A 143,244-nucleotide genomic window follows, 5' to 3' on the forward strand; every position below is an offset into this window, starting at 1 on the left:
CTTGAAAACAAAAAGGAAATGCACCTGCAGGGCAGTTTGGTGTCGGGCCGGATGCTATCTCTTCCACCTGCTGGATCAGCTTAAGTTTGTCGATATTTGTTCTTATTACAACTTTATCTAATAACGACCAGAGGATTGGAAGTAACACACTCCATTGACAGAAATCATCATCGGAACGTTTTCTGAAAAACAAAAGGAAATGCACCTGCTCAGGGGCAGTCTTGGCCGTTCAGGCCATTTCTTCTCTCTTACACCGTTTGGCATCGTGCTTATTTTGGATATGTGTGCAACTATATGTGACCTACATTCTGGACGGTGGAGATCGGAAACTCACTCTTCGGCAAGCGTTTAGTTCATGGTTGAATAGTTAGCCGTCCATTTTCAGCGTTAGTTCGTATTCAGATCTATGGACATCCAACCGTTGGATTATTCTGATTTGAGATATATTATACACAAACACAATGATATGTATTCTGACCGCATAGGGTTCAAGGAAATAATTCAAAGGTGATGAGTTGTGCTATTTGAATCTATTGCTAATCTTAGTAAAACATTTAGGAGGCTGATTTAATTACATGTTTTGATGGAAATTAGAATTTGTGTGGGTTGTAAGGTTTTATGTAAATATAACTGTATAAATGTGCTCTTGTTATTTAGTGTTGTTATAGAATTAATTGTGTTGTAAGAATGTGTTAGGGAAGTTTTAAATTGGAGAAGGGACATTGAGTTTGTTGATTTGATGGATATATATGTTTGGCATTATTGGGGTCTAGTGCAATTAAAAAAAACTTGAAAGAAAACTTTATCCTCCATTTAATGCAAAGATTCGCCTAGACATATAAATTGCGAGGATGAGCTTAAATTGTTTTAATTTGCTATGGAAATTTTGGTTGAATTGGAGGTTAGAATTATGATATTGGAAATGAATTGGTAAAGGTTTATATGAATAATTTAAAAAAGGACATTCATCCCTAACCATGAATGAAGGCATTCCGGCCAAGAGTTGGTTTATGAGCGAAAATGAATTAGTTTCAAATGGTATGAATTAGATGCAAGGAGTGATGTTACTTTAAGTGTTTGTACATGATGGATTAGTGGACAAAATACAATTAAAATAAATTAATATTTGTTTAGGTCATGTTAAAATAGTCAGTCTGGAAAAACCAAAGCATGAAAAGGAAGGAAATAAATTAAATAAATATGCGAATGCATTGGTTCATGCGATTCTAAAATTTTAAAATGAATTTTTAGAATGGAATTTTCAATTATCGTGGAACCACATTTGATATGATATCTTTAAGATTCAGGAGAGATTGCAGAATCTGTTCAGTAGCATGGACTTTTGCGCGAGTTTCAAGCATTAGGTAGGTGCTTGCACCTTTCTTTCTTTTTTTTTTTCATACGTTGAATATTGAAATACTTTAATATGATTATACCGCTATTGTAGAACCGATATTAGATTGTCGAACGCTTAAATGTTGACTAAAGGTTTCATTAGCTTGGCTTAATGGCATTCCGAATGGATGGCCGGGATGAAGGACTGATTTAGCTTTCGGCTAATGACATCCAGATGGATGACCATGATAAATGAATGATTTAGCCTTCAGCAAACCGGGAACGAGAAATTGATTAGCTTCGGCTAATTGGGATCGAAAAGGATGACCGGGACGAACAATTGATTAGCTTTCGCGCTAATGGCATCTGAAAGGATGGCCGGGACGAACGATTGATTTAGCTTCGGCTAATGGCATCCGAAAAGGTTATGACCGGGACGATGATTGATTAGCTTTCGGCTAAATGGCATCCGAAAGGATGACCGGGACGAACGGAGATTAGCATTGGCTAATTGGCATCTGAAGTGATGATCCGGGGTGAGTGAACGCTTTAACCTCAACAAAATATGCTTAAGAGGATAGCCGGTAAGATTATGGGTGATTGGCAAAATAAATTAAAAAATAAAATTGGTGCATCTATAAATTTACTACTAGCTGCTTATACCCAAGTACATGACGATATAAATGTTAATGCTTCATTTAACTGTCAGACCGTTAGTTACCATTATTTAGTATTCTTAAGTATTTGCATTCTCTTAAATGTTTTGACTTGCTGCCAGGGAACATCACACCAACGAGTGTCTAAAGGAAAACCCGATACATGGGAACCTTACTTTTGAAGGAATTCATGTAGAGCATTCAAATCATAATGTATTTTGTATGAATCATGTAAACTAAATGTATAAACTGAGGCTGGTAATTCGTATGAATTACCCAAATGTACTGGTAAACCAAGAAGTTAACCAAATATGTGGGTAATATATGAAATTACCAGAAATATTGGCAATTGAGATGAGTTAGCCAGATGGTTAAGTTTTGAAAAGATTATGTGAATTAATTGCATTTGAAGCGTTAGAAGTTATAAATTCTAACTGTTATGAGTAAAAATAATTATATATACTCCTTTATTTTGAGTAAATTAATTAATATGGTTATTGGGTAGACACAATGATTTTGGAGATTGGAGGGAATTGATAGATAATAATTACCATAGTGTTGGTGGCTAAGGATTACATTACAGTAATACTTAACACCATAATGATGTGGTTAAGGCATAAATTGATACTTGCACGTAATAGGCTGACAATGTAAATGTGAAGGATGTGTAGATGACCGTAGTGTCGATAACTAAAGATTGTTGTGCAAATGATACTTGGCAACGTTGGTTACAAATTGCATATGATGTTAATAAGAAAATAAAAGGGGATTTCGATACGAATGAAGAAATCAAAATGGCATGATTTAGCTACCAGGTTTGGATTGCTAATGGGTATCGAAGAGGTTTCATCCGGTGCTGGTTATTTTAAAAAATTGATTAGTCTAGCCAAATATTAGAAGACTAATGATATTAATTGAGATTATTAGTTTCAGCGATTACCATTCACAGCAACAGATTTAGAAAAGAAAAGAAAATATTTGATTAATTATTCCAAAATAATGAAGATAAGCCAATGATATCAAGAGAGGAATATCTTTGTATCAAGTGGAAATTTGATTTATAAGAGATGGTGTCGCAAACCTTGAGTTGTGTTTAGATTTCCAAGATGGAATTATTCTTAGCAAATGAGATAGGATATTTATATTGGATATTGGAATAGATGGAAAATAGATGTTGTAAAAGAGGTTTATGTCTAATTTTTATATATAAAAAAGGAAATTTCCGTAGAGATTATTGTTCTGCCATTGTTATTGCTTGTTATTATCCGTTATATTTATGTGTTACATGTTAATTTCTATTTTCAGGTCCACTAGGCGTCACGTCAAAGGTAATACTGTTTTAGTATCTTTTGCCTTTTGCCATGTAAATTAATTGTAAATTAAAAGACTTATCTCCTAAACTTGCAGATGTAATATAAAATCCGTAAAATTGTGAATGTATGCCTTTAATCAATGGTTGAAACTTCTCAGCTACTTTTTTTTACCATGCATGTTTACAGTTGAAATTGAATTTTTTATTTGAACTGCATTATATTGATGTTATTGAATAAGACGTGCTTGTGTGAAGAATGGAGTAAGGCTTGAGTCTCAGGATGATTTGGTTCGTTGATTTTGAGTTATAAGATGTGAGTCATTAGAAAGTGTAAAACAAGGGCTATATGTCATAAACTTGACTTACCCGTCACAGAGGAGACTCTACCCCAAAATTTTTGTTGAAATTTTGGTGGGACCTGTATATATATATATATAAAAAAAAAAATTTACCTGCAATTTTCTAATCTGTTTATCGCGAAAAAGGATGTGGGGAAATCGAGGTTGTTCACAGGGATCACCCGAAATTCAAGCAACTGGAATTTCGGCAACTGGGCATCGAAGACGCGAATGCTGCCGGAAACTCACAGAGTCCAAACGTTTCGCTGTTTGGAGAAGAATGTCTGTTGTTAGAACAAGTAGCAGAAGCATTACATGCCTAGAAGAGAGATCACCCGAAATTCAAAGGCAACTAAATTGCGGCAACCGGGGGCATCGAGTCGGAATGTCCGCGAAACCTCACCGAGTCAAAAAGCGTTTGCCTTTTGCTGAAGAAAGTCTAAATGTAGAACAAGTAGCAGAAAGCAATAAAGCTCAAGCAGGATCACCTGAAATTTAAAGGCAGCTGAACTTTCCGCGTAACCGGGGCATCGAAGCGGAATGCCGTGAAACTCACTAGTCAAAGCGTTTCGCCGTTTGCGCAGAAAGCCTGGTGTAGAACAAGTAGCCAGAAGCATACATGCTCAAGAGGATCACCCGGAAATTCAAAGGCCACTGAATTTCCGGCAACCGCGGGCATCGAAGTCGGAAATTCCCCACGAAACTCACCCAGTAAAGCGTTTCGCCGTTCCGAAGCGAAAGTCTGCTTTAGAACAAGTTAGCAGAAGCATACATGCTTCAAGAGGGATCACCCGAAATTCAAAGGCAATTGAATTTCTGGCAACGGCGGCATCGAAGTCGGAATGCGCGAAACTCACCGAGTCAAAGGCGCTTTCGCCGTTTGCGGAAGGAAGTCTGTTGTAGAACAAGTAGCGAGAAGCATACATGCTCAAGACGATCACCGAAATTCAAAGGCAACTGAATTTCGGCAACCGGGCATTGAAAGTCGGAAGCTGCCGAAACTCACCGAGTCAAAAGCGTTTCGCGTTTGCGGAAGAAATCTGTTGTAGAAGAAGTAGTAGAAGCATACATGCCTCAGAGCTATCACCCGGAAATTCAAAGAGCAACTGAATTCGGCAACCGGGGCCATCGAAGTCAGAATGCCCGAAAACTCACCGAGTCAAAAGCGTTTCGTCGTTTGCCATGAATAAAATCTGATATAGAACAAGTAGTCAGAAGCATACATTTTTTCAAGAGGATCACCCGAAATTCAAAGGCAGCTGGATTTCGGTAACCGGGGCATTTGAAGCGAATGCCTGCGAACCAACCGAGTCAAAGCGTTTCCGCCGTTTGCGAAGAAAGTCTGTTGTAGAAGAAGTAGTAGAAGCATACAATGCTCAGAGCGATCACCCGAAATTTTTCCCCAAAAAGGGGGGGCAAAAAACTGAATTTCGGCAACCGCGGGCATTCGAAGTCAGAATGCCGCGGAAAAACTCACCAGTCAAAGCGTTTCGTCGTTTGCTGAAGAAATCTAGATATCGAACCAAGTAGTAGAAGCATTTACATTTTCAAGAGGGATCACCCGAATCAAAGGCAGCTGAATTTCGGTAACCGGGGGCATCGAAGTCGGAAATGCCGTGAAACTCACCTAGTCAAAGCGTTTCCGCCGTTTGCGGAAGAAAGTCTGGTTGTAGAACAAGTACAGAAGCATACATGCTCAAGAGGGATCACCCGAAATTCAAAGCCACTAAATTTCGGCAAACCGGGGCAAAATCTCAAAAAGCTTAGTCGGGAATGCCACGAAACTCACCCAGTCAAAGCGTTTCGCCGTTTCTTGGAAGGAAATCTGCTGTAGAACAAGTAGCAGAAGCGCTACATGCTCAAGAGGATCACCGAATCAGGCAATTCGTTGATTCAAAGGCCACTAAACTCTTTCGACAACCGCAAAGGCATCGAAAAAGTGGAAAATGCCACGAAACTCACCCAGGTCAAAAAGTGTTTCGCTGTTGAGAAGAAAGGAAGTCTGCTAACTGAATAGAAACAAGTACGCTTTGAACCTCGAAGCATACTTTAATGTCAAGAGCGATCACCCGAAATTCAAAGGCAATTGATGAATTTCGGCAACCAGGGCGAAACTGTCGAAGTCTGGAATCCGAGCGAAACTAACCACGAGTCAAAGCGTTTCGCCGTTTGCGCGGAATGTAGAAAGTCTGTTGCGACGAGAAGAAGTAGTAGAAGCATACATGCTCAAGAAAGCGATCAACCGAAATTCACCCCAAGGCAAAACTGAATATTCGGCAACCGGGCATCGAAGTCAGAATGCCGCGAAACTCACCGAGTCAAAGCGTTTCGTCGTTTGCTGATGAAAGTTTCTGATTAGAACAAGTAGCCCTACCCGAAGCATACATATTTCAAGAGGGATCACCGAAATTGAAACGGTAGCTGAATTTTCGGTAAACCGGGGCATCGAAGTCGGAATGCCGCGAAAAACTCACCGAAGTCAGAGCGTTTCGTTCTTTACGGAAGAAAGTCTGTGGTTGTAGAACAAGTAAAGCAGAAGCATACTCATGGCTCAAGAGGGATCAGCCTGAAATTCAAAGGCAACTGAAATTTTTCCATCCACTTCATTTGCGGCAACTGATTTCGGCAACCGGTCTGGCATCGAGTTAGCTAATGGCCCGCCTTCCCCTACACCCTCCACAACGTCCCCCCCCCGCGCTTCTGCTCAACAAACGCGAACAAAACTCAGCGGGCCCGCCCTTTTTTTTTTTTTTTTTTTTTTTTTTTTTTGTTTTTTTTTTTTTTTTTTTTTTTTTTTTTTTTTTTCCCAAAAACACCCCCCCCCCCGAACAACAAAAAACAAAAGGGGGGGGGGTGGTTTTTGCAACACTCCCCCCCCCTAAAAAAACCCAAAAAAAACAAAAAAAAAACAAAGGGGGCGGGCCCCCCCGCATCCCTTTCGCCTGTTGCGGAAGGAAGTCTGATGTAGAACAAGTCCGCCAAATTTTGCACTCGGTTGGTGAAGCATACGAGTCTTCCCGGCTCAACTTCGAGGGATCACTGTGGTTGCCAAAATTCAAGGCTTGTGAATCAAGTTAAAAAGGTTTGCGGGTGATCCTTTGCAGCGAACTTGTTTCTACCAGGCATCGAAACCCGCGGCGAAACGCTTGAATGTTTTCGCGCAATAGACCGACTTCCTCACCTAGTCGAAAGCGTTTGCCTTGACATTGTTCAAGTGATCCCTCCCTGAGCATGAAGTACTATTTTGTGTCTGTGCTGCTACTTGTCTACCTAGATTTCTTCACATAAGTAGCAGAAGCATACGGTGAGTTCACGGCATTCAAGACTTCGATCACGGTTGTCGAAATTCAGTAGCTTTAAATTTTGGGTTCACTTGAATTTATGCTTCTGCCACTGTCTACATCAATTTCCGCAAACGGCAAAAACCTTTGACCGGTGAGTTTCGCGGCATTTTACCGACCTTCATGCCCCGGTTCAATTCAGTTGCCTTGATTTCGAATCCCTCTTGAGGCATGTATGCCTTCTGGCTATGCCCATGAATTTCTCACCCCATCAACCGCTTGACTCCCGCGGTGAGTTTCGCATTCCGTTCGATCCGGTTGGATTCAGTTGCGTCTGATCGGGAGATCCCTCTTGTTGTAGAACAAGTATGCTTCTGCACTTGTTCTAAGCTACATACTTTCTTCCTCAAAACGGGAACACTTTGACCGGTGAAAGTTTCGCGGCATTCGACTCGATGGCCCTAGGCGGAAATTCATTGGCCTTTGAATTTCGGCGTGTGATCCCTCTTTGATCTGTATGCGTCTGCTACTTGGGGACTTTCTTCTACAAACGGCGAAAATTGACTCGGGAGTTTCTCGGAAGGCGACTCGATTGCCCGCTGCCGAAACTCAGTTTGCCGAGTCTTTGAATCTTCAAGCGTCCCTTTCGCATGGTATGCTCTTCTACTTTTGAGAAGAAACTTCTTCTAAAACGCCGACGCTTGTAGACAAGTCGCGCATTGCAGAACGACTTCATACATGCCTCAAGAGGGATCACTCGAAATTTCAAAGGCAACTTTGAATTTCAGTTGAGCAACCGCGGCATCGAAGTCGGAATGCCGCGAACTTTCTATATCAACTTTCGAGTCAAGGAAACGTTGACTCGCGTGAGTTTGCGCCCGATTTCCGACTTCGATGCCCCGAGTCTGGAAATTTCAGCTTACCTTTGATTTCGGGGTGATCCCTCTTGACAAGTATGCTTCTTCGCAGTTTCTACATTCACTTTCTTCTACAAACGGCGAAAACTTTGACTCAAGTTTCTCGGCATTCGATCATGCCCGCTGCCGAAATTCAAAGGCAACTAATTTCGGCAATCCCTCCGCATGTATGCTTCTTCCACTTGTTCGAAAGTCAGAACTTTCTTGCAAACGCGAAACGCTTTGACTCACCGTTGAGTCAAAGCGTTTCGACTTCGTTACCCTGCTGAAGAATTCAGTGCCTTTTATTGATATTTAGAAACATGTAGTGATCCTTGAAAAGAATGCTCCGGCATACATTATCAGACTTCTGATCACCTGAAATTCAAGGCAGCTGGGGATTGACTCGGTGGAACCGGGGCATCGAAGTCGGACTTTATGCCCCGGTTGCGAATTCACATCACCGAAAATTTCGGGTTTATTTTGGATACCCTTTGACATGTATGCTTCTGCTACTTCTACATCATACTTCTTCACCAAACTGCGTTTTTTTTTTTTTTTTCGTTCGTAGTTTTTCGCCGGCCAGTGCCACTTCGAAGCGGTGGATTCCATGGCCGTGTTGAATGGAGTTAATCCCTCTGGGGCGGGCAGGCACGTCAGAGGGTTAGCAGGAGGGATAAGGGCAGAGTGAAGGGCGACGGCGGGAGCGCAACAATTTAGCAGAGTGCGAAGCGATTACGCTACACTTTCCTCCGCGCGAAACGCTCGAAAACGCTTTGACTCGGTGAGTTTTTCGCGGCTTCCGATCATGCCCCCGTTTACCGAAATTCAAAGCAGCAACTTTTGAATTTTGGATCCCCTCTTGAAAATGTGTGCTTCTACTACTTGTTCTTATATCATGACTTTTCTTCAGGAAACAACGCAGTGTTTTGAAAACGCTTTTGATCGAAGTCGCGGCCATTCTACTTCGATGCCCCGGTTGCGAAAACTCAGTTGCCGATTTCGGCGTCACAGCGTTTCATGTGTGCTCTACACTTGTTGCTACAACAGACTTTCTTCCACCCGCAAACGGGAACGTTTGGACTCAGGTCTGAGTTTGCCGGATTCCGACTTCATGCCACCGGTAGCAGAAGCATACATGCTCTAAGAGCGGATCACCCAAAATTCAAAGGCAACAGAATTTCGGCAACCGGCAGGCCACAGAAATTCATTACCTTAATTCGGGTTTCATGTATGCATCTGCAACTGGTTCCAGACTTCCTTCCCCGCAAACAGGGGTCGAAAAACCGGCGTTGATCCGGAGCCGGCAATTTCGGACTTCGGCCCCGGTTGAATGCCGCGCGCAAACTCACAGAGTCAAAGCGAATTTTTTCGCCATGTTTGCGCTTTGAATTTAAGGAAGTCTGATTATGTTAGAACAAGTAGAGCATCAGAGCATACATGTCTGCAAGAGCATATGCTCGCTTCTCCGCATACATGATTCTTCAACTTTCGAGGGCAACACAAAATTCCAACGCCCGAAATTCAAGCTTCGATGCCCGAAGTCGGTTGCCGAAATTCAACTATTGGCCTTTGAATTTACAAACGTCCCTCCTTGATTTCTGCTACATCAACTTACATGGACCCTTGGCCGGTCATCGACAAAACATCAAGTCCAAGAGCGCATAGTACCAATCTCTTTCCACTGGTTTGGTTGCAGGTTTCGCGGCATTCCGAAACTAACCCCGGTTGCGAAAAAATTTTGGTGGGCCCTGGGATGGTGATCCCTCGTTGAATGTAGCCTTCGTGGCCTACTTTGTTCACTGTACTTCCTTACCGCAATTGGCCGAAAAAACGACATGACCGGTCCGGGGACACAGGTTGCAAGGGCGGTGCGTGGTTAGAGGTTGTTTTGTTTAATGGTAAAGTGAGGGGCCTGGGTGTAACAACAGTCCAAATGTCCAAGGCTCTGGTTGACTCCTGGTGTAGCAGGACTTGTCGCATGCATATTTCAAGAGGGATCACCCTAAAATTCTAAAAGGCAAGTGAATTTCGGCAACCCGGAGGCATCCGAAGTCGGAATGCTGCGAAAACTCACCGTGTCAAAGCGTATCGCCGTTTGCGGAAGGAAAGTCTGATGTAGAATAAGTAGCAGAAGCATAAATGCGTCAAGAGCGCGATCACCCAAAATTCAAAGGCAAATGAATTTCGGCAACCGGGGCAACGAAGTCCGAATGCCGCGAAACTCACCGAGTCAAAGCGTTTCGCCGTTTGCGGAAGGAAGTCTGCTATAGAACAAGTAGCAGAAGCATACATGCTCAAGAGCAATCACCCGAAATTCAAAGGTAACTGAATTTCGGCAACCGGGGCATCGAAGTCGGAATGCCGCGAAACTCACCGAGTCAAAGCGTTTCGCCGTTTGCGGAAGAAAGTCTGTTGTAGAACAAGTAGTAGAAGCACACATGCTCAAGAGCGATCACCCGAAATTCAAAGGCAACTGAATTTCGGCAACCGGGGCATCGAAGTCAGAATGCCGCGAAATTCACCGAGTCAAAGCGTTTCACCGTTTGCTGAAGAAAGTCTGATATAGAAACAAAGTAGAAGCCACACATTTTTCAAGAGGGATCACCCGAAATTCAAAAGCAGCTGAATTTTCGGTAACCGGCAGGTGCGCATCGATGTCGGAAAGCCGCGAAAACTCACCGAGTCAAAGCGTTTTCGCCGTTTCCGACGAAGGAAGTCTGATGTAGAACAAGTAGCAGAAGCATAAATGCTCAAGAGGGATCACCCGAAATTCAAAGGTAACTGGAATTTCGGCAACCGTCCCGCGGTATCGAAGTCGGAATGCCGTGAAACTCACCGAGTCAAAACGTTTCGCCATTTGTGGAAGAAAGTCTGATGTAGAACAAGTAGAAGAAGCATACATGCGCAAGAGGGATCACCCGAAATTCAAAGGCAACTGAATTTCGGCAACCAGGGTATCAAAGTCGAAATGCCGCAAAATTCACCGAGTCAAAGCGTTTCGCCCTTTGCGGAAGAAAGTCTGATGTACAACAAGTAGAAGAAGCCAGACATGCGCAAGAGGGATCACTTGAAATTCAAAGGCAACTGAATTTCGGCAACCTGGGGCATCGAAGTCGGAAATGCCGGCGAAACTCACCGAGACAAAGGGTTTCGCAGTTTGCTGAAGAAAGTATGATGTAGAACGAGTAGCAGAAGCATACATGCTCAAGAGGGATCACCCGAAATTCAAAGGCAGCTGAATTTCGGCAACCGGGGCATCAAAGTCGGAATGCCGCCAATCTCACCGAGTCAAAGCGTTTCGCAGTTTGCTGAAGAAAGTCTGATATAGAACAAGTGCCGGAGCATACATTTTCAAGAGGGATCACCTGAAATTCAAAGGCAACTGAATTTCGGTAACCAGGGTATCGAAGTCGGAATGCCGCGAAACTCATCGAGTCAAACGTTTTCGCCGTTTGCGGAAGAAAGTCTTGATGTAGAACAAGTAGAAGAAGCATACATGCGCAAGAGGGATCACTTGAAATTCAAAGGCAACTGAATTTCGGCAAGCGGGGCATCGAAGTCGGAATGCCGAGAAACTCACCGAGTCAAAGTGTTTCGCCGTTTGTAGAAGAAAGTATGATGTAGAACAAGTAGCAGAAGCATACATGCTCAAGAGTTATCACCCGAAATTCAAAGGTAGCTGAATTTCAGCAAACCGGCGGCATCGAAGTCGGAATGCGCGAAACTCACCGAGTCCAAGCGTTTCCCGTTTGCTCAAGAAAAGTCTGATATAGAACAAGTGGCCGGAGCATACATTTTCAAGAGGGATCACCTGAAATTCAAAGGCAACTGAATTTCGGCAACCAGGGTATCGAAGTCGGAATGCCGCGAAACTCATCGAGTCAAAGCGTTTCGCCGTTTACGCGAAGAAAGTCTGATGTAGAACAAGTAGAAAGAAGCATACATGCGCCAAGAGGATCACTTGAAATTCAAAGGCAACTGAATTTCGGCAACCGGGCATCGAAGTCGGAATGCCGAGAAACTCACCGAGTCAAAGTGTTTCGCCGTTTGTAGAAGAAAGTCTGATGTAGAACAAGTAGCAGACGCATAACATGATCAAGAGGATCACCCGAAATTCAAAGGCAAACTGAATTTCGGCAACTAGGCATCGAAGTCGGAATGCCGCGAAACTCACCGAGTCAAAGTGTTTCGCCGTTTGCAGAAGAAAGTATGATGTAGAACAAGTTAGCAGAAGCATACTTGCTCAAGAGGGATCTCCCAAATTCAAAGGCAACTGAATTTCGGCAACCGGGCATCGAAGTCGGAATGCCGCGAAACTCACCGAGTCAAAGCGTTTCGCTGTTTGTAGAAGAAAGTCTGATGTAGAACAAGTAGCAGAAGCATACATGCTCAAGAGGGATCTCCCGAAATTCAAAGGCAACTGAATTTCGGCAACCGGGGCATCGAAGTCGGAATGCCGCGAAACTCACCGAGTCAAAGCGTTTGCCGTTTGCAGAAGGAAGTCTGATGTAGAACAAGTAGCAGAAGCATAAATGCTCAAGTGGGATCACCCAAAATTCAAAGGCTACTGAATTTCGACAACCGGGCATCGAAGTCGGAATGCCGTGAAACTCACCGAGTCAAAGCGTTTTGCTGTTTGTAGAAGAAATTCTGATGTAGAACAAGTAGCAGAAGCATACATGCTCAAGAGGGATCACTTGAAATTCAAAGGCAACTGAATTTCGGCAACTAGGGCAGCGAAGTCGGAATGCCGCGAAACTCACCTAGTCAAAGCGTTTCGCCGTTTCTGGATGAAGTCTGATGTAGAACAAGTAGCAGAATCATACATGCTCAAGAGTGATCACCCGAAACTCAAAGGCAACTGAATTTTGGCAACCAGGGTATCGAAGTTGGAATGCCGCGAAACTCACCGAGTCAAAATGTTTCGCCGTTTGTGGAAGAAAGTCTGATGTAGAACAAGTAGAAGAAGCATACATGCGCAAGAGGGATCACCCGAAATTCAAAGGCAACTGAATTTCGGCAACCAGGGTATCAAAGTCGAAATGCCGCAAAACTCACGGAGTCAAAGCGTTTCGCCCTTTGCGGAAGAAAGTTTGATGTAGAACAAGTAGAAGAAGCATACATGCGCAAGAGGGATCACTTGAAATTCAAAGGCAACTGAATTTCGGCAACCGGGGCATCGAAGTCGGAATGCCGCGAAAAACTCACCGAGACAAAGGGTTTCGCCAGTTTGCTGAAGAAAGTATGATGTAGAACAAGTAGCAGAAGCATACATGCTCAAGAGGGATCACCCGAAATTCAAAGGTAGCTGAATTTCGGCAACCGGGGCATCGAAGTCGGAATGCGCGAAACTCACCGAGTCAAAGCGTTTCGCTGTTTGCTCAAGAAAGTCTGATATAGAACAAGTGCCAGAGCATACATTTTCAAGAGGGATCACCTGAAATTCAAAGGCAACTGAATTTTGGCAACCAGGGTATCGAAGTCGGAATGCCGCGAAACTCATCGAGTCAAAGCGTTTCGCCGTTTCCGGAAGAAAGTCTGATGTAGAACAAGTAGAAGAAGCATACATGCGCAAGAGGGATCACTTGAAATTCAAAGGCAACTGAATTTCGGCAAGCGGGGCATCGAAGTCGGAATGCCGAGAAACTCACCGAGTCAAAGTGTTTCGCCGTTTGTAGAAGAAAGTCTGATGTAGAACAAGTAGCAGACGCATACATGATCAAGAGGGATCACCCGAAATTCAAAGGCAACTGAATTTCGGCAACTAGGGCATCGAAGTCGGAATGCCACGAAACTCACCGAGTCAAAGCGTTTCGCTGTTTGTAGAAGAAAGTCTGATGTAGAACAAGTAGCAGAAGCATACATGCTCAAGAGGGATCTCCCGAAATTCAAAGGCAACTGAATTTCGGCAACCGGGGCATCGAAGTCGGAATGCCGCGAAACTCACCGAGTCAAAGCGTTTCGCCGTTTGCGGAAGGAAGTCTGATGTAGAACAAGTAGCAGAAGCATAAATGCTCAAGTGGGATCACCCAAAATTCAAAGGCAACTGAATTTGGGCAACCGGGGCATCGAAGTCGGAATGCCGCGAAACTCACCGAGTCAAAGCGTTTCCCCGTTTGCGGAAGGAAGTCTGATGTAGAACAAGTAGCAGAAGAATACATGCTCAAGAGCCATCACCTGAAACTCAAAGGCAACTGAATTTCGGCAACCGGGGAATCGAAGTCGGAATGCTGCAAAACTCACCGAGTCAGAGCATTTCGCTGTTTGCGGAAGAAAGTCTGATGTAGAACAAGTAGAAGAAGCATACATGCGCAAGAGGGATCACTTGAAATTCAAAGGCAACTGAATTTCGGCAAGCGGGGCATCGAAGTCGGAATGCCGAGAAACTCACCGAGTCAAAGTGTTTCGCCGTTTGTAGAAGAAAGTCTGATGTAGAACAAGTAGCAGACGCATACATGATCAAGAGGGATCACCCGAAATTCAAAGGCAACTGAATTTCGGCAACTAGGGCATCGAAGTCGGAATGCCGCGAAACTCACCGAGTCAAAGTGTTTCGCCGTTTGCAGAAGAAAGTATGATGTAGAACAAGTAGCAGAAGCATACTTGCTCAAGAGGGATCTCCCGAAATTCAAAGGCAACTGAATTTCGGCAACCGGGGCATCGAAGTCGGAATGCCGCGAAACTCACCGAGTCAAAGCGTTTCGCTGTTTGTAGAAGAAAGTCTGATGTAGAACAAGTAGCAGAAGCATACATGCTCAAGAGGGATCTCCCGAAATTCAAAGGCAACTGAATTTCGGCAACCGGGGCATCGAAGTCGGAATGCCGCGAAACTCACCGAGTCAAAGCGTTTTGCCGTTTGCGGAAGGAAGTCTGATGTAGAACAAGTAGCAGAAGCATAAATGCTCAAGTGGGATCACCCAAAATTTAAAGGCTACTGAATTTCGACAACCGGGGCATCGAAGTCGGAATGCCGTGAAACTCACCGAGTCAAAGCGTTTTGCTGTTTGTAGAAGAAATTCTGAGGTAGAACAAGTAGCAGAAGCATACATGCTCAAGAGGGATCACTTGAAATTCAAAGGCAACTGAATTTCGGCAACTAGGGCAGCGAAGTCGGAATGCCGCGAAACTCACCTTGTCAAAGCGTTTCGCCGTTTCTGGATGAAGTCTGATGTAGAACAAGTAGCAGAATCATACATGCTCAAGAGTGATCACCCGAAACTCAAAGGCAACTGAATTTTGGCAACCAGGGTATCGAAGTTGGAATGCCGCGAAACTCACCGAGTCAAAATGTTTCGCCGTTTGTGGAAGAAAGTCTGATGTAGAACAAGTAGAAGAAGCATACATGCGCAAGAGGGATCACCCGAAATTCAAAGGCAACTGAATTTCGGCAACCAGGGTATCAAAGTCGAAATGCCGCAAAACTCACGGAGTCAAAGCGTTTCGCCCTTTGCGGAAGAAAGTCTGATGTAGAACAAGTAGAAGAAGCATACATGCGCAAGAGGGATCACTTGAAATTCAAAGGCAACTGAATTTCGGCAACCGGCATCGAAGTCGGAATGCCGCGAAACTCACCGAGACAAAGGGTTTCGCAGTTTGCTGAAGAAAGTATGATGTAGAACAAGTAGCAGAAGCATACATGCTCAAGAGGGATCACCCGAAATTCAAAGGTAGCTGAATTTCGGCAACCGGGGCATCGAAGTCGGAATGCGCGAAACTCACCGAGTCAAAGCGTTTCGCTGTTTGCTCAAGAAAGTCTGATATAGAACAAGTGCCAGAGCATACATTTTCAAGAGGGATCACCTGAAATTCAAAGGCAACTGAATTTCGGCAACCAGGGTATCGAAGTCGGAATGCCGCGAAACTCATCGAGTCAAAGCGTTTCGCCGTTTCCGGAAGAAAGTCTGATGTAGAACAAGTAGAAGAAGCATACATGCGCAAGAGGGATCACTTGAAATTCAAAGGCAACTGAATTTCGGCAAGCGGGGCATCGAAGTCGGAATGCCGAGAAACTCACCGAGTCAAAGTGTTTCGCCGTTTGTAGAAGAAAGTCTGATGTAGAACAAGTAGCAGACGCATACATGATCAAGAGGGATCACCCGAAATTCAAAGGCAACTGAATTTCGGCAACTAGGGCATCGAAGTCGGAATGCCGCGAAACTCACCGAGTCAAAGCGTTTCGCTGTTTGTAGAAGAAAGTCTGATGTAGAACAAGTAGCAGAAGCATACATGCTCAAGAGGGATCTCCCGAAATTCAAAGGCAACTGAATTTCGGCAACCGGGGCATCGAAGTCGGAATGCCGCGAAACTCACCGAGTCACAGCGTTTCGCCGTTTGCGGAAGGAAGTCTGATGTAGAACAAGTAGCAGAAGCATAAATGCTCAAGTGGGATCACCCAAAATTCAAAGGCAACTGAATTTGGGCAACCGGGGCATCGAAGTCGGAATGCCGCGAAACTCACCGAGTCAAAGCGTTTCCCCGTTTGCGGAAGAAAGTCTGATGTAGAGCAAGTAGCAGAAGCATACATGCTCAAGAGGGATCACCCAAAATTCAAAGGCAACTGAATTTCGGCAACCGGGGCACCGAAGTCGGAATGCCGCGAAACTCACCGAGTCAAAGCGTTTCGCCGTTTGCGGAAGGAAGTCTGATGTAGAACAAGTAGCAGAAGCATACATGCTCAAGAGCGATCACCTGAAATTCAAAGGCAACTGACTTTCGGCAACCGGGGCATCGAAGTCGGAATGACGCGAAACTCATCGAGTCAAAGCGTTTCGTCGTTTGCTGAAGAAAGTCTGATGTAGAACAAGTGCTGGAGCATACATTTTCAAGAGTGATCACCTGAAATTCAAAGGCAACTGAATTTCGGCAACCAGGGTATCAAAGTCGGAATGCCGCGAAACTCACCGAGTCAAAGCGTTTCGCCGTTTGCGGAAGAAAGTCTTATGTAGAACTAGTAGAAGAAGCATAGATGCGCAAAAGGGATCACTTGAAATTTAAAGGCAACTGAATTTCGACAAGCGGGGCATCGAAGTCGGAATGCCGCGAAACTCACCGAGTCAAAGTGTTTCGCCGTTTGCAGAAGAAAGTATGATGTAGAACAAGTAGCAGAAGCATACTTGCTCAAGAGGGTCACCCGAAATTCAAAGGCTACTGAATTTCGACAACCGGGGCATCGAAGTCGGAATGCCGTGAAACTCACCGAGTCAAAGCGTTTTGCTGTTTGTAGAAGAAATTCTGAGGTAGAACAAGTAGCAGAAGCATACATGCTCAAGAGGGATCACTTGAAATTCAAAGGCAACTGAATTTCGGCAACTAGGGCAGCGAAGTCGGAATGCCGCGAAACTCACCTAGTCAAAGCGTTTCGCCGTTTCTGGATGAAGTATGATGTACAACAAGTAGCAGAAGCATACATGCTCAAGAGTGATCACCCGAAACTCAAAGGCAACTGAATTTTGGCAACCAGGGTATCGAAGTCGGAATGCCGCGAAACTCACCGAGTCAAAGTGTTTCGCCGTTTGTAGAAGAAAGTATGATGTAGAACAAGCAGCAAAAGCATACATGCTCAAGAGGGATCACCCGAAATTCAAATGCAACTGAATTTCGGCAACCAGGGTATCCAAGGCGGAATGCCACGAAACTCACCGAGTCAAAGCGTTTCGCTGTTTGCAGAAGAAAGTCTGATGGAGATCAAGTAGCAGAAGCATACATGATCAAGAGGGATCACCCAAAATTCAAAGGCAACAGAATATCGACAACCGGGGTATCGAAGTTGGAATGCCGTCAAACTCACCGAGTCAATGCGTTTCGCCGTTTGCTGAAGAAAGTCTGATGTAGAACAAGTAGATGAAGCATACAAGCTCAAGAAGGGATCACCCGAAATTCAAAGGCAACTGAATTTCGACATCCAGGTATCGAAGTCGGAATGCCGCGAAACTCACCGAGTCCAAGTGTTTCATCGTTTGCAGAAGAAAGTCTGATGTAGAACAAGTAGCAGAAGCATACATGATCAAGAGGGATCACCCAAAATTCAAAGGCAACAGAATATCGACAACGGGGTATCGAAGTTGGAATGCCGTCAAACTCACCGAGTCAATGCGTTTCGCCGTTTGCTGAAGAAAGTCTGATGTAGACCAAGTAGCATAAGCATACATGCTCAAGAGGGATCATCTGAAGGCAACTGAATTTCGGCAACCGGGACATCGAAGTCGGAATGCCTTGAAACTCACCGAGTCAGAGCGTTTCGCCGTTTGCGGAAGAAGTCTTATGTAGAACAAGTAGCAGAAGAATACGTGCTCAAGAGGGATCACCCGAAATTCAAAGGCAACTGAATTTCGGCAACCGGGGTATCAAGGTCGGAATGCCGTGAAACTCACCGAGTCAGAGCGTTTCGCCTTTTGCGGAAGAAGTCTGATGTAGAACAAGTAGCATAAGCATACATGCTCAAGAGGGATCACCCGAAGGGAACTGAATTTCGGCAACCGGGGCATCGAAGTCAGAATGCCACGAAACTCACCGAGTCAGAGCGTTTCGCCATTTGCGGAAGAAGTCTGATGTAGAACAAGGAGCAGAAGCATACATGCTCAAGAGGGATCACCCGAAATTCAAAGGCAACTACATTTCGGCAACTGGGGCATCAAAGTCGGAATACCGCGAAACTCACCGAGTCAGAGCGTTTTGTCATTTGCGGAAGAAGTTTGATGTAGAACAAGTAGCAGAAGCATACATGCTCAAGAGGGATCACCCGAAATTCAAAGGCAACTGAATTTCGGCAACCGGGGCATCGAAGTCGGAATTCCGTGAAACTCACCGAGTCAAAGCGTTTCGCTGTTTGCAGAAGAAAGTCTGATGTAGAACAAGTAGCAGAAGCATACATGCTCAACAGGGATCACCCGAAGTTCAAAGGCAACTGAATTTTGACAACCGGGGCATCGAAGTGCGAATGCCGTAAAACTCACCGAGTCAAACCGTTTCGCTGTTTGTAGAAGAAAGTATGATGTAGAACAAGTAGCAGAAGCATACATGCTCAAGAGGGATCACCCGAAATTCAAAGGCAACTGAATTTCGGCAACCGGGGCATCGAAGTCGGAATTCCGTGAAACTCACCGAGTCAAAGCGTTTCGCTGTTTGCAGAAGAAAGTCTGATGTAGAACAAGTAGCAGAAGCATACATGCTCAACAGGGATCACCCGAAGTTCAAAGGCAACTGAATTTCGACAACCGGGGCATCGAAGTGCGAATGCCGTGAAACTCACCGAGTCAAAGCGTTTCGCTGTTTGTAGAAAAAAGTATGATGTAGAACAAGTAGCAGAAGCATACATAATCAAGAGGGATCACCCAAAATTCAAAGGCAACTGAATTTCGGCAACAGGGCATCGAGGTCGGAATGCCGCGAAACTCACCGAGTCAGAGATTTTCACCGTTTGCGGAAGAAGTCTGATGTAGAAAAAATAGCATAAGCATACATTCTCAAGAGGGATCACCCAAAGGCAACTGAATTTCGGCAACCGGGGCATCGAAGTCGAAATTCCACGAAACTCACCGAGTCAGGGCGTTTCACCGTTTACGGAAGAAATCTAATGTAGAACAAGTAGCAGAAGCATACATGCTCAAGAGGGATCACCCGAAATTCAAAGGCAACTACATTTCGGCAACCGGGGCATCGAAGTCGGAATGCCGTAAAACTCACTGAGTCAGAGATTTTCGACGTTTGCGGAAGAAGTCTGATGTAGAACAAGTAGCATAAGCATACATGCTCAAGAGGGATCACCCGAAGGCAACTGAATTGCGACAACTAGGGCATCGAAGTCGGAATGCCTTGAAACTCACCGAGTGAGAGAGTTTCGCCGTTTTGGAAGTCTGATGTAGAACAAGTAGCCGAAGCATACATACTCAAGAGGGATCACCTGAAATTCAAAGGCAACTGCATTTCGGCAACTAGGGCATCGAAGTCGGAATGCCGGGGTGCGCCATTTACGGAAGAAGTCTGATGTAGAAAAAGTAGCAGAAGCATACATGCTCAAGAGGGATCACCCGAAATTCAAAGGCAACTACATTTCGGCAACCGGGGCATCGAAGTCGGAATGCCGTAAAACTCACCGAGTCAGAGATTTAAGACGTTTGTGGAAGAAGTCTGATGTAGAACAAGTAGCATAAGCATACATGCTCAAGAGGGATCACCCGAAGGCAACTGAATTGCGACAGCTAGGGCATCGAAGTCGGAATGCCTTGAAACTCAACGAGTCAGAGAGTTTCGCCGTTTGCGGAAGAAGTCTGATGTAGAACAAGTAGCAGAAGCATACATACTCAAGAGGGATCACCCGAAATTCAAAGGCAACTGCATTTCGACAACTGGGGCATCGAAGTCGGAATGCCGGGGTGCGCCATTTGCGGAAGAAGTCTGATGTAGAAAAAGTAGCAGAAGCATACATGCTGAAGAGGGATCACCCGAAATTCAAAGGCTACTGAATTTCGGCAACCGGGGCATCGAGTTTCGAATGCCGCGAAACTCATCGTGTCAGGGCGTTTTGCCGTTTGCGGAAGAAGTCTGATGTAGAACAACTAGCATAAGCATACATGCTCAAGAGGGATCACCTGAAATTCAAAGGCAACTGAATTTTGGCAACCGGGGCATCGAAATTGGAATGCCGCGAAACTCACTGAGTCAGAGCGTTTTGCCGTTTGCCGAAGAAGTCTGATGTAGAACAAGTAGCAGAAGCATACATTCTCAATAGGGATCACTCGAAATTCAAAGGCAACTGAATTTCGACAACCGCGGCATTGACGTCGGTATACCGCGAAACTCACAGAGTCAAAGCGTTTCGCCGTTTGCGGAAGAAGTCTGATGTATAAAAAATAGCATAAGCATACATTCTCAAGAGGGATCACCCGAAGGCAACTGAATTTCGGCAACTGGGGCATCGAAGTCGGAATTCTGCGAAACGCACTGAGTCAGTGCGTTTCGCCGTTTGCGGAAGAAGTCTGATGTAGAACAAGTAGCAGAAGCATAAATGCTCAAGAGGGATCACCCGAAATTCAAGGGCAACTGCATTTCGGCAACGAGGGAATCGAAGTCGGAATGACGCGAAACTCACCGAGTCAGAGATTTTCGCCGTTTGCGGAAGAAGTCTGTTGTAGAACAAGTAGCAGAAGCATACATGCTCAAGAGCGATCACCGGTAGGCAACTGAATTTCGGCAATCGGGACATCGAAGTCGGAATGCCTTGAAACTCACCGAGTCAGAGCGTTTCGCCGTTTGCGGAAGAAGTCTGATGTACAACAAGTAGCAGAAGCATACATGCTCAAGAGGGATCACCCGAAATTCAAAGGCAACTGCATTTTGGCAATGGGGGCATCGAAGTCGGAATGCCGCGGTGCGCCGTTTGCGGAAGAAGTCTGATGTAGAACAAGTAGCATAAGCATACATGCTCAAGAGGGATCACCCGAAGGCAACGAAATTTCGGCAACCGGGGCATCGAGTTCGGAATGCCACGAAACTCATCGAGTCAGACCGTTTCGTCATTTGCGGAAGAAGTCTGATGTAGAAAAAGTAGCAGAAGCATACATGCTCAAGAGGGATCACCCGAAATTCAAATGCAACTGCATTTCGGCAACCGGGGCATCGAAATTGGAATGCCGCGAAACTCACTGAGTCAGAGCGTTTCACCGCGAAACTCACCGATTCAGAACGTTTCGCCATTTGCGGAAGAAGTCTGTTGTTGAACAAGTAGCATAAGCATACATGCTCAAGAGGGATCAGCCGAAGGCAACTGAATGTCGGCAACTGGGACATCGAAGTCGGAATGCCTTGAAACTCACCGAGTCAGAGCGTTTCGCCGTTTGCGGAAGAAGTCTGATGTAGAACAAGTAGCAGAAGCATACATGCTCAAGAGGGATCACCCGAAGGCAACTGAATTTCGGCAACCGGGGCATTGAGGTCGGAATGCCACGAAACTCACCGAGTCAAAGCGTTTCGCCGTTTGCGGAAGAAGTCTGATGTAGAACAAGTAGCATAAGCATACATGCTCAAGAGGGATCACCCGAAGGCAACTGAATTGCGACAACTAGGGCATCGAAGTCGGAATGCCTTGAAACTCACCGAGTCAGAGAGTTTCGCCGTTTGTGGAAGAAGTCTGATGTAGAACAAGTAGCAGAAGCATACATACTCAAGAGGGATCACCCGAAATTCAAAGGCAACTGCATTTCGGCAACTGGGGCATCGAAGTCGGAATGCCGGGGTGCGCCATTTGTGGAAGAAGTCTGATGTAGAAAAAGTAGCAGAAGCATACATGCTCAAGAGGGATCACCCGAAATTCAAAGGCTACTGAATTTCAGCAACCGGGGCATCGAGTTTCGAATGCCGCGAAACTCATCGTGTCAGGGCGTTTTGCCATTTGCGGAAGAAGTCTGATGTAGAACAACTAGCAGAAGCATACATGCTCCAGAGGGATCACCTGAAATTCAAAGGCAACTGAATTTCGGCAACAGGGGCATCGAGGTCGGAATGCCGCGAAACTCACCGAGTTAGGGCGTTTCGCCGTTTGCGGAAGAAGTCTGATGTAGAACAAGTAGCATAAGCATACTTGCTCAAGAGGGATCACCCGAAGGCAACTAAATTTCGGCAACCGGGCATCGAAGTCGGAGTGGCACAAAACTCACCGAGTCAGAGCGTTTCGCCCTTTGCAGAAGAAGTCTGATGTAGAACAAGTAGCAGAAGCATGGATACTCAAGAGGGATCACCCGAAATTCAAAGGCAACTGCATTTCGGCAACTGGGGCATCGAAGTCGGAATGCCGGGGTGCGCCATTTGCGGAAGAAGTCTGATGTAGAAAAAGTAGCAGAAGCATACATGCTCAAGAGGGATCACCCGAAATTCAAAGGCTACTGAATTTCGGCAACCGGGGCATCGAGTTTCGAATGCCGCGAAACTCATCGTGTCAGGGCGTTTTGCCGTTTGCGGAAGAAGTCTGATGTAGAACAACTAGCAGAAGCATACATGCTCAAGAGGGATCACTTGAAATTCAAAGGCAACTGAATTTCGGCAACAGGGGCATCGAGGTCGGAATGCCGCGAAACTCACCGAGTTAGGGCGTTTCGCCATTTGCGGAAGAAGTCTGATGTAGAACAAGTAGCATAAGCATACTTGCTCAAGAGGGATCACCCGAAGGCAACTAAATTTCGGCAACCGGGACATCGAAGTCGGAATGGCACAAAACTCACCGAGTCAGAGCGTTTCGCCGTTTGCAGAAGAATTCTGATGTAGAACAAGTAGCAGAAGCATACATGCTCAAGAGGGATCACCCGAAATTCAAAGGCAACTGCATTTCGGCAATGGGGGCATCGAAGTCGGAATGCCGCGGTGCGCCGTTTGCGGAAGAAGTCTGATGTAGAACAAGTAGCATAAGCATACATGCTCAAGAGGGATCACCCGAAATTCAAATGCAACTGCATTTCGGCAACCGGGGCATCGAAATTGGAATGCCGCGAAACTCACTGAGTCAGAGCGTTTCACCGCGAAACTCACCGATTCAGAGCGTTTCGCCGTTTGCGGAAGAAGTCTGTTGTAGAACAAGTAGCATAAGCATACATGCTCAAGAGGGATCAGCCGAAGGCAACTGAATTTCGGCAACCGGGACATCGAAGTCGGAATGCCTTGAAACTTACCGAGTTAGAGCGTTTCGCCGTTTGCGGAAGAAGTCTGATGTAGAACAAGTAGCAAAAGCATACATGCTCAAGAGGGATCACCCGAAGGCAACTGAATTTCGGCAACCGGGGCATTGAGGTCGGAATGCCACGAAACGCACTGAGTCAGTGCGTTTCGCCGTTTGCGGAAGAAGTCTGATGTAGAACAAGTAGCAGAAGCATAAATGCTCAAGAGGGATCACCCGAAGGCAACTGAATTTCGGCAACCGGGGCATCGAAGTCGGAATGCCACAAAACTCACCGAGTCAGAGCGTTTCGCCGTTTGCAGAAGAAGTCTAATGTAGAACAAGTCGTAGAAGCATACATGCTCAAGAGGGATCACCCAAAATTCAAAGGCAACTACATTTCGGCAACCGGGGCATCGAAATTGGAATGCCGTAAAACTCACTGAGTCAGAGCGTTTCACCGCGAAACTCAATGATTTAGAGCATTTCGCCGTTTGCGGAAGAAGTCTGATTTTGAACAAGTAACATAAGCATACATGCTCAAGAGGGATCACTTGAAATTCAAAGGCAACTGAATTTCGGCAACCGGGGCATCGAGGTTGGAATGCCGCGAAACTCACCGAGTCAGAGCGTTTCGCCGTTTGCGGAAGAAGTCTGATGTTGAACAAGTAGCATAAGCATACATGCTCAAGAGGGATCACCCGAAATTCAAAGGCTACTGCATTTCGGCAACGCACATACTACATCAAGGGTGATGCTGAGATCAACAAAGATCAAATCAAGGATGTGTATGGCAAAAAGACCGCAGGCTTGTTCGAGGCTGTTGAAGCCTACTTCTTGGCCAATCCAGATGTCTAAATATGAGAATTCCCATGTTTCATTTTCTTTTTAGCGTGGCCTTTTCTTGGTTTTCTTTGGCAGTGTGGTTATTGCCTTTTCTTCTTCTTTTGGGTAAATTTTTCATCCTTGTTACTGGCAAAAAAACTCGAGATCAGTACTGAAATATATCTTCTATTACTTTAGTAGTATTTGATTTTGTGGTTATTAATTTGGTTAATTGTATTGAAGCAATTCTATTCAATAGTTGATGTTATTGTATTGTTTGCAAAATACATAATAAAAATCACTATGTCGTCATGCGTTTACTTTGAATCGGAGCCATTATAGCTCACAGATACCTTTTCTTTGATTCTGCTTCCACATAATGTCTCCTCTATTACCTTCACATGATATCAACAACCCTCTCAATCTTCCTCATACCTTACCACCAGCATCCCTTAAACTTGATGGATCAAATTATCTAATCTGGCAGTCCCAATTTCTGCCCTTTCTAAACAGTAATGATCTTCTAGAGTTAGTTGAAGGTTTTGACCCAATCCATCTTATACAGTAATGATAATTCACCCAATCCATCTTATACAACGTGGTATAAGAAAGAACAAGATGTATTGGGTATTATATTATCATCTATCTGTCTAAATCTTGTTGGAATAGTTTAAACACATTCAAACAAGTCTAGACTACACTTAAGACTACATTTTCTAATCAACCACAATCTCATGATCCATCTTTGAATTTGTTTTTTGTGTTGTGATCCGGTTTCATGATCAGTATCACAAGTTTAAAAAATTAAATTAGGTTGGCTTCGGTCATTTTTATTTTTTTATTTTTAATTTCATCTATCATCATCGTTAGATTAGTTGGTAATTTGCATCAATATAATCTAAAATCGATAGTATGAAATGAAGTGTTAGTGAAAATGATACACTTATAACATATGCGCAAACATACAAATACATTTTGATCCAAAATAGACAATCAAATTAATTATCTTCTTGATAAGGGAATTTATAGCATGTATATTTTATACTATTCATGCTTGATTTTAAAATATTTTGGATGTATTGCACAAATTAATTAGAATTTTGGATCCCTTTTTGAACTATTAATCTCATGGGAAATCAATGTGTTTTCAGATACTAGATTACCGAGTAGACATAATCCATCAGTAAAGCTGAACACTAATTGATTTTGGGCTACAAAGAAAGTTATACAACTATGTTACAGGTGTTTATAACCATTTTCAAAATCTAAGATAAAGATCCACAAAACATATGAAGGGCATTGTCACACCCTCGCGGCGTAGTGCGGCAACCATCGATTGATTTCGGTTTTTTTTGTGTATAAAGGAGTCGTCACCTAGTATAATGTTTACTAGGAAACCTAACTGGTCTTTCAAAGATTCTAAAGCAAGGGACTAGTTGCGTAAAGGGAAGGTATTGGCACCTATAGTACGCCCTATCTAAGGTAAGCTGCTTAGTGTTTGGCTTGCATTATAATTGTTATGGTGTTGTGTTTTTTTTTTTTTAATCCCATCTGTTTTTCTAGGTTTGATTCAAATTAAATTGATTAAGATAGAAATCCAATGAGATTTCATGTGCTTCAAAAGCTCATTTTTCCCTTAGTATTTCAAGAGTTTGCGACTCGTAAATCACAAGGAGGAGGAACAAAAAGCTAGAAATCTAGGGCGCTTTAAAAGCCTATTTTTGCCTTAGTGTTTTATACTCTCACGACTCGTAAACCGTGGAGTAAATAATTGAAATGTCCTCGATTATAATCAAGGCTTCTTTGAAGGATGTGTGCGAATTTATTATTCCTAGAAAATTATTTTGGATATTTACCACTTAGTGTTTCTTTATCCAAATATTAACAGTGAATTATAACAAATTATTCTCAATAATATTTTGGATATTTATCCTTTAAGGATTTATTTATCCAAACATTAGTGGTGAATAATATATGAATTTCCCCCAAAATAAGATTTTTATATTTTTTGAAATATTGGCCTGCACCCTTTGGAATTTTATAAACATATTGTAAAATCCAGAAATGCAAGAAAATAATTTTTGTGTTTAAGAAATCCATGCGAAAACATATTTTCAAAACTTCCAATATATATATATATAAAGCGTATAGAACATGTTAGGATATTAATTGTATGCAACACATAAGAAAACATTTTTTGATATATATGTATATTTGTCACATTGCGTTGAAAACCAGATATTATAAATACAGGATTGATATTTTTTTACAACAAAACAAAATCTAGACCTTGAAAAAAATATGCCAAAAAATAAATCTCTTTCTCTTTCTTTTATTTTTTATTTTTAAAAAAATAGATCCAGTTGCGCAAGTGACCCGGGTGGACACATACAACTTAATGAAAGCTGGTGAGTTACTGTTCAAGTGAATTAAATTTCACTTGAACAGAAACACATGCAACCAAGAAATGCATGTAGAACTGAATAACAAACCTGGAGAAAAACAAATGAACTGCAGCGATGTTGAAGGCGTGATGGCTGGTTTGTCCATGCTCATCTGTTCCAGCTCTTTTCCTTTTTGTTCTCAGCTTGCATCCGTCTCCTGCGTTTAGCTCTGTGTCTTCCTCTCTTTCTCCTTTCTTCTCCCTGTTTTCTTCTCTTCTCTTTCCCTTCTTCTCTATTCTCCTTTCCTTCTCTTCTCTTTCCCTTCTTCTCTGTTCTGCTTTCCTTCTCTTGAAAGCTGGCGCTGAGATGGACGAAGACGACAGGTGCTAAAGCCTCTGTGCTCAGCCAATGGTTGCTGCTTCTGGGGACAACGAAAGCGATGGCCACGCCGGTTTTGGTCTCTGTTCGTTTTCTCTCCTTCTGCTGATGCTTTCTCTGCGGATGAAGGCGTGTTGTGCTGGTGGAGTTGCCGCCCTTGCCTCTATGTTCTCCTTGCTTTGGTCAGTGTCCTTCTTGTGGTTTTCTCTGCCCTGCCTCTCTCTCGATTCTTCCTGTCTTTCTTTTTCTCGTTTTTCCTGCTCTTTCTTTAGTAGCAGCGCCTCCTTTTTATTTGTTGCCGAATTCCCCGTTTCTCCTCCTCCTCTCCTCCTTTTCTCCTCTCTTTTCTTAGTCCTCCTTAGGTCAGTAGAGGAGGCTTACATATAGCCTATATGCAGCTCCATTTAGGAAACAAAATCTGGGGACACAATCGCGGGTGGCTTGCAATCGAAAAGGCAAATTAGGAAGCCAAATATTCTGATTGATTATGTGATCTTGGTAATTATTCTCCATGTGTAGAATCCAAACTATTAAATGATGGTGCAGCTCTCCTCTGTGTTCTTCCACAGCTGGCCTAGGTGTTCAAAGCCGTTGCCTTTGGACCAAAGATGAGAAAAACTGGCGCAGCTTGTATTGTCGGGTTCGTTGCGTGCAGAACATTGGTTTGTTCTGCATGCAACGTGATTAATTTTGGGTTCCTTTTAATTTCAACCTTTAGTTAAATCCCTAATTTTAACACCTCTCAATTCAGTCCCTAAAAGAGAAAAAAAATCCAAATTGGCCCATAATCCCTTCAATCAAACCTGCGAGCTAGAACAATTCTCGCGGCAGGATTCCCTACTTTCTCACAAGATATTCAAATGAGAATATCTTGAGCTTTTGATATTGAAATCAATCAATTCAAAAACACAAATTCATCTACATGTCCAGGACTACAACTTTGATGAAGGATTCGAAGTGAGATAAAATCATTTTTGAGAACAAAATCTAGCAGTAATCTGGTTGGTCAAAAAGGGTCTCCTAATCTAATTCAGAAACTGACAATGCCGAGCAACCTTATATGATTGAGAATATGACCTAAGAACAAATCAACCAAATTTGTGATGGAAATAAAGTCTTTAGTGCAAAACTCGGGTCAGGATCCTTCTCGCGGCAGAATTCTCTACTTTCACATTAGATGTTCAAACGAGAATATTATGAGCTTTTGATATCGAAATCAAGTGATTCAAAAGTCCTAAATTCATCTTCACTTGTAGAGCTACAACTTTCATGAAGGATAAAAAACAAGATAAATTCTTTTTTTTAATAACAGAATTGCAATCAAACTCAGCTGGAAACCTTCTCGCGACAGGATTCTATACTTTCACGATAGATTTCAAATAGAAATATCTTGAGCTTCTAATATCGAAATCAAGCAACTCAAAAGCCCTAATTCATCTATATGTCGCGGACTACAAATTTGATGAAGGGTTCAAAGTGAGATAACATCATTTTAGACAACAGAATCTGACAGGAATCTGGTTGGTCAAAAAGGTTCTCTTGATCTGACAATGTCGAGCATCCAAATCTGACGGAGAGTCTACCCTAAAAACAGTGACCCCTATGACCCAATAAAGGTTTAGGTCAATTCTTCAACATGTCATGAGTGACAGAATATAACTAGGATGGTTAGATATTATACAGAGCCAAGTCAGAATCAGAGCCTAAGTTGGAACAAAAAATTATTACAGTAGCAGAATCATTTTTTTAATGTAAATTCTAAGGGATTTATCCAACCTTAAAGACCAGATAAAGAAGGAACGAATTTAGCATTATAAAGACTCCTGATCAATCTAAGAAAAACCTGATGATTTTGGTAGCAAATAGAAAGGATAAAGAGAGCAGAAAATAGCTCAAACAAGGTTTCAAAAAAATATTTCTTACTCTGCTTTTATCAATCTTCTAGCAAACATGAGCTAAACTCATACACTCAGTTCAAAATAGGTATACACCATTTCCATCACTTGGGGTCCAAAATTGAGTAACAACAGGCATAAAACTCAGTTTTTTTGTTTTGAAGCCCAAAGAGTGAGTTGAAAAATAAGGATTGATTCAGACCCGAAATTCCTGTATTCCAAATGCTATCTCGGGTTATGACCCATTTATCAAGTCTCAGAGGTCCAAAAATTGCAAGATCAAAGTCGTTGGAAAGAAGATTTGATTTCCTACAATTTCTCTAGAAATAGAGACATTTGCATTCACACGTTTTCTACCTCAAATATGGCCCGCAATATCCGGATAAGAAGGAATACAAAACATAGAAGGAAACTTTCTTAATTTAGCAAGGGGTAAAAAGGCGAGTATAAGAGAAAAAAAGAGGGGGGGTCAGCTAGGAAAACAAAAAAAATAGAGAGAGAGACCCTACAATACACCAAAAAGAAGAGAAGAGGTGGCAGAAAAGGAGAGTAAAAAATAGAGAAAAACAGGGGGTCGAAAATCAGAGCAGATTGGTAGATACCTAGCTATTCTACTGTCATTCTCTGCTTTTGAGTGATGCCATCGTATCAAGTTTGTTTCTCTTTAATTTAAATATGGAGTAGACTTTTATTCTAAAAATTTTTATGTAACCTTACTATGAATATGTGAAAAATTTCTTTGATTGAATTATTACTTTAGTTGTTGAGTATTTCATTCTATGCTTAATGCTTGTGTATATATGACCAACATTTGCATGATTTAGGATTCAATTTGAGATTGAGAAGTGATTATTGTTTTAGACAGTGTTTGAAATACCTTAAGAAATCTATAGGATAAAGATATCTTATGAAATTTTGTAATCGTTAAAGGTTTTACGATTCTTAATAAATTTTGACAAGTTCAAAAATTTTGGAGAGTATATGAAGTTTGTTTGTCGAAATAATTCATTGATACTCGAGAGAGATTAGTGTTTAAATTAGAAAAACCTGATTATCAATTCTATAAATAATTAATTCAATTAAGAAATTTCACATGAGAATAGCTACAATAAGTCAGAAATCCTAAAATCATTAGAATTAAATTCAATAATATTTAATCAGTTGGTGGTTTGTTTTTAATAATTAATTTTTGTTTCGTAAACTATCTTATTCGATTCCTTAAATAGATCATAAATTAAAAGATTTTGATAATTAGTAGAAATTTTTACAAATCCTCGTGCGATGATATTCTACTCATTATTTTATTACTTGTAACGATTTGTGCACTTGTGAAATTAATCAACACTTCTCGTTATTTCAATTTGATCCTTTGATTTAAAAAAAATACAAGCACATCAGTATTTACTTAAATTGAAAATTGGGCATCACTAATTCTATTACAAAATAGGACATTAAGAACATGTTATGATAATTTTTTATTATATTCCATATAAAATAAATGAGATCATAAATGAAAAATATGATAAATGGATAGTAAATTGTCATTTTTAAAATATTAATATTTTAATAAATTATTATAAAAAATGGATGAAACAATTAATTGAGAATTTTCGAAAACTTTATAACACAACAAAATTCTTAGGTATTTAATTGAGATTCGGGCTATAGATTGAAAACTAATTTAAGTTATATTAATTTATACCTTCTAGATTTTTCAAATTTTGTTAAGTTATTAAACTATCTGCATTGGTAGGCGCTTCATTTGACCATTTGCTAATGATTTGGGCCCTATCTATTGGCATCCTGTCCGGTGGCTTTTCTTCAACTCTCTCAGCCATATATATATATATATATAGAGAGAGAGAGAGAGGAGATTAATAAAAATTTAAAAAATATTGCTTAAATATAAAATTTAAGACGCCTATGTAAGCTTTAAACCTAGATGTGGGGACCATGAGTTTGATTTTTATGTTTTTTCAATCTCAATTTTTTAAAATCTTTTTTTCATTATTGATTTTTGAAAGATCCAATTTTTTTAAAATGTTTTTATAAAATGGTAATTGCACAAAACAAACACCCCAAAAGGCAGCCACTCAACTTAATGAGGAATTTTGTTTTACTACCCAAGTATTCTAAGATATCTCAACTTAATATAATAATAACTCATTCCTTTTTGTTCTTTTGAAAGGGAAAGTAATAACTCACTCATAGTCAGGATCAAGGTATTTGATTAACTATATAAATACAAAACAACTCAAGTAAACCATCTGAAGAAATTCCCGTCAGTTTGGAATTATTCAAGTCGTAAATATATAGTTATCTTCCATAAAATTGACGTGCTAGGATTTTCCAAAATGTTGGAAAGCATACATAGTCAACTAGAATTTTATATGGTTTCAAGGGTGATTTATTTGACTAGGACATATATTATTTAATTAAAACAAATAATGACCAAGAACAGAATATGAGGAATTAATTAGCACTGGTCATCGACACAAATGTGTGATCCTTTCACACCACATAACCTTCAATTTCATGCTATAAATACTACCTCTCCTCCTCTTGTTTCAGCACCACAAAAACATCCTGCAAATCAACAAAATCCCCCCCCCCACTCTCAGTCTTTTAAAATCCAAAGTTTACAATGGGTGTCATCACTTTGGAAAATGAGTTTGCGGTTGCTGTCGCCCCAGCCAAGCTTTTCAAGGCATACTGCCTTGAAATTGACACTCTTTTGCCTAAGATTCTACCAGAGCACATTAAGAGCTCTGAGATAATTGAAGGAAATGGAGGGCCTGGAACCATCAGAAAGATCACTTTTGCTGAAGGTTAGTATATTATATGTTGCAATTACTTGTAATTATATTAACTATATTGAAATCATCATAACACTCGCTGTATGTACCGTACGGAGAAGTAACAAATTGATTTTGCACTTGCAGGAAAAGATCTCAGTTATGCCAAGCAGAAGATTGAGGCGATTGACGAAGAGAACTTGACCTACAGCTTCAGCTTGATTGAAGCCAATGTTTGGAAGGATGCAGTTGAAAAGGTGACTTATGAGCACAAGTTCGTGGCAACTCCCGAGGGAGGTTCCATTTGCAAGAGAACCAGCACATACTACATCAAGGGTGATGCTGAGATCAACAAAGATCAAATCAAGGATGTGTATGGCAAAAAGACAGCGGGCTTGTTCAAGGCTGTTGAGGCCTACTTCTTGGCCAATCCAGATGTCTAAATATGAGAATTCCCATGTTTGATAGTCTTTTTTGGTGTGGCTTGTTTTGTTCTTTTTTTTTCTCTGGCCTTGGCAGTGTGGCAAATGCTTTTTCTTCTTTTTTTGGATAATTTTTTTCTGCCTTGATAGCATTTGATTTTGTGGTCATGTGGTTATTTGTATGGAAGCATTTCCATTAAGTTATTGTATTGTTTGCAATATACATAATAAAAAGCTTTTTGTTTCCTTATATATTTTTGGAGAGGACTTGAGTTTATGGAACTTTCTTCTCTTTCCCTTTTCTTTTTTTTAAATAAAAAATGATAATACATCGAAGAACAAAAACAAGGATGTGTATGGCAAAAAGACAGCAGGCTTGTTCAAGGGTGTTGAAGCCTACTTCTTGGCCAGATTTGGATCACAGACATGATTTGGATCATAGACAATTTCTAAAATTGTATTTGAAAGTAATTGAATAAGGGCGTTGGATGGGTGGCCCAAACGTTGGTGCCAAAGATGGGAGGTATGGTGGACATGGTGAACTAGATGTGGATTTTAGATAGCTGTGAGGTAGTAGAGCCCATTAAATTGCTTGTCCAGGCCAATCGTCCTCCCCGTGGTCACGTCCTGCACAATACAAAATTTATCAAAGAAAATCACAATACACTGCAATTCTCATGTCAATTTGCTCACAGATAATAAGTTCACATTGAATTGAGGAACGTGAAGAACTCCATCAAGAGTTATTGTTTCAGATACTTTAATGGACCCAATGTTATGAATTTTTTCTTTTCCTTCATTGGGTAACCCAACAAAATCATGAGGAGCGTGCAGCATGTTAGGTGTAGGTGCAAAACATGAAATGTGATCTGACGCTCCGCTGTCCATTATCCAGTATATATTTGAATGTGGGTTATGTTATGATAGATTACAAGTAGGTGCAATAGTACCTGTTTTATTTGCACGTGAAAAATTACCGGATTGGTTGTGCAAGAGGGCGATCAATTGATTATATTCTTCGGTGATGAAAGTTGGACTTTCATTTGGCTTATTGTCATGCACTAAGGTGAAATCCCTGTCAATAGTATAGGCAATAGGTCTTTTGTTCTTTGGCTTGACATTCTTTCCATGTAACTTATGGCCCACAGGAAAACCATTGATATAATAACAATTTTCCACCGTGTGGGTGTCTCCATCACAGTAAGAACAATTGCGTTGCTTCTTCAAATAAGGATCATGCTTCCCTTCTCCATTACCAACACCAGGCGATTTTGTTCTCATTTGATTCTCGGGTCTTGTACCACCTCTGATGTAGCGACTGGTCTGCATAGCATGGGGTCCGATCTACCGATTTGCCACATCCATTTGTCGCTTGTGTTGGATGATTAATCCATGAACACACCGTGTGTCTAAGATCGGTGACATCATCACGATCGACCCACACACTGTTGAGTAAGCTTCATTAAGACCTATTAGAAATTGCATGAATCTCTCCTTTTCTTCTCTTGAGGCTTGTGTTTTGGAACCCTCGCAGGTGCATATGATGGGTTCATGGGAGGAATCTAATTCGTCCCATAGAGCCTTGAGTTTAGTATAGTATTCTAAAATTGTGAGGTTATCTTGTCGATGCTCAGCGATTTCTTAGCGGATTTGGAAAATCCTAGAGTCATTGCTTTGTGAGAATCGATCCTTGAGGTCATTCCATACAATAGATGCACCAGTACAATAAAGCACACTGCTTGCAATATTAGGATTTAGTGACTGTAAAATCCATGATAGCACCATGTCGTTACATCTCTTCCAAACAACAAATTTGGTATCGGTGCTTGCTGGAGGTGTGATGGTTTCGTCAATGAACCCCAGTTTGTTTTTGGCACTTAAGGCAATACGCATTGAGTGGCTCCATTGACTATAATTGTGTCCTTCAAGAGGCTTGGAAACGAGAACAAGCCCTAGTGAGTCTGAACTATACATGGTGAGTGAGTTGGATGTGTTATCATCCATGTTTATGTTTTGTGTTGGTTGGATTTTTGGTGGTGGCGGAAGGTGTGAATAGGTTCACCAATATTGGTGCTATGATACCAAGAAAGAATTGTAAACTTTGTAGTTTATTGAATATGTTAAGAAGGCTGTAATACACATGATTTATACAAGTTCCAGAATCTATTCTAGGAAAGAAAATAATCTATTCTAAGAAGGTCAATCACAATAACTGTGAATGCCTCAATCTCAATAAATACAATAGGAAAACAGTAAACATAATAGAAAGAAATACATATTACAATAGTTGTACAATATTTTTCCTTTTAACACATATATAAACTATCCTTTTGGAAAGATTTTATGTTTGTAAAATCCAACGAATAGGATCTATGCACGTAAGAAAATAATTTATATATATGACCAGGGGGTGGTTAAATGATTTTCTTAATCAAACTTTACTCTCTATTTTATTTTTTTATGTTATTTTCACATCAATTATTGTTATTGTTGTTGTTGTTTGTTTGTTTGTTTTAAATTAAAAACATAATCTCAACACTTCCTTAAAACCTTTGACTCGAAACTACTTTAATGAGAATGTTGAATAATTAATTCTCATATTTGAATTTAGACAACCCTATTTGTTTTTATCCAATTTCTATTTAACAAAGAATCTATCATATTAAGAAATGTTCTGTAGAATCATATTAACTGTTATAGGCAATACAAGATGTTATTTTATTGCCACAATTAAGTTGAATTAGCTGGCTTGATGGATAACCCAAATCTTGTTATAGAAATCATAATCATAATGCTTCATAAAGTCCAGTAGTCACACCTCTTACTTCAGTTTATGCATTTAACCAAGTAACAACACCTTACTTTTGCACTTGAAAAAGCATACTATTAGGAATAGATACAGTAACTAAATGATTTACAAATAATATATTTGATTTTAATAAATAATGGCTAGATACATAATAACTCATATGATATCCAACTTGACTAGAAAATTCGAGTTCATAAATAGGTTTAAAAATATCTTTAGAATCATGATGTGGTAATTTTCTGATTGACTTAGAAACAAAGTCAATAGCATCCTCAATAATCAATTAGTTTGTCATATTGATTGTGAAGGATTCTTATTTGATTGAAGGATTTTTTAAGTCACATCTTCAACTTTTGGGTGTTCATCACCATTTTATTCTAAAATCTTCTGCACTTGACCAATCACACTATTACGAATACATACAGTAAATAAATGATTTACAAATTATATAATTGATTTTGATAAATGATGGCTATACACATAATGACTCATATGATATCTAACTTGACTAGAAAGTTTGGGTTCATAAGTAGGTTTAAAAATATATATGGTATCACGGTGTGATAATTTCTTGATTCATTCAAACACAAAGTCAGTTGCATCCTTAATAATCAATTAGTTTGGTATATCGATTATTAGGGATTCTAACTCAATTAAAGATATTTTAAGTCAAATCTTTAGCTTTTAGGTGTTCATCACCACTTTATTCTAAAATTATACCACTCAAATTCAATTCATATTTCTCTTAATTATCTAGTCTAACTTATGAATCATTACCACTAGAATCCAAGTTTATATCTAAAAATCACAATTAATAGTTTGAGTTTGCTTGTGATCCCACCCTATAGATCATAATCAAAGGAAGAATACATGGTGTTTTTATAAAAAAATAACATATATTATGATAAATGTTTATTGAGTGTGAGGGTAATGATATTAGTATCCCTTTTGATGATTGGAGTGCCTGAGGAAAACATATTGCTATATTTGAGAAGTTCTCAACTTATTATATTGGTGTTTGTAAAGATGTATAAATATAACAAAATAAAAAAAATAAGGAGGTAAATTTGGGACTACTAAGGCACAAACTATATTAGTAAGAGACTGAAATGTTGTTCAAATGACAATAAAATAAAAATGTATTTGTTTGATTAAATATGTTACAGAGACAAGTGTTTTTTTCCTAGTAAGATTATGATATTTGAGTTTTTATTAATGAAATACAACAACCTCTACTAAATATAAAATGTTTTCACTAAGGAACTTCATTATATTGGGGTGTATTGGAACAAATAATTAGTGTCAAAAAATCAATTCAATCCAATAGCTTAAACTATCAGGTGAGGTTCCAAGATATGATTTATATTATTCTCTAACACATCCCTTCAAGTGAAAACCTTTTAGGCATGAAACTTGCACAGTCACACGCTACCTTGTGTTTAATTTTTATCAAATAAATAGGAATATTGATATTCGAACTTATGATCACTTGGTCATTAAGACTTTGATACCATGTCAAAGAATCAATTTAACTTAATAACTTAATCTATTAAATGAGATCCCAAAATATGATTTATATTATTCTGCAACAGTTAAATGATTAGTTGAATGTGAAGTATTTTTGAAGTTCAAAACTATAATATTCTCTTTCATTATCATTACAAATAACCTAGACTTATGCCTTATATAGAGATTCAATTATTTTATTTTATTTTTTGAAATAACATATTCAATTAATTTATGGATTTCAACCTCATGCAAATTATATTGGTATGGTCATTTATAAAAGTAATAAACCAATGTGGTCCATTCAAAATAGTGACTTGGATGGACCCTATAAATTGGAATGTATAATCATAAATATATGTGAGTTTAGTCAACTTATTATAAATGAAATATGATGGCTCTTTTCTAATTCAAAACATCACATTGAAAACTAAAAATATCATTTTTTTTTTCAAATAAACTAGATTTCAATCATTTTCTTCTCTCCCTCGGAGCAATCCACTATTAAAGGTGGATGTGACTTACCAAAACTATTTTACATTAATTCCAAGAAATATAGCTTCTCTCATTTAATACCATAATCAATCATTCATCTAGTTTGGATGTACTTAAATACACAATATTATGGCTAGAAAATTATCACACAAGATGAAGCTAAGGTTATTTAATAAATTTACAACAAACAATAATCTAATGATGTTATAAGTAGAACATATCTAAATTTAAAGTATGAGTATTTCACTAAATTGAGACCAGAGTAAAAAATACCTTGACATTTCACTAAATTGAGAAAGAAGAAGAAGAAGAAGAAGAAGAAGAAGAAGCAGGAACTTAATTGAGATTTGGGCTATAGTTTGAAAACTAATTTAAGATGTTTTTTTTTTTTTATTAATGCTGGATGGAATTCTGCCTACAAGATTATTTTAAAAAATAATGCAACTTGGAATTCCCTTTTCAATTATCTCAAAAGAGAGAAGGAATACTACTGATTTATTATATATTTGACGATTATATTATTTGGAGGCCTGTCAAATTATACCTTCTACATTGGTAGGCGCTTCACTTGACCATCTGCTAATATGATTGTTTGCCTTCTTTGTTTTTTATCCTGTTGCCGTGGATTTGGGGTTGCCTTCTTTGTGTGCTGTACATGTAGGGTGTTTGAATACTTTTAAATATATTAAAATATTATATATATATATATATTAAAAAAAAAACATTATTTTTTATATTAACATATCAATATCAAAACAATTCAAAAACATTAAAAAATATATAAAACAAAAATTAAATTTTAATAAAAAATAGATTGAAAGTCAATCTCAAACCCCTTGTATCTCCATCTCTATTCTCTTATAATTATTTTAAACTTTAGGCTTGACTTTTAAGTTTTCAAATCCCCATTTTTCAAAATATTTTTCCATGAAATTGATATACAGATTTTCCCTCGTTCTTTTATTTACTGAATAAATGATGGAGAACATATGACATGCATTATTTAAAACAAAGAATGACCATGAACAGATATGAAGAATTTAGGACTGCTCTTTGATGCATGTATATTGTGACCCTTTCACACCACATAGCCTTCAATTTCATGCTATAAATACTACCTCTCCTCTTGTTTCATCACCAAAAAAACATCCTGCAAATCAACAAAATCTCTCCCCCCTTCTCAGTCTTTTAAAATCCTAAGTTTATAATGGGTGTCATCACTTTGGAAAATGAGTTTGCGGTTGCTGTCGCCCCAGCCAAGCTTTTCAAGGCATACTGCCTTGAAATTGACACTCTTTTGCCTAAAATTCTACCAGAGCACATTAAGAGCTCTGAGATAATTGAAGGAAATGGAGGGCCTGGAACCATCAGGAAGATCACTTTTGCTGAAGGTTAGTATATTATATGTTGCAATTACTTGTAATTATATTAACTATATTGAAATCATCATAACACTCGCTGTATGTACCGTACGGAGAAGTAACAAATTGATTTTGCACTTGCAGGAAAAGATCTCAGTTATGCCAAGCAGAAGATTGAGGCGATTGACGAAGAGAACTTGACCTACAGCTTCAGCTTGATTGAAGCCAATGTTTGGAAGGATGCAGTTGAAAAGGTGACTTATGAGCACAAGTTCGTGGCAGCTCCTGAGGGAGGATCCATTTGCAAGAGAACCAGCACATATTACATCAAGGGTGATGCTGAGATCAACAAAGATCAAATCAAGGATGTGTATGGCAAAAAGACAGCAGGCTTGTTCAAGGCTGTTGAAGCCTACTTCTTGGCCAATCCTGATGTCTAAATATGAGAATTCCATGTTTGATGGTCTTTTTGGCGTGGCTTGTTTCTTTCTTTTTTTCTCTGGCCTTGGCAAATGCTTTTTCTTTTTTTTTTTGGATAATTTTTTCTGCCTTGATAGCATTTGATTTTGTGGTCATGTGGTTATTTGTATGGAAGCATTTCTATCAAGTTATTGTATTGTTTGCAATATACATAATAAAAAGCCTTTTGTTTCCTTATATATTTTCCGAGAGGACTTGAGTTTATGGAACTTTCTTCTCTTTCCCTTTTCTTTTTTTAAATAAAAAATGATAATACATCGAAGAACAAAAACATTTGTCCAATATATAGATATGTGTGCACATAAAAAAAGAATTGTGTTTAAAGAATTTATATGGTTCAATATTTTATTATATTTTAAAATATTAATTTTTCATACAAAAATGTCATATGAAAATATCAATATAAAAATAGTATTTATATGCGTAATTAATATTTCTTAGCATTAATAGAAATTTTAAGGGTGTTTCAAAATATAATAATAGTTATTTTAAAAAATATATTAAAATAAAATTCTTTTCTAGTATAATAAATAAAAAGTGAATCCCCAAGTCACCTTCGTCACTCATTTGATGGCTCCCTAATACTCCCTCTAGAACCTGGGCCACCTGCAAACAGTAAGCAACACATTACTAGCTTTGAAGTTTGATGTTGTACTTGGATGCAAGGTTGTCAAAATTGTGTTTTGACTTGTAAAATTATATGATTTTAGGAGTCAAAACATGTATTACGAGTTGAATTGCATGAAAAAATAAAAAATAAATAAAATCGAGTTGAAATCGGGTGAAATCACAAAAATCAAATGAAATCGCGTAAAATCACGTCATCTTGACTGAAAGTTTTTTATTGTTGTCCAGCTGTCAGACGCAGTGGGCACCTTTTCTCTTCCAAAGCGTGGGGGCCTGTGTCCCTTATGCTGTCTGCTTCCTGCAATGTGCATCCTCCAAGTGTTTTTTCTCCTCCTTTTCCTTTTAAAGCTCTCTCTTTTTACCTAGGGAGAGGCAAAACTCTCCTGGACAAATGGCAAAACAGTAGCAAGGGCACTGCTCAAACTTTAAGTCTACTATGAAACTTGTCGTCTAACATAATGATGTAAACCTGCACCCAAGTAGCACAAAGTTAAACTCCAGTTTATGTTCTAGTCTTGTGAAATGGTCTGCTGCTGTCATTTGTGTTAAAAAAAAAAAACAGAAAGCTCAATTTTACTTTTGTTTTTTCTTCTGATTCTATTTTTGTGTTTATTGCGGGTACAACCCTTCACAATAAAAAAAACCGCAAGAACAAAAGCAGTAAATTCATGTTCTTGCTGTTGTGTAATACATTAAGTTCATGATTTGATTAATTAAACTAATTTAAATTTTAATTAAATTTTCAAAGTTATTAATTTTTTAATTTAAATTTTATTTAAATTGTGTATTTTAAGATACTTAAACTATGTATGAATTTTTATTTGAAGATTTGAAATATGTATAAATTTTTATTTGAAACATGAATTTTTTTTTAATGTATTTTAAAATTTATTACGATTTTTTTATGATTTTACGATCTGTTTTTACGATCCGAATTTATAAATGGCTTTTCGTTTCGTGTTAAAATCTCGATTTTAACAACCTTGCTTGGATGTGTTATGTGCCACTACTCACATACCATCGCCTTAGCACTGCTTAGGCTCAGCCTTTGTCTTAATCCAGCCTTTGGTTATATTACAAAAACGCAATAAAAAAAAGGGTGAAAATACCCCTGAGAAAGTTCATGGAATTAAAATGTTAAGGGTAGTTAAATAATTATATTATAAAAAAATGAAAAAGTAAAAAAACACTCCTGGCCTCCAATAAGTTTTTTAATTAAAATTAAATTAGTAATTTCACTTAAAAAATAAATAAAAAAGAATGACTTATCCCATTCAATTTGATAATGTCATGCTTTGTAAAATGACTATTTTGCTTCTCAATTTGCATTTTATTAGCTTGTAATGTGAAGAACAAAATTATCATTACACTATAGTAATACATAAAATTTATTTATTTTTGTGTATCAAAAATATTTAAAAAAATATATATTTTTTTCTTTGTTTCATATTTTTTTGTGTTTTTAGATTATTTTTGATGTGCTAGTATTACAAATAAATTTTAAAAAATAAATAAATATTATTTCATTATATTTCTAAATAAAAATATTTTTAAAATAATTATTACTATAATATTAAAATAGCACATAGTGAAACCAATCTTGCTCTATAATGTTATACTTAGCACTCTTAGTTTTATATATATATATATATATATATATATATATATAGACACACAAACACACACACACACACGTTATTTGGAAGCCTACCAAATTATACCTTCTAGATTTTTTTTTTTTGTTAAATTATTAATTTATTATACCATGAACAATACCTTTTTTTTTTTTTAGATTCGAGGAAACCACACCTCCCGAAAACACAATACACACACATTATTTGGAAGCCTACCAAATTATACCTTCTAGATTTTTATTTATTTTTTGTTAAATGAATAATTTATTATATCATTGAACTATACACACACACATTATTTATATACACACGCATTATTTCGAAGCCTACCAAATTATACCTTCTAGATTTTTATTTATTTTTTGTCAAATTATTAATTTATTATACCATCGAAATTGATAGGAGCTTCATTTGACCAATCGATAATGATCGTGGGCATTCTTTATTGTGATCATATTCTGGTGACTTTCCTTCAATCTCTCAATAATCATTTTTTTTCCGACATGGGGAGTGAAAGAAGATTAATAAAAATTGGAAAAATATTGCTTAAATACAAACTTTAGGCTTCACTTTTAAGTTTTCAAATCCCCTTTTCTCGAAGTATTTTTCCTTGAAATTGATATGCTGGGATTTCTCCCCTTCTTTATTGAATAAATGATAGAGTGTATAAACATAGTCAATTAAGGATTTTATATGGTTTCATAGGTGTTTTATTTGACCAGTGCATATATTATTTAAAACAATGAATGACCATGAACAGCACATGAAGAATTATGGAGCATCGTATTTTGACGCCACATAACCTTCAATTTCATGCTATAAATACTACCTCTCCCCCTCTTGTTTCAGCAACACAAAAACATCCTGCAAATCAACAAAGTCTCTCCCCCTTTTGTGATCTTTTAAAATCCTGAGTTGCAATGGGTGTCATCACTTTGGAAAATGAGTTTGCTGTAGCTGTCGCCCCAGCCAAGCTTTTCAAGGCATACTGCCTTGAAATTGACACTCTTTTGCCTAAAATTGTACCAGAGCACATTAAGAGCTCCGAGATAATTGAAGGAAATGGAGGGCCTGGAACCATCAGGAAGATCACTTTTGCTGAAGGTTAGTATATTATATGTTGCAATTACTTGTAATTATATTAACTATATTGAAATCATCATAACACTCGCTGTATGTACCACAGAAAGAAGTAACAAATTGATTTTGCACTTGCAGGAAAAGATCTCAGTTATGCCAAGCAGAAGATTGAGGCTATTGACGAAGAGAACTTGACCTACAGCTTCAGCTTGATTGAAGCCAATGTCTGGAAGGATGCAGTTGAAAAGGTGACTTATGAGCACAAGTTCGTGGCAACTCCTGAGGGAGGTTCCATTTGCAAGAGAACCAGCACATATTACATCAAGGGTGATGCGGAGATCAACAAAGATCAAATCAAGGATGTGTATGGCAAAAAGACAGCAGGCTTGTTCAAGGCTGTTGAAGCCTACTTCTTGGCCAATCCAGATGCCTAAATACGAGAATTCCGATGCTTGGATGTCTCTTTTGTTTGCTTGCTTGTTTTTAATCAAAAGGAGAGTGGCTTTGGCGTGACAATAGTTTTTTTTTTGTTCTATTGGAAAAACTCTAGGACGTCGAGCATCCACTATTCCTTGTTGGTGTGGTTATTTGTACTGTAACATTATTGTATTGTTTGCAATATAAAATAAAATCCAACTTGTGATTAAGTTATTTGTATCTTTGAATTATTATTCCAACAATGTGTATAAGCGTTTTTTTTTTTTTTCATTTCTCTCTGTGCGTGTGTGTATATTTGTTTGAATTCCATATTATTAGAGTAAAAATTCCTAATTAAAATTAAGAACATGAATATTTCAAAAATATACATTACTTGCTGCAACAGGAAATTCCATAAGGATACTTCAGTCAATTAAAATGTCCAATCCAGAATCTCTCTATATATAAATCAACGACTCATCTCTCCAATCTTTCTGCTTCTCAAGGAATCACGATTTAGGGAAAAATCCCCAAATTAAAGGGAAAACCACAAAAAGGATTTGCGAAAAGTGTGAATCTCTCAACCCCCCATTCCGATCTATTTAATCCGACATTAGTTATTATAATCTTAGATCCTAAACTTTTTTTTTCATGCTTTCATCCCTGCATATTGAGAGATGAAAGAAAAACTCATAAAAAAAAAAGTGCTCAGTCAAGCACATTTTAACTATATATATATATATATGAAAATCAATTTTAATATAAATGAGTTTCTATTACAAAATAAGTTCCATGGAGCTAGTATGGTTCTTCATCAAGTTAAAAATGGGTTTAAAGGGGTCCTTGACATATTTGTTACATGTTTCTAGATAAAATCAATTTGAAAATCGATTTTTTGTGGGTTTTAAAACTTAAATTTTGTCCTTTTAGCTATCGAAAGTGGCGAAAACCTATGCTAGAAAACTACGAGTTGTCTAGTCTCTAGAAAATTTAGGGTGGATAACATTTTGTTTTTCCACTACAAAAAAAAAGAAGTCAAAGGTGCTAGCTTGGACTTTCAAGCCCTTAGAAGCCTAGTCTGTCTTATGCTCGAGCGACCCCTCCTAGACCCATGCATATATATTCTATTCCTAAAGAAGTTTATTATTTTAATTTTAGAATAAAATTACTTTTAAATAAATATATTGAAATTATAGTTAAATAATTATCCAATTATGCAATAGTTTACAAGAGCATTAGGAAGCATATTTTAATAAAACAAAAAAAAGGAAATACGTGAATAAGAAAGTGAAGTTTCTAATTAAAGAGAATCATTTTTCTCTCTTTAATTAATTTTAATTAACACTATTGAAATTTTTATGAATATTTTTTTTAATTAACATTAAAAAAATTACGTTAAAGTACCTTTTTCATTTTAATTTTTTTTTATAAACATTTATTTTAATTTTCAGGTAATTAATTAAAAATAGATTTAGAAGAAGTTCTTAGAGTAGGTACATTGACTTAGGATATATTTGGGAAAGCGATGTAAATTATGTTTTTAAAAAATTTTATTTTATTTTTGTTTAAAAATATAAAAAAATTATGTTTTTATATTGTTTTAATTTGTTGATATCAAACTAATTTTTTAAAAAATAAAAAGAATTATTTTAATATATTTTTAAATAAAAAATATTTTAAAACGTTAAGCTATTACAATGAAAAGAGTGAGAAATGCTTCACGCTTATATATATAGGGTGAAAAAGGTTAGCCCATCTCTATAAGCATTAAACATATAATTAGATCTGTGGATAAGGGTTTTGACTTGTGACTTTTCTTATGTATTCCCTGCCTTTTTTATTTATTTATTGTATTGTTGATTTTTGAAAGACCACCTAATGGGGCTGCGCCCAGCATGAAGGACTGCCTCTTTTTTCAGCCTGCTTCCGACCAGGCACTTGAAATAATGATAACGTAAGACTTCTTTTTGTAATGACTTCTACTACAATGAAATTGATGTTCTAGAATTCACCCTTTTTTTGTAGTATTGAATAAATGTTGGAAAATTGTCGATTAAGAATTTTATATGGTTTCATAGGTGCTTTATTTGACTAGGACATAAATTATTTAAAACAGATAATGTCCATGAACAGAATGTGAAGAACTAATGAGCACTGGTCATCGACGCATATATGTGATCCTTTCACACCACAAAGCCTTCAATTCCATCCTATAAATACTACCTCTCCTCCTCTTGTTTCAGCACCACAAAAACATCTTCCAAATCAACAAAATCTCCCCCCCCTTTTGTGATCTTTTAAAATCCTGAGTTACAATGGGTGTCATCACTTTGGAAAATGAGTTTGCTGTAGCTGTCGCCCCGGCCAAGCTTTTCAAGGCATACTGCCTTGAAATTGACACTCTTTTGCCTAAAATTCTACCAGAGCACATTAAGAGCTCTGAGATAATTGAAGGAAATGGAGGGCCGGGAACCATCAGGAAGATCACTTTTGCTGAAGGTTAGTATATTATATGTTGCAATTACTTGTAATTATATTAACTATATTGAAATCATCATAACACTCGCTGTATGTACTTGCAGGAAAAGATCTCAGTTATGCCAAGCAGAAGATTGAGGCTATTGACGAGGAGAACTTGACCTACAGCTTCAGCTTGATTGAAGCCAGTGTTTGGAAGGATGCAGTTGAAAAGGTGACTTATGAGCACAAGTTCGTGGCAACTCCCGAGGGAGGTTCCATTTGCAAGAGAACCAGCACATACTACATCAAGGGTGATGCTGAGATCAACAAAGATCAAATCAAGGATGTGTATGGCAAAAAGACCGCAGGCTTGTTCAAGGCTGTTGAGGCCTACTTCTTGGCCAATCCAGATGTCTAAATACGAGAATTCCTATGCTTTATTGTCTCCTTGGTGTGTTTCTTTCTTGTTCTTTTCAATCAAAAATGGTGGCTTTGGCTTGGCAATAGTTTTTTCTCTGTGTTTTGTTATTTGGGAAAAGCTCCAAGTACGTGAGAGCATCCATTATTACTTAATTAGTATTTGTTGATGCGGTCATTTGCCTACTTGTAATGTACCATTTATATTCGTGAGTAAACATTATTGTATTGTTTGCAATATACATAATAAAAATCAAACTTGCGACCGGGTTTTTTTTTTAAAATAAATATTTTTAGAGATGACTTTATAGACTTTTCTCTTCTTTCCTTTTTTTTTTTTTTTTAACCCTCGAAATGATAATATATATGCATACCAATTTCTAGGAACAATGAAGCTTTCATAAAATCTTTCTTAGGTGCAGGTAGTCTGCATCTTTCAACCATCCACGAGGATGGGATATCATTCTACTTTGGGCAAGTTATGTGATAATATTAAACCCGACTTGGAATTGATTGGTACAAGATAAAGTTTTTTTTAAAAAAAATAAAATATTATTATTTTAAAAACATTATTTTTTGTCAAAATCAATAAATTTTTAGTGTTATTTTTTTAACATTTAAAAAAAAAAAAACTAGTTTAGAGTGAATTTTATACTTGATAATATTTTATCTAATTTTATTACATGCTAAAAATATTATGAAAACTGTAGTTTTTTGTCGGATGTATTTCATACGTAATGAAATTATAAATGGTTTTATGGAATAATAAAAAATATTTTATATAAAGTATGATTTATTTTATGATATAATAGTAATAGTTAAATCCACAATATTTAAATTAAAATCATTAGTATTAATATATATTTTTAAAAATTATTTTATAATTTTAATTTTAAAGGCATTCTTAACCAAAATATATTAAATTACTTTTTCTTTAACTTCAATTTCAACTACAGTTTTAACCAAACATATATTTTTACAAACCAACTTCAACTAAAAGTATTTTTTATAAAATATTTTTTTTAAAACCACAATCACAATAGCTACCGGAATATCAAAAACACTTTTATTTAAGTCAGTTGATTTATATACTCACTAATTGACTCAGAAGCTGACTCGGCCAAACTGTGACCGGGGCCTTGGCTTGTGTTAGACTGAACCAATCCATTCCTATCAGCATCGCCATCAAAGAGCAGTGAATGATCCATTTCTATCACAAGAAAATGACGTGGTGGTTAGTTCTAAACAGTGAAGTACTGGGCTCGCCTTTCTGAAAACTGTATCTCTGTCATTTTTATTTTTATTTTATTTTTTTTACCAATTCCTTCTGTTTTCTTGGAAAGATAAATTCGTGACAGTAGAAAAACTCTTGATAGGAGATATTAGCAAGTAAACTTGATTTATGTTGGGGATAAGATTTTAAGTTAATTTTTAATGAAAAAAAAAAGTGTTAATGTTATATGTGGATGTTTTGATATAATGAAAACATTTACTTGAATAACTAAAAGACAATGTTTGTATTTAAATTGAAAAATATATGAATTGGTAAATAGTATAGGGATTGTTCAAGCTACTTAAAGACAAAAAATAAAATTTAAGATGAACAAATTTTTCAAAACTTTTTATGGTCATTAAAAATAATTGTTTGTGAGAAACTCTAACGATTTAAATTCTAAGAAAAATGTATGTTTTTTCAAACATTTATTTTTGTTATTTATGATTTTTTTTATTTTGTCATAACAATGATTTTCTTATTAAAAACATGATTATTTGAATAGAAAATTAAAATAAATATATTTCAAAACTCAATTGATTTAAATTTAGTAGGAACAACATGCATTTCTCTAGCTATAACTTCATTTTTGTTATTTGTTAATTTATTTTTAATTTTATAGGGAATATGTTTTTTTTTTTTATCAAAAGCTTGGTTATTCTAATAAAATATTACCACGATTTATAAAGTAATTATAAAGAAAAAAGATTAATTGTTTTAATTATTTCCATAACAGTGTATAAAAAATTTAAAAGGATTAAACCTGAGGCTCCAAATTATAGCTGTGTGCCTTATGTGGAAAAGGACTTTGGTGCTTTCTTTATGTCAATTTTAATCCTTCATCTCTCAGTATTCTTTAACAATAATTTAAAAATTTATCTCGTAAAATTTGTTGTTACTTTAATATCCGAATATTTTATGACATACAAGGAAAGTGAGAGAAAACAAATCAAAAAATAGTTCAGTACATAAAACCATGTAAAATATATCTTGAAAGAATTAAATTGAAAAGAAAAAAAAAAAGTTTAGTGGCCAAAATTTGAAACAATTAAAATTCCGGAGACCTAGAAAGAAAAATATTGCTGTAAATGGGTTTAAAAAGTTTTTGATAAAGACCTAAAATTGAATTAAACCAAATTTTAAAAAAGTTTAGGTATCTAATTTGTGTTTGAAACCACGTTCAAATTTTGTGTTTTTCACTCATATTATAAAAGATAGTTTATTTTAGGGATGATCATTTTCAGTTTTATTTGGATTTTATAAAAAAAAATAATCAAATCGAATTTAAAAAAAAAAAAAGCAAATACGGTTCAAATTGACCGGTTTCGGTTCGGTTTGTTTTTTAGAACAAAAACCAGTTCAAACCAGTTTTGCTCGATTTTTTTCCGATTCAGGTTCGGTTCGGTTTTTTCAAAATATTAATCAGTTTTTTTTATGGTTCTGTTTTTTTCAATTTTTTTTTAATTTTTTCAGTTTAATTGATTTTATGGTTTTTTTACTCATTCTTAGTTTCTTCTTCGTAAACGAATCCTTTAACATCAAAATTGATGGTTGAAATTTCGATCACTCAAAAACTTTCTTTCTCTTGAATTTTTTCCACAATAAAGATCCTTTTTTAATTGTCAATGTTAATTGTTACAGGAGTAAGAAAGCCTTAGCTGAATTGCGGGAAATAAAAAAAAAGTGACTGATCTTTAGACGCAAATTGTGCTATGAGCCCTTTAGGCTTCTCTGATATTCGTTTGTTCGATCTCGATCGGACTGATAGAATCCATTCCTATCAGCATCGCCATCAAAGGGCAGTGAATATGCCAAATTCGGATGACATGTTAGATCAACCATCTTTATGATTAAAGGTGAGATTTGGCCATATCAACTCAACTCAAAATTAATTTTAATTTTAATTTTTTTTATATTTAAAATGATTTTATTTCCATTAAAAAAATTCAAATAATATTGTTTTAAGATTGATTCAAGTTAACTTAACTAACTCATAACTTAAATCTTGAGTTAAGTTAAATCTCAAGCTGATTCTAATAATTATTCTAGTAAGGTTTGAATTTATCTAATTCGCTTGAGCCAATTTAATATCTTGGATTTTGGCTTAATCTCGTAGTTCTTCTGATGTTTTGAGTCATTTTTCCTACCTAAAATGACAAATAGATGATATTTGCAAAATGTATTATTTTATAAATTCAAAGATTTTTTTTTATGCTTAAGTAAAAATTATTTAAGAGAAAATATAAAAATATTTTAAAAAATAATTTTAATAAATAAATATACAATAAAAAGTGAAGAAAAAGGAGAATCTCCTTGTGGAGAGATATCCTGATTCCTTTTTATATCCCATCTAGCTTATTTTTTTAAAAAAGGGTGCTAAAGTGTAAGCAATACATCTTCAACTCATTAGGATAAATATCTATTTTATTGTAGTAAAATATATATGACTTTTCAGAATAATCATGAAGCTCCATATTCTTTAGAGTTAAAAAAAATAGCTCAATACTTTTTTTTTTTTTTTTTTTGATAACCGGGGTGTCCGGGCCAGCTTGCGCGCACCACAACTAATCCCCGGGCCCACTGAACATCCTGCAAGCCCAGTGAACAGGTAAGACACCACAGGGGTGACAGGGGTACTCTTTAAGGTTCGAACCCGGGACGTTCGCAAGAATTGAACTTGCAGTTTACTACAGCAGCTAAGCCCTCAAGTGTAAAAATAGCTCAATACTTGATTGAGCTTGAAGATGATAGACCTTGTAGCTTATCAAATTTATATATGTCTTGGCTAAACATTTAACTAAATTTAAGAATATTATTTCTAACAACTTACCACATTTATATATATCGGGATTATTATCTTATTTTTAGATACTCTTTTATAAAAGAATATCCGGATAAAAAAGCCATCATATAATCTATCAACTTCTTTTTTACTATTACCTTCCGTTTTCAAGGAAAGATAAATTCGTAATAGTAGAAAAACCCTAAACATGAGAGATTTTGGACAAGAACAGGGGAGGAGTGAAGTCTTAGATGAAAATCAAGAAATGGCCAATGAATCAAGCCACTTCTTGTAACAAGATTTGGTACATCAAAACTTACCGATGCACAAGAAAAACATAGAAACAGTAAAAAAAAAAAAAATTGATTTCAGTTCCTTGAGCAATCAAAGACAACAGTTGCATGAAACACAGCATAGCTACAGAACAGCTAGACTCAACTTAACCCATCATCTTCTGCTTATGAATGACAGACCCAGAACTTGCTCTAGCAGAGGTAAAGAAAGCAGAACTTGTGCTTTTACAGCTTCATTCACTTGTAGAGTATCTAGTGTTCCAGTACTTCTCTATTTCCTCAGCTGTTCTTCCAGGAATCCTTCCAGCAATCAGAGACCACCTGATCAAATTATTAAAACTTTAGGTTAAATATTTTGAATCTGAAGGCTAACAAAGTCATTGAAATAGAGAAACAAAAGGGCAACAGACAAACCTCTCTCCAACTAGATTAAACATCCTAATTATAAGTGTCTCCTCATCCTCAGAGAATTCAAGCCTTGATTCCTGACTTGTTTCCTCTGAAAAAAACATCCCAAAATCAATGAACCCAAATATATATAGTATTGAACAAATAGTCCAACAAAGAAACACCCGCCCTTGTCGTGAACAAACACTTCAAGTATAAGCAGCAAAAGGTAACTAAACTTAGAAGGGACAAAATACCGTTAATATTTTTACCAACAAGCTGTGTAGGTAAAGAAGAAGAGACCACAAAAGTGAGTGTCAACAGTATAGTACCTCTCGAATACGCGAAAGTTTCATCAGAAGAAGAATGTTCAGACTCAGCCATAGGGAAAAGGAGGAAATGCTTTGAAGATTACGAAGTTGCCAATAGGATTTTAGTGAAGAAACAATAGAAGTAAAGCTTCTGGGATAGTATTAAAGGGATTGGAGTACCGATATATTAATAGCAAAGCATGGCACGTTTTCTTTTTTTATATTAAAAAAAAAAAAACAACACAAAACAAATAATGGATGGTGCTCAAGATGCGATGACTGGTAGTTGTGCGCTACAAGACATGAACAGCATCACCACTTTGATAGCCAGCAGGAGCTGCTGGGACTTGTATGCCTTGTTCTTTGGTAATTATTTGAGGCATGTAATTAACAGAAGGGCAAAAAACAAGATAATTAAGGATGAACCCTTTTGTTGCCTTGATTGTCCCACACTAATGAATGTGCAATTTTTTTAGTTTTCCACACCTCATGTTGTAGAATAATTTTTTCCCCGGGTCTGGTCTCTAATTCCATCTTCAGAATTGACATAGTTTCTAGATAAGATTGCTCGTTGTGTTGGTTAGAATTCAGAGGAAAAGGTACAAATATATCAAGATGCGTGTAGACAAAGAAAGAAGTTTTTATTAATCATGATTGTATCAAGTGGATGCCTGCACTTGTAGGCCCGTGTACGGGCTTTTTTTATGGACTAGACACTCGGCCTGATTTATCAGGCCCATAATGTGTGGCCTTATTTTTATGTGCACAATAATAGTATTTTTTTGTTTCATTTTATTTTTTTAATAAATTTTATGCATGTATTAATTTATATTATAAATTAATTTTAATCAATAAATTCATTAAATACAATCAATTAAATGACCAGTTGTTTTACTTTTAAATAAGATCCTCATTTTTTGTGCACAATAATATACATAATATTTTTTTGTTTCATTTTATTTTTTTTAATAAATTTTATGCATGTATCAATTTATATTACAAATTAATTTTAATCAATAAATTCATTAAATACAGTCAATTAAATGACCCGTTGTTTTACTTTTAAATAAGATTTTTTTATTTCACGTGATCATTTTTATATATGTATATGCTTTTTCACTTGCTAAACGTTGTCTTTTCTTTTTAGCTATATAATTCAAATAAAATTAATTTATTTAATTAAATAAAACTATAATCCAAGTTATTGGTAAAAAAAAAAAAAAAAAGACACAATTGCATCATCTAAATATTTTACTAAAAAAATATAATATCAGCCCACAACCTATTACATGCATCAATCTTGTGCAAGCCCTGTAAAGACAAGGACATGTTCTTACGTAATCCTTGGAAATACGTCTGTCGTTTCCCGTATCATTTGAAGGAAATGGATAGATCCTGGGTCGCTATAAAGGAACCTGCTGTAGCCATGTGAGCATCCTTTCGAGCTTTGTTCGTGGCAGCTAGTGGAAGGTCACGCCATGGATACTTTACTTATGCTTCAAATCATTTCTTTTGATTGCTGAAATCACCAGCTAATAAGTGTCTGTGTTCGTGTTTTAAATTTGTTTTTTAATATAAAAATATTTCTTAAGATTTTTTAATATTATTATTATCGCATTAAAATTATAACAAAAAATATTAATTTAATATTTTTAAAAAAATTAAAATAGTTTCAAATATAAAAACAAACAGGAGAAGACATGAGATTAAGTTTCCAGTTTCAGCCTTGTTTTATTTCCTTAAGAAGGAAAATCTAACTTTACTGCACATTGATGCAAGATGTGGTCCCATGAAGCTTAATATAATAGCAAAACCGCTGTCATGTCAACATCGCTAAGACTATTAGATTTATCCTTAACGAATTATCTTTATTATTATTCAAATTTTTCAGAAATCAACATTCTAAACTCGAGCATATTATTATTATTATTATTTTGGAAAAAATTGATATATATTGAAGGGGCTGCTGGAAGGAAGTCAAAATTAAAAATAAAAAAAAATGGAAGAGAAAAGAAAATCAAAGAATCAAAAACAGACAAAAAAAAAACATCCAACAAATACAAATAAAAAAAGTTCATCACGCTAATCCAGCAGTTAAAATCTTGATTTGATATTATTAGATCAATTTATAATACTTTTCAAATCTCATAATTAAATCAATACCAGTAACCATGAATAACTTATTTATAAACTTGAGTCATTTCGAAAGATAATAAATAATAAAAAAGAAGTTGTTTTTGAAAATCACACTTGCATTATTAAAAGCTAACCTTTATTATTATTATAATATAATGTTTATTGTTAAATCACAAATCTTAGTATAAATCTAAAGATCATATTACACTTACCTGACAGCAGTGGATAAATAATTGAATAAAGAGGAAATTGAAGCATGCTTGATCACTTTCTACATGACTTTATTGAAATCACCGAAAGCAACTAAACTTTAGCCTTGAATTCTGCTAACATCTTATAAATTCTTACTCGTATCCAGCACCAATCAATGAAACAAAAATGTAGCCACAAATTGCAAATGGTTTTTTCATCATAAGTATTGGAAGAGAAGATGAACGAGGCACGTAAAATGATATCTTTTAGGAAAATAATTATTTTTCTTAGTTAATTTTAATTTATTTATTTATTATATTTTTCTAGTTTTTTTATTAGAAGGAAATGCCTTTTTTTAGTTTATATTTTTTATTCATTATTTTTTTGAAATTTAGATTTTTTTTTTATATAAAAGGTTGTTATAAAATTTTGGAAAATGAAGATATCAATAAATAAAATTAAATATTTTGAAAGCCTCTTTATATTCATGGTGTTTTTTTTTTTTTAGTGTTTTTAACATGTAACAAATATTTTTATCATTTACTCTCATCTGCATCAATTGATATTAGAGTTCAATTATACTTATACTTGATGATTATGTTGCTTTGTTCTGTATTACATAAACAATAATAATTGATGTGTTATGAATCTATAATGGGGTGCCACACACAAAATATATTAAGAACCCATAATAGAGTGACTCACACTCAAAAAAGATATTCTTAATAGAGGATAATTTTTAATTAAAAATTAAACTAGTTCAGTTTTTTTAAAAAAATAGATATTTTTTTGAGTTTGTTTTCATAAGCTTTTCTAGATTTTTATTTATTTAAAGGAGATATTTTTCTAGTTTTTTTTTTCTATTTATTATTTTAGCATTTTCTAGTATTTTTTAGGTTATAAGTCGAAAATATGAATAAATAAAATTAAAATTAAGATTTATTCTATTGTTAGTTTTTGAATATTTTAACATATAATAAACCCTTTTTATCCTTCACTCCTACTTTTAACATTGACTATTTTCTTCTCTCGATAATTATTAACCAAGCTTTTCATCACAACCTTGAAAGTTTGTTGTAGGCTATCAGTTAACGACAAAGAAATCAATCTTGCTAGTTAGTTGCTCGACGCATCATTTTCAGCGTGAACGCATCCTTTTCAGCGTGAACCAGGCTTCCCGTCTCCAGTTTTATACTTAGAAAACAAGCTGCGAGCTGAAATCACATCTCAATTTGTAAAGATGATACGTTCATAGCACTAAGATTTTCAATAAGTTCAAGCATAATTTGATAGAATTTACAGGCTTATGGGCCAAGCTTAATCTAGTTTTTCAGATCATTAACTCAACCTAAGTTACAGACTGTCAAAAAACAATCTCAACCCAAAAACTTAAACTGTTAAGTGAGGTTTCAAGATATGATTTATATTATTCTTAAAAATACCCTCTCAAGTGAAAGCTATTTGAACTTGAAACTTGTAAAGGTTCACATTATCTTATACATAATTTTTATCAAATAAATGGGAATGATGAGACATCTCAACCTAACAGCTTAAGCTTTTGAGTAAGGTTCCAAGATATGATTTATATTATTCTCTAACACAGATTTCTAGGATACTAGAACAGTAGAACTAAACACAAAATTGCACTAATATACATAATCATCGCATGGAAATAAGGGAAAAACAGTTCCTTTCACGAAGGCTAATGTCTTAAGGATGGAATCTAATAAGGAAAAAAAAAAGTGTTAAGATTAGCAACAAATTTAAACTAGAACTTATGAGGTCAACAGCAGTATGTAATGCATGAGGGATGGTAATGTCAAAGAGTCCATACAATCTTTTTTAAAAACTTTAATGTATCAGCAATGGCAGAATCACATGGAGATCTCTCTATATATATTATCTTTATTGTTTTCATCAAATTTCTTAAAATATAAAAAAAAGACTAAATGAATATTTTATAAAAATAATTTTAATATTAAATATCTTCACTTCGAAATTATAAATCAGATGATAACTATAAATTAAAAAGTGGCCCTCTAACTTTTGTATTATTAATTTTTAAAAATTAAATTCCATTTGAAACTCAATTTTTTTATCTTTAGAAAGATTTTAATACTAAGTATCTCCACTTTGAAATTGTAAATATGATAACTATAAAGATTTTAAACACGAGATTTTATTAAAATATCTAAATTTAATTTAATTTAAAAAGTTTCAAATATGTTATTAAAAACCATAAATCTAATGATATGTTTTTCTTGTCTAACCCCTCAAAAGAATTTTAAACATGAGATTTTATTAAAATATCTAAGTTGAATTCAATTCAAGAAATTCTAAATGTATTGTTAAAAACCATGAATCTGATTATATGTTTTTCTTCTCTTCGATATTAAAAAATGGAACAAGAAAAAGGAAGATTGTGATATAACAGACAATAACAACAAAGGAGCTCCTGGGCCATGGTGCAGCAGGACTCTTGGTCTTATTATTGCTATGTTCATTCTTCAAACCCTGAATGGTTGTTGGGCTTTTCCCACCATTTCACGGTGGAAGAAGCAAGCACGCTCATATTCCGTGCGGCTGTCGCGGTTGCTTAACAGCCATGAATCTGATTATCTGTTTTTCTTCCCTTTGCGTGTAAAAAATGAAACAAGAAAAGGGAAGATTGTGATATAACAGACAATAGCAACAGAGGATTTCCTGGACCATGACGCAATTGCAGCAGAACTCTTGGTCTTGTTATAGCCAAGTTTTTATCTTAAGACCCTTGATGATTGTTTGGCTTTTCCTACCATTAACACTGGATGCAAGCACGCTCACATTCCATGCTCTCCGCTCCTGTATCCATATCATTTGTGATGTAGCTGGGATGGAGATAATCAGTAATTTTGGATAGCTAGGTGTAGATATGTAATAATTAGAGAATGATTTGTCTTGGATAGATTATATGGACATTTATAAATTAATGGGATAGGTTTAGGTTCAAGAGAAGATTGCGTCAAATTAAAATAATGATTCAAAAAACCTATAACTTTTGATTCAACTGTTAGATCACGTTTAGATTTTTATAGGAGTTTTGGAAGACCGTTTTTCTATAGATCTTATAGAATCACTACTGGTTGGATCTTTAGATTTTGAAAATCTTGCCTCAGAGTCTTGATTTTAACAGTTTTTATGATTTTTCTTGTTATTTTTTGATTTCATGCTTCTTTCCTTTATAATTTCAGACATTATCTTGGTTGTCAGCAGCTGCAGGGTAGTAGCAAATATTGTTGAAGTTTGGTACCAAAGCTGGAATAGGATTACTTAGTAGTAATCTACTACATTGCTATTTATCTGTTAGCTGATAGCTATCTATTTGTTAGCTGATAGCATTATCTAGATTAGGATGTTTCTTTCAATTCATTTGTTTAAGCTTATCTAGGATTAGACTAGCTTGTTATACAACTTATTTGATAAAGAAGAACATAGCTAGTACGTTTCTTTAGTGTTTCATTTTTCTGTAATGTTTGTTTCCTTCTATAAATAAAACACTGGGGATGGCAGTAACCAACTGAGATATTTTCTGCTCCTTGTTCTTTTAACTGTAAAGACTTTAGACTTTGTTCTTTGTTTTTTGTTCTTTGTTCTTTGTTCTTTTTCTTAGTTCATCAACAATAATCTGTTCTTTATATATCAGTTTTTCCAACAATTGGTATCAGAGCCTGGTTAGGATCTTTGAAGGGTTTGTAAGTGAAAACACGAGAGAATAGTAAGGTTAAATCAAAGCTTTCTGCTTTGAAGGGTTTGTGAGTGAAACACGAGAGATTAAGTGAGTTTTTTTTTAAGCAATGGATTCTGCAAATTTTCCAGCAAAAACACCACTGTTTACGGGGTAGAACTTTGGTGTGTGGGCTGTAAAAATGGAAACCTATCTCAAAGCTCTTGATTTATGGGAGATAGTGGAAAGTGATAAGCAACCTACTCCTCTAGGCAACAATCCCACAATTGCACAGATGAAGTTCTTTAATGAAGAAAAGGCAAAGAGATTCAAAGCTCTTTCTTGTCTTCATAATGCTGTAAGTGAAGACATCTTCACGAGGATCATGGCATGCAAATCTGCCAAGGAAACATGGGATAAATTAAAAGTAGAGTTCCATGGTGATGAGAAATCAAGAAGGATGCAAATTCTGAATCTGAGAAGACAATTCGAAGGTCTGAAGATGAAAGAAAATGAGAGCATCAAAGATTTCTTTTCTCAAATTTCGAAACTTGTGAATCAAGTAAGACTCTTGGGAGAAGATTTTCCAGACTCTAGAATTGTAGAGAAAGTCCTGGTGAGTTTGCCAGAAAAGTTTGAACACAAAATCTATTCTTTAGAAGATTTTAAAGATTTTTCTGAGATAAGCCTGCAAGAATTGGTGAATGCATTACAAGCTGTTGAGCAAAGGCAAGTATATAGACAAGAAGGATCAAGTGAAGGAGCTCTTGTTGCAGTTTACAAGGAGAAGAGTCGGGCTAAGAATTTTTACAGAAACAATCAAGAAGAAAAAAAAAAGAAAAAGGGAGAGGCTGGCAATCCAATAACTGGCAACAGAACAACAACATCTTCACTGAAGGGAAAGAGAAGAAAGAACATTTTCCTGCTTGCAAATTCTGTCAGAAAACAAATCATCTTGAAGCCTGGTGTTGACTCAAGAATGCACAATGCCGAAAATGTAAGCAATTTGGTCACATTCAAAGATTTTGCAAAAATAAAGCAGAACCAGAAAAACAAGCTCAAGTAGCCGAGAGTTCAAAAGTGGAGGAAGATTTTTTATTCATGGCTACAATACAGGAGATGTGTAACACAGCCAAGGCAAATGACTCATTATGGCTTATTGATAGTGGCTGCACTAATCACATGACTGCAGATCTGAGCTTATTCAAAGATTTGGATAAAAGCTATCTATCTAGAGTTAGAATTGGGAATGAAGACTATGTGAAGGTTGAAGGAAAAGGAGCAATTGAAGTAGAAACTTTATCAGGTACAAAAACTCTTAAAAATGTTCTTTATGTGCCTAAGATCAATCAGAATCTAGTTAGTGTGGGACAATTAATTGAATCTGGTTACTCAATATTCTTTAATGATGGAGTATGTGATATTAAAGATAAAAATGGAGTGCTACTGCTTTCTGCTAAAATGATGAACAGAAGTTTTAATGTTGATTGGAAAAAAGTATGTTTGAGTGCTAACACTTGTGAAGACAATGAATCTGTTCTTTGGCACAAACGGTTAGGGCACTTCAATTATGCAACTTTAAAGAAAATAGCTGACCTGCAAATGACTCACGATTTACCAGATATACAGGAACAAAAGAGTATTTGTGAAGCCTATCAGTTAGGAAAACAAACTAGAGTTGTTTTTCCTGACAATGCATTCAAAGCACTGTCAAAACTCCAGCTTGTACACACAGATGTGTGTGGGCCGATGCATAATGAATCATTGAATGATTCAAAGTATTTTCTTTTATTTGTTGATGATTACAGTAGATTCTGCTGGATTTACTTTTTGAAATCAAAATCTTATGTGTTTGCTGAGTTTGTTAAATTCAAAGCAGCAGTTGAACTAGAAACAGGAAAGAAGTTTGAAGATCTGAAAGGAAGAATTGGAATGTGTAGCTTTGGAACCAAGGAGGAGTGTTGAAGTTTGGTAACAAAGCTGGAATAGGATTACTTAGTAGTAATCTACTACATTGCTATTTATCTGTTAGCTTATAGGTATCTATTTGTTAGCTGATAGCATTATCTAGATTAGGATGTTTCTTTCAATTCATTTGTTTAAGCTTATCTAGGATTAGACTAGCTTATTATACAACTTCTTTGATAAAGAAGAACATAGCTAGTACGTTTCTTTAGTGTTTCATTTTTCTGTAATGTTTGTTTCCTTCTATAAATAAAACACTGGGGATGGCAGTAACCAACTGAGATATTTTCTGCTCCTTGTTCTTTCAACTGTAAAGACTTTAGACTTTGTTCTTTTTCTTAGTTCATCAACAATAATTTGTTCTTTATATATCAGTTTTTCCAACAAATATGCCATATTCTTTTAAATAAAAGGAGACACTCCCTGCTGCAATGAAGTAAAAGAAACTAGTCCATTTAGCTCTTCCTAGTGACATTAATTCACCAATATTTTTACCGAAGTGATAAATAAATGCAAACAGTAAGATGATCATGTAGAGAATGGCCACTCCCCTATATCCAGAATGAGAGTTCGCTTGATGACCATGCCAATGTGCATTCCGAATGATAACTAGAAGGGACATACTTCAGCATCTGACGTAATGACATAACCATCTCCAACCTTGCTAGATCCGAGATGAATGTGCTGTGGCCATCGACCTATTCTACTGCTTAGTGTTACTTTACTCATGCTTTCAAAGAGGAACTCATGGCTAAGGTCACATAGAATCCACATAGAGTTTGGATTTCAATAGAAATAGCACACATCCATTTCTGTCAGCAGAAAACAATGTTTTGCAATTTCTGCAAATTTTGAGCCCCATGCCTGGAACAACGAATCTTCTAGTGGGAAAAAAGATCTTTTCTTGTCCAGTTTTATATAGAAATTGGTAAATGATTAAACCTCCTGATTAATGGATTTCTTTCAAAGCCTACACTGGCTTCCCTACAAGTTCTTTTTGTCCCTTTGCCAAGTTTTTAACAATTCATTTTCACGAATGCGTACCCTAATGCAAAACCGTATTCCAAGGACTGAGATTTCCAAATTCCTGGCAACAAAATACCCCATCAACTGTTTCTAACAGTCCATGCAATTTCAACCAGTAAATGATAGGCCACAAAAAAACTTGAGTGATTCAATAAAGACGAAGTTCTTACATCAATCAGGTAAATAAAATACAGTATCATAGACATTATAGATGTTAAAGCATAAGATGAAAACATTATAGCCCAAATGAACCTTAGAGCAAAAGTAACGATTTTAATCTGAGAAAAAAAGTACCTGATCTTGAGACAAGTGAGAAAGTGGAAATATGGCTTTCCGCCACAGCTCTGTTTTTATGTTGGTGAGATTCTCTCTTTATCATCATCACACACAAACAATCTCTGACCTACTGAATCCGACATTAGGATTCTCGGAGATCCAGCTCCCTTGATTTCCATTCTGGAGGACGATCCCCTCTTTTTTTATTGTTTAGATGGTTTGCATTCAAGACTCGAAATTTATCAAAGATATAACTGGGACTAAATTACTATATTCTAATTGCAGGATTCTATCTGGTTTTCTGGACTGTTCAAACTCCAGTTAAGGGAAAAACAGGGATCCAAAGTAGGATTTTTTGTAGATGCAAAGAATATGTGTAGATCCTCTATAAGGTGGTCTAGCTAAAAGTCCAACACAATTTTGGATTTTGACAACATTAAGATAAATCATCGTAGGAGCATGAATAGAAATCAATATGAACCAGAAACTGGTAAGACATTTATTCAATCATTAGGAAACTTAAAAACAGTATTCATAAGGCCTTAGATAGCCAATCACACATGACATAATAGAAAACATTTAGCAGAACCAGAGACCCTTAGAAGCCACCGCGAAGGCGCAAGACAAGGTGAAGAGTAGACTCTTTCTGGATATTATAATCAGCCAAAGTCCTTCCATCCTCCAACTGCTTCCCAGCAAAAATAAGCCTTTGCTGGTCCGGTGGAATGCCCTCCTTATCCTGAATCTTCGCCTTGACATTGTCAATGGTGTCACTACTCTCCACCTCCAGAGTAATGGTCTTCCCCGTCAATGTCTTCACAAAAATCTGCATCCCTCCACGCAGCCTCAGCACAAGATGCAGAGTTGACTCCTTTTGAATATTATAATCCGCCAGAGTCCTGCCATCTTCCAGCTGCTTCCCAGCAAAGATCAACCTCTGCTGGTCTGGTGGGATCCCCTCCTTGTCCTGAATCTTTGCCTTGACGTTGTCGATGGTGTCACTGCTCTCCACCTCCAGCGTAATAGTCTTTCCGGTTAGGGTCTTCACAAAAATCTGCATCCCTCCACGGAGCCTGAGCACAAGATGAAGGGTCGACTCCTTCTGAATATTATAATCAGCTAGAGTCCGACCATCCTCAAGTTGTTTCCCAGCGAAGATCAAACGTTGTTGGTCTGGTGGGATACCTTCCTTGTCTTGAATTTTTGCCTTAACGTTGTCGATGGTGTCGCTGCTCTCGACCTCAAGAGTAATGGTCTTCCCTGTCAAGGTCTTGACGAATATCTGCATACCTCCTCGGAGACGGAGGACAAGATGGAGGGTGCTCTCCTTCTGAATATTGTAATCGGCCAAAGTTCGGCCATCTTCGAGCTGCTTTCCAGCGAAGATTAGACGCTGTTGATCCGGTGGGATGCCTTCCTTGTCTTGAATCTTGGCCTTGACGTTGTCGATGGTGTCGCTGCTCTCCACCTCCAGAGTGATGGTCTTGCCGGTGAGGGTTTTCACGAAGATCTGCATGTTTTTTCTTTAGAGAATTCAAAGAAAGAAGAATTTGTAAGGGTGCAATTGTGTGAGAAGAAGAGTCCGGGGACCGATTTTTATAGGAGTGAAGGAAGCCCAGATGGTTACGGCAAAGGAGAGGCGGTGATGGAAAGAGCTAATGGGGTTGGTCCACGTGTTGTTAAGCCTAACTGAGACGGCAAGGTTTGGAATATAGGATCGCCTTTCGTTTTTGCAAAGAATTTGGTGACCGATATTTGACGGAGTGAAGTTGGTTATGACGGGATTTGGTGACCGTTCTGTATTTGGATGGGTTTATCATAGGGATTCGTGACGGTGGATTGTAACAGTGGGAAGCCGTTTGTTTTTGGATTTTTTAGGAAACTAATTATGGGTTCGGCTTCGGCCATTATCGGTGGGCCGAAGCATATCATTAGTTGCAAGTTTCCTTTTTTTTTTTTTTTTTTTTTAATACCCTCATCATTTACTATTCTAAATTTACCTCCACATGTGACCAAATGGGCAGTGGGGGCAAAGGGGTGGTTCACTTTTGGCAATAGAAAGGGGGTTGTTAGGTGGCAGCTAGGTTAAAAAAAAATGTATCTATGGTTTTTTTTTTATTATTATTATTATTGACGCACCTGACATCAAGGCGATCTTAAAAATAATTCTTGATTATAAAAAAAAAAAACATCTAGTTCTTTTAAGGGAAAATATCTTGTTTAAGAAGTCGTCACCTAGTATTATAGTTACTAAGAACCGTAACTAGTCAGCAAAGATTTTATGGTACGGAACTAGTTATGTAAAAGAGAAGATATTATCAACCCTTAAACGTTTTTCCTGAAGCAGACTACATTACTGATTTTGTCTTAAATTGCTAAATATTTATTGGTTTATGCTCTGATGGTTTACTCGCAATATTCCTGACTCTGGCGCCAATGAATATTCAACTACGGATAATTCCAATTCTGGTGTTGATAAATATTACGTAGCTATAAAATAAATTAGATCAATATTTTTGAATTCTTAACTCTAATGATAGTGAATAAACCAATAAAATAAATTTATTTTTACGCATGCATATATTTTTTTATTTTTCTAGCTAAATAAAATAAACTATAACGAATAAAAATAATATAAATTTAAACTAGTATTTTATTCCTGACTTTGACGTCGGTGAATAATTCAATAAATTTATATTATTTTTATTCATGCATACATATATTTTTTTTATTTTTTCCATTATTTTTTTTTTCCTTCTTTTATTTTTTTATTTTTTATTTTTTTTATTATTTATGTTTTAGAGGCTAGGCCCAGCTCAGCCCATATAGATTGGGCTAGACCCAGCCAGTCCAGCCTGGTCACCGGCCAAGCCAGCAACCCAACTGGGCATAAATCAAAGAAATCACACGTACGTGAAGTAATTTCACAGGTGCATGAACAGATAGAGGAATTAAGGGAAGTGAATTAAAATCCAAAGTAAATAATAACTGGTGAATTAAAATGAAAAGCGGGGGAAAAGTAGCTTACTTACCTGGTAGCTCTGAAGATGAAAACGTGATGTAAGATTTGTAGGCTAAGCTCCTTTCTCTTCCCTTCTCCTTGGTTCTTGCTTTTCTCTGATTGGTTTCTTCCTGTCTGTCCCTTGTTCTGTGTGTGTTTCGTTCTCATGTGACCTTCTGTATAGTCTTTCTGTTCTTGCTTTTTATTATCTTCTCTGTATAGTCTCTCTGTCTATTTTTTTCTGTTCCCTTGACTCTCTCACCGTCCGTTCTTTTTCTCCCTGTTTTGTTTTTGGTAAGGCCAGTCCTTCGGGGTGAGGGAAGACTAGTTTTCTGTTACGGGGCTCTAGGAAAAATCTTAAAAATTCCTCTGGTTTCTTTGTGTCCCTCTCTGTCTCCTGGGTTTTTTTTTTTTCGCTCTCCCTCTTGTTCTTCGTCTTTTTTTTGTTCCTCCTCCTGTTCTTCGTGAATTGTTCTGGGTTTTTTCTTGCTGGTTCTCAGCTCCCTTGTACATGTTTCCAGCGTCTTCGTTCTCCTGCTTCTGGGTTTCTCCCCTTTTGGTCCTCGGTTCTGCTTCTTTTTTTTCTAGTTTTTTCTTCCTCAGTTTTTCCCTAGTTTTTCTTTTTTTCCTTCCCCCTGCGCTCTCTCATCTTCTCTGGCTTTATAGCCAGAGAATGCCAAGCACCCCTGCAATTGAAACGGCTTCAAAGCCATTACTGCAGAAACCGTTCCTGTGGAAGGAGACGAAGAAGGCGATGACTGATTTCTAGAAACGGTGCTGTTTGTGTGATGGGAATGGCCATTTGCAATCTAGTTACTGAAGTTTTGAAATCGTGTAATCAAGCTCATGGGTAAATTGTAATTGGACCCCTGTATTTCGGTGCTTTTTACAAGCTAATCCTTCGACTTTAATTTGTTGCAATTTTACCCCCACTTAACCCCAAACTTTGCTATTTCTTCAATTAAGTCCCTGATTTCATTAATTTAATTAAATCCAAGTCCAATTAAGTCTAAAACTTATCAATTCTCCAATTAAGCTCTTTATTTGATTAATTAAATTAATTACAAGCTCAATTAAGTCTCAAAACTTATCAATTCTCCAATTAAGCCCTTGATTTGATTAATTAAACTAGTTAAGAGTTGAATTAAATCTCTAAATTTCCAATCATGTTACCCTTAACCCAAAAAATAACATCGACATCAACTTATTAAGAAAAATTAATAATTTTAAAGATAATATGCTAAAAATCGAATGCGTTGAAAAGATATTTGAAATTTGAATTTTTTTTAGACAACATTGAAAATGTTGAAAATATTGAAAACAACAAAAATACATCAAGAACATATTTTTTAGGGGTATTTGTTGGTTTTTGCTTATTTTTTATTTTATCTTGAAAATACTTTAAAAATAGGATAAAAAATTAAATGGCAACCAAAAATAGTCCTCAAAAAGATATTATGAATCGCGAAGCATAGCACTGGCACATCACTAGTTTAGATCCAAAAGCTCATATATTCTAAATTCTACCGTATCAACATATTTGAGTGGTTTGCTTTGACGGCTATTCATTCATGCACACAGGAGTTCCTTTTCAACATAAACAAGATGCATGTCCACGCGCTGTTACGGGTTTATAAAATAAATATATTTAATAGTGTTATGATTGTGAACTAGCGCTAGATAAGTAATAGAAACTAAAAACATGATGAAGCTAATATTTCATGACGGGAAAAAAAGTTGTGTTGGTGATCAAAACTTAGAGACTGAACAAAATGATTTGTAGCAATCCATAATGTTTTGGGAGGAAAGATACATTGCTTTCGCCACATGATTTAGCTTTTCTGTTAATAAAAAGCAAAAACAATTAGTTGGAAAAAAAACTATAACGCTTTCCCTATATGATTTAACTTTATTGTGATTATAATTCTTAACCAACTTAATATTTTTTTAAAAAATAAACAAAGATAATTTTGAAAAAAATAATAAAAAAATCATATGGGAAAACACTGCAATAATTCACAGTGTTTTAAAGAAAAAAATTATAAAGCTAAATTCTTAATCGGCTCAATATTAAAAATATATAAAATCAACAAAGATAATTTTAGAAAAAAAAATTAAAAGAAAACACAAAAAAAGGAAAAAAATCATATTGGAAACACTGTAGCAATACACGATGTTTTGTAATGAAAGCTACAGTGCTTCCCCACATGATTTAACATTATTTATAATGACTTTTAATAGTAATTTTCAACAATGTTTTGTGAGGAAAGCTATAGTGCTTTCTCCACATGATTAAGCTTTATTACAAAGTTAAATTCTAACCAACTCGATATTAAAAATAAATAAATTGACGAAGATAATTTAAAAAAAATATTACAAAAAAAGAAAAACACAAAAGAAACTGGAAAAAAACCATGTAAGGAAAAATTGTATCAATCCATAGTGTTTTGTAAGGAAAAACTTGTATTTATTTGTAATTGCAATTATTAAATAGCTTAATATTTAAAAAATAAAACTGACAAAGACAATTTTAGAAAAAAAAAACATAACATAATAGAAAAAAATCACATGAGAAAAAACACTGTAGTAATCCACAGTAATTTGCAAGGAAAGTTACAGTGCTTTCCTCACATATTGTAACTATAATTTTTAACTAGCTCAATATTAAAAAAAATAAAATAAAAAAAGATAATTTTGGAGAAAACAAAAACAAAAACAAAGAAAACCATGCAGAGAAAAACTGTAGCAATCAACAATGTTTTAAAGAAAAAAAATTACAAAATTAAATTATTAATCAGTTCAATATAAAAAAAATTTAACAAATATAATTTTGAAAAAAATAAAAAAATAAAATAGAAAAAACTAATTGGAAAAACACCTATAGCAATCCACAATATTTTAAAGGAAAAAAATTACAAAGCAAAATTTTTAATCAGTTCAATATTTAAAAAGTAAAATCAATAAAGAAAACATTTTAAAAGAAAATTAAATGGAAAAAAAAAAAAGGAAAGTTGGAAAAAAAAAAAAGGAAAGCAATTTTGAAAAAAAAAAGAGAAAAAAAAAACAAAAAAAATGAGGGAAAGTTGAAAAAAAAATGAAGGAAAGTTGAAAAAAAAAATGAAAAAATGCAAAAAAAAAAAACAAAAGAAAGCACTGTGGATTACTGTTGTAATCCACAGTGATTTAGGTGTGGGAAAACAGTGATTCCCCTACACCATTTAGATAATATTGAGGTTTGGTATCCATGATAATTGCTGTATTTATTTCCGGGTAATGATTTTTATTTTTAGAACCAAGACATAATTTTTAAAATAGGCCCAACAAAGCCTTTTATTTACTACCAAAACATTTGAGCCTTAAGTTATGGGCACTAGCCCACCTTTCTATTTCTATTGTATTCTATTGTGAAACTTGATATATCATTTTTGGAAGGCTTGTTTTAGCCTTTTTTATTTTTTTTTTTTACAAGATGTTCGGGTTAATTTATACATACTATAATTAATTTTTTATAAATTTAATTAATAGATAAAGCATTACGAAAATGACATAGGTAGGAGTATTTGATTTTTATTGATATTTAAAGAACTTTGCAAATGCAAATGTACCTGACATTTTTGTTTTTTACTTTCCATAAGACTCCCCGTCTCTATCCAACCTTGTAATCTTGATGGTCTTTTCAATTTATTTCTATACTTTAGCCTTATACGTCTTAAACACATCAAGTGCTTTAGTCTTATCAAATGAAAGATACAAATACCTAAATTTGATATGCCTATCAATATCATGAATAAGATGAAGTAACTGTGAACATTTAGACAAGGAATAGTAAATAATCTACATATATTGTTAACCATCAAACCACAAATTATGGCACTTTATTTAGCAAAAAGAAAAATGTTGAAATACTCCATGACTTGAAATACTAAACTGATCAAAATAAATTAAAATAAATTATTTTACAATCTCTCACACCTTTGAGTAGATACGAATCACCCTTGATTTATAAAATTAAATTAAATTAAAAAATAAACTACACGTTTTCAAAATAGCCCTTGATTTATAAAATTTGTAAAGGTACTTTAATTTAATGACCCCCTCAAAAACAAAACTTTATATTCTGGCCACCTCATTTTTCAAAGTCTGGATTCGTCCCTTAGATTTGGCAATTTTATATCAAGAGGAGTATGTGACAAATAATAAAATTTAATTGATTATTTTGATATGTTGATGTCAAAAATAATTTTTTAAAAAATAAAAAATATTATATTAATATATTTTGGTATGAAAAATTCTTTAAGAAATAATTGCAATCATACTTTTAAATAAGCTCAAAAATTGAATATTAGATTAACTACAATTTACAATTTGATGATATTCATGAAAAAGATAGCTAGCAACTGCATGCTACTTGTACGTCCTCCGATGATCAGTTAGAGAATTAAATGGCAGGTTCTTAGATAAATCACTTATGCCTCTGTCATGATAGATCATAAATCAAGAGTTCAAACACTCTATTGAAAAAAATAAAAGTTGAAGCAGTTGATTGAAAATCTAATAAATTCATGTATTCAGAACAAATCTTTCTCCCCATTAGGGTTTATCGGCGAAATGAAGTTGTATAACAAATAATCTAAAACATAAAGGTGAAATCCATAGTCGTCTTCAAGCTTCGGTGTGTTTGGAAGCTTTTGAAGATCAATGTCGGGCTTTCTTAGTCTGGTTATGTTCATCTTGGCGGCTCCTCCTTTCCACGATGACGCGTGTGATGTTATAACTTCTAGTTTAGTGATGATTGATTTTTTCCCCTCAATTCACTTGATTTCTGAACGTTGCACTTTAAAATTTTAAATTAGCTCTTTGATTTGTTTTATTTTTAAATTTAATGTATATTTTTTAATTACTATTTTTTAAAAATAATTTATAGAATTATATTTATTTTTCAATTTTATCCTTTAATTTACTATGTAACATATTGATCCCTATTATTATTATTATTATTATTATTATTATTATTATTTGTTTTGTTTTAGAAAATTATTCGAATTGAAGTTTTTTTTATATAATTTCATAATTCTTTGATTTTTTTTTCCTTTGTGATTCAGTTCTCATTTTCTTTTTGTGAAATTCTTTTTTCTCTTTGATGTTTTTTTTTAACGATTTCATCCTTCAATATTAAATTGATGGAAAATTAAACTTTTTGATTGAACTCAAGTATAGGATTTCATGAATTCCGAGTTTGAAATATTAACTCAGGTTTAGAAGATTCATATTGGATTACTTGGTCCCCCATCTTTTTCTTAAGCTAATATTTTTTTAGTTTTATCATTCAACAATTATTTATTTTGCAATTTTATTCTTCTTTGACTTTTTATTATCATATTTGATCCCCGTTCTTTTAATTGTCATTTGTTTTGTTTTAGATGATTTTTAGAATTGAATTTTTTTATACTTTCATCCTCCTTGAGTTTTTTTTTTTCTATGTGATTTGATCCTCATTCTTTTTGTTTTGAAATTTTTTTTATATTTAGATTTTTTTATATAATTTCATCTTCCAATATTAAATTGGTTGGAAATTGAGCTTCTTGATTAAACCAGTGTTTAGGATTTCACAGGTTACAAATTTAAAAGATTAATCTCAGTCTAGGAGATTCGTCAGGGTTTGTTTTTTTTTTTTTTTAAAGCTATTATTTTTTTAATTTTATCATTTAATGTTTACTTATTGTTAAAATTTCATCTCTACTCTTTAGTTGAATTCAAGGTCAGTTGAGACCAGCTAAAGGATTAGCCAAAATAAGAATAAGAAAAGAAAAAAGAAAGAGGTGAATTGTTCAATTGGGCCAGCTTTTTGTGTTCATGTCTATTACTTGAGTCGTCAATTTTACAAGTTAGCACAAGTCAATATAATGCTGCTATCTTTTCATTTCACTCTCTAAGTATTTTGTATGGTTTAATCCTTAGATAACCCATTGTTTCACATTTGAACTATGGTTAGTTATGGGTTAAAATAAAAATGACATTAATTTGTTTTTAACAAAATCAACTACTAGTTTACTCTTGACCCATTATATCTAACAAGTCACACCAACTTGTTTTTCATTTAATAACGGGCATGGTTGTCGATTAATTTTATCTAATATACTTATCAAGTTTTTCATTTTTATTTTAAATATTTTATCACGTGTAAGAAACAAAAAAAAGTAACATTCATATTTTTTTTTTTGGTTGGATTTTGATCCGGCCCGTAGCCAACCACGGCCCCCAGACCTAGCATATACCAAACAATAATATCATAGATTCAAAGCTTTAAGATGGTGATGGTGACAAGATTAATTGCAATATTTATTCTGTTGTGATGGCTGATGATGACGGCTTACTAATATGGAACTTGCTAATTATCAATGATAATGAAGTGTTGCGTGAATGACAACCAATGAGCACCTTAGGCTTGAATAATTATGGCAACAATAGGTCTAAGATCAAATCAAAATATGATTAAATCCCCTTTAAAGCCTAAACTAGTTATTTACTTAATAATCCTGTATTATTTTCTTAGTTACATGTTTAATATTGAACATAATCAAGTGAAAATATTATACGAAAAGATTGTTAGAGAATAATATAAATCATATCTTGAAACCTCACTTAAAAACTTAAGCTATTAGGTTGAGATGATTCTTTGATATGATATCAGAGTTTTGATGACTAAATGATCAAGAGTTCGAATCTTATCATCCCTATTTATTTGATAAAAATTAAGCACAAGATAATGTGAACTTATACAAGTTTCAAGTCTAAAAGATTTTTATTTGAGGGAATATATTAAAGAATAATATAAATCATATATTGAACTTCATCTAAAAATTTAAATTATTAAGTTGAGATGATTTTTTGATAAGAATATTACATGTAGATTTCTCCTGGTGGAAGAAACTTGCTTGCGCTAAAAATAAGATGAGTATTTAGAACGTACGTTGCATTTGCCAAAAAAGAAATTTGGTTACAAAATATAATGTGTTTTCGAATTGCAACTGAAGATAAATGTTTACCATAATTACATTTTCAAGTCTTCGGGTGATGAGAAAGTACCATAATTACTTTTGAGATAATTCAATGTTTACCTCTAATAATACGATCTTATATCATGGACAATTAAAATATCGCAGATATTTTTCTAATGTCATTTTATACTGTAAACACTACAAATAACCAATCAATTTATATGAGGGGCCACACATTTTTTTTTAATTTATTTATGTAGTCAACTAGTTTTTTTTTAATTGTTTTTATAAAATTTCTAAATCACATCATATTTTCTTTCTAATTTGCTTTATTAAACTGGGTATATTTCTCATTCATGCATACATAATACAGTTATAAATATTTTGTTTTTGGTCTTTGGGCTATCATGTAAATTGAAAAAATTCATTATGTGGTTTTAGGAATTGTTGGCAAAACATACAATTGCCTTACCTGAATTGAAATTTGATAGCATAACCAAAGATCATGTCAAAATATTAATATTATGTAAAATATTAAACCCGATTTTTTTATTGTAGCTCATCCACAGTGAAATATGTCTAGAGCTGCAGTGAAATTATACTTTTATTCCTAATTTTTTTAATTTTAAAAGCTTTACTTGAAGGGTAGGATGGTCTTTACATACAATTAATTTGTAATTTGTATATTTGTTTAGAGGCAACACTACTTTATAATTTTTTAATAACAGTGCAATTATCATATTTCCCTTAAAGAATAAAAATCAAAATCTTTGAAATAGGAGGCATATAGTTATTTTAATTTTACCATGAACAATTAAATTACACATGTATCTTTATTATACAAATTTGTTAACCTTAGCTTTAGGGGCTTGATTGTCATTTTTTAATGATTTTTTTATTATTTAATCCTAGAGGCATTTTCACTTTTTATATATAATTTTATGAACAATTGAATTACTCTATTACCCTTGCCATTCAAATTTTTTAGCCTTGGTTTCAAAGCCTTTGGTGTAATTCATAAATGATTTTTTGTTTTTGCTATTTAGTCATAAGGTATTTTTGGGTTTGTCCACATGATAAAAAAGGTGTTGATGTTTGCCACCTTCGAGCGTTGTGTGTGGCTGATGAAGATTTTGAAATCAAGCTTCCGACATATCATTTGATGCGTCTCAGTTTCCTTTTCCTCTCTAGGTGTTGCATGTATAATAGTGAGGTCTTGTTTGACACTACTTGAATTTTATTTGTTGTTCTTTCTTTTCCTTTTCTTTCTTTCTTGGAATGCATGCTATTCATACAAAAAATTATATCTACCCTTCAATTTCTTTTTTCTTTTGATTCAGTGCTTTTTCTCTTAATTACAATTGTTTTATTTACATTGATTGTTTATAGTTGTGTTTTATTTTTTATTTCATCCTTGACTGTTTGATTTTGTTAGTTTTTTTTTATTATCAAATTTTATCCTTATTTTTTTAATTGTAATTTTTTTTTTGTTTTCAATCATTTTATTGATTTATTTGCTTTTCTTTAATTTCATCATTGAGCATTTATTTTCATTAAATTTTTATGTCAAGTTTGGTGCCAATTCTTTATTTTTAATTATTTTCTTAACTGATTTATTTTTTTTCAATTTCATCTCTAAACATTTAATTTTATTTAAAGTTTCCATTAACATTTAATTTCAGTTGGTTTATGTTGAATTTAGTCTTAATTCTTTTAATTTCTATTTGTTTTGTTTGCATTGTTTTTTCATTGACTTTTTTTTACTCAATTTCATCCCTCAATATTTATTTGGTTAAGAATATTACTTATTTATTTTCTTAGGTTTGCCTTTAATGAGGTCACCCTAGTCTCACAACCCGCATCATATATTTGAAAATTAGTTCGGGTCGACTTTGATATTTTTTTAAAGCATTTATTTTCAAATGTTTTTTTACTGGTATTATTTTTGCTTTGCTATATATGAGGTCATCCTAATTTCATGTAATAGGTCATGTGTTTGATTTATTCACCCAGGTTGAGCACCGGGTTCACTCAATGTATTTTTTATATGTTTCCATCGTATCAGCAGGTTTCTATTCCTTATATTTTTTTGATGTGTTCAACCTTTCATAATAGTTTTTATGGCGTGAGTTTATCTAGTCATTTTTATTTGTATTTATCATTTAAGTCATGAGTTTTTTAGGGTGGATTTTCTTTTATTTATTTAAATAAAATATTTTTGTAAACATGATTTCCGGTAAATATATCATCTTTACAGTTTCTTTCTTATTGTTAACGACTTTTATTTATTTATTTATATAAATAGTTATCAATTTATTTAATTAGTTATTGCATAGGCTTTTCAAATAATATTTTTAATTTTTAATGTAAAAAAACACATTGGATCATAATGCATACTTGGTATTTTTTTTTCAAAAAAATGATAACCCCCGAGTCAAATTCATGATTTTAATGTATTTTTTTACTTTTTTTCCTTACACCTTTTTTTATGATATATATACACTTGGCCTATTTATACCTTTTTTTATATATTTTTATTCTTTTATAATTTTGTTAATGTTTTTTTTTCTTTACACTTTTTGTTTTTTGAAATTTATTCTACACAGACTAAAAAAATGATATTTCACTGTAACAATTATAGCATTGTTTCATTTTCCAGCTATAATAAAAATTAGTTTAAGATCATGCATATTTTTATTAATGCATATTATCTTTATTATATTATATTATATTATATTATATTAAATATAAGTGTTGACTTTGTGATTCACGGTTATATTTTTTAATTACTTGATGTAAAAAAATACGTTAATAATACCTACATATTAATTCTTTTGTGTTGAAAAAAAAATTATTCAACTTGCAGATAAACGAGTTTAATAGACGCATTAACACTTTATTTTTTGTATTTATTGACACAAATAGTTCTTATAAGCTTTTTTTGATTTATTATTAGGATTTAAAAAAGAAATTAAAAACTTGAATGTATATGTTTTTTTTAACAAATTGTTTTTTACCCAGCCCATAATAAAATACGGTTCCCATAACTAGTTACAACGAGATAGCAATCCATGTGATTTTTGCAGGATGGGCATGGGGCAAACCTTGCCCACAACAGATAGGCCACTTGTCACCATGTTATAAGTTGTACTTACTTAGATATTTATGTATTTATGATAATTAAATTTGAAAAGGGAAGAATCTTAGGGTACTCCAAAATGATCTAGTGCTGTGAAATTAAACAAAATTATCCTCCAATCATCAAGGTATCGATACAATGACATGACCTGCTAAACCCATTCCACCACTCACATTGACCTTTAAATTGTCAAACTTTCACTTGAACGAGAAGGACTTGTGAATGACCGCACTAAAATCTTGTACAGTGTAACAGGCACCGTCGGCAACTGTGATCAATAATTCATAACCGTGCACGTGGCAGATTCAACAGCAATAATTCATGTGTCATTCAGCTTCTTTTTTTTTTTTTTTTTAAATAATAATATAGGCACAGAACATTACAACCAAAACCCCACCCATTTCTGGAGAGACCCCCACCGCATTTACATTAAGATGGAAGTTAAGGGTACCTCTGCGAGCACATTAACCACCTAAACTCACCTTATAAGGATAATAGGGTTTGAGAGATTGTACAAGGAGTGTTTCTGTGTGATGTAGGCCTTGAAATTTATCTATATATAGCACTATATGTTGGGACAAGAAGCTCAGTTGTAGGACAAATGTATCACCTTAGAAATCTCAACTTTTGTCCATTTTTCAAGTAAAAATCAACTAAAAAATATAGTTTTTAAACCTCAAATGTTTGAGGTGTTGATCCAAAAAACTAGAAATCCTAAACTTGAATTTGACAAAACATTGACTCGACTACACTCATTCAACCTAATTGAGTTTTAGTAACCCAATTGAAAGCTAAGAAAAAAAATGAAAGAACAAAACATTATAGTTCTAATAAAAACTATTAACCCAAGTTGATTCGATGGAGTTGACTTAGTCTCAATAACCCATACCTTTATTTAGGTCAATCTAGGAATTAAGTCTGACAACTATACTAATAATATAGTATTGGGAGTAGCTTGTAATGGCAAGTTGGGTGATAGAGATGGGAGTTAAGTTTTATTATCTTCCATTTTGACTACTCTATGGATATAGAAAAGTTGTTGAACCATGTTAAATATAGTGTTCAAGCTCTTGGAAAAAATCAAATTGATTCTAACAATTAGTATCAAAGCTAAGAAAATAATAGATGTTTGATTTTTTCCAAGAAATGAAAGTGGTAAAAAAATATGTTTTGAATATACCAACATGAAGAGAAAGCCAATAGGAGCACACTTGAGAAAATGACATGAAAAATCAATGTGCAACATGGCTACACACGCCTATACTCATCTCCAAGGAAGCTACCTAAGTATGACTATATGCCATACACGTCTTCTTCACCCAACATGTTGACCCTACCTAATAGAGTTGACCTAAAATATTCATGATGCAAGTGTGGTGTCATATGACACATTATTAGTCTAGTCAGTAGTTGCATCAATAATGTCCCCTACCATTCATGTCATTAGTAATCCTAGATGGACTTGAGCCAAGTCGAGCAGATTACGAGCCAAGCCATTGAAGCCAATGATAGTGATCCAATATAGGTGATCCTATATGTAACTAGTGTTTTGTTCAATTTAGGTTGTTCATTAGGCTAGAATTGTATGGATCAAATCTAAACTGTTTGAAATGCAATTTGGGTGATTTTATATTTTTTTTCCAACTAGTTTGATCATTTATAAAATAATAGTATAGTTTAATTATTAAAATTTAGAATGAAAGTGTTGGTGGATATATAATGAGATGCAATGTCCATATAAAGAGCATTTGAAGGTCATCTTGGTGATCGATGATGATGATGAAGAAATCATGCACATTAGATAAATGTATGTGTTGAAATGGTAAGTTATGAGATTTAAGTAGCATTGAGAAGAAGGTAGAATTGAGTACTCTAAACACCTAGACTTGTGGAATGTAAAAGATTAAGGTGTAGAGTGAAAAAGAATGAAAGGCCTATCTTGATGATTTTGTAGCATTGATAGTCTTACTGAGTATATATAAATTAAACTGGAGTATGCGATGAAAGAACTATCAAGGATAGTCATAACATAGCTAGCATATGATTTCATATATAAAAAGTTAGGATGATAAATAGATACGAGCCTAAAACGTTTTGTCTAAAAAGATTGGGTTTTAAGCGGAACTATTTGTGACCCCTCTAATATTTCTTAGGAGCTTGCTGGGTAGAGGTATTATTCACATGATATTTTTTTTCATAGTGAAATAAAGAGACAAATGGGTTTCACATGTTCAAGGATATGATGGAGATGTGATTTCTCTAAAGATGCTAACTTTAATTAACTAAGATTGGCACCATATTTGTGATAGGAATAATTGTTGTTAAACTTAAGCAAGTAATAGGAAAACTTGGTGAAAAACTATTACACAAAGAAATATGAAAAAGCTGTAGAAGTACTCGTAGGATCCAACATGGTATTGACACCTAAAAGATGAGACAAAATATGTACCAAAAATATATCTGACATGATATGTGCAATCAGATGATGTGTTTCTAGTGAAGCTTGTTGTAGAGACTAAGCTAAAAGAATGTATAGTAAAAATTCTCTTATGCTCTCAATAAAGACAATGCAAAGACCTTTCCAATACATGCAAGGATAGAAGATAAGTTATTGTCTAAAACCTAGTTGAAGAGGTACAATCGTTTATTATTAAAGAAGAAGATAAATTGGTTTGAAGTGTGAATGGAATAATAAGCACCACAATGAAAGAAGCATAAACTCCATATGATTAGTGACGATGATCTCTCCTATAATGCACATGGTGATATAGAATTGGAGCACTTCGAGGGATATTAATGGAAAGAGGATGCAATCGTCATTTAACAATGAATACAGGCTCCTTGGTGAAAAGGTGTGAGGTCATGGTGTAAGCTTAAGGACAAATCTTCTCATAACCAATATTGCTGTTGAAGCATTGTGCCATAGATAAGCATGGATAATTTTTCAGAAGTGGTGTGACAAGTAATCTAGTTGAGTGATTCTCTAGTGTGAGAAGAGGTGTGCTAATTGACTTTAGTGATAGAAATACTCAAATACAAATGAATGGATACAATAGTATTTGTATAGCCATAGGTAAAGTATTAGCTAAGATGATTATTGAGAAAAATTCTTAATTGACTTTTATGAATATTTCCCTCATCCTAAAGTTCAATAAGCTAGTAAACATTTATTCTTAAAGAAGTGTGAATGACTTATAGAGAAATAAAGTGTGACCACTAGGTAGGGTCAAGAGCATGTACAAACTCATGAATGAGTAAACTTTTGTAATAGTGGTGAGCTCTTTGTTGTTACCTATTTTTAGATCCTATATAAATATTAAAAAAAATAAAAAATACAATTAAAAAGAAAAATTTGGAAAAATAAAAAAATATATACATTAGTGTGAAGAACATGATGAATGTCCAAAAAATTGCCAAAAACTAGTTGAGAAGGATCAAACTACCCAAATTTACAATTCAATTTTAACTAATGAAGGCCCTATTAACAAGAAAAATTCAATTTGGGGAAGACAAATTCAAAATTGGATGTCTAAGGATTCATTTGGAATTTATTAAGGGTCTAATTACAAGAAAAAAAAAATATTTTTGAAGTTAATTTAGACTTTAATTGGAAGAAATTAAAGTCTGAGGATCAAATTATAATTTTAAAGAGTTAGTTTGGTCAAATGAGGGCTTAACAGAATAAATATTAAAGTTTGGTGAGCAATTAGGAACCTGATTAAAGAAATCCAAAACCAATGACTAAACCAAAAGAAGGCACGTAAATATAGGGGTCCAATTAATCAAACCAAGGGTAAAATTAAAGAGATTAAATGTTCGTTTGTTGATTGAGGGTCAATTTTCATAAATCAAGAATCAAGGATCTAATTGGAAAAGGTTTTAAACTTTGAGGCTAACAATTGAGTTTTGACAAGGGTGAAATTGCATAAAAAAAATAAAAGTTAAGAGGCAATCTTGAGTGCAATTGGAAGAAAAAAAAAAATACTAATTAAAATTTAGCAAAATCCAAAATCTAAACCTTAATTTTTAGGGTGTGGCCTAGACAAAGTGTTGTTTGGCCATTATGTATCTTCTTGTTTAGTAGTTTGGCTGATTGAATAGGCAGTTTCAGGCAAATAAATGTGATATTTCTGACCACCTTAGAGGCTGTAACTGCCATCATTTGACTTAGAAACACCTCTTCTACAAAGATCAGCTGCTCTCATTGAATATTTGCATCCTATTTTCTCCAATAATATCAACAACATCTTGTCTTCGATTAGCCTCACTGCGTTGGCAGATTCTGAGCTGCTCGATTTAGAACTTTCAAGTGAATGAATGTGAAACTACATACGTCCAAATTGATCATGGTTTGATCTAAACGAAAGAGGTGCACACCCTCTATCGACTTTAGATGGTCTTCAACGATGATGATGTCAGAGTTGCTCTGACAAAGCTCAAAGCTAGGTAACTTAGTCATCTATGGATGTGATACCCATTTTGTAAAACCACTAGTATTTTTTGTGTTATCACACTTCAAGCTTTCTTAGTGGATTCCTAGCAAAGGTTGGCCATGTTTCTCTCAAGATTAAAAGGCCAGAAACAAGCTCATTCGTCTCCAAGTTTAACAAAAACACCAAAATCTCCAAAACCAAGTTTATTACAAAACCACAATTGTAAAACTAACAAAGGTATAAAGCCCACATCTGTAAAACATACCTAAAACTCTCTCATTTTAATAAGAGAGCCAAACTTTGATGAAGGAGGATCAATCTTTGATTGAATCCAACAAAATCCTAGCTTGAAACCCTATAAATACCCTTTGAAAATCATGGTAGAGTAGCAGAAATTAGGAGAGAAAAAAGAGAGAGGAAGATAGGATAAATGAATTCCAAGTATGAAGGTTTAAAAACATAATATAAAGATTTCCTCAACTTTGAGAGAAAGTAGCAAGCTTGGAAAAGAAAAGGAAATAGAAATTGTTAGAGCTTGAAAGATATATAAAAAAACTCTTCTAATCTAATAGGTGATGTCCATGAGGCACACTTCTAGCTCTTTATTACCTGTTTTAATGATGTTTTGAACTTGTTTTTGGTGATACATTGTATTGATCTTATATTTTGATTAATGCATGAAATGTTGTTTTCTTTACTTAATTTTGATATGAGTTGTTTGTTTCTGTTTACTAGAATGTTTAGGGAATTTCTTAATGTTTATTTTGCAGAAATAAAATGTTTTTTTTTATTATACCAATATGGAAGTAGGTGTTTAATGTCTTTTTTATTAGTGGATGTTCTTGATTCCTAAGCTTGATTTGGGAGTCAAGTTGTTTAGAGAATCAATTTTGAATCTAAATTTGATATTGTTGTTTGCTGTTATTAGGGTTGTAGTTATGAAGGTGGAATCTAATGCATGATTTTGATGATTTGATATTTTTTATTAGTACTTTTGATTCAACTATATTTGATATTGGTAATGTAGTTCGTAAGGACCAAAAGTAGTGTGTTTAAAGGGCTAGAAGTTGATTTTAGGGGTTTAACAGTGTGTTGAGTTTTTTTGGGTTGTTAGGTAGTGTTCTTCGTGTTATTGGGAATAACATTATCTTAGCTTTATGATTTGGATAATTTTTTATCCATTTATTTGCACTAAACTTCGTGTTACTTGATTAGTTAATAATCTTAGGTTTATTTGCATCAATAACAAGTTTTTAATGGGTTTTAATCATGTGGTTTTAGTTTAGAATCGAAACCTATTTTGATCAAATTATGATGATTTTTTGATAATCAAAATGAATAGATGCGACGTTATTGATCATTGATTGATTTACAACATGTTTATGGCCTAGTTTTGATCATATCTGGATTGGTTGGAGAGTTATGTTACTGGAATTGGTATGAATGTTTTTCGTGTTCTTTTTCTTTTTTTATTATTTTTTTTTAGTATGATCCATTTTTGGTTAATTGTTTTTTTGAGTTTTTCTATTTTTTTCAAGTTTTGATTTAATTTTTGGTTTAGTTTTCAATTAAAACCAATGGTCTGCAATTTAGTTTATGTTTGAACCAATGGTATTGGGTCAACCCAGTTAGGTCAAAGTCGAGTCAAATTCTGGTCAAATGGCTAAGGTCTTGTTTGGCTTACTATCTTTTTGTTAAAGGTTTGGTGTAAAGGTGTGTTTGACAAACACCTATTAAGCCTGTTTTGTGCAATTTTATTTCATGAAAAAATGAGTTTTTTCCAAAGCATAAATAAATAAAATAATAAATAATAAAAATATTTTCTTTTTTCCTTGCATATGGAAAAAAAATCCTAAAAATTACTTGAGAATTTTTTTAAAATCTAAAATATTTTAGCATGTTTTAAAAATATTGCATAGATTTTACAATAAGTTTGCAAAATTCCAAAGGATTTTGGCTTATATTTCAAAAATATTAAAAAATTATTTTTGGCAAGAAAATACTATCCACTTTTAATATAATGATAAAAAAAATCTAAAAATGGTTAGTTTAAAAAATATTATTAGGGATGATAAATTATTATTACTCACTTTAATATAAGGATAAGAAAAGCTCGTATGAGGTTAGTATCCAAAATATTATTGAGAATAATACAACTCATTTACTGGTTGCTATGGTCTGATGATGTTTTCATTTCTACTAGTCTACGATGAACAAACCATGGTTTTTTATGTCAAGAATTTGGTATGGAAATGGTGAAATGTTCTCAATTATCATTGAGGGTTCTTTCAGATTAAAAAAATATTGCAACTTACCTCAGGTATGGCATACTAAGGGTGTTAATACATTTCCTTTATGCAACCAGTCTCTTGCCTAGCACATCTAAAGAGTATACAAGATGGAGGAATGTGACCCTAACTATTGTTCCTAGGATGTTGTATTCTAAAGTTGGACCTTCGCAAGTTATAAAAAAGCTCGTCAAAAGAAAAAGGGTCAACAATAAAGAAGATTTAAGAGAGCAAGTAGAAAAACTTTAAACAGAGTTGAGTAAGAGTAAAAGAGACAAGGCAACCTTAGAAGTAATGTTGTTGGATAAGACAAAGGGAGGGCATTTCTAGACAAGCAAGTTCAATCCCATGACACAAGAATAACAATTCTAGAGCTACTATTAGGTTAAAAGAAGGCCACAAGGGAATAATGTGAGAAAAAGAGGAGAATTAAGTCTAAATTGGATGCGAAATAGCTTTGAACTTGAAGCATTGAAGTCTAACTTCAATGACTGTAAAGGAAATGTTGAATATTATTAGGATAAATTTGCACGAGTTCAAGTAGAATTGTAATGTTGAGAAATATCAGGATCTTAACAAAAAAAAAAATGATGATTGAAAGATAACTAGCCGAAGAAGCAATAAGGGTTAGAGGAAAAAGGAAGGTAGTCAAAGCTATTGAAGCATATCTAATGATTAAAAAAAAAAAAAATGAAATCAAGGTGTTAAGAGTAAAACTCTACAAGGGAAGAGAAAATATAAAGCACTTGAAAGAGAAGTTAATAGCATTGGAAAAACATAAAAACTAGATTGACGTCAATAACAATGCCTTGGATCGAAACAACTTGCTGCTTATTATGAAGATGGCCAAGAAAGATTATCAAATGGATGAAGCTGCCAAGTATGTTATCGATGCTCGAAAAGTTAGAGGGGACACCCTATACTATAATAAAAGGTTAGTTGAGACCAATGCTTTTCTAGCTAAGATTGAGAATCATAGCTTTACCTGTCTACCTTTGGCTAGAGACGTGGTTGAAGAAAAAGACTGATGTATTTTTTCTTTTTCTTGTATTTTTCTTTTCTAAAAAATATATTGGACTCATCAATCTTATTAATGAAAAGGGTTCTGACTTATCTTTTGTATAAAATTTTTCTCTTGATATGCATGATTCAAAATAACAACTTGGATATAATTACTCCTGACAAGAAATGTTAAAAAAGAATACTTGCCCGTTATGCAAGTAAAGTGACAAGCATCAATCATTCTTGGAAATTCTAGATCCTTATCTAATATACGTTAGCATATGTATCATAAACATGCAAATCACGCATTCACTTATAAAATTTCATATGCATTATAGGTTGTGAAACATAGGTCCTTTACCTTAAAGTCTACTACACCTGATTGAGAGAAAGAAAAAAACAAAGAAAGGGCTCATCTGGAATCACATGATCAAAGTGAGTTACTGTGAAGAATGAAGTTGCTTAAACAACTAGCCTACTTACGCAATTTTTAAAGTAAAAGAATAGGGAGGAAATATTGGCACAACCTTTTATAGAAGCACCAACAACTTATGCCTTTCATACACCTCAAACACTAGGGGTAAATTTAACAATTAAGCAATATTTTATCCTTGTTATCCTTGTCCAATCAACTTAAACTCTTATGACTATGGATTTAATAGCTGAAAGATCCTTTGATGATATATCTATTGGTCCCATAAAGTGTGATAAATAAGTTGCTCTAGAAGAAAGATTAAGGGTAATTGAAGGAGATGATATTTTTTACCTTGTATAAGTAGCAGAAGTATGCTTAGTACCAAACATTATGGTACTAAAGGAGTTTAGAGTGTTGGGATTCGTCAATTATACAAGGATAGAATGCTTAAACACTCATCTTCAGTTATACTGTAATAAGATGGCCAAAGTCATTTACAATGATAAAATGCCAATCTATTTATTTAAAGATAGTCTTATAAGGTTTGCCTTGAGTTGTTATATCAGACTGAATAATGCCAGGATTAAGAAGTGAAAAGATTTGGCAAGTGCCTTCTTAAACCAATATAAATTCAATCTGGAAATTTTACTTAATAAAACCAGTCTGATGGCCATAGAGATGGGAAACCAAAATTCTGTGAGGGTATATGAGCAAAGATAGTGAGATATGACAACACATGTCTATTCTCTACTAATAGAAACAAAAATGGTGATGTTATTTGGCAACACCTTTAATTCCTTTTATTATGAGCATCTAATGGGAAGCTCAACTCAACATTTTTATAATGTTGTGAGGATTTCTAAAAGGATAGAACGTGGGATCAAGTCTAGGCGTATAACTGAGCTAATGGGAAAGAAAACCATTGTGGGAAAGAAAAGAGAAAATGATATGAATAACTTAGAAGGCAGGTATAAAGAATAACTTAGAAGGGCTATAAAGACAAGAAATAAAACTACCATAACTCTCAAACATGCACCTCTCAAAAACACCATTGACTTTGCCAAGCCCTTTTCCCTAAACCAATCCAATAACCAAAACAACTACCAAAGGTAAAACACAAGAAACTTCCTTGAACAACTACCATCTATGGTTATGCCTTTGAAGGGGTTGTATACCAAGTTATTAGTTATGAGGCATATATATCTCTTATCCTTGTACCACCACTATAACTAAATTTTCATGTTTGACATAAACCATAATTAATTTGTGAATATTGGCCACAACATTAAAACCTACTACACTTTCAAGAAAAATGTTATTAAAATTAATCAAGATAAGATTGGTAAATTTTAGGGATTTACCTAATGTTAATTTAAATCCTTTACCTAATTAGGCTACAAGTAACAATGGAGTGAGTATGGTTGAAGTTAGTAGCAAAGAAAAGATGCTCAAAGTATCTATAAAAAAATTTGTACAACATGTTAGTACAATCAAGATTTCTAAAGAAGGCCATTAAGTGTCATCTAATGAGTCACTTTAAAGGACACAACTATTGTGAGTTTTATAAACAAGGAGCTCATCATATTGAGGAATGAGTTGAGTTGCACCAAAAGGTTTAAAAAATGTTGACTTTAGAGTAGTTAAGGATTGAGGCTATGGAGAATAATGATAAGGTAATGATGATAAAAAGTTAAGGGAAGATGATGAAGGTGTGTAAGGTCCAACTAATAAAAAATAGGCCACCAAAATTGATATTGACTAAACTCTTATGTGCAAGCAATGCAATGCCTTATAATGATTGGTAAAGTACTTATTAACAATGGTTCAACTCTTAGTGTGTTACCAAAACACTTGCTGGAATAATGCATTTAAACCCATCACATATGCAACAAAGTGCAATGAAAGCCAAAGCTTAGGATGGTTCCCTAAGACTAGTAGTGGGGACAATGAAGATAGAATTGGCTATAGGTCCATAAATTTTCTCAATGATGATGCAAGTAATGGATATTCACCCTTCTTACAGCATGTTGTTTAGAAGGTCAAGGATATATTCTATTAAGGCTATAACGTTATATTTACATTAATGCTTGAAATACATCATGAATAAGATGCTGGTAACTGTTAAAGCTGAAGAAACAGTCTCTATGATAAAGAATATAGTTGTACTATTCATCAAGGCAGAAGATTGTGAACAATGAATGGGTCCTTGAGAACACGGTGCTAAAAGGCTAAAGATTTCAAGAGCAACAAGGATGGTTGCTAAAGGGTCAATCTAATGAAGATAAAATGTATTGATCAAAGGTTCAGGCTTGGATACAGGCCCAAAAAGAAAGATTATAAATAAGTTGCTGGTATGAAAAAAGAGAGAAGAATGGCTAAAATTAAAGGTAGAAAGCCTGATGAAGAAGATTTAGTCATCCTTCTGATTAGGGTTTCATTCCCAAAGGCTATATATGTGATGCAACCTGATAAAAGCCTAGAAAATCTTAGTCGTAAATGTTTTGCAATGACTATAAACACATTGGAGGAAGAAGAGGTCAAAGGGTATGCTAGGAAAATATAGCCTTAAAAGAAGGATGAAGTGTTGCCAGAACTAACTATCCATACCTTAAAAGAAGTCTCTGTCAAGACCTTTGTGTGAAAGCTGACTAAGGGTAAGAAGTGGATAATACTCTCTAGATAAAAATAAGTTTTATTATTATTATAACTCACTTTAATATAAGGATAAGAAAACTTGTGTGAGATTAGTATCCAAAATATTATTAAGAATAATACAAATCATTTACTTATAATATAAGCTTAAAAAAATACAAGGAATTTTATTTAAAATGTTATTTGAATTATACAATAGCTAAAAATTCTTTTTTTTTTTTCTACCCTGAAAGAAGCCACAATGGTAATTAAGGACTTCTCATCATTTTAGACTAAGTTCTTGACCTAGAAAACTAGGATTTGTTTATCGTAGAAGACCCGCCATCATAGACTGGTAGAAATAGAAATATCATTAGACCAAAGCAAATAAAGAAGAAAAAACAATGCAACCTTCCTTGGGTAAGGCGTACTAAAAGTGCTAATATCTTCATTTACTTAACTAGTCCCTTGTCTAGAATATATAAAAGACTAGTTAGGATTTCTAGTAATATAATACTAGGTGATGACTCCCTAAATCAACCAAAGACCCTTCCACAACACTAACCAAAAAGTAACGTTGCGCCTTCGCAAGAAGTGTATGACATTATTGATGGCAGTATATATAATACTAGAAGCATGAACGTAAGTGTGTATTAGCTTTAAAAGGTTGCCTCCATGGTAAAAAAATAGAGAGCTAGTTGAATTCTTAGATTGAGATTGAAGACATGTTTTGTATCATTTGTTTTCAAGTGAGAGATTGTTAAAAATATGGACACAAATGACAATCACATATACCGTGGGTAAAAAATGGGCTTGAAATATGCTAGAAGAGTTTATGGCTGCGAATTCGAAGATGATTTGTTAGGTGAAATCATGGTTAGGTTTTTTCCATTAATATTGGAATTGAGGCTAGAAATAAGGATTTTTGTTCTCCCATCTATACTATAAATAGGAACCATTTATTAGCAAACTAGAGCCAATTTAGAGGAGAAAAATGAGAAGTAAATAGAGTTGCATTGGCAATAGCTTGTAGTGGCAAGCTAAGTGAGAGATATGAAAGTTGAGTTAAGTTTCCTCCTCTTTTGTTGTTGTGTAATTGTAAATTTCTCTATATCTAATAATATTAGATGCTTTAAAAATAATATAGATAAATTGCCGAACTAAATTTTAAATATTGGGTTCTGTGTCTTTTAGCAAATATCTAACCGATCCTAACATTCTATGCCATGAGAAAACAAAAGACCTCTTCTCCTCACCTCATATGTTACCAACCAAACCCATAAATGTCATTTACTTGGTTGTTGCACTATGGTTTTGCGTGTTAGAGTACAATGCATAAGGTAATGATAAGTGTAATATTGATTAATAAATCTGTTAGTTAGTTAGCTATTAGTCAGTTAGTTAGAAAAGTTAGTTACATGCAGTTAAGTTGTTATATATATATATATATAATAAGAATTGAATAATAGAAAAGAAGAAGATTAATAAGTTTTTCCATTTTCTCTCGTCTCTCACTCAACCTCTCTGTATATACAACTGAAGATACACGTTAACATGGTATCAGAGCTCTTAGCTCACGCTTGAAGATCCTCTCTGATTGCTTCCGCATTCTCTCTGCTTCTTCTCTACATTCTGATCTCTGGTTGATAATCCAATAACCTTTCAATGGTGATTGCTTCACAACTTCAACTTCTGCAATCTCCAATCACAACTCTCATCTCTTCTATTCCTACATCTGTTAATGTCAAGATGGATGATTCAAACTACCTCAATTGGAACTTTTAGATGTAACTTCTGCTTAAAAGCAATGGCATTATGGGATATGTTGATGGATCCATTCATTGTCCACCTCAACTCAACTCAACTTCATGCGAATCTGGAATCACTTCTTCTCAAAATGATAAATTCAAAGTCTAGAAAACGCATAACCGAGCCATCATGCAATTGATCACTGCTACATTATCACCTATTGCTATGTCTTGCGTAATTGGTAGCACTAGCTCCAAGGATCTGTGGAATTAATTGAAGGAACAATTTTCAACTGTGTCTAGAACTAGCATTTTTCAAATGGAATATAATCTACAAACAATCAAGAAGGGAGCCGATTCGATTTCATAATATCTTCATCGTATTAAAGAAGCTAGGGACTATCTTTCGACTGTTGGTGTATACTTTGCTAATGAAGATATAGTTATTTTGGGTCTAAATGGCTTGCTTACCAAGTATAACACATTCAGATGTGTTATAAGGGGACGTGAGAGTGTGATCTCACTCTATGATTTTCGTTCACAGTTGCTTGCAGAGGAAGTGATTGCAGAGGCATCAGGTCATACTTCTTTAATGATAGCAATGGCTGCAACTACAGGTTTTCCTGTGAATCATAGTTCATCTCATGCTGTTAATAGAGGATTTAAGCCTTATAGTGGGAACATAAACACTAGTAGAGGTCGCTTTACTCAGGGAGCTAGACACTTTCACTCTATACCGGTTTTTTCTTCTATGGCACATGAACATCCACACTCTAATCCTGACATTCTTAGCCCTTCCCTTGATAAGAAGTTTCAAAGTCATTTTGCATCCATGATGCCAATATGCCAATTATGCAATTCTGAGAGACATATTGTCCCATTTTGTGATGCTTCTTCTTATAAGAAACCCAAATGTCATATATGTGGCAGACCTAATCACACTACCTGGTTTTGGTTTTATAATGACAAAGGACCAAACTATATTGGCATGTATCCTACTGCTGTTTATCCTTCTCAACAGTCTTATCCCACACAATCATCAACTATGCAACATTCCTCATATCACCACATCTCTCATTCTCATCTACTCAGTTTCCAGACTCACAGCCTAGTATGCAAACCATACACACCATGCTCAACTCTGCACCTCTAGCATCCAATGCTTCAGCATCATCTCAAGTATGGCTCACTGATTTTGGTGCCACCAATCATATGACAACAGATTTGAATTATTTGACATTGGCCTTACCATATCCAACAACAGACATAATTTATATTGCCAATGGTGAAGGTTTGATAGTATCTCATATTGGTCAGTCTATCATTAATTCTTCTATATCTCCACTCAAGTTGGATTATGTGCTACTTGTTCCTTAATTAACTTAGAATCTATTGTCAGTCCATTAGCTTTGCCTTGATAATAATTGCTGGCTTATTTTTGATGCATTTTGCTTTTGAATTCAGGACAAAGCCACAAGGAGGATTCTGTACAGAGGCTTGTGCAGTAATGACCTATATCCTATCCATGCTTTTTCATCATCATTTTCCACTTAGCCATCGCTAGCTCAAGCATTTATTGGTCAACTTGTTCAATCCAATCTATGGCACCATAGGTTAGGACATCCCATAAATTCTGTTGTCTCCCTCATGCTAAATAAAGCTCATATTCATGCTCCCAAAACTTCTTCTCCTATGATGTGTCATCCCTGTCTTGTAGGGAAAGTTAACAAACTGCCTTTTCCTTAGCATCATCATAAATTCACTTCTCCCTTTGCCACTATCCATACTGATCTGTGGGGACCTGCACCATGTATCTTAGTGGATGGTTATAAATATTATATTATCTTTGTTGATGAATGTACACATTATTATTGGTTGTTTCCCCTAGTCAATAAGTTTGATTTGTTCTCTACGTTTATTGCCTTCTATTCCTTTCTTGTTACACAATATTCTACTACTGTTAAAACTCTACACAATGATGGGGGGGGGGGGAATATACATGCAATCGTTTGAAACAATTTCTTCTTGACAAAGGCATTGCCCATCACCACTCTTGTCAACACACCCTTGAAAAAAATGAGGTAGCTAAAAGGAAACATAGACATATTATGGAAACCTCAATCACTCTATTGCACGCATCCAAATTACTATCTCAATTTTGGTCTTATGCATTTTTAAGACCAAAATTGATAATGATAAATGTAATATTGATTAATAAATTTGTTAGTTAGCTAGCTGTTAGTCAGTTAGTTAATTAGAAAAGTTAAGTTATTATAGTTATATATATATATATATATATATATATATATATATATATATATATATATATAAACAAGAATTGAATAACAAAAAAGAAGAAGATTAATAAATTTTTTCATTTTTTCTCATTTCTCACTCAACCTCTCTGTATATACAACTGAAGATACACGTTAACATTGCGTGCATCCAGAATTAACTTAAGCATTCTGAGCTTGAGTTCTACATCATTAAATACAAAATCTTGTTAACATTTCAAAAAAGTATGCTATTACTCTAATTAAACAAATTAAAGAAGCTAATAGATGCTTAGCACTTGAGAAGGCTGGACTAGATCGTACTCAGCAGGATCGGAAGGGACAAAACTATGAGAAGAAGTGATAAGACGTAGAAATTCGAGAAGGGATAGGAAATGTTTTGCTTTATATTCATGAATTATGCACATACTTACCGAGCTAAGAGTGAACTTGTATCTTTGATCCGGTCCAATCCAATCAGTTTATAAAAAATTACCTAAATTCGTATGTGGAAGAAAACAACTTCAAGGTGAATTAAAATGGAAAAGTGATTTATTTATTCTATGTACTTTTTCGAATTTCCGAAGGCCGAGTAGAGATTATAAATAAATGGTGGAAAGCGGCACAACATGCATACATGAAATACCGCAAATCTAAGATGGAATGCTAGCCCATAAGTTGACACTCATGGGGCCAAATATGTTGTTTCAATTATTTTATTTTACAAAATAACCCATAAATTAAAAAATATACATAACCATAACATAACATTAATTGGGAAGCAGGGCACGATGCCCAATCGAAACCTTTGGTCTTTTTCTACAAAACACAGTATTTTTGCTGTCCATGAAAAGGGAGAACCAATTGTATTATAATAACATCGTACATACATTTGGCGATATATTTCAGAGACCAAGTGTTGTAAGAACCTAGGGCATGAATCCTACAGTGATGATACTCATGTCCCTATACTTCTAAGCACCGCACATGCTACCCCTTAATTCTCCTTTACTATTTGCTTATATATACTTGGAAATCTCGACGTACAAAATTTATCATACATGTGACTCTAGTTGCCTCCACGTAGGTGCCGACATGGGATCAACATTTACAGATATACTGTTGGGTCTAGTACTCATCATGTGCCTTGTTAATTTCTCAGATTTTATTTCAGAGACATCCTAAGAGACGGGGATAAGTAGAGAGAGAGAGAGAGAGAGAGAGAGAGAGCGGGGTGTTAATCAAGTTCATTAAGAGTTGATACCAAAACGACAGTTGATGATGCCAAACGTTTAATTGATCGATATTGAATCAATGATAATTTATGAAGTCATAATAGATCATTTGGTCCTCATCGTCCCAAGTCTATCACTCCCTTATCTCTTCCCCCAACATGTCGACGCTATAAATGGAAAAAAAATTGTACTTGGTGATTATTTATCTTTATCCATATTAATCTCAAAAAGGGGGAAAAGTCCTACAAACACTTAAATGTTCGCCTTGATTTACTGATAGGGATTTCAATCACCTAGCTGCTTAATCCTTGAATTCGAGTTCTACAGTAGAAAGGGTTAGTGGTTCTACAATAGACAGGACTAGTGTAAACCACATGTACCTATAACCTCATTTTGGTTGTGGCCCTACATTAATTTAAAAGAAATGGATACTTTAAATATAATATATGATTTAATAAAATAAAAAATAGGATAGCCTATATATTCAATTATTAGAAAAAAATATAATATTATTGCAAAGTACTCATGATCTTTTATTAAGAAATTACACTATAGCATCATATATAATTATTTTCTTCCTACAGTATTATGATCATAATAATTATTGATGGTCTAGCTTTTCCTCTCTATAAAATATCTCCCTCCAAGCTTAGTGGTCGACACAACACCCTTTCTCTTACTCCCTCCTTCCCTCTCTCACTCTCTTTCTTTTTCTCATGTAAGTAACATATGATCTTCTCAAATAGCCTCTATGTTATTTTGCCTTTGCTTTCCTTCTCAAAATCTCTTCTTATTGTATAATTCTTCTCTCTTTATAGTTTCTCTATTCAAGTAAAGATCCTTTTGTTTTCATGTCATCATTTTGTATTTGATTTCATGCTTTTGTTTTCTCTATATACCATATCATTCAATATGAATACGGCTGTGTACTACACGATGTATACTTCAAAATACATGGTATTAGCAGATATTTCTCCCTCTTAGCTGAGAAGCACATGTAGGTCGACGTTAATGACCTTTTTTGTGCACTGCCATGCAAGTAATTAACTAGTTTAGGTACTCAGTCAATGCTTCTTAAGCTTATCATTTCCAAAAAAGGATGTTGTTTACTTGCTTTGTGTTTGTCCATTGCTATAACAAACTATATCTTTTATTTCCATTTTGTATAGGATACTGAAGTAATTGGAGTTTCACTTAATTTTCTTGAGAATGCAGAACTCATTCACACCACAAACGATTTAATTCAAGTGCATATCAAGGAAAGCCTAAATAGTGGAATTCAACAGCTTTTTGCCGATTATAAACGAGGTAAGGAAAATGAAACTCATGCACGAGTGCTTTGATTGTGATTTATATGCATGTGTACATAAATCCTCCTCTCTCACGCACACACACTATTAAGACTTAAGTATATCACAAAGGTTGGCTTGTTGGTTTGAGGTATAAGATAAGGATTGTGTGAAAACATGGTTAAATTTCTCCTTTCTTGATGTGCAATAATCCCCCTTTCCTCATTTTTATTGCCTGTCAGCTGGGTTTATAGGCCTCCTTTTCAACCCGCGACTGGCTATATGCTTATCCGGGATTTATTTCACTTGCACAAGGGAGATATAGGCTTGAGTTCCTTGCCATTTAAAAAGAAATGATGTATAAACTATGACAAATTAGTATATACACATGATCATATGGGAATATATATATATATTACAGAATCCATTGAAACTAATTAATATTGGCCCATTACACCAATTACTGATCCTCCTCCTGCTCCTCCTCCTTATGGTGAAGGGTAGAATTTATCACTTTTTTTCTATTACATCGTAGTTAAAATTTGATAGAATCCACCCCCCCCCCCCCAACCCCAATATTGTGACGGGACACACACACACCCCTGGCCATTAACCAGTACAAGCACAAACTAGGCTTCTTAATTAATGTAACAAGAATATGCAAGACTCATAAACTGATTTATTTAATTTGCTGGGTCCATGAAATGTTAGTACAATGACTATACTTGATATGAGACATGAGACAACAACTGTCAACAGGGAAGTTGTTTTCATTTGGGAGATTTTGCTATTTCTTAATTAATTATTGGGTGGTTTTGTATCATTTGCGACATGACCATAGCATTTATTCTGACACTAAAGTCAAGCCGTCAAATTAAAACAAAGCAAATGGGGCCAGGTACCATTTCAGATGCAAACCCTAGGCGCACCATATGCTTTCCATACACAGGAGCAGAGGACATAGTTATAACTCCAAGAGATAGACACAGTAGCTAAGGACTTTTAACTCAATTCTTGGTTTTTTTTTGTGTTTGAATTTTAGAATTTTGGAAGCCATCAAATATAATGGAATGTATATATTTATAAAATCTTCTAAAAGAATTTAATCTTAATTAATATTTAAATTGATTTGAAAATATCTTTCATATGATTAAAAAAGAAGAAAGAAGCATAGCTGTTGTGTTGGTATATAAAATATGAGGTTTACATTCGTTCAAGTTTATTTCCAGATGGTCAAAGACAAATATTGTTATCTTTTATATATATAAACATTTTATGTGGCCACAAAATGTTCTACCATATGTGAGAACAGGGACATATTGTTTAGCCACACAAGCAGCTGAAAGAGCAACTCCCTTTGATGACAATTGTCACTATTTTGTGCTAGGAATTGCCACTTTATAGATAGATATCCATGCCCACAGAAGCATTGCCGACATTTATTTAATAAAGTCCCACCACGATCAATGAGAGCTTCTGATTCGTTTCCCCCTTGGATTTACGTACCTGGCCTTTCTCAAGTGAGGTTTGAAGAGTGCTAGCTAATATTCTTATAATTAAGCAAAAATTCATCATATATATATATATATATATATAGTGAGTTCTAGCATTAATTATTTCTTATATTTGCTCAACTCAGCATCATCTAGTCTATTATTCAGCTTGTTTTTCTTCTAAAAGCACGAAGTTAATAAAGAGAATGAGTAAATAAGATAATTCACAAAATATGAATTTTTTTTTTTAATATAAATTGGTATAAGAATATTTTAACCGTTAAAATAAAGTATAGTTATAGAAATTTAGTGTTTACTTTTTTCTATTTTTTATAAATTGGACTTTGGACTATTTCACAATTTCTCTCTAGTATTTTTCACTATTTTTAAGTGTTTATTTGTCAGATAATATTCATTTTGATTATCTAATATCCCATACGATGTATTTGAGATAAAAAAAAAATACTTTGGACTATTTTACAATTTCTTTCTAATTTTTTTTTTCTTTCTCAGCAACAATTTTCAATCTTTTTTTTTTTAAAAAAAAAAAAATTCAAACCAAACTTATTTATTTTTATGGAATATCATGAGATCAATTTTTCTTACGCAATTTGTGTTCATGCTATATATGAATTTAATAGTTTATTAGAATACTTAGATCTTATACAAAGCATCAAAATATTATTTTTAAGAAAGAAAGAAAGAAAGAAACGAAGCTCATAAGAATAAAATTTAGATATCTTGGAATCCTAGAAAACAAAAAGACATGCAATCGACTGTGCCGACAGAGTCCATTACTTGAAAGGAAACGCCACAACTTTTTCATCGACGACGAAGGGAACAAAAACAAAATGAAAAGGAGAAAACTTTTGTTTCAGCTTTCCTCTCTCTTTGTCCCTATCACTCACCAGCTACCCAGAACACACACATACACCTTTTTATTTTTATTTTTATTTTTCCTAAGCCTTTCTAACATTAATTTACTTGGTACATCTCCTTTCAGGATAAAAGGATGGACATGGACCCACCTTTCCTGGAGACCTACAAGACCCTCTTGGACAAAGCCACAGAAGGTCGTGCTAATGGTCAAAAAGAGGTTGTTATTATTGAGGAATGTGAGCTTCCATTGATTGATCTTGGCCGTTTAAAACTTGGAAAATTGGAGAAAGAACAGTGCAAGTCAGATATTGCTAGGGAATCACAGGAGTGGGGGTTCTTTCAAGTTGTGAATCATGGGATTTCACGTGAGATTTTGGAAAAAATGATGAGCGAACAAGTTAAGGTTTACAGACAACCATTTAATAACAAGAGCAAAGAGTTATTTAATTTCTCTAGTGGGACTTATCGATGGGGGACGCCTACAGCTACTTGCCGTGAGCAGTTGTCATGGTCTGAAGCTTTTCATATTCCTATGAATGACATACCGTTTTCCAATGGTTTCAGTAGTCTCAGGTAATTTCCATTTTTTTTTTCCTTTAATGTTCTGTCCTTCTGCTTCTTCATTTGTTCTTCTCTTTTCTTGGTGTGGAATTTGTGGTTTATTTACCATACCCTTAAAAAAAAGAAAGGGTTATTCTCAAGGTTTAGGATTTATAATTAATTAATTAATTCCGACAATTTTGTTGATATTTTAAAACTTTATTTTATAGAAAGACTTAATGAAATTTGACCATATATGAATGTTTGTAACAATAGAAGGGGATGGAACTATGGAAAAGTAAATTTGCGGATTGTGATGGATCGCAAGGAAAGAAATGGAAAAACACAAGTAAAATCATGAATCACTGCTTAATATAATAACATTAGATAGCAATAATAAGAATCGCAATCAGATAGTCTGGGTGGTGTAGTCGGTTATCACGCTAGTCTCACACACTAGAGGTCCCCGGTTCGAACCCGGGCTCAGACAAATGTTTTTCTTTTACTCTGTGTTAGATTTTTTGCACACAAGAGGGGCCCAGGAAAGTACTGCTTATAACTCACAGCCATACAGCATTAGACCTTTTAGGATAAGCTTATTTCATGTGATGGAGGAGGACTTCTTCCCATCTCTACGTAAATGTGTTAAAACTTTCCTATAATGGTGAGACAATACACAAAACATATACCTCTTTCTTGGTATACAATTAGACAAACAAAGAAACACACACACACACCATCGTCAGCATCAGATCTGCTTTACATAGCTGATGTGATGGAGTGGTACTTCTTCTTATCTCTACGTAAATGTTTCAAAACTTTCCAATAATAGCGAGACAATACACAAATCATACCTCCTTACTTGTAATATAATTAGACAAGCAAAGTAACAAACACCCCATCATCAGCAGTCAGACCTGCTTTACATAGCTGATGTGATGGAGTAGGACTGCTTCTTATCTCTACGTAGATGTCTTGAAACTTTCCTATAATGGTGAGACAATACACAAATCATAGCTCCTTCTTGGTATATAATTAGACAAGCAAAATAACACAAACACCATCATGAGCAATCAGATCTGCTTCACATAGCTGCAAATCTCCGAAAAAAGAAGAAGAAAACAGAGTAGCATTGCATATATATGCGTATATTTTGCATGCATGGCCCGGTATTTCCATCGGCAAAGTCCACACTTACTAACGTGAAGAATGAGCTGTGAATTAATTATCAATCGATAATAGCTTTTGGAACTCGACATGTCTCATTCTATAAGCTCCTGATTTTCACTAGTTTTTGCCTAATGAATCTTGAGTATACATGTTAACAATTAGTTATTTTGTTTCCTGTCGATTGATAGTAATTTATGAAAAAACTTTCAAAATTTCAGAGGTAAGAAAAAAAAATTATCAACAATTTATTATATCGTTTTAATTATTAAAAGAAAACATTTGATTGACCGAAATGAAATTTAGGTAGCGTTTGGGTCTTATATATTTATATATTTAGAAAAATATCATATCAATCAATCATTCTGTCGTTTTGTTAGAAAAATTAATTGATGTAATCGGAATTTTTATATGATTTGAATCCCACACATCCCATATAGATTGTTGTAGAAGAGAGGGTCCACCCAAAATTCAATATATATATATTTTTTTATCATTTTCCTTCTAAAAAAATCCTCTTTTTCCCGTTAGAAAATACTAATATATGTGTGTGTGTGTAATTTCTAAATTTTTCAAAATTCATTATTTTTTTCTTTTTAACAATTCCATTTTTCCCTTGGAATATGATTGATCATAGATGCTTTTCTGTGGTTGTCCCATTTGTTTTCTTTCTTTAAAGTACTTGATGTGGCCTAAAACGAATATATCCATGTCAATAATTAATTAAATGGAAGCTTGCATGCACAATGGAAATACAAAAAAAATTACCCTATCCCTTTTTGATAATTTTCATTTCTCCCATTGAAAAATATTAGTTGATAGGTGAACTGTTTTTTTTTTTTTTTTTTGTCCATTTTGTTAACAAGTTTTTTTTTCCCCTCTTCAAATATACTTCCAGCTCGACAATGGAACAATTTGCTACAACTGTTGCCGATCTAGCACAAAAATTAGCTGCGATTTTGGCAGAGAAGTTAGGGTTCAAATCAAATTTCTTTCAAGAAAACTGCCTGTCAAGCACTTGTTATCTACGAATGAACCGATACCCGCCTTGTCCAATCCCTTCAGAAGTATTTGGCCTTATGCCACACACTGACAGTGACTTTCTCACAATATTGTACCAAGACGAAGTTGGAGGACTGCAACTAGTGAAAGATGGGAAATGGTTCGCTGTCAAGCCTAATCCTGAGGCTCTAATTGTCAACATTGGAGACTTATTCCAGGTAATGGGATCTTTTTTTCTTAATAGGAAATTCAAATGATCTGAGCCACGAATGGTGACACGAATTCTTTAAGTTTTCTAGATTTTCATTATAGTTAAATAGCTTACAAGAATATCGCTTTTTTCTCCTTGGTTATTCTAACTTTATTTATTTTGAAATTCATTCTACTAGTTTTCTTGTCTCTTTTTCAACTTTTGACTACTTTCCATGTTTACATGGGATCAACGTAGTGTTTGGAATTACAATTTAACTATACTTTTAAAAATTTTAAATTTTTTTATTTAATTTCAAATTATTTTTTGTGTGTTTTTAGATTATTTTAACATTAAAAAATAAAAAATATATATATTATTTTAATACATTTACAAATACACTTAAAAAAACAACATTTATCGTTCTTTCAAACATGCACGAATTCCACTTATATGTCCTCATGTGGAAATAAAATTTACCATGAATTGTTACTAGCATGATTCTTTCAGATCTTGAACATGTTGAACATGCATGATGCAGGCTTGGAGCAACGATGTTTATAAGAGTGTCCAACACCGTGTTGTCACAAATCCACGAGTTGAAAGGTTCTCAACAGCGTATTTCTTATGTCCTTCATGTGATACTGAGATACAAAGCTGCTACGAGCCTTCAGTTTATAAGAAATTTAGCTTTAGAATGTATAGACAACAAGTGCAAGATGATGTCAAGAAATTAGGTCGTAAGGTAGGGCTCCCAAGGTTTCGTGTATAATAAATAATTTTTGTGATTAATTAATTAAGTAGGTGTTCCTTTTCTTTTCTACATAAAGAAAATGTACTTCTGGGAAATGAAAATATATAGTTATTAACAGTTTTTAATGTAATTAAATTCTAGCTTTGTAGCGATTAATGAGGTTGCTCAAAACCTCATAAATATTACGGTATTTCAAGGCTAAAAAGATAGCAACGTTGAGAAGGACCGATCGGCCACTACACCTACAAAACAACATTATATGGGTTCAGAAAACTCTCCATATCTTAAATCAACATTGATAGCGAAAGAAAAGAGTCATATTATGTGTATTTGCAGAACAAACCGTAGAGAAAAAGTATAAGATTTTTTTTTCCTAAGGAAGAAAAAATATCTCTTACAAACCTATGTAATATGCCTTGAACCCACGTGTATCCATTTGGATTACTTGAGACATCGACTCACTACAAAAGTTGTTATTATTCTCGGTATGTGACTGTTTGTAAGTGTAATTATAATTTTTTATATTAAAATATATTAAAATGATATTTTTTTTAATTTTTAAAAAATTATATTTAAGTTCAGCACATCAAAAAGATATAAAACATACAAATAAAATTAATTTTTTTTAAAAAATACGGGTACAACTACTTTTTCCAAAGTTCACAAATAGATTATGTATTATTAATGATAATAAAATTATTAATATTTAGAAAATACATGGTCAAGAAACTTTTTTTTTCATTTAATGCATGTATGTTTTACCTTCATGATTGATAGTGAATGTAATCGTTTGATTCAGATGTATTAGGTCCATATAATAAATTTCAAAGAAGAACCAGAATTTCATCTCTGGTTAGTGATTCTTCCACTAGCTAGATAACTTTCATTATAAATATTTGGTTTCTTATGACCAAATAGCATTTATATATCAAAAACTTCCAGCCCATGTGAACTTTTGTTGAAGTTTAAGTTTTAAAATTGAATTTATGGTTAAATCTAGCATAGAGATTTTTTGAAAATAGATTTTTCTATTCTTAAATTAAATTGAATTATTTTTTAAAAAAAATTATATAAATTAATTTGGTTTCTTAATGAAACATGGGACAACAAGCGTTATGGACTACCTATATTGTTCTTAGCTTAACAACCAAAATGGTGAGAAAACATAGTTTTTGAGTTAATTTTTCATCGAACTACTAATTAACATTATGACTCAAAATAATTGATTATGGCTTTAGGTACAAAGGTATAGACTTATTCAGAAGACAGAAAAAAAAATATGAAATGCACTAACAAGTAAATATCTTCATATCTTCTAGCTAGAGTATTTGACTTTTTATAAAGTTTAGCTTTTTATTTCCTTTAATTTCTTTCTCTCTATATAAAGACCTACGTTTCTCTATATAATGTCACTAGCTTTATTAATAAATTTCCTCGATTATTATAAAAATAAAAATAAAAATGCTTGAGAACCAAAATATTTATTGGTGATTCTAAAAGAAACAAAATCTTGTATCGGTTACCCTCTAACAAAATGGATTTCACCCACTTTTGAAGCGCACTCCTTGAGCCTCGAATCTCAAGTTGCATACACACCACATGCACTCTGAACATTGAGCCGCAAACAAAAATTTATGAACAAAAAATAAAGAAATGGGAAATGGTAAATATGTATGCTATGCTATAATAAAAAGTTTTTTAGAGTACATTTGTTTTGTTATTGTAGTTTTTTAAAATATTTTTTATTTAGAAATATATTAAAATATTTTTTTATTTTTAAAATTTTATTTTTAACATTAACACATTAAAATAATATAAAATAACTAATTTAAAAAAAAAAAAAATTTTTGTACCTTAAAAACAAATTGACGGTGCAACATGGAAATAAGCTATGGAAACTTTGCTTAATCTTATTTTCTTATTAAAAAAAATAAAGATTTTGGGTTCAATGTTACATGAAAATTACGAATAAAGTGTGTTTGGAAGTGTGGTTGTTGTTGTTTTTCAAAATATTTTTCACTAAGAAAAGCATGCTAATAATTTTTTTTAAAATTATTTTTGAGATCAGCACATCAAAATGATTTAAAAATATTAAAAACATATTAATTTAAAAATAAAAAAATTTTAAATTTTTTCAAAAATACTTTTTAAATTAAAAACACTCTCACATCAAAAATAAAGTTTCGGGATTTACACGGCATTCTCAATACTTCTAAAAATTTATAATATCCTGAGTGTGATGTTTTGACGAGACCTTTCGACAGGCTGTGTCATAACTAATATATATAGGCCCAGGTGTAAATTTTGTTGGCTTGCGCTGATTTTTATGTTGGTTTAAATATCTATGCCTACAAATACCAAGTAAATTAAGATAACGTTTGTTAACGCGGCAGCGGTCACATTTTGAAGAAATCATAATTTTATGTTGTTTGGTTAAAATGAAAAGCAGTGTTTTTAGTTGATGGGACCCACCTAAAATTACACAAAAACACAGGTAGGGAGAAGCAAGTTATACCTTCTTTTTGCCGGCACTGTTAACTTTTATTAAGTTAACAGTGCAGAGTGAATTAATTTCACTCTGCACTGTTCACTTAACAAAAGTGAGCAGTGTGCAGAGTGAATAATTCACTCTGTACACTTGTTTGCACTGTTTATATAAACAGTAAAAATTTAATTTTTAAAAAAATATGTTTTATTAAAAAAAAAATTAATATTTAATATTATTCAATAATACTGTATAAATTAGAAGGAAATCGCATGATGGTGTAGCCTTTACAAAATTACAATATTTAAATTAAAAATCATTAGTATATATATATATATATATATATATATATATATATATATATATATATATATTAATTATTTTATAACCTCAATTTGAAAAACATTTTTTTAACCAAACACATTAAACTACTTTTTCTTTAACCTCAATTTCAACCACAGTTTTAACCAAACACCTATTTTTTCAAACCAACCTCAACTAAAAGTATTTTTTATAAAACAACTTTTTTTCAAACCATAACCACAAAAGCTACCGCAATACCAAAACACACTAAGAAGACATCTTGGAAATATTAGAATAAGTTAACAACCAAAGAACAATTTTAACATTCAGAGGAGACATCTTGGAAATTTTTAAACTTTAAAATAGTATTTCAAGATAAGAAAAAACAAAAAACAGTAAAGATATAAAGGACATGTTTTCTTATATAGAAAATACATAAAATTATATTAAATTTATTTTATATTTCTATCTTTTAACTAAACATGTTTCTTTTTTTTTTTTTAAATAGCTCTTTTATCCTAAGTGATTTATTCACTAAAGTGTGGAACTAACCAAAGCAAGAGGTTTCTGGCACCTCTAATTGGTAAGTAAATATTTTAGAGTTTTTGCATGATATATATGGATACCAACATGAGTATGCCGCTCTACCCCTTAAATGTTTTTTAAGTAAGACTCTCTTCAACCTCTTAAAATATTTGTTAAATGTGGGTTCATTCTTTCTAGATTAACCTTTGCCTTTTAAAAATTTTCTAAGTAGGGGTGTTAATAGGGATTTGTTACCATTAACCTCTTAAAATATTTTCTAAATACAGACTCATATTTCTTGAGTTTCTCTCTTTCTCTTGAAAATTTTCTAAATATAGGTGTCGATAGGATTTCGCTCCCTGCAATCTTATAGAATGCTTTCTAAGTATAGACTTGCCTTGCTTGAGTTCCCCTTTACTCTTTAGAAATTTTTTAAGTATAAATATCGATAGGGATTCGCTACCTTTATAATCTTAAATATTTTCTAAATATAGGTTCATTCTTTATGGTTTCACCTCACTCTCTTGAAAACTTTTTTAAGCATAAGTTTATTTATGGTTCACCTCTACATACTTAGAAATTTTATTTTTCAAATCCCTACACATAGGCTCTCTGCCGTCTTAACCAAGGTTTTCACCCCACTTCCCACACAAAACAAAATCGACAAACTTGTCATACTGGGTACTTTTACAAGTCTTTGCATATAAATATCACAAAGATTTGGAGGGCTACTAATAAACCTAAATTTAAATACAATAAAAAAAACCCCTTATAAAACTCATCTTTTTGGGGTACAACTACATTTTGGATTCTACTCTTTTTATACCCATCAGGTATATACAAATTCTTCAAAGACTTACCATACTTCAATCGATATAAATGTTGTGTAAGAGATAGTATGAGAATGTTCTTTTAGGGCCCATCATATTCACATTCAGAGATATTTTTTCTCATTAATACATATGTCAGAGATATTTTATCTCATTAATACATGTCACCAGGGATATTTCTCATCAACATTAATACATATGTTATAGATTTTTTTTTTTTATATACTATCAGGGCAATATAACACTTTATCACATTCTCTCTATAAAAAAGACCTGTGGACTATAAATAGACCTTGAGTCCTTTAAACAAAATGTTTAGAATCTTCATTCTCCACTTGATATTTATTTTTTGAGTATCTCTTTATAATATTATTATATTTTTTCTCAAATAAAGCATTGACTTGTCTTTTGCAAGTATAGACACTTGTCTTCAATCATCTTAACTAAAAAGAATATATAGATGAGATTATCAGAATTAAAAAATTAATTGATTATTCAAAAGATAAATTTTACACCCAAACTACTTGGAATTTTTATAACATCATAAGTTCCTTTTTTTTTTTTTCATTAAGGTAACGTTATTTTAAAAAAATTGTGATTTATATTAATGATTCATTAAACGGATCCGGGAAGCGTTCGTTTTCTTGTCATTTCTATTTGATAATTTTCCTTGTTTTGCTTTTCTTGAAAAGTATGAAGGGACAAGTAATTTGTGCGGTCTTTCCTTTCGTTAACAATGTTTTTTTCCCCAAGAATAAATATCTTGTTCGATAATGGAAACAGCTTGCTGTCATTGTTCTAACATAGATGGGAAACTGTTTGCTTTCGAGTGGAGGGTATGATAATTAACATTGAGTGATTGATACCGATGATGGAAAATTTTCTCCATGGGAAGTAATATATGAATTTAATTTGACTTTAACCTATTATTTATTTTCATTATCTTGTCATGGGATTCTCGGGGTATAAAAAAAATTTGGTTGATGTTCAGTTTTATAAAAATAAATTTGATTTTATTGATTCAAAAATATTACAAATACAGGGATCCAAATTGACAATACAAGTGTAACAAAGGGTTTTATTAACTATTCAAATTGAGCCTCTTTTTTTTTTTCCTTAAGATTTTGTCAAACTTTGTTTTTGATCTTTTTAGTTTGAAAATCTTTCATTTTAGTCCAAGACTTTATTTTCTTTATATATAAGTTATTTTGCTTGGAAATTATTCATTTTAGTCCATGACTTCATTTTCTTTACATATATGTCCTTGGATTTGAGAGAGTAGAGAAAAAGTTATTGAAAAATGGTGGATAAGAGAGAAGATGTTTGGTTGGCCATATTTTGGTATTAAATAATTTTATTTGATGAGAGAAGTTCAATAATGATGGGTTTTTTTTCTTATAATGATCATGCCTAAAAAAGTATAATGGGGTATTTTTGGTTTTTCTTATTCAGTTAATTTTTAATTTTTTAGGTGATTTTAGGGTGTTTCGAAGTTGATAAGTGATTTCATAGATGTTTGTATGGTATGTTTTAGATGTTTTTATGTGAAAACGACTTTAAATTTGTGCTTTTAGGGTCTAAAATTTTAAACCTGATTTTACAGTACTGAAGATGATCGCAAAACATAATAGCAGGCGACATGTCACCTATCACTACAAAGACCTCTTGCACAATAAAAAAAGGATAGAAAAAAAAATTAAAAAAGAAACCTAGCTGGCATAAGCTTAAGCTTTTTAGGTAAGGTCGGACACGTGAGCCTGGTCTAAAAAGCCCACTCGCCCAAGCCCTTTGTAGAGAGCTAGTTGTGCTAGGTTACCTAGGGTCACACTTATGAACTTTTTTTTGTTATGTTAATCTATGTTTATTTTTATTTATTAAATTCTAAAATGGTAAAGAATATATTTTATTTATTATTTTATTAAATCCATTTAATTTTTATTTTTTTGGGAGTATGATTTTCTTAAAGCCTAACATTATTTTCTTTTATTTTATATGGTTGACAACATATATTTTTATTATCATATAATTAAAAACACAATTATTTTAGAATAATAATGTTATTAAGCCAATAAGGTCTATAAAGATGTCGTTTGTCAATATTTAAAAAAATATATATACTTTTTAAATATAAAATTTTGAGTTCATAATGAAAATTCTACTTGCAATTACAAAAAATATTAGCGATATGTTTGCATATGTTTTTTACATTAAAAAATATAGTCAGAATCACAAAGAAGTGTGAGCCTATTACCTAGGTGTCATCTAATTGGTTCATTTTTTTATGTTAATGTAATTGGTTCATTAATTATATATGACATTAATAAATAGTTTTTACATAAAAAAATTAGACCCTCATAATAGATAAATAATGTTCTTAAACTGAATTATATGACTCGAAGACTTAAAAATGTGAAAGGATTTAAATATTGGGATTTAAAAAGGTTTTAAATTATTTTAGAAGAGAATAGTGTTGTAATATTGAGAGAAAGGTTGCTGTGTCACAATTCAATAGAGTGAGGCTTGCTAATCATGTAATTTGCAGTTGAGCAACTTAGGCTCTCTTTTTTGGTCATGAACGTAAGATCATTCATCTAGTTTGTTAGCGCGATTTCTTGGCCCCTCAATGGAACCGATTCTATAAATGCTTAGTGTTGCTGAATAAATTATCCAACACATGAGGGATTTTGAATAATTAAGACAAATAGAAGAGCAAAATGATAAATTAAACACAAAATTATGTCCACTATTAATCTAGCGAGGCAACAGTGCCCTGTTATATAACTAATATTTATAACGAATTTGTGCCATCCAGCAGAGTTCTTTCTCTGTACTTGTTCATCTGTGGCACCAATATAATAAAAATTTGGAATGAAATTCGTCTTATACTGCAAATTTTCTTGGTTCATGAACAAATATTTCCATATTTGGCTAAAAACAATGAAATTTCGGCTAATTAGTTGTTGGACATGTTAAGCATCGTAAGTATGTTTGTAAGAGTGACAATATTGTTGAAGAGGTTCAATCTCAAGATTTTTAGAAAGTAAGAAGATATGGATTAGTATATGCATGTTACATTAAAAAAATATATATAGTTAGGGGAATGGCTAGATAATTTGACTGGGATTATCGTAGCAAGCACGAAGTTTTCTAGTGTTTTTCGATTTTTTGGTGAAGTTTCTTAAACTAATTATGTTGCAGTGATGATCAGATTGATGATGCGGAGAGGTTAATGGAGATAATAAAACAAGCAGCAAAGGAAGGTGCAATGGAAGTCTACACGTTAGCTGATCCTTCAATGGCTGAATCTGCTAAACTAGCCTGTAAGTTATTGGGCATCCCAGCAACTGATGTAATAGGCCCAATAACAGAAGCTATTGCTTCTCATCTTGATGTCTTGCCTTCTGGTCTTCCTCGTGGAGCACCTGGCTGGAATTTTCCTCTTTAAGAGGATTATTTTCAACGAAAAGAAGCCATTGAATTCACTATTAAACAGGGTGATGGGGTATTACCTCAGAACTTGAACAAGGATGACATTGTTCTTGCTGGAGTTCCTCGTACTGGGAAGACGCCATTGTCGATATATTTGCCACAGAATGGACATAAAGTGGCAAATGTGCGTATTGTAAAGGATGTAGAATTGCCGAAAAGCCTTTTTGAAGTTGACCCAGAAAAAGATACTATCAATGCTATCAAGGGCGGAGCCAGGAATTTTTACTATCCTAGGCTATGATATAAATACATATAATTTATTTTTTAAAATCAATTATTCACTCGAATATATAAATTTGCTAGATTAACAGTAAAGTTTTAATTCAAATACATAACACAAAATATATAAAACATAAAATTTAAAGCATTTAAAATTCAAAATAAAAATAAATCATACCATCAAAGTTGCACCTTTCGATGTTTTGTAGAATATAATTCATCTATGATCGAATCCGAATCAATATCTTCAACAAGCTCTCATTCAATGTAAATCATCAAAGAATCTACTAAGAACTCCTCTTTTATTTTATTACTAAGCATAATTTTAACATGTTCCACTATCCCATTACTGAATCTAAAATTTAATTATTTCAATTAAAAATCTATTGTTGAGTTAAATAAATTATAATGATAACGTTGGTTAACAGTCACTGAACCTTGTTATTGATATGAATGATCTGTAACCTTTTTATACGAAGCATTCATATGTGGAACACAATTAATCGCAATTATTATTATTTTTAACCCAAATTTTTCATGCTTCAACCCTCTTTGGTGATATATAGTTAGTTTATTTTTGGGTTTCAAAAATATTTTTTTAAAAAATAAATTTGGTTTTTGCTTCAAATTAATTTTTTAGTGTTTTCAGATTGTTTTGATGTGCTGATATCAAAACTGATTTTTTTTTAAATTTTTTTGATATATTTTTAAATAAAAAATATTTTAAAAAGTAATCACTACCACAAACACCATTAATGAAACAAAACATATTTTACAATTAATTAAGTATAAAAATAATTATTTTCCACATGTTGTAATTATATTAGTGTGTCCTTACTTTTGTCTATACTCCTTTTCTTTATATAATTTTGTGTTTAGAAAGCCTCACAAATCATAAAGGTTTAATTGTTCAAACGTATACTCCTTTTATTTATTTATTGGATAAAACATTATTTGTTACCTAGGCTACAGTCCACCTGAGCCTTGTACAAGGCTCCGCCCTTGAATGCTATAGTGTAAACGACGATAAGGAAAGCGAGGCAAAGAGTCTAGGTTTCGGTGAGGAAGTGAGGAGTAACTATTCAGAGATGGATTATATATGTCGGAGAGGAGTTGAAATTTGCTCCCAGGATCTTCGCACAGAATCCTGTTTGGTCAGTAAGTGGTAATTTGGTTCAATTTTCAAATGTTCAACTCATTGGAAACTTTAAAGATATGCTAGTGATTGATTCTTGATGGTGTTTTTTACTTGTTTGCCATTGCAGAAGTGACAGGAAAGCAATTGAAGAAACATCAGCAGTTATATTGAGGATATATCATGATCGGCAACACAAATGTTCAACGCCACGAATCACCAAGCGCTGTTAATCGAAAACATAGCCATACATGTCCGACGACTGGCCTGAAAGTATTTGGATCATGGAATCACCTGCTAAATCCATGAGTTATTGCATGTCAAATATTTATATTAAATAGTATCATTTTTTTTTTGTTTTTGTAAAAATAGTTATTATTATTGACACCCATGTTTATCAAGTCAACCAATGATTAAAAAATTTAGTCAAGTTTGATTAAAAACATAACCCATGTCAGGCTTCGTGTTTTGAGTTTTTTTAGTCAACTTATCAGGCTGGATTTAACCACTATGATTGAAAATTAAAATTAATAAATATGTATTCAAGGAATGAGATACAGATATGGTAATGTTGAGAATGCAGCAAAGAGGTATACCTCTTCTGTCTTTGTGATTACCGAAAGTTTTCGTTTTTCACCTTAAAAACCATACTAAATAGATCAGTAGAACTGCCGCCTATTTTCTTCTGCTGAAGCCAATGTCACTTTTGTATCAATTGTACAAATGAAAGTGTATTGAGAAAATGGTAATCTTTTGTAAATCTTGAACTCTAGACATCTCTGTTCTAGTGCATGATTTGAAAATTATCTGGAGAAAAACAGCTTTAATTAAGAGAAAGTGGTAATCTTTTGTCATCCTTTAGTGTCATGAATGTTCATTACAAGAGACTTATTATTATTATTATTTCCCATGTGATCTCTGCTGTTGTGCAACTGGCCAGATATCATGTGTTTTGTTGTCTGCATCAGACTCATACTTGTAAAATATTATATTACCTTTTCCCCTCCACTAATCCAGATACAAGAATCATTTAGGAGATTGCTGTCACTTCGTAAATGATATCGGTGACAGCTATTTGAGATTTCCCTTGTTATTTGTCTTAACACCTTTCTCTTCGCTCTTTTATTCTTGAATTTTGAGTGAGCATTCAGATTATTCAATGTTAGGCATTGGTGTTAATGTTCATTTGTAGGCCTTTTTTTTCTTCCTGAGCTACTCCATGACTGCACATAGGGGGTAAAAGGTGAAAAGATTCAGGTGCGCATGCTTCTGCGCACAGAAATTATCTTATTGCCTTTAATCTTACGGATGAGTGCTGTCTTGATCTTGTTTCACTCACATGAAAGCCATGTACAACAAAATGGCAACTAAGTGGGATTGCCAAAAGAGCAAACAGAATGAAAGCATGGGGAGCCAAAATAAAGGTTGAAAGACATCGAAAGTAACTATCTGATCCTCCATTAGGCTGTGTAGGGTTGCACAAGAGACCACATAAGGTAACACATCATGTTTCTCTTCCATACTTCTTTAAAGAAGATTCCTCGTCCATGTCATACCACTATATGCTCTCTCGTCTGCATCTGTAAGATTTTAGTAAGTCCCTGAAAGGAGTTGAGCAGTGCTGACTATAGAATCCGTGGTTTTGGAAAGTTGTTGGTTAGTGTTTTCCATCACCTTGTCTTCTCTATTATATGGCAAAGCTTCTTTGAAAAGAAGCCTATTCTTGCAAAAAGGATGCTCATCATCAACTAATTACATTCATCTCTAATTCAGTGTATACACTAATTATTTCCCTTCTATGAGAACGTGGTGCATAATGTTGCTGGTTTCAATCAAGGGAATTATCAATTGCATTGAGCTTCCCAATTGAAAGAGTGAGGTATATCAGCAACATTGTTCCCATACTTGACCTGTTGAGATGAAAATACATTTAGCACATCAAGTGTGCTAAAATAAAGTGCCTGTAGACAAGCATAATGACATATGTTTGATCTTTTGGAGCTTTTTTAATGGTTGGTAACTTACAGTGTGGCAAAGAAGAAAAGAACCCTTTTGGGATCAAGGACCCATGAAGGTGAAGACCGCTTGAAACTATTTCTCCTAATGCATCTACTTTCTGGAGTGGCATTCATGTTGCCGGTCGTGATTGTGATTTGATGATGAAGTTGTGGGCTACTGGAATGATCTGTCGTCCCTACCGTTACCACCGCTGCCTTTTCTGGCGTGCTAGGCCCTATTAAAGCAGTTACAGATTAGTAAATACCATGTCTATATACATGTAAAACAATTTGATTTTTTGGTGTGTAGCATTTTCATCAACTTTCCAAAAATAAGTGCACATGCCTTCAACAATGGACAAACAAAAAAATGGATGATGCTCTGTAATCTGTACTCCATGTTAAATTAGTTAAACCCACCATTGTTTCAATTCGGTTGTTGAACACTCCATGGTTGACAAAATTGTTTGGTAACATTTCACTTTCACTAATCCTAACTATTGGCTCCATTAACAGCAGTAGAACGGGTTTGTTCTGAGCAAATACTCTTTTGCTTATCTAGGACACCTAACCTTCAACAGTTAAACCTAAGTTTCTCGTCCTCTCTCTATTAAACTCACCTTGGCAACATGTTAATGAAGGCAAGGAAAAGGGCTACCTAGAACAAATATCAGTAGTGCACATCAAGCTGCCCTCTCATAGATGGAATTTACCCTCCCAAAATTGGAGCTATTAGATATTATTGAAGACTTTTTACAAAATAACACCAATGATGTTAATCTTGATTTGTTGTTTCTGATGTTTGGTTGTGAATTGCATAAACTAGATGTACAGAAGGGTAAAAACAAAACTAACGATAGAGAATTTGGAAAACTACTAAATTGACTTGTCTAAAAATTCCTAGAATACTTATTTTGAATGAGTCTTCTATCGTTGAAGCAAAGTGACAACATGGATCTTATTATAATGATAACAGAAGCATAATCGACATGATGTGACCACAAAACTAAATTCAGTGTCTCTAATGCAAAAATGATACCTCTAGGTGAAGCTGAAGCAACAATAGCATCTCTATCACTAACAGAAAGATGAGAAAGATTAGAATTTATCTTCTTCTCGCCGCCTCCGCCCCCCCGCGGTGACCCTTTTCTGGAATGGCTCCTCTGCAACTTTTTTCATTCAAAACAAAATCATTAAAAAGGAAACCAAATTATTCAAACAAAATAGATCAAATTACTAATCTTCTATTGGAATCAATAAAGCATATAGATAACGATGATTTGACAAAAAAGACAATGGATTGCGATGGCATGCGTGTTGCTGAATCAACTACAAGGAAAATTATCCACAAGTAGACAAAAGGAGGGAAAAGAGAGAAGAAAAAAGGAAAAGTGAAAGAAAAAGTAGAAGAAACTCACTGTGATCCTTGAATTTGTATTGATATCTTTATTCATGCCGTGAGAGAATCTTTCCATGTCAATAACAAAGCTATCTGATTTCTCCTTTGTGCATTGAAATCCATTTATATGATCTAAGACTGAGATTTTTTGTGCTTCCATATGTTCTTCTAATGCGAACCCGCCACCCCCACCAGCTTCACTTGATGAATCCATATCCTAATCCAAAATCAAGAACCCAAAAATTAGAAAGGAAAAATATAAGTTATTCAGTTGAAGAAAGAGACAGCATGTATGAACAAGACAAACAAGTAAAACTATAAAATAAACATTAAAAAAAGACAGACTCAAAAACCAATAAAACACTTGCAAATTTTGAAATTTACAAGGGATTATTATTGAGAGAAAACCCATGTAGAAAAAAAAAGAGCTTACCAACTTTGGATTATCCGCCATTTCCATCACTTTCTTGGGAAAAAAATATAGATAGAAAAGAAAATAAAGCAGAGTGTTTTATATATAGTAGTGTCACAAATTGCGTATCCAATGGATCAATAATCACTATCCACCACCTGATTAAGAGAAAATAAAGAGACACCCTTGTGCAAGTCAAAACTTAGAAAAACATTATTTCTCGTACAAAAAAAATCAAAAATAGAAAATTTTAAGACAAACTAAGGTAACAACTACAAAGACTTGTTCTTTTTTTATTTATTATATTTTTCAACTACTATATAGTTGATTAAGAAAAAATGAACGCACAAACCTTAGCTAGCCCAGATAGACTTTGTTAGTCAAGAGTAGATATTGCATCTCCTTCAACAAAACCCTGTTGGAATTCAGTATGGAAAGGGGAGATACATGCATGTATGCACAGTTTCAGTCTTTGTAGTTAAACTGACCTTTAACTACTGTGTTTTTTCTTATATTAAGAGAGAGAGAGTATCTTTCCTTCTCTCTTCTTTCTTGGGATTGAGAGGAATTCTGTTCAAAACAGAAGAGGGAGGAACAGAGGAGAAGTAGGAATATGGTCATGTGCTGGTGTTTGTAAAGAACGAAATGAGAAAAGCAGGGGAGTTGTAAATGGGGAGGGTTTTTTTTTCTTTGGTATTTATACTATAAATTTTTAAAAAGTGATGTTGTTGTTTGTATTTTAGTCATTGTTGTGAATTTTTAAATTAGGTGAGTAGGTTTTTAAAGAATATATAAAGACATCAGAAAATTTAAATCTTTTGGGTTGAGGATTTGCTTTTCCTATTATTCTCTAGGTTGAATTCTGTAATATAATTTGGTAACACAAGCATCTAGAGTTTAAGGTTGTAATTTCAATAATTTTTTAAATTATATAGGTTTGAGTTCTATTAATTTTAATTTATATGATTATTATATAATAAAAGATGGTTAATTTTGTATTGTGTAAAATCAAGCAAGTTGTACTTGAGGTTCATGGCCTAGCTGGGAAAGGGACTTATTCTCTTCTTTACACTCAGGTTCGATTCTTCTCTATGCATATATGTCATCTCCACGGTGATTTACTTATTTACTTTGCAGGACGTTCATGGGCTCGGGAGATTAGTCGTGATGCGCGTAAACTGTCCGAACATCCTGGGTTATCAAAAAAATAATCTAGCGAGCCTTGAGAGAGAGAGAGAGAGAGAGACTAATTTAATATGGTCGATTTTTCTTTTTGGATATGACTTGATTGATTCATAAATAAAGAAGTTCGTAGACCACATAATTTTGGAACAAGGAAAACACAGAGAAGGTGTCTTGTACGCATAATTTTGTCTTTGAGTTTTCTACTAATAATTTTCTTTTAAGAAAATTTGGATCCATGTTGGAAGATAATATTTTAAATACTTGAATTTAAAGACAATTGTGAAGATTGAATATATAAATTTTATCTTAAATAACTGATCTTTATTTATATAATTATTATTGAATTAAATAACTCTTAAGTTACCCTCTTACTTAAGAAAAGGAGAGAGAGAGATTTTCTCTTCCATACAAGATGAGTAGTATTAATCTTGTTAAATATTCTGGACAAATTCATTTATTAAAAGATCTCCTTCATTAAATGATTTGAGATCTCATAATCTAATCATTGAGATTTTCATTAAGATTAACATTATCTTATATGAAAAAATCTCTTTCTATTATAAAATCATACATTATATATAGATATTTTTACACCCCTTTTATTATTATATTCATTCATCATCATCAAGTTCATTTGAATCTCTCCAAGTTTATTTGAATCTACATCTTCTTATAACCTTTAAGCTTAAAGTATTTATATAAATGTGCCTATAAATAAAAGCATTGTTGAGAGAATGTTAGATACACATATATAACTACAAATCCATATGAAATAAAGTGTTCTCTCTCCATCCCCCCTAATCTTTCATTGTTCTTATATATTATATCTACTCTTTATTAATTATATTATTTTATTATTGTATGCTTCTTGATATATAGTTTCGTAATAAGTTATCAGCACGAATTACTCCTCGTTTTCATCTTGAAGTAGACAATTATATTTGGTAAGAAGTAAAAGCACGAATTTCTCCTCACTTTCTTCTTGAAGTAGATAATCTTATTTGGTTTGTTGAGAAATAAGTAGAAGGCATGCTTTTTTATTGTTGTTGTAAATTCTACATTATGTTTTCAGATCAAGTATATAGGATGAAAACCTGTGATAAAATCTTAAGATTATTCTTAGGTGTAACAACACCATGTATCGATCTTCATTTTATATTTATATTTTTATAAATATTTTCTATGTTTTAAGATCTATTTTTATATTCCTATATATATATATATATATATAACCAAATTTCTAACAATATTGATATTTTTTTTATGAAGTAACAATGACAAACCTTGCCAAACTTGAGTTCATAACACTTGATATTACGGGTAAGAATTATTTGTCATGGATTCCTTGATACTAAAATTCACCTAAATGCCATGGGTCTTAGAGACACCATTAAATACTATAATGAAGCATCTAGCTAAAATACAACAAAAGGCATGATTTTCATACGTCATCATCTCCATTAGAAGTTGAAGATAGAGTATCTCACAATCAAGATCACCTTATTCTTTGCCAAAATTTTAAAAAAAGATAAGACCACCAAAAAAACAATTATTCTCCCAAAAGTTCATTATGATTGGATACATTTACGTTTGCAGGATTTTAAATCAATAAGTGAATATAATTCTACAATGTTTAATATCAATTCTAAATTAAAACTATATTGAGACAATATCATTTATAATGATATGTTAGAGAAAAAAAATTCTTTACTTTTCATGCCTCGAATATGCTTTTGCAACAACAATATAGAGAACGAGGTTTTAAGAAATATTTTGAACTAATTTCATGACTCTTTATGGCTAAATAAAATAATGAGTTTTTAATGAGAAATCATGAATCATGACTAACTAGTTCAGCTTCATTCCTTGAAGTGAATGCTATAAAATATAATAATAATTATGGTCATGGTTGTAATAGAGGCCAATGATAGGCCAATGATGTGGCCATGAGAGAAGATGGTTTAATTACCACAACTATAATGGTCATAAATCATCAAATTCTTACAAACCCTCACAGAATGAGAAAAAACAAGAAAAGGAAAAGAATATACTTAGTGGAAGATACCAAGAAAGTAGAAAATGCCTATTATCGATATGAAATAAAAGGATATTGGTCTCGTACCTGTCGTATAACCAAACATTTTGTTGACTTATATGAGTCCATCACTCAAACGAAAGGATAAGAACATATAAATAAATTTTCTCTCACCCATATCAAGGTAATGATGCTATTTATCCTTTGCATATGACACACCTTAACGTTGCAAATTTTTTTTAGCAAACTGATAAGAAAGTTAATATTTTTTGTAATGATAATAATTGGTTAATATAACAATGTCAAAATTTAAAATTATATTTATCTTTTCAAGTGTGTTTCTTATGCTAGTATATTTCAATGTACTTTGTTTTTTTCCTTTCATGATGGCTTATTCAATTAAAAAGATTGTGTTATAATAATTATGTCTTATTATGAACTTATTATATATTTATTTGTTTTTATGAAGAAAATATGGATTCATGTCATGTTGTAAATAAGCCCAATATTAATGGTGAAGATATATGTTTAGCAGATAATGCAATGACACATACTATTCTCATGCATAAGCAATATTTTTTCAAATATAAGAATGATAAAAGCAAAAGTTAATACAATATCAGGTTCAACAAACTTGATTGAAGGCTCCAAAAAAGCTAATATAATGCTTTCTAATGGAACAAGATTTATTATTGATAATTATCTACTAAATTAAGGAGAAATCTACTAAGTTTCAAAGATATGCAATTGAACGAGTATCATATCGAGACTGCCAATGACAATGGTATATAATATCTTTACATCGTATCAAATGTCTCTACTGAAAAACAAATATTGGAAAAATTACTCGTTTTATCTTTAGGTTTATACTACACAAGTATAAGTACAATTAAAGTCAATGCAATAATGAACCAGAAGTTCAATGAACCAAATAATTTTATTATTTGGCATGACTGGTTGGGGCATCTTAGATCAATAATGATGCAAAGAATTATCGAGAACTCACATGGTTATCCATTGAAGAACCATATGATTCTTCAATTTAAGGAATTCTCGTGTGCTACTTGTCATGAAGGCAAATTGGTCATTAGACCATCACCAGCTAAAGTTGAGACTAAATCCTCAAGATTTCTAGAAAGGATTCAAGGTGATATTTGTGGGCCCATTCACCCACCATATGGACCATTTAGATATTTTATGGTTTTAGTAAATGTATCTACAAGATGGTCACATGTGTATTTATTATCAACTTATTACCTGTCATTTGTGAGATTATTTGCTCAAATTATTAGATTACAAGCACAATTTTCAGATTATATAATCAAGACTATTTGTTTTGACAATGCTAGTGAATTCACATCCCAAGCATTTAATTATTATTGCATGTTAATTGAGATAAACATTTCCAGAATGGTCTTGCTAAATCACTTATTAAACACTAACAACATACAAATATGGATTGTTTAGCGTACACATATATAAATATATAATCACTTATCATACATTGTATATTGATATCTAGATGCCTTCCAACACCTCTTCATTATTGTGTTCATTCATCAACATCAAGTTCATTTGAATCTCTCCAAATTTTTTTGAATTTACATCTTTTTACAACCTTTGAGCTTACAAGTATTTATGTACATATGCCTATATAGTGTTGTTACCTAATTTTTTAACCCACCTTTTCTAAAAAAAAATTCAAAAAATAAAAATAGCGAAAAAAGAACAAAAATCCAAAAAATACTTTTTTAAAAAAATATATTTTACATCGTTTTTAGCATTTCCAACATCGTCTCAAAAGATTTTAAATTTTCAAAGATCTTTGGAACGCATTCGACTTTTAACGTGTTATTTTTAAAATAATTGATTTTTCTCATTCGAGTCGGTGTTTAAGAAAAAAAAAAAAAAAAATCAAATTTACAAAAAAAAAAGAAGTTGAGGGACCAATTAGAAAACTTAGCAACATTTTTTTTTTCTATAAATAAAGTTTCCAACACATACACAAGTGGGGGTAATTTTGCACAATTAAGAGGAATTACAAAGAAACCCTAAACCACAAAAAAACCCTAAAAAGCCATAACCTTTTCTTCTCCCTAACCCAAGCTGTCGCTCATAGCCCCAGACCCAAAAACAAAACAGAATCCCCCCCCAAAAAAAAAAAAAATTCTTCTAGAAAAAAACCAGAGAACCAGGGATGACTGCAAGCCTCCCTTTTCCTGCTCACAAAGGACAACCGCCCCTCCCCTCCCTTTGAAACTAAACTAGAGCCTCTCACTCTGCCCCTCATCAATACAAACCTTTAGCTCTTTACCAGATTGTCCCTCTATCAAATCAGCCCAGGGCCATTTCTCTCATCGTCCCTAGTAACACCTCTCAGTCTCCCTTCTCATCAACCAAAGCCTTTCCCACTCGGCCACAAATCTTCCCTCTCTCACCCAAACACCCACTAGAACCACAAAACCCAAACACCCACTAGAACCACAAAAGCCATCCCTCACCAACTTCCCCTCACAGACCCATAACCTCTTAACCTCCCTACACACATCTCCTTCCTCTCCTCCCACTAACCCTCAGCACTGACATCTATTCTCACAATCGAACACAGCAACACCACCTCCAAGCCACAACCACCACTGTTCATATAGGTCCAGAAGGTTTCTCAACACTTTTATGGATTTTTGGGGGTTTGTTTTGTAATTTTTAAAGTGTTTAATGTAATTTTTGTTTAGTTGTTTTTGAGTTTGTATAATTTGTAGTGTGTAAAAAATAAAAAGAAAAGAAAAAAAGAAAAAATATAGTAAAAGTGTATGTGTGTGTTTATATTTGTATTTGTTTTATGGATTTTTTTTTTATATGATAAAATTGCAAAGAATAAAGAAGAATTTAATATTTTGATTTGTTCACGATCAAGAATTATGAACTTACACATAAGTTGTATTTCTAATATCCAATGAAAAGACAAAATTTTTAAAACTTCTTTAACACATGAAAGCCACGAAACAGCTTACCTCAAGTAAGGGTGCGTTAGGGTGCTAAATACCTTCTCTAATAACAATCAGTCCCTTACCTGTGAATCTCTAACAAAACCAGTGCATCCGAGTTTCCTAGTAACCTTCAATGAAATACTAGGTGGTGACTCCCAACAAATCATGCAAATGAAATGAAAAATCGCCAGCTGACGCTTCGCAGTTGACGTGCGACATATATGAGCATTGTTGAGAGAATGTTAGATACACACATATAACTGCAAATCTATATGAAATAAAAGTGTTCTCTCTTCATCCCCCAATCTCTATTGTTCTTATATATTTTATTTACTCTTTATTAATTATATTGTTTTAATAATGTATGTTTCTTGATACATGGTTTCACATTACTTTCTTTTTTATTCAAAGGAATGAAATTCATTTATTATTATTATTATTATTATTAAACCCCCTTTTCTTCATCAATCACTAAACTCTTTAATCCAACGAGTACCATGCCATGCTATGATCTTAGGTGGAAGTTTAAGAATATGACATATAGAGCTTTTAGATTATTATTTCCTTGTAAGCATTTTTTTTTTCCTTCTAGAAACTATGAATTTTTATGTGATTGATCTTGATTTTTTACTAATCATAATTATATTTTTTTGAAAGGCATGATAAAATAAGTTAAGATTTGGTTACCCATATTAAACTTAAGTTTTCTAATCATTCATATTATAGAAAATACAAAAAAGACATGGTATAAAAACTGTAGATTTTTGCACTATGGATCAAGACATATTTTATTATAGGTTCACTATACAATTATTTTTTTCATTTTGGTCATACAACGTTCCCAACTAAATTTTTTATTCATTTAAAGGCAATATTAGTAATTTTATTATGTAAAAAAATATAAAAAGATCAATTTACCTTATTTAATATATGATAATGCCAATTGAATTCCATACTCCTTTTTATTTAGAACGTAAAATAAAAACGTTGTTAAACTGTAGCCATCCGAATATTTGTCCATAGCATATTACTTACAACTCTTAGTTTTTTTTTTTTTTTTTGTAATAATATCTCATCCACAAAAAAAAATCAACTTTTTATTCATTACTTTTATTTTTTTAATAATATCCCATCCACAAGAAAACCAAACTTTTTATTCATTATTATTATTTTTTAGTTTAAAGAAGTCAAATATTTTCTCAAATCAATCATGTTACATCTAAAATATCTTAAAATTCATGTATTATATTATTATTATTTTGAACAACCATGTATATCATTCATAAAAAAAACAGATATTTGATGTTTGATGTGCTATAAGCGCCAGTGGTGGTCCTACAATTTCATACTATATGATGCAAATAATTAAAAATTCTTTGCTACAACATGCATCAACGCTTGCGTGCTAAACCTAAATGCCAGGATAGTACATCAGGCAAGCGTGACCAAACAGCAATCCTGGCGGCGAAAATGACCATCGCATTATCGACAATTTCAGGTTCATAAGCTTTCAAAGCAGAACTCCATTAAGCATTAACTCTTGGGCGTGGGGCTATTCCACTCATGTTGAATCCATCCTTAGGAGGTTATGAATGGCGATGGTCAGAGATAAATCCAAACTTGATAAAATAAGAATCAAAGCTGCTCTTTTTTTTTCTTTTTCTTTTTAGGGGGATATCATAAAAATGCCATAATTGTTTTTTAATTATAAATTTACGAGGGATTTTATAATTTTTTCAAAGGAGAGCTAGAGCCACGCCTAAGTAAATTCATCCCTGATAGTTATGCACTAGTCGGGTCAAAACATGGATGTATATACCCACCACCACATCGATATAAAAATAAATTATATATATATATTTTTTTTATATATTATTAAAGTGGATACCTGGGTTAATTTATATATACCTCGACTAATTCCTATAGGCCTTGAAGTTAATGATTATATAAACTTCCAGTAGCTCTATAGTTATAGTTTGTGAAACTCAAAACTGATGATTTTTAAAAAATAAATCAGGACATAACAGTTGAACTACACTCTTTAAAGTTAATTTTATTTTTCTTTAAAAAATAGGTAAAGGTCAAAATAAATTTATTACATGTAAGTACGTATGAGCATTTACATTTGATCAGTAAGTAGGAAGTATTTACATGGGCAGCACATGTCCTGATTCGACAATCCATTATTTTAATTAGGGTAGTCAGAACATTTTATAATAAGTTTACACCTCCACCTCCAATTTTGACACCAATATTCTATTCGATTAGCATTAAAAAAACTTATTTGAAGATAGAAAGAAATAAAAAAAAAAAAAAAAAAAACATATAGGAAAGTTCTTGCTTTTGGAATTGCAGAGTACTCCACTAGCTAGCATTAATTAGAAGCTGCAATGCTATTTGTTTATATGGACGGCAATTAATATATTTAAATGAAAGACAACAAAAGAAGTAATTAAACCTTGTATGCCCATGACCCGAATCAAGATTCGGATTATATTAATTCAAGTTTATCTAATTAATAAAATAATTTTGAGTTTTTTTAGTTAACATTACATTGTTTTTTTTTTTTTTTTAAAAAAAAAAAAAAATTCTTTTTAAAAGTACTAAATCCCTTTAACCTAATAATTTAACTCTTTTTACATTAAATCTAAATTAGATATTGTGTTTGTGATCATTAAATAAGATGTTTTTAAGAATAATTTTTACTTAAAAATATATTAAAATAATATTTTTATAAATTTTTTTATTTTTAAAATAAATATATCAAAACAATAAAAAAAAAGGTCAAATAATATTAATTTAAAATTCAAAATTAAAAAAAAAATTAAAATACAGTACAAGGCAAGTGCCTTTTAATACTGTTGGGACGGCGGGATATGATAACTGTGAAGAAAACAACATTTTTTGAACTAAGTGGCTTGTTAACACTGGACAAAGCAGCTGCGGCGCTTGTCAAGGAAGCATCCTAGCAATTATTTGTTTTTTTAACCAAATTCCTCCATTTACAAGATATGGACCCGCACTATTTTACAGGGCCTAGATTAGTTTTTGTTTTTTTTTTTTAATAAAAATATGGTGTTCAGTTGTTACTATAAAATTTGGGTGACACAAAGAGTTAAAATGTTTCAAAATTAAAACTTATTGAAGTCAACTTCAAAATTTGTTTTTAAAATTTTATTTAAAATTAATGTGATTTCAAGGGTTTTTTTTTTTATATATAAAATGAAATTGTTTTAGATAAAAGTTTTATTTTTGTCTAAAGGATTTAAACTTTCTTTTTGAAAAATCTTAAATAATATTATTTTAAGATAAATTCATGAAATTGACCCGTCAACTTGCCATCTAGATTTTAGGTTGGGTCATGGACCGAACCACTGGTCCAGGGCAGATCTTATTAACAAGCAATACTTGTCAAGATGTGAAACTCCAATCTCAAGCCTGCAGTTACAACCACTAATTAACGAGCACCGTGGGGTTTTTTCCCTCTTTTTCTTTCCATTCTAATAATCTACCCTTTGACAACCATCTAATAGGTGATCCAATAATAAAAGTTTGAGATCAATGGATTTATTTTTTTTGTAGTTTTAGATTCGAACTTTGTTATTGCTAATAGCCATTAGAGGCTTACCTCGTTGTTAACTTCAGAATTCATGAGGATTAATCGAGATACGTACAAGCTAACCCGAACCCACAATAATAATAATAATAAAAAAAAAAAATCTACCTTGACAAAGTAACATCTATAAACATGGCCACCAATAACGGAGGTGACCGCATAGCTGAAGGTCAATTACCCCTTTGTAACTGTTCCTTCTTTCAATTTTCGGTCCCCTGTTTCTGGAAATTATCATCATTCAAAGGGAATATGCATTAAATGAAACAGAACAAAACAGTGCTACGCTAAATCAAAATGGAAGGAGGGATGATATGCAGGCACTTGAGGCCAAATCGCAAAAGTACAACAGGTTGGTTCTCTAGAGTATCCCATGCATGGTTGTATCTAGAGGGTGTAGTCTGCCCCTTAGAAAGAAACGAAAAACCTACATCACAGCTTAAGTAATACAGACATACTGTCAATCAAATCAATACCCGCCCATCTCTCGTTTCCCATCATGAGATTATCTAGCTAGCAAGGGGAGAAATCCAATATTGATATGTACAAATCTACTATAAATCAATTATTACCTTGAGACCTCTCTAAAATAAACAATATATATGCACACACAATGCCAGTTGAAGAATTGTTAAATGACAGATAATTATATAATTATTAATTTTAAAATTTTTAAAATTAGTTGAGATATATATAAATTAATATAGATATTTATATTAATAATACAAATATTGTTCAATGTGAGTGTGAGACCAGCAACCTTACCATAATCTTGGTGTATACTAAGAAAATATTATATATTTTCATTGTAACATGTTACTTGATTTTGATCAATTTAATCTCAAAACAATTTACTTTATCATTTTCATCACTATTCATCAAACATTTCTCAATTTAGTTCTTTCACTTAAAATCATATCACAACTTTGTCTCAGCAAGCCAAATTCTCTTAAAAACAAGTTAATTTATTGCATAAAATTAGAAAAAAAATATTCATTATTAACTTGAGTAGTTTAAAAATATTTGATACTCTTGGATGCATTCAAGAAAAAAATTAGTTTAAAAACCCAATTAATTCCTTTTCTTTGGTACTTTAATTTTATCAATATAAATAAGTTACAAGATTTCAAGTAGGGTTGATATGACAAGAGTGTTTGAAAATATAATAATGATTATTTTTTAAAATATTTTTTACTTTGAAATTTATTGAAATATTTTTTTTTTATTTTTTTTTAATTCTAGAACATTAAAATGATCTGAAAATATAATAATGATTATTTTTTTAAAATATTTTTTACTTTGAAATTTATTGAAATAATTTTTTTTTTATTTTTTTTTAATTCTAGAACATTAAAATGATCTGAAAATATAAAAACATATTAATTTAAAATAAAAAATAAAAATTTTAAAAAATTATTTTTAAAATATAAAAACAATCCACGAGTATCCATTCTTAACCGGAGGAGTTATGGTTAATTAGCCATGGAAAAAGTCAAAGAAAGTAGTTAATTATGAAGGCTCATAGCATATGTACATCTCCCCATTTCCTGGTCCATGTTGGTTTCCGTATTGTAGCATGATTACTTTGAACTTTTGGGTGGCTTACTTTCGATGGAAGCAGCAGGCGTTAAGTTCACTTCAAGCCAACCATATTCATTCTTCGCCGGTGCAATTATTATTATATGTGGCCTCCTTTCAAATTGCGATTTTTTAAAATAAAGTAGAAAGATTTTAAATATCTATTCATCGACTTTCTTGTTTTAAATTTTGGACTCGGTATTAAAAAATATATTAAACTTCTCTTACTATACCAAACTAATATAAAGGATCTGTTCTTGGGAATATTCAAGAAAAAAAATTAGTTAATATCAATTAACATAAATTAATTAAAAAAATACTACTTACTATAAACAAAATCTAAATACATATACCAATATTTTTCAAATTATATACTTGTGTTGTTTAGCTTGTATTATAAGACGCGGTTAATTGACTGATTAATTTAGTAATTCATCAATATAAAACATAGTCCAGACGGAGCTCATTAAAGAGTACAGAAATAATTTTGTTTTATAGCTTTATTTTTTTTTATTAAAAAAGCTTGAAATAATTTTATTTTTTAAATTAGTTTATTAAAATGATTTAAAAACATAAAAAAAAATTAATTTAAAGTAAAAAAAAGTTAATTTTTTAAAAACATAAAAAAAAAAAAGCTTTATACGCAATCCGATTTTTGGGCTTTTTCACTTCCAAATTCAGTTTGAAAAGTTAATAATGTTTAATTAGAGTATAATAATGCCGACACATGTAGTGATCCTATGTGGTGCCCACATTTTGGTGGTTGGAAATCCCATCATGTCTTACCAATGATGTTGTCATCATTACCGATAGACACAAGCTCTTCACATTCTCTTAGAGTTACTGTTAGACCAGCCTCCCTTTGTATTTTTTTTCGATGTTATAAATTGAGGGTGTTTAGAAGTATGATAGCGGTTATTTTTTAAATAGTTTTTCGTGTTGAAAAACATGCAAATAATTTTTTTTATTTTTTAAAAATTATTTTTAATATCAGCACATCAAAACGATCCAAAAAGTACAAACCACATTCAATTTTAACAAAAAAAAAAATTTGAAATTTTTTAAAAAACAATTTCAACCTCCATGCCAAACACCCTAACACAAGGCACAGAAAGTCCGGAGAGGGATGCATGATCTGGCAGGTATCATTATAGCCTCCACTCAAAAGTAAAACAGACAACAACAAGCATAAACATGATCTGGTAGTTTCATATCATATTTGTTGTATCCAAATGTTGTTGTTGGTTGGACATTGGGTAGCCATTTCCATCAAGTAATTATAGCGTGCGTGGATTATTATTATTAGTGTTATTATTATTATAAAAAGAAATGATTTTTTAATGTAAAATTGACAATTATAATTTTCTTCAAATTTTTTATTGTAATGGATAAATAGCAGTGACAGATATATAATTTTTGTGTTTTTTTATTATCAAATTAAATTTATTTTGTTTTTTTTTCTCTTTATACATGGTATTTTTATCATTTTACATTATACATATTTATCACCTTTTTTTTGTTCTTATCTTTGTTTTTTTAATACTCTTTTAGCTTTTATATATATATATATATATTAAAATAATATTATTTTTTATTCTTTACACTTGGAATATTTATGCTATACTTGGTCTATTTATATCATTATTTTTATTTTTATCGTTATTATTTTGTAATTTTTTTCTTCATATTTTTTTGAAAAATTATTATACGAAGATCAAAGAAATGGTGTTCTAATGTAACAATTGCAACATTATTCTATTTTTATACTAAGTAAAAATAAACTTGAGATTTTATATGTCTTTATTAATAGATATGATATTTATTATATTTTATTATGTATAAGTATCAACTTCTTGATTTATAATTATATTTTTACTCACTAAAAAAAAAACATGTTAATAACACCTCTTCATTAATTCATTTGCGTTAAATAAATTATTGACCTATAATTAGGCGAGTCAAATAGACGTGTTAACATTGTTTATTGTATTTATTGACATAAATAATTTTTAATTTATTTAATAAAATATATTTATAAAACTTTTTTAATTAGAATTTTTGTTGTAAAAATACATTTGAAAAACTTGCATAATGTTTTTTTTTGAAAATAAATAAATAAATAAATTATCCCGCCTGCAAGAAAGCATGGTGAAATAACTATAATCAACAACTTTTAAATTTGTACTTCCATAATCAGTTTACCAAACCGATTTATTTTGTAAGTGCAGCTACTCGTTATTTTGTCTGCTTCAACCATTTTTTTAAAAACTCTCAATGTAAAGCCATCATTGGGTTATTATTTTATAAGATCAAAATCTACATTTAGTAACACATTTTAGATTTTTTATTCGTCCATGATACAGGATTATATATTATGATTTAAAAAGAATTTTAATAAAATATGAGGTTAATTTGAATTAATTCCTTTTGTTTCTTCCATTTTTATTTTTTATTAACACATTTACATTTATATTAACAACAATATAGATATAAAAAAGTATAATCTGAACTTGGTAATTAATATTTATTCTCATAATTAAATTAAACCCAATCCAAGATATTTTTTGATTTACATGTTTTCATAACCAATTATAACTCATTAATATAAATAATATTCAAATATCATACCCGTCTTGGTATAACTTTTGTGAAATAAAATGAAAGGTAAAACTAAACGTGAATTCTCAGTCAAAAAGTCAAATTAGGGATTTCATTATTGTTTTTTTTTTTTTCCCCTTCAATTTTTCGTAAAAGAATTCTGTAAAGTGGTAAGCTTAAAGCGAAATTCACCAAAAACAGTGAAAGGGAAAGATGTGCATGCATTTTTCAATATGACTTTTGCCTGGGAGGAGAAACCAATAAGAGCTAGACTTGTGCAAGCGTGCTAGCTGGGGTATGGCAGCCTCTGTACCTAACCCTTCGCCATGGCAATAAAGGAACACAAATTTATGAAGATGAAGTCAAATGCTTTTTTATCCTAAGAAAGGCCAAAATGCTCACAAAGAGCTGAGGATTAATTGTAATGTGACAGAAAGAAAGAAAATCTTCTTCTCCATGTAGATAGACATGGAATCTGAACCAACCGTAACTCATCCATCCAGATTTCGAATTAGAAATGAGGCCAACTGAGTAGCTAAATATCGAATCTCAATTGAATGAGCATGAGCTTGAGACAAAAACAAAAAAAATAAAATAAAAATAGGACACAAGACGTTATCGAAGGTGACAAATTGATATTAATTTCCAACACACTTGTTATACTTTAAGAACATATTAGGTTGGAATGTTTTTCTAGCCAAAATGTCCTTATGTGATATGTTTTTATAAATTGCTGAATTTCTTAAAAGTAAAATAAAAGTATGCCCCAAATTGACGTGCAAGAAGATAATTTTTCCTTCGAAGAAAAGTTATTTTGAATGGAAATAAGAGGTTGGAAGAAAGAAATGATGCTACACGCCAATATGGAGGCTTCTATGTCAGAGATGGGGCTTTTAAAGTCAAAATTTAATAAAATGACTTGTTTATAAAGATTAATTTTTGAAAAAATATTTTTTTTTTCTGCAATGAACGAACATATTACATGTTGTAAGAATAGATGTTGGCTCGCAGAGAACCCAGCAGAGATCAGGACCATGCTTCAACATGATATCTGCCATCCTTTTTCCAATCTCCTAAGCTGCAAAACAGCTGTTTCCCTTGAAACTCCAGCCTCTTCGGATATAATTTCCACAAGGCTGACATTACATCTAGGGCATTTTGGTTGACGAACTTGCAACAGATATGCAAGCTCCTTTCAATAACAAATCCCAAACCGTCTGGCTCTGTTTCCTCATCTGATGCTGCACATAAACGTTTTGTAGTTGATGTCTTGAGAAGGCTACATAAAACCCTCCACCCCTTGCTATGCAAAGTGGTCCACCGTTCTGTGCATGAGACAACCAAAAATCTCTGTACAAAAAGTCATTCTCCTCACCAAAAAAACATCCAAATAGGAGGAGCAGAGCCTGACACATCTTGCATGGCTCTTTCCTCTACAAATCCATGAAAAGGAAGAAATTTCAATTACAAAGTTTCAACCTTCATTTCCATTAGAACCATTGCTTAAAGGACATTGCCAGTTGGAAAATCAGAAAATCTAACTAGCCTCACTTGATAATACAAGTTGACAGAGGCCAGAACATCATCACGCTGAGCAACTAAAACTCCCAATGTTATCACATTATCAGCCTCTATCGTATAAAAGCCTTCAGAAATCATTTACCAGATTCAATACAAGTTTAGAGACCGCTAATAAAACCTAAGTGTAATAGTTTTATCAGAGATTTTAAATGTAAGAGACTATTTATGATTAGAGAATGTATTAGTATCTCTAGTGTATCTTACTTTAAGTAAACTGTATTATATGGTCTGAATATGGTTTAAAGATTTTAATGAGATCCTAACTAGTGGTCTATCTATATCTTAAAATGAGAATTTAATCACGCGAATAAATCTAGTTTTTTAAAATTCATTATAGGCTTATGTACCCCCAATGAATTATTATAGAATTAAAGGATCCATGTAGGTGCCTTGGCAAGGTTCACCTGTCCTAGAAGATGGAAGGGTTTTTCACAACTTATGTGTTGTTATGAAAAACATTCTCAATTAAAATTGGTGAATATTCATTCATAATAATTTTAAGATTTTTCTAGTTAATTCTTGATATTTAAATATCAATCTACTTGTAGGTCCAATATCTATACCAAAATATTGATAATTAATTCTAATGAATTAACATTTTATGAGTTATTGAAATATTAATTAAATTCTCATGAATTCAATAAACTAATTATTAAATGCAAAATGCATGCAAATATGTATTTTGTAGAAAATTCTAAAACACAACATATTTGTTTTTTTATATTTTTATAGCAAAAACATGATCTTTTGTATTTTTATAAGACTCGGCCGTATGCATACAAATAATAAAAAAAAATTTTGTATCTTTTTATAAGAGAGTTTTATTTTTATGATTTTCTGAAATTTTGAAGAAAAATATATATATTTAATATCGAGTCAATTTTATAGTATAAATTTACAATTCAAATATTGAATATAATATTTAAAAATATAAGGTAACCATAAATAATTTTAAAAAGGATCCATGATTTTAAAAAGATGAAATGTGTTTGCAAAACACCCAGTCTAAAGGCTAAATTTATTGGTTCCAGGCTCAAACTCAACCCAGTTTAGTTGAATTTACAAACGGCCCAACAGCTTGTATTTATTTTGTTAGTGGAGTTGGATCTAACAACAATTGTGTGGGCTAGGCTAAAATACACCCAACTTTTTTTTTTTTTTACCCCTAGCACGACCTTGTGGTGGAAGATTTCTGGCAAGAATCATTGCCATCAAGTAATTAATTAATTCTCCGTGTATTTTCATGCACAGGACCCTAATGCCTGTAGTTTTATGAGGGAGGAAGGGGGAGAAGAAGTTACCATGCTTGGGGTTGATAGCTTGCTGGTGGAGGAAATAAGAGCTGGCGGCTGACACTGCTATTCAGAGAAGATGCACGCTGCGGTGCTGGCGACTGCGCCACTGCTGGAGCAAGCTGATGTTGCTGCTCCTGGGATGATGAAACTCTAATGCTGCTGTAACTGGGAAGAACCACCTTTGCAGCTGCTGGAGGAGGACGGTCTGTCAAGAGGTCACTGCTGGTGCAATGTTGTTGCTGGTGTGGAGGAGCTGCCAGCGTGGAGAGGCTGGACGTTGTCACTGGCGTTCACGTTGCTGAGTAGCTGGAACAGGAGAAGACGAAATGCTGGAACTGGAGGATCACGGTGGAGGCTGCGACTGGCTCTGCTGCCGTCGAGTGTGGTGGCTGTTATTGCTGGAGCTTTGAATTTGTTGTGCAGGAAGTAGCTGGTGGAGGAGGACAAACAATAAATTGAATATAAAAAAGGACAACTATTTTAACAGATCACTTTAATTCTATGCCACAACTAGATCTAGTTATTACATGAGACCGTATGAGTGTATTTGAGAGTATGCTAACATGTGATATTCATCTTGTAATCATCGGACACCTGACATCTATGCCTTTTTTCGGAGATGTTATCCTCGGGAAAAGAAAGGGGGAAGCCGGGGTGGAATTAGGGATGCAGAGTGCGAAACAATTAAACCACTGGTTGAATAAATCAAGAATCATACATGAATTGATTTCACTAAATACGAAGTACATAAAAATATATTAAAAACACACACATGAATTATTAATTTAATAAATAAATACCAAGCAGATAAAATATTATCTTACCGAAATGTTTCCGTTAGGATCTCTGTATTAGTCTTGGCTACCACGGCAGGCTTTATAAACCACGAGCACCTTTTTGATACCCAAGATGATGTGCGTTATGTAATGCATCAAATAATCTTTTAAATTTTATATATATATATATATATATATATATATATATATATATGAATTGTTTAATTCTTAATTTTTTTCATGTGAAATATTAAAACCTCAAATATTTTTTTTGTAATTTTCTTGAGTTTATATAAATCAACCCGTGTAACTCGACCTTTTGATCGGATCACTCCCGAACTAAATTTAATAACTATGTACGAATCATCAATTTTCTATTTCTCACAATTTTCTAGTTCTTGTGAGTGGTGTCGGGAGGCTATGATGGGAGAAACTAAAAGGGGGGTTCTAGTTTGGCTTTCTGAATATGATGAGGGGTACTGTGTTGTGGTGTTGTTTTTGGGTTTTCAAAGAAAGATGAAAAACAAGCTGTGATGGATGGTTTGATATCACTGGTTTGGTTATGGTGGAGATGGTTGAGGCTGAGAAGGGAAATGGTGGAGGCTGAATTATAGTGGGGTTAACACTGGTGAAAGGCTATGCACAATATTGTTGGGGAAATGAAAATATGGTTCTCTCTTTTAGAAGAGGAGAAATTTTCTATGTGTTTTGTTTTGTTTTATTTTCTTATCTGCTTCCTGCGCTGAATTTTTTTTATCTGCCCCCTATAAATCTTTGATTTGCTTCCCCCGACTGCCCCCTAGACCCCCGACCTTTTGTTTTTCTTCTTTTAAAAAAAAAATTTGTTTAAAATTTAAAATTAAAGGAACTGAAAATATTCTTACGATCTCTTCCCAGCTAAAGATCAGGGAGAAAGGCGAAAATAGCACAATAGTTGACAAATCACACTTTAACTGAAATCAATCTCAAATCTTTTAATAATTAATTTTTAACCTCTCTAAAAATTAAATTAAAAGAAAATAAATTAAAATTTAGGTTATGATAATTATCTCCTCTTTACAATACTAATAATACAAAGATATTGAAAATTTTATTTTCTTTTGGCTTTGTTTAGTAAGTGTGTAAAGAAAATAAGCATGAAAGCCCTTCATTTCTTTTTTGTTTTTGTTTTTAAGTGATCTAATTATTTCAGGCAACTTGCCCATTGATGGAAGTTTCAAAGATCTTTTAAAAGTGGTTTAATTATTTCATACGACATGTCCGTTGGTGAAAAATACGAAAAGTTTTTTAAAAGTGATCTAATTCTTCTAGACAACTTGCCCGTTGGTTAAAAATATAAAGATTTTTTAAAAGTGGTCTAATTGTTTTAAACAACCTATCCATTGGTGAAAAATACAAAGATTTTTTTAAAGTGGTCTATTTGTTCCAGACAACCTATCAGTTGGTGAAAATATGAAGATTTTTTTAAAAGTAGTCTAATTCTCATAGACGATCTGTTTAGATGAAAAATACAAAAAAAATTTAGGATTGATCTTATTTTTTCAAGTGACCTACCCATTCATTAAAAAAACATTTCTCAAAAGTAAAAACTTTTTAGGAGTATTTTTAATTTTTTGCCATTTTAAGGTGACATTCCTTTTGATGGACCTAACATGGATTTTTCTTATAATTTTTTTGCAAAACACATTGTTCAATTCTTTAAAGTTAGCTAACATGCATGCATTCTTATCTAATTTGAAATATAGACCCTTATTGTTTCTCAATCTCTTTGTTGCTTGATTGGTGAGGTCTTGCTATTCTTTATTTTAGTTCTCTTGATCGTTTGACTTCTAGTCCACTTGAGTTGATCCATTTAAGTTTTTATCCAGAAGTTTTTAAATTTTACACATCTCAGTTTTTATAGTACCTATCGTGACCCATTTACTTATTGGAAATTATTTCTCTCGTTGATCAATTTGAAATGATTATTTATTATTTCATTGTCTCATTGCTAAAAACATTCAATGTCACTTGTTGTCTTAAAAGATTTAAATTGCCTTATGTAAACAACAATGCCATCTTGTCTCAATACTAGAAGTATTCTTTTTTATTTTACTATTACCTTGAAGGGATCAAATCACCTTTTACATACAACATCCCCCCCCCCTTTTTTACCATTACCACTTAATGTGCTTTGTTAATGATTTAGACAAACAATGGCTTTAATAACCCTCTTTCTTTTTTTCTTTTTATTGGTTTTAGTGAGGAAATCTTTATTTATAATGAATTTTAAAATCTTGATCTTGCATTTTGAAAATAAATATTGTTTTTATGTAAGTTTAAAATGATTTACTTTTGAAATATCACAATTTGTGAAGGTATATCATGAGATAACTTTCTGTTTTTGTAGGTTTGAAAGCAAGAGACTCAAGTATAATCTAAAAGTTTTGTATAAGAAAAATTTGTATATTTTTTTTTGTCTTGTAAGGTACTTATTTATATTAAAGAGTTTCAAAATTCCAAACAAACACAAACTCTATTTTAAAAAAAAAATATTCAAATTTATTTAAAATTTAAAAAACAAAAGAATTGAAAATATTTTGATGATCGTTTTCCAACTGAAAATTAGAGGAAAAAAAGACAAAAGCATATTATAATTCCTGATTTTTTTTACAAGTTGACAAATCATATTTTTATCAAAATCAATCCTGATTTTTGAATATCTAATTTTTAACCTCTCTAAAAATAAAATTAAATTAAAAGTAAATAGTTCAAAGTTATGAAAATATTTATATTAAAACACAACATGTACGCAAGACGATCTTAATTAAATGCATACAATGGACTAGATGGATGGAACATGGTTCAAGCAACTAAAGAGAATCTAAAATTCTAAACAATTTGGGTTATGTTTTAAAATCATATAAATGAATATTTAATTTCAATATATGTATCTACAAACGTTAGCAAGTACGAGACTTAAAGAATATAATCTTCAAGTTGGATTAATTTAAATGCATGTCCATTCATTTGAAAAAAATTAAAAAAATAAAAAACTTTTCTACATTGAACCCACCACCAAGCTAGCAAGCTATTAACAGCAATTCTCCGTATGGCGGCTTTCAAAAAGATGACTATCTCATAATGTAGACTTGGTCTCACTTATTATAAGAAAGAAGTTTAGAGATTAGATGCCTATATATGTATAATTTTTTAAAAAAATTTATATGTATTAACTTTTTTTTTTTTTTTTTTTTTTTTGATGTTGCGTTTGTTTTTAGTAGTGGGATGCACCATTAAAAACAAAAAATATAATAGCAAAAAATATAAAAATATTGTTTTTATTTTTGTGTTTTCTTTTTTATTGTAAAGAATTGTACTCCACAACAAACACAAAAGTAGAAGAAAATAAATTTTTAGTCTGTACTGTTACAATTCTAAATCACATTAATAATTTTGATTTTTGAAGGTTACTTGAAAAAAATACTATTTATAATTAAAAAATTAAAATTATTAAATGAGATATTGAAAATAATTTTATAATACATTTTTTATTTGAAAGTTTAAATAACATTAGATCAATAACTTCCTTAAAAAACTTTTGTGGATCAATATTATTGCAAGCCAAGACGATTATGATATAGACAAGTTGAATTCTATATATGATCAGAAGTAGGATATTTGCTGAAGTACTACTTCCTCATCACACAAACTCCTTGGCATGCTGCAGGGCATCAAGATAAAAAAGTTGACTTCGGATAAAAAAAAAATGATAAGAAAGGATTTAACCAAATTCTATCCTAGAGACAAACTTGGAATTTAAGCTTGAAAATGTCTTAACATCAAAATTTATTCAGCAGTTTGTCAGCATGATGACTGCCATGTCTGACGACGTGGTGATCACTAGACATCTGACTTTGTTAGAATCTTAATTAGTCCAAGTGGCATTGAGAGAAGCAGCCATCGTGTCGACAACCAACTGAGATTTTTTAAATTCAATTACATGTTCATTTTTATCAAGCAAGTTAATTAAATTTTCAATCCAGCTAGCTAATAATTGATTGGTAGAATGGACATCTTACCGCCCGCCTCACGGTCTACTATTCCTTCATCCCCTTGAATTGCTCAAATTTGATTGTGTATTGCTTAGTTGCTTTGTTTTATAATATGGATTCAATGAGCAATCACATGAAGCATTCCAACTCTACTGTGCTGTCACCGATCATTTCCTGCAGCTTCATCTTTATATTATGAAAATGGAGCCATCATAATCTTATAATAATTAAGTCAACAGAAAATTCGGATATGAATATGCACCACCACATGATTTAAATAACAAAAGCAAACCATATTATTAATTAACTTTCTTAAGGGAATAGCAGATCAAACAACTTGTAATGACAGCTTTCCCCATGATATAAACAGTATGTCGAGGCTAGTATAAAAGAGTTGGCATGTTTCATTGAGTTCTCACTAAGAAATCGAGGTTCAAAACATTGACATTGTCACCTTGACATGGCTAGTTCAAAGCTTTCCCCATGTCTAATCTTTCTTCAAATCATTTTCTTGGTATTTGTCTTTAACTCAGCAAGTGCGCAATTGAAGGTAGGGTTTTACAAGGATACATGTCCAAAAGCTGAGGCTATTGTGAAAGAGGTTATGGATCAAGTGATGAAAGTAGCTCCTAGCCTTAGTGGTCCTTTGTTGAGGATGCACTTTCATGACTGCTTTGTTAGGGTATGTGAGTCTTTAATCCATCTCTGATCATTTGAAAATCCTGAAACAGTTTTAAGCTCTTATTTTTTTTTTGCTTGAATTCATGTACAATGCTTATGATGACTAGCTAATTATATATTTCTACAGGGTTGTGAAGGCTCAGTGCTTTTGAACTCCAGTACTGGCCAAGCTGAAAAGGATTCACCTCCAAATTTAAGCCTTAGAGGATATCAAATTATTGACAGAGTCAAGACCGCATTAGAAAAGGAGTGTCCTGGAGTAGTTTCATGTGCCGACATCTTGGCCATTGTGGCTAGGGATGTCACGGTTGCGGTAAGAAATTTCTTTCAAGTTAAGTACATATTTCTTTTGTAGGAAAAATCTGAAGGAACAGAATGGTTTTAATTAATAATAATTTATCCCATCAGACTATGGGACCTTTCTGGGAGGTTGAAACTGGAAGAAGGGATGGAAGGGTGTCCACTTTTTCAGAGCCATTGACAAACCTGCCACCATTTTTTGCAAACATTTCTCAATTGATATCAATGTTTCGTTCGAAGGGTCTAAGCGTGAAGGACCTTGTAGTGCTTTCAGGTACTTAAGCATTTCACTTCAGTTTCTTTGTTGAGAGTCTTGTAAAAAGAAATTATACTGAAGTAAATCGTAATTATTCTGTTCTGGCGCCAAGGTGGGCACACCATCGGCACTTCTCATTGCTCTTCATTCAGCTCTCGGCTTTACAACTCCACCGGAAAGGATGGCACCGATCCCACATTGGACTCAGAATACATAGAAAAACTGAAGAATAAATGCAAGGTAGGAGATCAAACTACGCTAGTAGAGATGGATCCCGGAAGTGTGAGGACATTCGATAACAGCTATTATACACTCGTAGCTAAAAGAAGGGGACTTTTCCAGTCTGATGCAGCTCTCCTTGACAACAGTGAGACAAAAGCTTATGTTAAACTTCAATCTGCTGCGACCTATAGATCTACATTCTTCAAAGACTTCGGTGTTTCCATGATAAATATGGGCAGGGTTGAAGTTCTAACCGGTAAAGCTGGTGAAATTAGGAAAGTTTGCAGCAAGGTTAACTAGTTAAAGTTTAGTGTCATTATGGAATAAAAATTTATTTTTATTTTTGCATGGAAAGATTTGTATGGCTTGCACGTCCCTTTTTAAGAATTCTTTTCTTTTTTCCTTGAAGATTTGCTTAATTGTGTAAAGTGTGGAAATCCGTTACATTACTCCATCACTAATAAAAAGTAGTCTCTTTATTATTTGTTGTAGTAGATTAATTTTGTTTTTTATTTTTTTATTTTTGTATTTCACTTTGACAATTAGCTTTATAACCTTTTCAATATACTCTCAATGATTATTCAAAAAAAAAATATATCACTAAATAGTAACAACTGTTTTTATCCTCTTTTGGAGCACAAAATGGACTTGCAAAACAAGTTGACTGTACATCTAATATGAAGTATTACACTCTTTACATCATGACGTTATTATCGCTAGAATTAATTTTTTGTAAGCAATTTTATTGTGGGATTTAATTTTGGAAAATTATCCTGGCCATCCTATAAGTTATTAATTAACTTTATATTGATTTTTTTTATTTTTTAAAAAATTATAATTTATAATAGTTTATATTTTAATGTAAAATAGACTAAACTATATGGTTAATCCTTTGTTACAAGCGCAACAAAGTTTGTAATGTAAATTCATGATAAGTATAAAAACAATTGAACTATAGAATAATTAGAGTATTATATATATATATATATATATATATATATATATATATAGATTTTACAAATTAGATTTCAAAACTGACATGGCATAAAAAAAGCTCTAGATCACTTAGTTCATTGAATTAAACGATCATATCATTTTTGTTTTTGTTTTTTAATATAACAAGTAATAATATTAATTATAATCCACCACATCAACTAATCAATCAATTTTAATCTATATATATATATATATGTATGTATGTATGTATTAATTTTATAAATAGCAATCAATGGGCGAACTATGGGTACATTGGGCAAGTGTGCCTGACAGAGTCAAATGTTGCGACAAACTATGCCTGGTTACAAGTGACCCTCACTCAGGTTTTCACCTTGGCAGTGCTGGGCAGTAGTTAAGATTCCATTTCAGATGGGACAATACCTATTTTAGTTCATGAAAATTTAAAACCATAAGCTCGATCCCTACATTAACTAGTTAGGCTGTTAACATCTCCGAAGCCTCGATCCAATTCATTTATCTCAAACCTAACCACTGGAACATGTTTTGATATTCTAATTTGGATCTCTGAATCTACAGTAGCTGTCCCGTTAGCATCAAATCCCAGTCATTCAACATCACATGTAGCTTTTTGTACAGTGTAACTAATCTCCGGGGTCCAATTTATGTCACTTGAAATATTAAAATAAATAACAAGGCATAGATTAAAAAAATAGCTTTTCATTGTCGGCTTATAAAGAAGTTTGTTCTTATCATCTTCAATCCGGATCTAATAGAAGTTAAGGGAAATTAAATTTCTCTGAGAAACACTACTTGGAGGGAATTGCTTAAAATCTAAAATCTAAATGATGTATAATCTAGCTTAAAAATACCCAATTTAATAAAATAAAGTTTGATGCATGTTCTTAGAAACATGGAGGGCATTATCTGAACCGAGGGTAATTTCGATCAATAATTAATGCAATGATATGGTATGATATCCTTGTCCACCAGTCCAGATTCAACAGAAAAACATATATGATTTGGCTGTGCATGTTCTTAATCAAATATTTAATAGGCTTGTACAAGTCCAGCCCTAGGTTCTCTTAAGGAAGAGCGTGTGAAACATGGCGAAGATACCGGGGAAGGCAATAATTATAAATTAAGTCAATGGACAATAAAAAAAATATAATGCCTAAATCAAAGCAGTTAGCTATTTTGTTAATTTACTTATTATGCACCGGCCAAGAACTCCACAATCCTGAATAAAATAATCAAAAGGAAAAAATGAACCGCATGGATGAGTACTGTATTTATATTTATTTATGTTTAAAATTATTACAGCGATTATGGTTTAAAATATTTAAAAAAAATTATTTCTAATATTAATATATCAAAACGATTTAAAAAAATAAAAAAATTTATTTTTTTAAAAACTTAAATTTTAAAATTATCTCACACTTATTTTATCTTAATATCTACTTGCGACAAACATGTCCAACCTATAATTTAAATATTTGATCAAGTCAGACCAAATACTCAATTATAATCTAATAGCGTGTGATTTTGAGTTGTAAGGATAAAATAGAATAAACATTTCTTCTTCTTTTTTCCTTTATAAAATTCCACATTTGCACCATTAATTCTTCAAAGAAATGTTTTACTATTCTCACAAAAACATTCGCAAGATTATTTAATAATAATATACACACTAGATAAGCAACAATCTAGGACGCATCACGATGGTTAAATAATTAAGATTTAAGATTTATACTGGGAGATGTTAGGTTCAAATCACATATCCCAAAACAAGATCGATCATCACACAAGTACTCATTGGGCTATATGGCCATCTAGCGGCCATTATGACTCAAGGTTTATGATTTCACTTGGAGAGGTTAAAATTGAACCGTTTCACTGTTCATGAGAATATGGAAGGGCGCAAAGCTCATTGCGCTAAAGATTTTTACCCCTTTTTTTTTCACTTGGAAAAGACATTTTTGTTTCCTTTTATATACAAGTTGATCCGAAGTTCCATTCGGCATGCAAGTTAATTTGAAAATATGAACAAAAAAAATTTCTATCCCATTTAGAAATCACGAATCCAAGTTCAAGTTATTCTCTTTCATTTTCATTCCTCTATAGTTTTAGTACAAGTACCTATTTCGAATTCATTTTAGTATTATTCCTATCACACCCCCCCAAAAAAAATTATAAAGGCACGACATCGGCTGGCGATTTTCGTTGTGCTCTAATGATTTGGTTCTTTGGAGTCGCCATCTAGTATTTGGTCACTAGGAACCCTAACTGGTCTTTCAGAGATTCTAAGGCAAGGGACTGGTTGCGTAAAGGGAAGGTACTAGCACCCCTAATACGTCCTACCTAAGGTAAGCTGCTTGGTGTTTGGTTTGCTCTATAGTCTATGGTGTTGGTGTTTTCTAATCCCGTCAACTCGTAAATCGCCCGGAAAAGAAAGAAAAAAATTCACAACTCTTAAAAAACCAATTTTATACTTTCACGACTCGTAAACCGTGAAGTAAAAAAAATTAAAACTTTGAAAAGTTCTCGATCACAACCAAAGCTTCTTTCAAACATGTGCGTTGATTTATTACTCCCGATAATATTTTGGATGTTCGTCCTTTTAAGGACTTCTTCATCCAAACATTAGCGGTGAACAATAACCACAACTTCTCCTCCCAAAATAAGATTTTTATAGTTTTTGGAATATTGGCCAATACCCTTTGGAGTTTTACAAACAGGTTGTAAAATCCACAAATGCAAGAAAATGATTTGTGTTTAAGAAATCTATGCGAAAACACATTTTCAAAACTTCCAATATTTTTTTATATATAAAAAGAACATTCAAAACATGTTAGTGTATTGGCCGTATGCATGAAAACAAAACATTTTTTTTTTTTAATAAACTTTTTTTTTTGACGAAAACGGGTGTTTTTAAACACTGAAATTATATCCCATAGTATAAAAATGCAAATCAATATATATAAAAACCAACAATATATTTTTTTTTGGGAAAATTTTTTTTATTTTTTTTTATTTTTATTTATTTTTATTTTTTTTTAAAAAAATATATATATACACACACATGCATAATATAATAATATAATAATATAATATAATATATTTATAAATATATTAATATACTAAATGGGCTGGGCCGGCCCAATTAATTGGGCCAGACTCCAGCCCCAAAAAACGTTGGGCCGGACTCGGCCCAACAGTATCTCGTCTTCTGGGCCGGACCGGCCCAGACCCGCAATCTGGGCCAGACCGACCCAGACCCATATCATTGGGCCAGACCCTGTCTGGCCCAAAAGAAAAACAGAAATGAACGGGGGGAATTATTTTCCCCCCGTGCCTCCTGCATGCAGAAACGATTCTGCATGCAGGGGGCAAGAACTAAAACAAGATTAACAAAAAATGTGCAGGGGAGGAGGCGTACCTGGCGCGGCGGAGACGATGGCTTGCTGGCGGTGCTGCGGTGGAGGCGATGGCAGTGTCCTACTCCTGTCGACTCCTCACGGCGAATTCCAAGTGGTCCGGCGACGTCCTCTCGGTTCGTTTGCTTGGTTTCGGTTTTCTCACTTCCTTCCTGGTTTCAAACCCTCCCTTTGCCTTCGGTTTTCTTGGGTTTTTTGGTAACTCTCTCCTCTGATATGGTGTTTCTCTCTCTTCCTCTCTCTCTCTCACTGTCTCGGTTTTTTTCTTTCTTTTTTCGGGTCCCCCTCTTTCGTTTTCTTTTTTTCACTCTGCTTCTTCTCTATTTATAGGCATATCGGGGCATGCATGGGGGAACGAGGCGTGCTGGTCGGTCGGTCGGCAGGCGCCGCTGCCAAGGTGCTTCTCTCGGGTTCGGTGGCGCGGCGGGTGGTTGGCCAGCGGCTTCGGTTTCGGGGGTCCCTAGGTGTGGGGCGTCGGGCCATGGCACGTGAGGAGAGAGGCGGGGACAAAAACCCCGGTTTTCCTCTCCTCTGCTACGCCTGCGGGGGGGAAGAAGAAGAGAAACAGTGCCGTTCAAAACGGCACCGTTTGGTCTCTATTCTTTTTTTTTTTTTTTTTAAACGCATGAAACGACGTCGTTTTGGAGAAAACGCGCCGTTTCATTTAAATGTGGCGCCAGAAATGCGCCAACGTTCACATCAGTCCCCCAATTATTTTTGTTCCTTTCAATTGCGTCCCTGCCAATTTCGGTCTTGTCCGCCAAGTTGGCCGCCTTTTCCACTTTGGTCCTTGGCCTCTAAATTATGCAATTTAGCCCTCAATTGATCAATAAACTTCCAATTTCTTCAATTAGGCCCCTCAATCAATTCCAAACAGCCCCCCTATCTTTGCGCCTTTTCCAAATTGGTCCCTGGTTTCGGATTTTCACAATTAAACCCCTAATTAGCCATTAAACTTCAATATTTATGCAATTAAGCCCTTGATTTGACTTAATAAAATCCTAAAAATTATAATTTGGCCCCAGAACTTAAATTTCTTCAATTTAAAGCCCAAATTGACTTAAAAATCAATTTTTCTTGCAATCAAATCCCTTATAAATCCAATTAAAAAATCAATTAAACCCATAAACATCCAAATTTGGGCTTCTCTCCTCAAAATTCAAAATTTCCTTCTCAATAGGGTTTTCATTCTTCAAGAATATATTGTAAAAAAAATCCAATCGTTGTATCTTTATACTCCTTGACCAATTTTCTGACCATTTTCCGAGCGCTTCTGCCTCTTGTCATTTTTCTAACCTTCTTTGGCTATTTATTTTATTATTTTTTTTTTGCGGGGACCCAAGAATGGGTTACAACAGATGCCCCCTCTTTATAGAGCTTACGGAGCAAAGGTTTTGCGTAGTAAGTTTTATAAAGATAGTCCCAACTAAACTCCCGAAAACTGATCTGGTCGAAGCTTGATCGATCTGAAACTCTTTCTTTACAACAATCCTCTTCGGCCATCGGAATCCCATCTGGCAATTCCCTTTTGACAAATATCGAAATGCAAGATCCCTTCTGGCGATCTCCTTTAATCAAACTTAGAATCCCATTTGGGATTCCTATTAACAAACATGAAGTACGAGGTCCCATCCGGCGACCTCCCAAAATAGTGAAACACGAAATCCCTTCTGGCGATTTCAAACAACCTGGAATCCCATCTGGCGATTCCTTTTAACCAACATTAAGTGTGAGGTCCCATCTAGCGACCTCCACAATAGCGAAACACGAGATCCCTTCTGGCGATCTCAAACAACCTGGAATCCCATCTGGCGATTCCTTTTAACCAATGTGAAGTGTGAGGTCCCATCTGGCGACCTCCACAATAGTGAAACACGAGATCCTTTCTGGCGATCTCAAACAACCTGGAATCCCATCTGGCGATTCCTTTTAACCAACGTGAAGTGTGAGGTCCCATCTGGCGACCTCCACAATAGTGAAACACGAGATCCCTTCTGGCGATCTCAAGCAACCTGGAATCCCATCTGGCGATTCCTTTTAACCAACGTGAAGTGTGAGGTCCCATCTGGCGACCTCCACAATAGTGAAACACGAGATCCCTTCTGGCGATCTCAAACAACCTGGAATCCCATCTGGCGACTCCTTTTATTCAAAGCTGAAATATGAAGTCCCTTCTGGCGATCTTCATCGAAAAACGAGATCCCTTCTTGCGATCTCTTTTAACCAAACAACTTGGAATCCCATCTGACGATTCTCTTTTACCAATTGCTATCGATGTCGTTCTTCCTGCTGGCAGGGTCTGAAACAATATTATCTTCTCTTCTTTCTGTTCTAGACTCAACTCAATGATTCTTTCTTCGTCCACAATCTCGTTGGAATGCACTAAGATCTCCTCCTGTAACGATAAAAAACATACGTGCAATGACTTTATGATTAGATGCAATGCATGCATTCGTACCTGGTTTTGAAATATAGGCCCCCATCCTCTTTTCTAGTTCATAAGACTCCCTCGTAACATGAGCTTGCTTTTGAAGTCGTATGCTGGATTCATCTCTCGTGTTGCCTTTTTTACTTATCATATTCTTGGAGAAGAAGTATTTGACTTTCCTCAAGTAGTCCTTTTCTCAAAATGTAAGACTTGTTCTTGCCTCTATGTCATGCTTTTGTCAAATGCTTTAGCTTGGTTTTCAAATCTATAGGCTTTCGTAAAAACTTTTCATAAAACATCTTGTATTGCCCCCAGTGTAGAGGTGCGATCCTAGTTTGAGCTTTTATATAGAGAAGAAATTCGTTCAGTCGATGCTAAACTTTTTAAATGAGTGAGGAGATGCACTGTTGGGATTAATGCAAAAAAATGATTGTTGTGAGATCAATGCACAAAAGGAAAGAAATCAAGGGCCAAACTTTGCTTTATTGATTTAAGGAACTACATCAAGCGTAATATCTTTTTACAGAGTCAGAATTCACAGGCCGAGCTAGGTCTTCTCCATCCATTCTAGCTAACTTCAACGCTCCTCCTGAGAATGCCTTTGTTACTACATAAGGACCCTCATAATTTGGTGCCCATTTGCTTTGATCATCTCCTGGTAATGACAATATTTTCTTCAATACTAGATCCCCTTCTTGAAACAAACGCGGTCTAACCTTCTTATCATACGCCTTAGCCATTCGTTTCTGGTAAAGTTGGTGATGACATATTGCGGCCATCCTCTTCTCACTGATCAAGTTCAATTGCTCGTATCTCACTCTGGCCCACTCGGCCTCTTCTATCTCAGAATCTATTAACACTCTTAACGATGGGATTTCCACTTCCAAAGGCATCACTGCCTCCATACCGTACACCAAAGAATATGGGGTAGTCCCTGTTGAGGTTCGAACTGCGGTGCGATATGCATGAAGGGCAAATGGTAACATCTCATGCCAATCCTTATAGGTGACTACCATCTTCTGAACAATCTTTTTGACATTCTTGTTAGCAGCTTCTACCGCCCCATTCATCTTTGGTCTATATGGCGAAGAATTGGAATGCTTGATTTTCCATTTAGTGCAGAGCTCTATTATCATCTTGCCGTTGAAATTCTGGGCATTATCAGTTATAATCTGTTCTGGGGGACCATACCGACATATCAAATCTCTCTCAATAAATTTCTTCACCACTTTTTGTGTCACATGAGCAAATGACCCGGCTTCTACCCATTTTGTGAAGTAGTCAATAGCCACGAGGATAAATCTATGACCATTGCTCGCTTTTGGGTTTACAGGTCCAATCACATCAATTCCCCACATCGCGAAGGGCCATGGAGATGTTAAGTTAAACAGAGGAGCTGGTGGCATATTGACCTTATCACTGTAAATTTGACATTTGTGACATTTTCTGACATAGTCGATACAATCTTTTTCTAGTGTCATCCAAAAATAACCAGCCCTTTGGATTTTCCTTGCCATCATGTGCCCGCTAGCATGGGTTGAGCAAATCCCCTCATGGACCTCTCTTAATGCCTTTCTAGCATCTGCCTCATCCAAACACCTTAACAGGGTACCATCAAATGATCTTTTATATGAAATCTCTCCATCTAAATAGAAGTCTATAGCCAACCTTCTCAAGGTTTTCTTATCCGTTTTAGAAGCTCCCACCGGATATTCCTGATTCTGCACAAGATTCTTAATATCGTAATACCAAGGTTGTCCGTCCATCTCTCCTTCAACTAAACAACAGTGCGCTGGATCATTTCTAATATCAATGTGTACCGGTTGTACCTTGCATTTGAGGTCAATGGTAGTCATAGCAGCTAGTGTGGCCAAAGCATCCGCAAAATGGTTCCCCTCCCTTCCTAAATGGGTGAATCTAATTTCTTCAAATTCCTTTGCTAGCATGGATAGGTATTCCTGGTACGGCCTCAACTTTTCCTCTTTGGTTTGCCATTCCCCTTTGACCTGGCAGATGATCAACATTGAATCCCCATATACATCTATCTTCTTTATCTTTAACTCCAATGCCGCTTCTAAACCGAGTATACAAGCTTCGTACTCAGCTGTATTGTTGGTGCACTCGAAATGTAGTTTGACCGAAACTGGGTATTGTTTCTTATTAGGAGAGATTATTACCGCCCCTGCCCCGTTACCATATACATTTACTGCCCCGTCAAAAAACATGGTCCACCAATCTGTCTTCTCTTCTTCCTTTTCTATTGACGATATATCTTCATCAGGGAAATCAAAATCCAAAGGTTCGTAATCTTCAACAGCATTATCGGCCAAATAGTCTGCAATGGCACTCCCTTTTACGGCTTTCCTTGTCATGTACACTATGTCATATTCTGCTAATAAAACCTGCCACCTTGCAATTCGACTTGAGAGAAAAGGTTTATTACAAATATACCTCAGAGGATCCAATTTTGAAATCAACCAAGTGGTATAGTATAACATGTAATGCCGCAACCTCTTTGCCGCCCACACCAACGCACAACAAAGTTTTTCTATTTCCGTGTATCTGGACTCACATTCAGTGAATTTCTTACTCAAGTAATAAATAGCTCTTTCCTTCCTTCCGGTTTCATCATGCTGACCCAATACACATCCCATGGCTACTTCAGTTACGGTTAGATATAATACTAGAGGTTTCCCTGATACAGGAGGCACCAGTAAAGGTGGATTTTGTAAATATGCTTGATTTTATTGAATGCCTCCTCACACTCCTCATTCCAGGTTCCAGGATTCTTTTTCCTTAGTAGTCGAAATATAGGCTCGCATGTTGTTGTTAGCTGAGCTATAAATCGAGCAATGTAATTCAACCTTCCTAAGAATCCTCTTACTTCTTTCTCCGTCTTAGGGGATGACATAGCTTGAATGGCCCTTACTTTGTCTGGATCCACCTCTATACCTCTATCGCTTACCACAAATCCCAACAGCTTGCCCGATTTAACTCCGAATGAACATTTTGCAGGATTAAGCCTTAGTTCATACTTCCTCAACCTCTCAAATAACTTCCTCAAAACTTCCACATGATCCTGTCCCTTTTTAGACTTGGCAATCATATCATCTACATACACCTCAATTTCTTTATGCATCATGTCGTGGAATAGAGTCACCATTGCTCTTTGATATGTTGCACCTGCGTTCTTTAACCCAAATGGCATGACCTTGTAGCAGTAGGTCCCCCAAGGTGTGACGAAAGTTGTTTTCGCCTTATCCTCTAGAGCCATTTTTATTTGATTGTATCCTGAAAAACCGTCCATAAAGGAATAAGTGGAACTTCGGGCAGCATTATCCACTAAAACATCTATGTGTGGTAGAGGAAAATCATCCTTAGGGCTAGCTCTATTCAAATTCCGAAAATCTACACAAACTCTAATCTTCCCTTCCTTCTTAGGCACCACAACAATGTTAGATACCCATTGCGGATATCTAACTACTTTTAGAAAGCCAACATCCCATTGCTTTTCGAGTTCTGCCTTGACCTTGATCCAGACGTCCGGGTGGGCCCTCCTCAGTTTCTGCTTGACTGGCTTATACCCTTCTTTCAACGGTATCTTGTGTTCTACAATACTTGTATCCAAACCGGGCATATCTTCATATGACCAAGCAAAGACATCCGAATATTCTTGTAATAGGGTGATCAGTTTTATCCTTTGTTCAGAAGTAATTAAGGTACCTATTTTCAACTCTTTCTTGAGCTGACCATTGCCCACATTGATAGTTTCGAGTTCCTCGGTGGCAGGCTTCCAAGTCTGTTCCTGTTGTTCTACTAGCCTGGTGAATTCACTGATATTGCTTTCATCCCACTCTTCTTCTTCCATAGATATTACATGCTCGTTCAAGTTTGGCCATTTATTCTTGATGCTAGATGTATGTGATGTTGTAGGAGATCCGCTTTCAGGATTCCTGAAAGCGGGAAGTGCTTGGTGTAAATGCATATATAAATAAACAATTTTTGAAAAAAATGCATGATCTCACATTTATTCAAAGGGAAAAGGTGGGCTCCATGACAAACATAGAATCTAGCTGACATCATGAGCCTCGATTGTCAACTAGAGAAAAAAAAAAAGCAAGCATAAGCAAATGACAAAAAACATTTTAAGGCAAACAAAGTTGGTTTACATTTTGAAAACCATTGGAGCTTCTTGGGTCACCCAATTCTGGAACTTTTCGCCT

General features: G+C 33.8%; 10 protein-coding genes, 1 non-coding gene and 1 pseudogene across 17 annotated transcripts; 8 read left to right on the forward strand and 4 right to left on the reverse strand.

Annotated features, from left to right (window-relative positions):
- Positions 1-31,504: 31,504 nt before the first annotated feature.
- Positions 31,505-32,412, forward strand: LOC118045855 (major allergen Pru ar 1). The gene is made up of 2 exons (XM_035054586.2): positions 31,505-31,771; positions 31,886-32,412. The coding sequence occupies exons 1-2, from the start codon at positions 31,588-31,590 to the stop codon at positions 32,179-32,181; spliced, it is 480 nt and encodes a 159-aa protein (XP_034910477.1). The 5' UTR covers positions 31,505-31,587; the 3' UTR covers positions 32,182-32,412.
- A 5,681-nt stretch (positions 32,413-38,093) lies between these two features.
- LOC118045854 (major allergen Pru ar 1-like) lies at positions 38,094-38,986 on the forward strand. The gene is made up of 2 exons (XM_035054585.2): positions 38,094-38,361; positions 38,476-38,986. Exons 1-2 carry the CDS (start codon positions 38,178-38,180, stop codon positions 38,769-38,771), a joined length of 480 nt encoding a protein of 159 aa, XP_034910476.1. The 5' UTR covers positions 38,094-38,177; the 3' UTR covers positions 38,772-38,986.
- Positions 38,987-41,935: 2,949 nt separating this feature from the next.
- On the forward strand, positions 41,936-42,806 carry LOC118045858 (major allergen Pru ar 1-like). Its single transcript, XM_035054590.2, has 2 exons — positions 41,936-42,176; positions 42,291-42,806. The coding sequence occupies exons 1-2, from the start codon at positions 41,993-41,995 to the stop codon at positions 42,584-42,586; spliced, it is 480 nt and encodes a 159-aa protein (XP_034910481.1). The 5' UTR covers positions 41,936-41,992; the 3' UTR covers positions 42,587-42,806.
- A 2,024-nt stretch (positions 42,807-44,830) lies between these two features.
- Positions 44,831-45,664, forward strand: LOC118045856 (major allergen Pru ar 1). The gene is made up of 2 exons (XM_035054587.2): positions 44,831-45,068; positions 45,152-45,664. The coding sequence occupies exons 1-2, from the start codon at positions 44,885-44,887 to the stop codon at positions 45,445-45,447; spliced, it is 480 nt and encodes a 159-aa protein (XP_034910478.1). The 5' UTR covers positions 44,831-44,884; the 3' UTR covers positions 45,448-45,664.
- A 4,053-nt stretch (positions 45,665-49,717) lies between these two features.
- On the reverse strand, positions 49,718-51,073 carry LOC118045857 (transcription factor CPC). Of its 2 annotated transcripts, none has more exons than XM_035054588.2 (3): positions 50,439-51,073; positions 50,209-50,293; positions 49,718-50,115 (listed from the first exon to the last, which is right to left on the reverse strand). In XM_035054588.2, the coding sequence occupies exons 1-3, from the start codon at positions 50,563-50,565 to the stop codon at positions 50,028-50,030; spliced, it is 300 nt and encodes a 99-aa protein (XP_034910479.1). In that variant the 5' UTR covers positions 50,566-51,073; the 3' UTR covers positions 49,718-50,027. The 2 variants fall into 2 exon arrangements, with proteins under 2 accessions (XP_034910479.1, XP_034910480.1); XM_035054589.2 differs by having other exon boundaries at positions 50,514-51,062.
- Positions 51,074-60,266: 9,193 nt separating this feature from the next.
- LOC118045853 (polyubiquitin) lies at positions 60,267-61,494 on the reverse strand. The gene has a single exon (XM_035054584.2). The coding sequence runs from the start codon at positions 61,304-61,306 to the stop codon at positions 60,389-60,391; it is 918 nt and encodes a 305-aa protein (XP_034910475.1). The 5' UTR covers positions 61,307-61,494; the 3' UTR covers positions 60,267-60,388.
- Positions 61,495-89,554: 28,060 nt separating this feature from the next.
- Positions 89,555-96,361, forward strand: LOC118045861 (gibberellin 2-beta-dioxygenase 8). 4 transcript variants are annotated; one of them, XM_035054592.2, is made up of 5 exons: positions 89,555-89,671; positions 90,169-90,261; positions 92,739-93,187; positions 95,220-95,541; positions 96,055-96,361. In XM_035054592.2, the coding sequence occupies exons 3-5, from the start codon at positions 92,748-92,750 to the stop codon at positions 96,283-96,285; spliced, it is 993 nt and encodes a 330-aa protein (XP_034910483.1). In that variant the 5' UTR covers positions 89,555-89,671; positions 90,169-90,261; positions 92,739-92,747; the 3' UTR covers positions 96,286-96,361. The 4 variants fall into 4 exon arrangements, with proteins under 4 accessions (XP_034910483.1, XP_073268610.1, XP_073268609.1 ...); XM_073412509.1 differs by lacking the exon at positions 89,555-89,671 and adding an exon at positions 89,679-90,009; XM_073412508.1 differs by lacking the exons at positions 89,555-89,671; positions 90,169-90,261 and adding an exon at positions 90,805-91,762.
- On the forward strand, positions 93,571-93,644 carry TRNAV-CAC (transfer RNA valine (anticodon CAC)). Its single transcript has one exon. It is a non-coding gene; the product is annotated as a tRNA-Val (tRNA).
- Positions 96,362-103,394: 7,033 nt separating the features above from the next.
- LOC118045852 (pyruvate, phosphate dikinase regulatory protein 1, chloroplastic-like) lies at positions 103,395-104,140 on the forward strand. Its single transcript, XM_073412620.1, has 3 exons — positions 103,395-103,450; positions 103,609-103,828; positions 103,925-104,140. The coding sequence occupies exons 1-3, from the start codon at positions 103,395-103,397 to the stop codon at positions 104,138-104,140; spliced, it is 492 nt and encodes a 163-aa protein (XP_073268721.1).
- Positions 104,141-106,490: 2,350 nt separating this feature from the next.
- Positions 106,491-109,715, reverse strand: LOC118045862 (uncharacterized). Of its 3 annotated transcripts, none has more exons than XM_035054595.2 (6): positions 109,414-109,715; positions 109,083-109,219; positions 108,669-108,866; positions 108,290-108,419; positions 107,279-107,486; positions 106,491-106,854 (listed from the first exon to the last, which is right to left on the reverse strand). In XM_035054595.2, the coding sequence occupies exons 2-6, from the start codon at positions 109,107-109,109 to the stop codon at positions 106,812-106,814; spliced, it is 606 nt and encodes a 201-aa protein (XP_034910486.1). In that variant the 5' UTR covers positions 109,110-109,219; positions 109,414-109,715; the 3' UTR covers positions 106,491-106,811. The 3 variants fall into 3 exon arrangements, with proteins under 3 accessions (XP_034910486.1, XP_034910484.1, XP_034910485.1); XM_035054593.2 differs by having other exon boundaries at positions 106,491-107,163; positions 109,414-109,712; XM_035054594.2 differs by lacking the exon at positions 109,083-109,219 and having other exon boundaries at positions 106,491-107,163; positions 109,414-109,711.
- Positions 109,716-124,083: 14,368 nt separating this feature from the next.
- Positions 124,084-124,519, reverse strand: LOC140956117 (NADPH-dependent diflavin oxidoreductase 1-like; annotated as a pseudogene).
- A 6,643-nt stretch (positions 124,520-131,162) lies between these two features.
- On the forward strand, positions 131,163-132,681 carry LOC118045860 (peroxidase 27). The gene is made up of 4 exons (XM_035054591.2): positions 131,163-131,425; positions 131,552-131,737; positions 131,833-131,998; positions 132,093-132,681. Exons 1-4 carry the CDS (start codon positions 131,204-131,206, stop codon positions 132,500-132,502), a joined length of 984 nt encoding a protein of 327 aa, XP_034910482.1. The 5' UTR covers positions 131,163-131,203; the 3' UTR covers positions 132,503-132,681.
- Positions 132,682-143,244: the final 10,563 nt, after the last annotated feature.

Source organism: Populus alba, chromosome 11 (assembly GCF_005239225.2).
Source record: "Populus alba chromosome 11, ASM523922v2, whole genome shotgun sequence".
Taxonomy (NCBI): domain Eukaryota; kingdom Viridiplantae; phylum Streptophyta; class Magnoliopsida; order Malpighiales; family Salicaceae; genus Populus; species Populus alba.

What these genes read in the sequence shown, in the direction of transcription:
- LOC118045856 (XM_035054587.2), top strand. Translation starts at nt 44,885, where the DNA reads ATGGGTGTCATCACTTTGGAAAATGAGTTTGCTGTAGCTGTCGCCCCG. An exon ending in GAAGATCACTTTTGCTGAAG is followed by an intron (nt 45,069 to 45,151) that starts GTTAGTATATTA and finishes ATGTACTTGCAG; the next exon opens with GAAAAGATCTCAGTTATGCC.
- LOC118045858 (XM_035054590.2), top strand. Translation starts at nt 41,993, where the DNA reads ATGGGTGTCATCACTTTGGAAAATGAGTTTGCTGTAGCTGTCGCCCCA. An exon ending in GAAGATCACTTTTGCTGAAG is followed by an intron (nt 42,177 to 42,290) that starts GTTAGTATATTA and finishes TTGCACTTGCAG; the next exon opens with GAAAAGATCTCAGTTATGCC.
- LOC118045862 (XM_035054593.2), bottom strand. Translation starts at nt 109,109, where the DNA reads ATGGAAATGGCGGATAATCCAAAGTTG. An exon ending in ATACAAATTCAAGGATCACA is followed by an intron (nt 108,420 to 108,668) that starts GTGAGTTTCTTC and finishes GAATGAAAAAAG; the next exon opens with TTGCAGAGGAGCCATTCCAG. An exon ending in CTTTTCTTCTTTGCCACACT is followed by an intron (nt 107,164 to 107,278) that starts GTAAGTTACCAA and finishes TCATCTCAACAG; the next exon opens with GTCAAGTATGGGAACAATGT.
- LOC118045855 (XM_035054586.2), top strand. Translation starts at nt 31,588, where the DNA reads ATGGGTGTCATCACTTTGGAAAATGAGTTTGCGGTTGCTGTCGCCCCA. An exon ending in AAAGATCACTTTTGCTGAAG is followed by an intron (nt 31,772 to 31,885) that starts GTTAGTATATTA and finishes TTGCACTTGCAG; the next exon opens with GAAAAGATCTCAGTTATGCC.
- LOC118045854 (XM_035054585.2), top strand. Translation starts at nt 38,178, where the DNA reads ATGGGTGTCATCACTTTGGAAAATGAGTTTGCGGTTGCTGTCGCCCCA. An exon ending in GAAGATCACTTTTGCTGAAG is followed by an intron (nt 38,362 to 38,475) that starts GTTAGTATATTA and finishes TTGCACTTGCAG; the next exon opens with GAAAAGATCTCAGTTATGCC.
- LOC118045860 (XM_035054591.2), top strand. Translation starts at nt 131,204, where the DNA reads ATGGCTAGTTCAAAGCTTTCCCCATGTCTAATCTTTCTTCAAATCATT. An exon ending in TTCATGACTGCTTTGTTAGG is followed by an intron (nt 131,426 to 131,551) that starts GTATGTGAGTCT and finishes ATATTTCTACAG; the next exon opens with GGTTGTGAAGGCTCAGTGCT. An exon ending in CTAGGGATGTCACGGTTGCG is followed by an intron (nt 131,738 to 131,832) that starts GTAAGAAATTTC and finishes TTATCCCATCAG; the next exon opens with ACTATGGGACCTTTCTGGGA.
- LOC118045852 (XM_073412620.1), top strand. Translation starts at nt 103,395, where the DNA reads ATGTTTGTAAGAGTGACAATATTGTTGAAGAGGTTCAATCTCAAGATT. An exon ending in AATCTCAAGATTTTTAGAAA is followed by an intron (nt 103,451 to 103,608) that starts GTAAGAAGATAT and finishes ATTATGTTGCAG; the next exon opens with TGATGATCAGATTGATGATG. An exon ending in CTTCTGGTCTTCCTCGTGGA is followed by an intron (nt 103,829 to 103,924) that starts GCACCTGGCTGG and finishes GTATTACCTCAG; the next exon opens with AACTTGAACAAGGATGACAT.
- LOC118045853 (XM_035054584.2), bottom strand. Translation starts at nt 61,306, where the DNA reads ATGCAGATCTTCGTGAAAACCCTCACCGGCAAGACCATCACTCTGGAG.
- LOC118045857 (XM_035054588.2), bottom strand. Translation starts at nt 50,565, where the DNA reads ATGGCTGAGTCTGAACATTCTTCTTCTGATGAAACTTTCGCGTATTCG. An exon ending in TGTTGGTAAAAATATTAACG is followed by an intron (nt 50,294 to 50,438) that starts GTATTTTGTCCC and finishes TGTTTTTTTCAG; the next exon opens with AGGAAACAAGTCAGGAATCA. An exon ending in TTTAATCTAGTTGGAGAGAG is followed by an intron (nt 50,116 to 50,208) that starts GTTTGTCTGTTG and finishes TAATTTGATCAG; the next exon opens with GTGGTCTCTGATTGCTGGAA.
- LOC118045861 (XM_073412508.1), top strand. Translation starts at nt 91,709, where the DNA reads ATGAGAGCTTCTGATTCGTTTCCCCCTTGGATTTACGTACCTGGCCTT. An exon ending in ACGTACCTGGCCTTTCTCAA is followed by an intron (nt 91,763 to 92,738) that starts GTGAGGTTTGAA and finishes ATCTCCTTTCAG; the next exon opens with GATAAAAGGATGGACATGGA. An exon ending in AATGGTTTCAGTAGTCTCAG is followed by an intron (nt 93,188 to 95,219) that starts GTAATTTCCATT and finishes ATATACTTCCAG; the next exon opens with CTCGACAATGGAACAATTTG.